Here is a 120,336-nt window from a genome sequence, read left to right as displayed (position 1 = left end):
GGGATTTTTATGGAACTTTTTCACAACGTGGCTGAGTTAGTCCGTCTCGGATAAAGGTAGCATGGCTTTCCCCCCCCCCCCAGAAATTCGGGTTTTTCGTCCATCAAACAGAAAATCCACCTCAGAACACACCCAATTTACAGACGCAATTTATACACTGAACAATATGACCATAGTCGCTGATGCTCCTAAAACCCTACAACAGCACCCGGTGACCTCCTGCTGTCATTGTGGTATTCAAAACTGTGGGTGACGCACCACTGCCAACTATTTCTTTGGGGTTATGTTAGACTGTGAGATTCCACCATGGAAACAAAGGCTAAAACTGAAAAACTAATCTATTATATTAGGGTCACCTGGAAAGCTACTTTAAACTACCCATGTGTATTGTGTCTATAAATTGCATGTGTTCTCTGCTCGGTTTGCCTGCTTTGCTGGATGAAAACCCGAGTATCTGGTGGTGGGCAGAACCTTGCTATCTACGCCTGAGACTGACTAACTCAGGCGTAGATAACTCATCCACAGACTGAAAAAGCCCATAAAAGTTTTCGCGTCATCGACGGGATTCGAACCCTGGTCTTTTCCACTTGATGTGTGCAGGATAGTGACGATACTACTGTGCTACCGCACTGACATGGAAGCGAAGGCTGTGGAACTCACTATGGTATGGGCAGCAGTGTACGTATATCTACTCTTGTTGCTCTAATTTGCCCTCGCGAATAGCACAGTTGGTAGACTCGTCGTCCTCCCCACACCGGGTGGAAAATACTTCAGTTCGAAACACGTCGATGATGCGAGAAATTTTATTGGTCTTTTCCACAAAGTGGCTAAGTTAATCGGTCTTCTAGGCGAGGGTAGCATGATTTTTATCCAGGAAACTCGGTTTTTTCGGGAAAATCGACCACAAAACACACACAATTTACAGACAGACAGACAATATACTGTATACGGCACAATATGGCCAAAGTCGCTGATACGCTTAAAACCCTATACCAAACAAACAAGCTATGACATACAACCAGACTGCAGTATTAACTGTTGGAACACAAGCTGGCTTCATCAAAAAAGATTCTCGCACCACAAAAGGAAGTTCTCTCGAACCAGATAAATTTCTGAACTGATTTCCTTAAAAATTCCAGGACGTTGATAAGGATGTTTCTGTTCCTTGTTCTGCCTTCCCCACCCTCAACAAACGGGAGCTAGTCCAAAAAACAATAAACAACCTATCTAATTAGGCTACAGTGGGTCTAGGAGATTCATACTGTTCATATTAAAAATCTGCAGTTCTTACTTCATTGACATACTCCTACAGGCCTCCAGTAAAATTCTACAGTCCGCTTCCTAAGGAATGGGATAACTACATCACAAGGCCAATTCCTAAAGCCACGCAGTCCAAATAGGTAAGGAATTCAGGCCAATCCCCATTGCTTATAACATGTTAAAAACTCTTCGAGAAAGCTATTCTTAATCACCTCAATAACTGTTTTGGATTCAGCGCACGTTAATTGTCATTCAACTTTGAAAGGAAGAACAGCCATCACCAACTTGCTTGAGGCTTTGTGATATGTGAAACATGTACTAAATAGTGGGAATCAGTTGGACCTAGTCTTCCTTGACATCCAAGCTGCATATGATAGGCTCTCAGTCAGTGGCCTTCTTAGAATCCTCCAGAATCGTTTCCTACCTCTTTATATCATCAAGGCATTACTAATCAAGGAATTAGGATAACAGTTGGCGAGACCTTCTACACAGCATTACCATAAACAGGATGGGCGCCTCCGTAGCCAGGTGGGAAGGAGCAGCAGTGCGTAGCACACGCTTCTTGATTAGACCGGGGTTCGAGCCCGTCACCACCAAATACGGAGGATGCGGAAAGGTCATTCAGGGAATGACCACCGCATATCCCGGAGCAATATGGCCTTAGTTGCTAATGCTCCTAAAAACCAAATAACAAACAAACAAACCATAAACAGGGGGATACTGTGTATGGTGATACTGTACTCTCTCTTTCTCCTTAGGGTTGGGTACTGTTCACCTTTCTCTTTGCTGCCACTCTCAACCCCTTCATATATCTATATAGCGACTTTATTTCCTAGGCAGATGACATCAAAACGTTTGTTTGCTATAAAAATTCCCCTTGAGGGCCTTAGAGACAGACCTTAGGGAATTCTTAGCGTCCTTAGAGAACGCCATTCTACAGATTTCTCTCTGACCATATTTTTAAAACAATCGGATTGGTCCTGAACCAAGCACTCAACACAAATCACATTCACAAATAAAAGGTCGAAGAACAACATCGCTTGCTAACTAATGCGGTACAATTAGAGGAGTCTGACAGCACTACAACTTGGAAATAGTATGGGATGACCAGTTGATCTTTGGACCTCGCCACTGTCAGGAGGAACACCCTAGGAGAAACGAAAGGAGGATTGAAAGCCAAATAAGAGCTCACGGGAAACTTCCACCCTTCACTCATTATCCAGTGTATTGAGACAGGGTTGTTGAGATGTGGTTCAGTGACATGGGCTTCTGTCCCAGTGACACAGCTTAAATGCCTCATAGAGGTCGAATGTTGGTTCCTTCATTGGCTAAAACGCTCCACAAAGAGGCCATTACACATTTAAAAAGCATCCTGTACACTTCCATTGTATGTATCCCCACCGGAAGATTCTACTCATAAAGAATAAAATCCTCACTATTGAAGCTTGTCAGGCATAGAATGGAAGTACCCTCCATAGTGGAAATCCTCATTCATCCATCTACTCCTCGCGGATCTCTATGGAGCAGCATCTCGCCATCTTTCCTAACTGGAACTCCCCTGAAGTTCTTCCAAATGCTATACCTAAACAGCCTGCTCGATCCCTTCAACTTCTGATCGATTGTGAACGGATATGTGTGAACAAAGCCTCACCGGAAAACAGCTCTCCGTCAAGCCCACCACCACACGTTCAGCCAGCATGATGTTAAGTTGGATACCCATCTTGGACCATGGAGTACATACAAGTGCTGGACTTGAACTTTGCACGACTGATGCTCAAGGGCATTGCTTATGTCCATTGATACATACATTTTTAAATAACCTTTTGTTTTTTGTTCTGTTCATTAAGTGGTCATGATTGCAGTACTACTGCAATAATTGTTATTATTAAGTGTTTTTACACTATTATAAAAATATCTTACTGTTATAGGGGGCTCGTCCTTTCAGTGTACTTATGTGTCTGATGTATTCACTCATTGGTACATCCTACCGTTCCAGTGAATTATACATTTCTCCTTGATGTACTGTAAATAAACAAAAAATTTATGATCGCTGATCCCTCTCCGTAAATATTATTGACTGCTTGGATGTTCCTTGGCTTATATCATTCTTTTAGTACAACAGTCAAGCAACGATTTCCTTCTACTTTTTTCGGGTTCATTACAATCAGTTTCCATTGATTTTGTATTTAAGTGCCAAGGCGAGTGAGGCCAGAACCCATCAGCGTATTCTGTTTGTAATTGCGTGTAAGCTTTGGTCGATTTGATATACGGCAAAGCGGAGTTTTTGGGAGATGAACAATGCAACTCTGGCTGAACGAATTAACTCACGACACAAAAAAAAAAAAAAAAAAAAAAAAATGGATTCGAACGCAAGCCTTTTCTACATAGCGTGGAAAAACACTGATTACCAGGTCCATTCCTCCTTGAGGACCGTTGGCAGTCACACGGTTTTCGAAACTCCATCATCCCTTCCCCGCTGCATGCCTCTGATATGACACTTAACGCAGCTGTTTTGCATAGTGCCAGTTGCACCTACTTTACTGGTATCAAAAGAGTGTCAGAATCTCTTAAAAGCAATGTGTGTATAGAAAAAGTGAATGCATTTGATCAGAAACTCATAGAATATATTATTTTATTCTAAATTGTAGCGCGCATTGATGTAGCGGTAATCCATTACTATGAAATTATATGTTTACATTCAGAAAACTTTGTGCCGACTTTCAGAATCTCATCTTGATAGTAATGGAAGATATAATTAACATCTGTCGCAATCCTCTTCTAGGAATTGAGGTAAAAGTTCTAATAGAAGTTAATTAGGAGGGAAGATATTCCTTTATCTCGTTATTTTATCATACGGAAATTGGGTCACCCTTGAAACTAACTGAAAAGCGATGTTTTATTTTTGTTTGAACTGTGAAATCCATAAAGAATCTTGTTATCTTAGTAAGACGGGATTCGATGACAGGAAGAAGAAACATAGATACCACTGGTAAGATTTTCTAAGCATAGGAAGTGTTTTCTGAGTTTCCTATGAATGAAGGGCAAACGATAAGACAAGTAAACTGATAGCATTGGTTAGTGCTTATGTTTATGCCTTCATAATGGAGGATATTGGCGAGGAATTCTTGCATTAAATAAAACAAGCTGTAAATATTTCTCCGCCCTTCAACCCACTCTTTCTTTCTTATTCTTGATCTATCTATACTCAAATATTCCGTGTGAATTTTTTAGTATAGATAGATCAGGTAATTCTTTTGTATTTTAATGTATCAAAATATTGAAATGTAGATAAAGATTAATTTTGGAACATTTCGCGGAACATCAGTGGAAAAATTCAATTCTGGCAAAACTCAGTCTTTTATTTCTCACAGAATCAAAAACCTTCCGTATATTGCGACTCGAGAATACTCACTAAATAAAATAATATTAAAGTCTGTCTTGGACCAAGATGAACTGACATATTCATTTGCACGAATGTGTGAGTTCTGTTTTTTTCAGTAAAAATCTAGTTTTATTTTCCGCACTGGCTACTTATTTTTCAAAGAATTATTAACTTGCGCAGAGTCTATATTCATCCTCTCTTAAAATATTGTTCTCCTCACATTTGAGAAGGTGTTCTCCCCCTCAGAAATCTACTATCCTCCAAGCAAGTACAGTGGTTTTCTTAAATTCACTAACTAGCTTTTCTTCGTCACTCATTTCATCCTTTTTATTCTGTGGAAGAGTTTTTTTCCTTCATATGTTTTCCCCGAAATTCCTTTCATCAGATATTTGAATCTAATATTAAAAATTGTCCTCTCAATCTTTAGCTTCTCTACGGTGCTTTAAATACTTGTATTTACAGATTCAATAACGCTTTGTTTGGCAGTGCTATTAAAACTGTTTGAAAGCACACTGGATGAGAGATAGACGCCTGCATGTAATATTTTAGATCTTACTTTTACAATTAATTTTCCCTGTCGTATTTCAAGTTGCACTTGGTGAAAATATTTTCAGTGCAGATCACAAAGCTATTTCCCGAGAGTGCAAAATTACACGCGTTTGAGTTAACTGTGATTCTAGCCCAACTGACTGTTAAATATGGATAATGATTATGCTGTCGTTTTTTTTTTTTTTTTTTTTTTTTTTTTTTTTGGAAACCCCAAACGTCAAAGTTCTTAGAACCTATATATCCTTAGTACCGTACATGGATTGAAGGCTGAGAAGACAGAAGGTACTTGTTGACATTAGATTTGAATTTCTGTAGATTGTAATTTTGGAGACTGCATATGAAGGTCGGTTGTTCCAGAAACACAGACTAATTGCGTGTTCTGATTGGTTTGTTTGGAAGAGAGTGGAGTATTCCATGGTAGGTCGGATTTGAGATTTGTGTAGAATGAGTAGTTATTTAGAGGAACTCCGAGAGCAAAAAAGAAAAAAAAAATTTTTTTGATGCAGAGGAAGCAATATTAGTTATGTGCTAATGCCAAGGGAGATTAGAAAACGGTAATCTCTAATAAAGATATATGATCTTGTCTAGAAATCTGAGTGTGGTTGAATATGAGCATCGGAACAGTAGAACCCAACTCCATTACTCACTTGGAACACTTTAGCTTCCTCTCTTTGAAACTTTACCTTCTCCAGTCCACGTTTCCTAACAGTGAAATAATTTTGCTTGGTGATTTTAATGTTCACAACTCCAGCTGGTCGAGATGCTGAGGCTTTTGCAGTTACTAATGACCTCGCAAAAATTGTTCATTTACCTCCCAGAATACCAGACAATCTGAACCACACAGCCAACACTTTGATCTTTTTTTCTAATAAACAACTCTTCTACTTAGAGTGAGTTAAGCAGAAGGGTTTGTTCTAAAGTACATGGTCGAGGTGAGTGATCCTGTAGGCACCGCAGATCATAACTTGTCTCTTCTGCAATGTAGTCTTTCTCTCATGGCCATCCAAACCTCGTGTCCTTTGGTATTACAAGAATGCAAAATGGGATAATCTGCGAGATTTCTTTCCTTCTTTTCCTTTTTTAATACTGTTTCAAATCTAATGTCTACTTTTGCTCAGATAGTGATATTATTCTTGTACGGCCATGTCTAAACCTTGGTTTTGCAATAAATGTGCTAAGGCTGTTCAAGATAAGAGTGTTGCATATCGCAATTGGCTTGCATCCGAATCTCCAGGTTCATTTTGTGCCTGCACCAAAGCTCTCAACAATTGTAAAGCAGTCATTAATCAGTCCAAACTAGAATTTGAACAGGCTAAGAGTAGAAAACTTGCTTATCCAAATTTTAGTCGGGCATTCTGGTCTATTGCCAAAGCTGTTGGCTGCAACTTTTGCCTATCTCTATTCCCACTTCTATCAAAACCGGATGGTTCTATTGCCACCTCAGCTAAAGATAAAGCTGAGTTGTGACTTGCTACCATCCTACTTTTCTTCTAACTCGTATATTGATAATCTTGGTAAACCCCCTCCTACCATTTCCAGTACATTCCATTCCAGTGCCTCCTGTGGTCTTCCGTCGAAAGATTATCAGAAGAATTTTTAACAATCTTGATGCCAAGAAAGCGCCAGGTCCTATAACTGTGACAAATCCCTTCCAATCAATTATCTTCCCATTGCATTTTTACTCTTTCCAAAGTAATGGAGAAATCTATTAACCGCCAACTCCTAAATTATCTAGAAACCTTCCATCCGATCAATGATTGACATTATGAATTCCGTCAGTGTCGATCCACTGGTGATGTACTGGCTTACGTTACCCATCTATGGACAAATTCAACAGAAAATTTGGCGAAACTCAAGCAGTTGCTCTTGACATTTCAAAGGCTTTTAATCGTGTTTGGCATAAAGGTCTCCTAAATAAGCTTCCATCTTATGGTTTTTCAACTGTCTGTCTGCAGAGGTAGAGCACAGGGGTATCGTCACCGTCCTCCCAGCACCTGTTGAAAAAGGCTCGGTTTCGAATCCCATCTATGAAGCGAAGAATTTTAATGGTCTTTTTCACTCCGTGGCTGAGTTAGTCGGTCTCAGCCGTAGATAGCAAGGTTTCCCCCCCTAGAAACTTGGATTTTTCGTCCAGCAAAACAGACAAATCGATCATAGAACACACGCAATTACCAGACATAAGACACACAGCACGGCATATGAATTTAAATATTCGGGCGGCCTAATATAATAGTTTGGTTGGTCAACTGTTTGTTGTAATTGGTTATCCAGTTTTCTCTCTGACCCTTAACGACGTGTGATGGCAGACGGCTCTCTTGTCTTCTAACTTTTCCACTAATGCAGATAATCCTATCCGTAGTTTTGCTGATGACAGCACATTACATTCTACCTTCGAGTTTGAGAAACCTTACCCTACACAAACAGCTTCAACTTCCTAAATATCCACTACCAATACCTTAAATGCTTATCTCCAGATAATTCTCTAGTGAGGCAAAGATAACTTAGTTGATTTCAATCCTTCTAAAACTCAGTGTTATATCTCGCAAAAATGATTCTTCTGCTCCTATGCTTGTCTTCGATGACACTCACATTTCTAGATAAGATCGCATATCTGTATTAGGGATTACTCTGACTTCCAAACTCTTTTGGCGTAAGCACATCACAAATATTGCTTTCTCTGCATCTAAAGTACTGGATTTTCTCTTTCACTTACTTTTCTTCTAAACAGCTGTTCACTCTTTACAAATCGCAAATCCGCCCTACTATGGCATATTGTTCGCACATCTGGGGTGGTGTCCCCAAACCTCTCTCTCTCTTTCGCTTCTAGATTCTATTCAGAAGAGGGTAGTTAGTTTAATTAATAACTCATCTCTTAACAGAGTCCCTCCACTCTCTGTCTCATAGACGTTCTGTTTCTGTTGCATTCCTCTTCCATGGGCATTGTTCTTCTGAATTGGCTTCTATAATTCCGCTCTCTTCCAAACCAGCCCGCGCATGTGCCGCAACCAGTCAACATCCTTTTATTGTCCAACTTCACACTCCCAGAACCATCTTTTCTTCTTTCTCATTTATTTATTCAACTTCCGTTTTCTGGAACAACTTTCCTTCATACTCATTTCCTAAAACTTACAATCTAGAGAAATTCAAGTCTAATATCAACAAGTATCTTCTCAACCTTCAAACCCTGCACAGTATTAAGTAGAATAGGTTCTAATACCTCTGGTGCTTGAGATCGTAATAATAATAAAATAATAAAAAATAAAAAAGCCACCCCAAGATTAGTTTTTAACTCCTCTGATCTGTGTGGTGGTACCTTAATATAAACAGAAGAATAATTACATGTACAATGGAGTTTAACTAAATTTGCAGTGCGAAAATCTCTTTGATAATCACCCATCATCACTAAAAGCATCATTCACAGTTTTAGACCCTCCTCCTAAACAAACCAGGTATCGAACACAGCAGGGCACTAGCAACGTAACTGTTTAAGTGTGATATCGATATATTATTTATCATCTGGTATATTCGATTAACCCGAGGGGCTCACATCTGGTGAGTATGGGCTTGGCAAACCCAGGGTCCTGAGTTGTGGATATCATCATCATTATTCTCTCTCTCTCTCTCTCTCTCTCTCTCTCTCTCTCTCTCTCTCTCTCTCTCTCTCTCTCTCTCTCTCTCTCTCTCTCTCTCAGGCTTCCTTGCACCATATGGCTAATAATAATAATAATAAATATTAATGCCTGATGTTTTCAGAAATTATAATACAAATTTATCGTTACGAACACTGACCACAATGAACAAAGTTTAGGTATGTCAGTCTGACGATGACAATTTGTGTTCGATATCCGATATAGTAGGTATTGGCTTAATTCTTAGATTAAAATAGCACGATGTAAGTAAATAGTATGTGCTCAAATGGACATGTGGTTTTCATTGATTCATTATTACTGTGATCTAGCATTTTCACGTTAGATATACGATACATGTTGCTCATTATTATTCTGTGTTAAATTAGCAGAGTTGTATATTATGAATTATAACTACTTAAATTTTCTTCAGAAAAAATAACTTTAGATGAAAGCCGGCTAAAAATAAGCCGCAAAACCAAGTCCAAAAATGGAACGTCTGCTCACTCTAAAAATAAGTAGACTGGAAAGTGGCCCTCATTTGATGACCACGTGGCTCGCTTGATGGCCTTCTTTTACAGTTATGTAAAGAAACAAGCTGAAAGACTGTGCTACTTTAACAATTCTACCACAACCAATATATGGTAACTCCTTCGATGACTTCGAATATTGTCTCGCCATGTCTTTAAGATATCGAGCAAAAAGGTCTCCATATGGAAGTTGATTAGGTTGAGAAAAGTTGCAGTACAGTAATTGATATTCTCTTTGCAATAACTAAAACCTAATTATTAAAATGGTTTTAGCACCATGTATAGGTGGATGATTCTTTATCAGGCATGCATTGATGACGTAAACTGATCTCGCTAAAAGTTTTCTTAAAAATATATATTTTGTGATCTACATGTTTGAAGAAGTTTTTTTAGTGCTAACATCAAACAGATTATAAGACAAATTTGTTCAATTACTTGTTATTTTTGTCATTTATAAGAATTATCCTTGCCATAATTTTCAATACAAATTCATAATATTTTTAACAAACGGAAATTCAAGTTTAGCATTAATGGATAAATTAAAATATAAGTTTAAGGCCACTTGAAGTGTGCTGATTTTTGTTATAGCATTCCAATTAAGAAATTAATAAGTAAAATCAGCCATTTGACGAAAGAGCAAATGTGTTTCTGGAATTTTGAAATAGTTTCTTATAACAAAACTTATAATAAACTTACCATATTTTAAAGTTCCGGAAGAAAGCTTGTTAGAATCTGCGGTTAGGTGGTTGCATTCTTACGTTGCTTTTTTTTTTTTTTTTAATCTGCAATCCTCCTGAGCACTTTATGGAACTAGTAATGCCAATAATCTCAGCGGTACAAGTACTCGTATTCACAACAGGATTTTCTTCACTACTCGTTCCATTAATAAGGAAATATAGCTTCAACCAAGTTGACGTAATAATAATATAATTGCCAATGTGAAGCAGCACAGTCCAGTCCGTTCTTTATACCCACTTTTCCTACTACTTAAGTGTGTTTAGACTTGCAAACCCCTAACGTTTAGCGAGTTATCTTAGAAATCTCTTGCCAGAAGTAAGGTTCGATGCGATTAGGGAAATTTGATCCTCCACTACGATATCCGTCACACAGCGTATCTCGTTGGTAGATTCCTTTCAAATTAAGGAGCAAAATAAGCAACATTATCGGCATATCTATGAAATGTTTGAAAATTTTGCTTGTTGTTTATCTGCTATCAGAAGTAACCCATCGTAGATAAACAACAAGCGGATAGACATACTTCAGAAATTTTCAGTTATATTTTAATATAGTATTTAATAGCCAAGTAGCTTGGCTGTCATCGTGTATACTAACCAGCGCGGGTGCACTTGGATCAAAAAAAATAATAATAAAATTAATTTACACTTTTAAACGACTTCTTCAATGTAAAATATCCCCTGTGATGATTTGCGACCATGAAAACACATTTTGAGTTCCAGAATCGTATGACTTTTGGAATCGTTAAGTTCCGAAGTCTACCAATTACTGAGAAACAAGATATACATTAATTCAAATAACATATTTGTTTATTGTTAACTAGTAATCGTTTCTTCAGTTTGTCCTTAAGTGTTAGCCCTTCATTTTTAAATGTTTTTAAATATTTTAGACACTAAAATATTAAATCAGGATTATTTTGAGATTTCAAATGTCTGATTTCTTAATTTAATTTTAATGTACTTATTCCTGGAATTTATCCTGTGTTTATGCATCGTTTCTTCTGCCACTGTTGGAAATAATTCTTTAACGTCTTTAGTGATATATATTTTAGTTCCCGCGATATACTGCACTTCCTCTAAAAACTCAGTTTGTGTCTTTCAGCGAAGCTTTGATACTTTTGAATAGAAAGAAATCAGATGGAGACAAATCGTGGGATAGGAGGATGTTGCATCTAAAGGATTTGTTTTTCTGTTAGAAATTGCACAGCGATAACGCAGTGTGAATTAATGTGTTGTCGGTATTGTGTGTTTCCTAGTCACGTTGGTTCACAGGGATGATTTCCAGCATGGTGGCTATTTATAATATCTTTAACAGTTCTTGTTACTGGTAGATGACTTGGAGTTCTTAGAATAACATAATTTTGTCGAAATTTCTCACGCTTTCACCGTCGTGGGCTGAATATCTGTTTCATTAGAAGTTTAAATTTCAGAATTAGCTTTGGATTCGCATTACGATGAGCAGAAGCAACCAAAGAGACCTAGAATACATTAATATCCTTTCCTCTCTCTCTCTCTCTCTCTCTCTCTCTCTCTCTCTCTCTCTCTCTCTCTCTCTCTCCCCTCCTCCTCCTCCTCCTCCTCCAAAGAAGCTCCAGCGAAGGTTGCATGATGTTTTATTTCCCTCCCTCCTCTTTCTCTCGTCATATTTTTCCAAAGTGATCACCTATACATTTTTTTATCGCATAGAGTAATTGATATCTATTCCCGATGATGTGGATTCTTGTAGTATCATTCTTATTCATAATATACATCCTCTAACCGAAAGCTGCTCGGATACAGAATTAATATTGGTTTTAAATTTGATAGTGATGGTCCGGCTGTGGTCTCACTTATAAGTGGAACGTGCTGTATGAGGAATTTATTTAAAATGTAACTTCCCTAATAACTAAAGAGTTATATCAAGTGGTCCATATTGGATCATCGAAATATGTGAGAATCATTAGCAGAATTGTGAGAACTAGTTTCTGGTGTAATGCCGAAATTAAATCCGTCTGTGTTCTTTAAAAAAAAAACGCATACAGGAAATGGCAAAACACTTGCCATAAAGCTAATTATACAGCATTGAATGGTTACTTTATTATGTACATCTACTTAGTTGTTAGATTCCCCCCCCCATTAGATCTCAGAACAGCCAGGATTCGTCGTGGCACGGACTCAACGTGATGTTCAAAAGCATGCTACAGGGATGCTAATCCATGTTGACCTAGTTGTTTCCCACATTATTGCAAATTGAATTATTGCGGATCTCTGTTCTAAAGAGCTCGTACCACCTTGTCTTACTGCTTGATTGGATTGAGATCTGTTGATCGGGAAGGCCGCCCTGTGGGCCGAATTCCTGTCATGTTCCTGAACTACTTCTGTACAATTTTAGAATAATGCGCTGTGCCTTGTGCCATGGCGTAGCCCATTATCCTGTTAGAAGAAACCTTTTACAGATGGATACACTGCGGCCACTTCCCGTTGGAAATCGCTTAACTCGACACCTTGAACTGTCTACTGTATTTCGTTGAAGTGCTTGTTTCTAGCTTGAAGCAGTTGCTTTTATACCTATCCGTGACTCGTGAAATGCAAGTATGGTTCATTTTTCCGAAATACCAGAGGTGTCTGGATACTTCTGACAATATGTGTACTGTATAATGCCTTGAAAACTGACTGACAGTTTCTGTCCTTTTTTTTTTTTTTTTTTTTTTTTTTTACGTCTGGTACCATTGGTTAGGCTTCAGTAGGGTAGCCAGATATAATACTATCAACATAAAAAAAAAAAAAAAAAACACTATACTTTGCGCTCTTCTGCCCCTTTTACAGAGCTTTGTATTACCAGAGAGAACCATGCTGTTCACGTCTGGAGCTGCCCTACGCAGGATATGATACACATCATTGCTGTCATGACAGAAATGTCCAATTTCTTCAAAATTAAATATTAAATGGACTTACCTGAACTACAAGTATCTACACTCAGCAGCCAAAAAATTATAAACCTTTATTGAATATCTAGTAGGGCTTCCTTTCGCCCAAATTACAGCCCGTAGACGTCGTTGCATGGATTCCACTAGGTGTCTGCGGCTAGTTCCAGATTTGACCATTCTGCCTTCAGGATATTATTTGTCAGCTGCTGAATTATGGGCGGTAGAAAACTGCGAAGCCGAACTGCCTTTTCCAACATATCCCAGGCATTCTCAGTTGGATTCACATTTGGAGAATTGGCAGGACAGAGTATATGTTAGAAATCTTGAGTGTTCGTAGAACCATTCAGATACAATTTTTGCATGGTGGATAGTTTCGTTTTATTGAAAGAATCCATCGCATTGCGGGATGAAGTTGGCCCGATACGACAGAAAGATATTCGCTGAAAGTGAGATATAATCACTGAACTGCCCATACCGTTAGAAGGTATGGAACGACCCAGTCCGTACCAACAAAACATACCCCATACCATGATACCATCTCCAGCCGCTTGAGTGACGGACACGAGACAGTCTGGATGCATGACTTCATGAGGTGAACGCCACATTTTACCCTACACTGATTCAAAAAAAAAGTTTAAATCGAGAGTCTCCAGACCATGTGATCTTTTTTCCCACTCTTCCAGAGTTTAGTCCGGTCTTCGGGTTGGCCCGCACCGTTCCAGTTGAATATTTCGATTTTCGCGACTACCAAATCTCAGTTTCTTCAACTCCAGTGCATGGTTTGGTTGGAAATGGATCTTTGCTTTTTTAAATTGAATTTTTCAGTCATTTTCTGCACACTGGACCTTCTGTTCATACCCCGCATTCGCTTTAAATTCCTGCGGTCTCGTTGTTGGATTACTAACTTTCTGCCACATTTCTTCCTTTACGAGTTGCATTCTTCCACTCACTGTATGCTTTTGAGTTTCTTTCGGCCCACCAGCGATTTCCTTTGTTTTCTCAACTGTGGTTCTTACTAAACGTGCTCCAACAGTAACACCTTTATGGAAATCGGAAAGATCACCTGTCTTCCTCATGACTGGATCGACTAAGAAGGGCCAGGAAAGCGTACAGTATTTATCTGATACCGACGAACATTTCATCATATCATGTGACAATTTACATTTGCATACCTTCCGTTTTATCTGTTGACGCCAATTGCAAAAGGTTTTTAAAGTTTTGCCCAACAAGTGTAATACGAGTATAATGTGGATTCTCTTTGGAACTTTATTGTTCACGTTTGTTTTATGCAACTGTTGACCTCATTCCATATCAAAATGAATAAGTCTCTTGTATAATGGGCTCCGCCGATAATGAAGGAAAGAACTTGTGTAGAGAGCCTTATAATCTGTTCTAAAAGGCTCTTGCAATTTACTAATGCCTTTAATCTTTCTCACATAATAACTTATAACTAATTTCTGTATTAATATAAACGTCAAACTGTATAATCACTTCCTGTATAATCAGTGTGCCCTCGTATGTGCTCCTGTTGAGGCGTGTGTTAAGTGCTAAAACAGTTAAGGCTATTAGACGTCAGTATATTATGTCTGTAATTGTGAAAAACCCGAATTTCCGGGAGAAACAACCACGGAACTCTTTTGTAAAAAACCAACCAACTCAGCCACGTTATGAAAAACGCCCATAAAAATTCCTCACGTCATTGACGAGATTCGAATTCGGGCCTTTTCCACGAGGTGTAGGAGGATGGTGTTTTGTCCACTCTGCTACCTGCAAAGACTATGCTGTTTATGTCAACTGTGATCAAATTCTGAATCCTAATTTCATTATGGTGTATATCTCAGTTATATTTTGTACAAGAATGAAACTTTGTAAATTATGACCCATTCAAAATGTTAAATTAAATTGTAATAATTTAATTATTTTATATAGGAATGTAATCATTCCTAGCCAATATACTGTATGCGGACTCAGACGAAACATGTTGGCTAATAAACAGATATCATTTAATAATACGTAATGCGCAATTGTATTTAAGAAATATAATTTAACTTAATGTCTACACTGAGAGCTCACTTTATTGGGTACATAGTAAACAGCATCACGTGTTCGTACTGTGCAGCATGAAGCAGTTAGACAGATACGTATGGATCCTGTATATATGCAATTCAGTTCAGGGCAATAGTGGACAAGACGAAAGATTTAAGTGACTTATTATTAGCCAACATCAGACAGATTGATATGAGTATCTCTAATACTGCAACTCTGCTGGTGTTTTCACATACGACTTGTCTCGAGTGTATCGAGATTTCCCAATAACCAAGTAATATCCAACCAAAAGTGATCCCAACGGTTTATTGATGAGAGAGGTCAACGGAGGCTGACAAGACTTGTGCAGAGTATCAGATGTGCTACAGTCGATCAGATAACAATCCATGTAACAGTGGTAACCAAAGAAGAATTTCGAGACGCACAACTTGTTGAACCTTGTCAAGCATGGGGTATCGCAGCCTATGGCCAAACTAAATCTCACTCCTGCTAGCAAAAAACAAAAAGGTAAGATTACAGTGGGCTCAGTGACATCAGTGTTGGAGGAGAGTGGAGGATTAGAAAACCGTTGCCTGTTCTGACAGATCTCGATTCCTGTGTTTGGCGCTGTTGGAAAGACCAGAATATAGCGAAAAGAGCATGGGTCGATGGACTTGTCTCGCTTGCTGTCAATAATGCAGGCTGGTTTTGGCATAATGATTGCGTGTTACATGTCCCCATCCGTTTAACATTTCGATGTCACGGGTTAGCTGGAAATTGTGCCCGATCGGGCACATCCCATCATGGATGGAGTGTATCTGTGAATCGGTTCTTTCAATAGGATAATGCACCATGCCACCAGGCCGGAACTGTACAGAATAGCTTTAGGGACATGACAGTAAATTTGGCATACTGCAGTGGCTTTCCTAGTTGCTAGATCTCAATCGAATTGAGCACCCGTGGTATGAAGAGGAATGAGTTCTTCGAAGCAGAGCTCCGTAACTATCCAGTTTTTCAATAAGTGGAAAGCAGTTGCGTCAACATGGATCAGCATCCTTGGCTTGTTTTGGCGTCACTTGATTTCATTCCTCGATGAATCAGACTGTTCCGACGGGCTTATGTGGAACCCGCTCGCTCTTAGTTATACGTACCTAATAAAATGGCCACCCAGTGTATATTAACGTATTTTATTTATTACACTCTTTTGCAATGAGTATTATAAATGCAAGTGTAAGCTTTTCAGATCGCAGGTTAAATAAACATCTTGCCTTTTTAAGTCATTTATTTTCTGGTATTTAAAAATAAACCTTAATGAATCAGTTTCTCATCACTATCCTTGAATAGTCCCACATCTGTCGAAGCCCTCACGGTAGCACAGTGCATGTAAGAACCGTTTTCCTTACACTGGGTCGAAACGACCGTGGTTCGAATCTCGTTAGTGATGGGAAGAATTTTTATGGATTTTTTTCACAATGTGGCTGAGTTTGTCAGTCTCAGGCGCCGGTTATAATATGGTTTTTATCACTTGGATACCTCACATCTGTCGAATAGCTAAGCAAGAGAAATGGTTGACATTGCTGTTTCCACTACTTCACCTGTCTTATTTATATACCTCTAAGGATCTCAACATCCGATTTCATCTTTTGTTTAATCTGCATTAATGATTTTCCCGCATATCTCAGTTTATATAATGTTGGTTTACTTCGTTTTTTACCATTGACATGAATTTATTAAAGTTTATTTCTAATTTTGAAGGCTGTTCTCTATTGCAAAGCTGCCTAATGAAGCGTGCAGTTCACTATAATATGCATCCAAAAATTTGAAATTTATCCTTGTGTAAATGCCTAGTTGATCGTGTGCTAGATTTTAGCCAATAACCATACTATAAATTAGCATTAGTTTAGGCATATGATACAAGAAAGCAAGCTTATAGAGCATCAGCCAAAAAAAAAAAAAAACTCTTCCCATTTCACCCATCCGGTCACTCCAAATGTTTGTCTAGTTCAGCCTTAAATTTATTTAAGCTATCAACTTCCAGAACAACAGATGGAAGTCTGTTCCAGAAATCAACTACCCGCTGGCTAAAGGCAAACTTCCGCACATCTATTCTACAACTGTCTTTCCTCAATTTGAATCTATACCCCCCCTCAGGTTCTTAATCTGAGCAAGCGGAGGTTTCCCATCAGCATTGAGCCTGCTCAAACCATTCAAGGCCTTGTACAGCTCAAATCGCAGGTGCCTAGTCTCCAGATGCTGCAATGTGCAGAATTTAAACCTCTCTTGGTAAGAGAACCCCTTTGTGCGAAAATTTATTTTTATTTAGTTACACAGAGCATTGATAAAACTCAATGCTCTGTGTAACTAAATAAAAATAAATTTTCGCATTATGAATCCAGAGCACGTAGGCCTGTTTTATTATGTAGAACCCCTTTGTTCCTCTCACCAATCTTGTTGCCCTTCTCTGTACTCGTTCTAGCAACTCTACATCCTTCCTAAAATGAGACCTCCAGACCTGCACACAGTACTCAAGGTGTGGCCTGATCATTGCCTTATACAAAGGGATAATCACCTCGTTGTCTTTGCTAGTAAAATTCCTATATATCATTGGCAAAATTCCATGACCTGCTCTGGCAGCCCGTGTGTACTGCTCAGAGAACTTCATGTCTGACTGCCAAATTACCCCCAGGACTTTTTCATTGTCCATTTCTGTGTGGTACTACCTGAGTGTAGTACCACACAGTTGGTACGTTTCTCTTGGGTTACTGCTACCCATATGCAGTACTTCGCATCTGTCAATATTAAACTTCAATTTCCACTTCTCAGCCCGTCTGTCTAACTTTTCTAGATCCTGTTGCAGTAGCATACTGTCTTTACTATCATTAACAACCCTGCCAACCTTTGTATCATCTGCAAACTTGGACATTAAACTTGATATACCTTCATCGATATCATTAACAAATACAGTACACAAAACAACAATGGGCCAGCACCGAACCCTGGGGGAATCCACTAATAACATTAGTCCACGTACAGCAGTGTCTATTTATTACCACTCTCTGCCATCTCTCACTCCACTATCCCTTTGTATTATGATTACTTGTATTGTGATTACTACAAATCTTGGTGTAGCGACTAGTTTTAAATTATATACATACAGGAATTTATATCAATACAGTACTATGATCACCTGTTTCAAGAGTGCCTTTGTAGGTAGTACAGTGGTTATGATCTCTCACCTTTTCCGTCTTTGAAAGATCTCTGTTCAAGTGCCCTAAGGATAAATACTTTTGTAGTTTGTTTTTTTTTTTTTACACAATGTAAGTTAGTCTCTCTCTCTCTCTCTCTCTCTCTCTCTCTGTACAGAAGTTAGTGTAAGTACATCTGCTGTCTGTTTACTTCACTTTACCAATATGAAAATAATTTCGTTAGTAAGCACGGATGGCAGTACAAACGTAACTGAGACTGATATGTTTTTAGTTTTCAAGTAATTTCACAAGTTGCTTTAACTGCTGCAATTTCTTCTTCCATAAGACATACCAATCGTACTTAATAAAACTGAAGTAAAATTTATATCTGAAGTGATGTGAACTTCCTTGTACGTTATAGGACGCGAGGAGCAGTTTACACGGTCATTATATGCGTGTCTCAACATTACTTACGAAACAATATTTAAAGTTAAGATAAATAACACAAAATTATTGTTTACGGAGCTTTATTTAAATACAGGTATGAACAATATTTACACTGAACTGTCACCTTATTTCACTTACGAAATGCTTCGTTTATTCATATTTTAGGAACCTGTGAATGTCTGTAATTTTGGAGAAGCACTTTTGTGTTCCTTTATTTAATGCCAACGTTCTAGGACAAATGAAATCAATTCTTCTAGCTTTAACCATATTTTCTAATTGCAATAACTATACCTTATGTCAGTGGAATCAAGGAAATTAATTTATTCTTTCAAACCGTTAATAATGCTAGTCGTTGATAGAACATGGGTTTTCTTCTCTGTCCGTTGAATACCTAAAACAAAGTACAAAGATTGAACTATTAAAGTGTTTCATAGGTTGTCAGCAGTTCATACATATTATTCAAAAACAGATCTAAATATTGTATATCATTTAATCTGGTAGATATTCAAGGAGGAAGAAAAGTCCTCATCAGTGACGAAGCTATCATACTGCCCGGTGACTGACGGGCTTTCCTAGAACCAGAGAACTAGGGCAGTCCGACTCCTGATTTACTTTGGTTGTTAAAGATTACGTGTGAGCCGTTCGACAATTTCTCTGGGGCGCCCAGAATGTATAATTTCGCCACTGTCCTGATGGCTGGTACATTAGTTACAACCACCGTGCTCCGTTAAAAAGGGCAAATGTTCGAGTTCTGGCAATTTTATTTTGGACCAATGATCCCGTTTACAAACCATTACAGCAACACTTCTTATAGATAGTGAGAGAAACTAAGGGCTGCTCTTGATGAAGTTAAAACTAGAGCTAATCTTTAAGACAAAGTTGTGGATATTCTCTCCACAATAACTTCCGATTCTTAAAAATTGCCTATTGAAAAAACAGTTACAAAGCCCTAGCGGTGTTCGTTCTTTTTCTGAAGCTGTCCGTGGAAGCTCAGTTCCATCTGCTCCAACTCAACAAACAATTCAAGATGATGGCTTTCCCTTTCCAGAGAAACTCCTACAGATACAAAATGTATTAATAATTTTTGCTAAGAAGAGTGAAGATCCTATGCCTACAAGAGACAAGGTGGAAGGGAAATAAAGCAAAAGAGCTCGGTGAAGGGTACAAGATGTTCTTTAGGGAAACGGATGAGAGAAGAAGAAATGGAGTAGGTATTGTAATTGATAAGGAGTTAAAAGATGGAGTGTGTGAGGTTAACAGAAGGAGTGATAGGATTATGAGTATCAAACTGGAAGTGGGTGGACACTTGACCACAATAGTATGTGCGTATGCCCCGCAAGTAGGATGCGGGGAAGAAGAAAAGGACACTTTTTGGATGGAAATGGATCAAGTAGTCATGGCAATACCTGAGAAAGAGAAGTTGATTGTTGGGGGGCGATTTAAATGGACATTTAGGAAGAAACAAGAGAGAAGGAAGAGTGTATGGAAGGTGGAGTATTTGGGAAATAAATAGAGAAGGTGAGAGGATAGTAGAACACGCAGTGGCATTCGACCTGGCGATAGTTAACACCTACTTCGAAAAGAAAGAAAGCCAGCTGATAACATACAGGAGTGGGGGGAAAGGACAAGCCAGATTGGAGGAATGGAGGAAAGCGTTGGAAGAGAGAGTTGTTGTTGTTATTTGGTTTTTAGGATCATTAGAAACTAAGGCCATATTGCTCCTGGGATATGCGATGGTCATTTCCTGACCTTTCCGCATCCTCCGTATTTAGTGGTCACGGGCTCGAACCCCGGTCTAATCAAGAAGCGTGTGCCTACGCACTGCTGCTCCTGCCCACCTGGCTACGGAGGCGCCTAAGGAAAAGAGAGAGGCATGAGGATAAGTAGAACAAAGACAGAATATATGGTATTGAATGGAGAAGATGAGGGTTCTATAAAACTGCAGGAAGAAAAGCTACCATCAGTTTCGAAATTTAAGTATCTGGGATCGAACGGTGAGGGGGATGGAGGATTGAGTGCAGAAATACAGCATAGAGTGCAATGTGAATGGTTGAACTGGAGAAAGATGAGTTGGGTGCTGTGTGATAAGAAAGTAAACTGTAGAATGGAGGGAAGAGTGTATATGTGGTTAGACCCGCACTGATGTATGGTGCTGCGACATGGGCGATTACAAGGGCCCAGGAGAAGAAGATTGAAGTGGCAGAGATGAGGATGCTAAGATGGATATGTGGTGTGACGAGGAAGGACAGAATAAGAAATGACTACATCAGCAGTACGGTTAAGGTGGGGCCCTCTGAGTAAAAATGCAGGAATCTAGGTCGAGGTGGCTTGGACATGTGGAACGAAGAAGTGAGGAGTATGTGGGGAAGAGGTGGGAAAAGTTGGAGGTGATAGGGTAGAGGAAGAGGAGGAGACCTAAGCTGAGATGGAAGGACAAGGTGGCAGAGGATTTAAAAGAGAGGATGGAGGAGAGAGGAAGCCCAGGATAGGGAGGAATGGAGGAAAAGAATTAAGGACGGAAATTCCGACCCCATATAAACGTGGGAAGAAGGCGAAGATAAAGAAGAAGATTAATAATTTTTGCTAAAGAAGATAGTGAACTGAAAACCAGAATTTGATTCCAAATACTATATAAATTGACTTTAGGAATGTGAAAATAAAGTCGCTCCCACTCACGCGTAACTTGAAATTATGAATAACTCTGATTTGGTAAACACTCGTATATTATTATTATTATTTCTCCTTTATTGGAGGTTCTACCTCGTGACGGGTATTGCTACCACGTAGGATGGTTGTTGTTATGTCTGGTGTTACTATTGGTCGAGGAATTCTCTGGCTATTCTACAGGTGTTCGCCGGGAGACCTATTGCTGCTAGGCTGTTATGTAGGGTCTTTGGCACCATACCAGTGGTTGACACGATGATCCGGATGGTCGTAACTTATTGCATATGCCACATCTCTTTGATCTCCTGTCTTAGGTTAGTGTATTTCCTGATTTTTTTCCTCGTAGGTTTTCTGGACGTTGCCAGTGTTGGGCACTGCTATATCAATCAGATAGGTAGCCTTTTCCTTCTTGTCCACAAAGGTTATGTCCGGTCTGTTGTGCCGGATTATCTTATCCGTTATTATGGTGCGGTTCCATTCCAGCTTGTGGGTTGGGGTTGAAGTCTCTAGTACTGCCTGCGGTTCGTACTTGTAGTACGATGCACTTTCTTTGATCAACTTGTATTGCTTTGCTAGCTTCTGATGTATTGTCCTAACTACTTGGTCGTGTCTACGAGTACTCAGTCTGGGTGATCATTCCGCAGTGATATGTCGGATCGTTTCTGAGGTTAAGTGACATCGCCGACATGTGTCATCTGACACTTCGGACTTATTGGCGATGTATTTTCTATAGTTTCTGGTGTTTATTACATGGTCTTGAATGGCGAGCATCAATCCTTAAGTCTCGGGCAAGAGCGTCCCGCTCACGAGCGGGACATTGGAAGAAAATTTTATCTATATGATCTTGATGGAGGTCATTGTAGTGTCTGCCGTGGAGTGTCGTCTTCTTTATGCCATCTTTCTAGCTTCTTTTGTGCCGTCTGGGTGGGAAGGGACTGCTCACTTAAGTTGAGTGGGGTATACCTCTTGTCTGTCTTCCTTATGTCCTGGTGGAGTGCTGCTGTGTGTTTCTGGAAGTAATCCTTCAGGTTAGCTATCGCTGTTTTCTGTTGCTCGAAGAGGGCTATCAGGCCCCTTCCTCTTTCTAAGTTATTTTCAGTATCCACGGCTGAGTTCGGGTGGTGTTAGCGGCTCTTTGTCATCATTGTCCTTGTCTTTCTCGTAATATCCTCCAGCTCGGTGTTAGTCCGATCTATGACCACGAAGGAGTATGTTAGCACTGGGACTGCATAGGTGTTTATGATTTTAACTGTGTTCCCTCCATTCAGCTTTTCTTTCAGAAGGCGTCTGAGTCTCTTATGGAATTTTTCGGTCAGGCAGGCCTTGATTTCCTTGTGCTCTAACTGCTGAGCCTGCATTATCCCCAGGCATTTGTAGGTCTCTCCCTCTGTCATGGCTTCAATCTCTTTACCTGTCTGCAGTTGGAAGTTTGGGCCGACATTTTCCCTGATGCAGTCCGTGGGTCTTGCATTTGTCTAGACCAAATTCCATCCTGATATCATTGCTGAATTCTTCGGTGATTATTATTATTAGCCACAAGAAACAGTGGGTCATCCCGGGTCGGCAATGTGCCAGGACGGTGTGAAATTTACATACTGATGTGCGGGGAACCACATGTACAATGTATAAGAGTACATGCTTGCTCGACTTGAAGTATTTACAGAATTCAACTTACATAAGCTTGAAATAAAAACAAAGTTTGTAAGAATAAACAGCAAGGAAAAAGTAAGAGAAACATAAATGCAGCAGGCAGAAAGGTGCAGGTGATCCTCACAGAGTCAATAGCTGGTATCAATTCTTAAGGATTCCCCTCCTGTAGAGCTTGTCCTCCCCGAACTTATCTGGGTGGATACCAAATTTATTAAAGATCTGGAGGCCATTCGCCGGAAACATGTCCCTTAGGGAATCGATGTTTGTAAGCGTAGGCAGCAGAGGGAGGCAGGAGTCGGGGTGTTCTCCTCTTGCCTTCTTTGGGCCAGAAATTATTGGGGATACAGCTGGAGCATCAATTCGTCCCGTGATAAGCCGTGCTAGCGTGAGGGCATTCCTTGTTTGTTTTGATGACAAGTCTCCAAAGAGTGGTGTATAGATTAGCTTGGAGGATTGATCTGGAGATAGTAAAAGGGTGTCCCACCACCCTTTCATCCATCTGAAATATAGCTAACTCCAATACCATCTCTTCTGCTGATATTTCCTGTGAAGTTCCCAAAAGTTCAAATCCATCAGTGCTTTGTATTTTCTTCTTTTGAAAACGCTTTGGGAATATGACATTCCCAAAGCATTTTCAAAAAAAAAGAAATTACTGAAGACTTATTTAAGTTAGAAGAAGTTAAAACAAATTTCTTTCAGATTGAGTACTAAAAGTAAATCTACGCAAACAGTGCGTTGGATAATTAGCCTTTCTTCACGCATTTATAAATGCGTTGGTCACAGTATCCAAAGCGGCCACGTGTTTGCGTACTACTCAAATAAAATTGAGCTCCCATGTTGTATTAACTGTAAACGTCGAAGAAAGGAGTTTCATCATTCCATCAGAGATATAAATCTTCAAAATATTCAGATAAATGCTCATAAATACAGAACTGTCAGTGATGAAATTAGACATACCGCTTTTGAATAGTCAATTGATATTGCACTCATTCAAAAATCATATTATGTTAAAGGAAAAGTTACGGCTTTTACTGTTTAAACAGAGTTATAAGGCCAATCATGATCATCCGAAATAACGAAATCGTCCATAATTATTTTTAACGATTCATTAGATGTAACTGTAATTTCTAGTTTATGCACTCAATTCATAGCCTGTATTTATATTACTGGCATTTTTAGCTTTACATATCTTTTTTTCCGTCTATTGTGCTCCATATGCTGACTTGAACCCATATTAAACTCGCTGGAACACGCTTTAATGTATTTAAATCACCCAACTTTATTATCTGTGGTGACTTCAATGCAAAGTCTCGGTCTTGGTTTAGTTCGTCTATTGATGTGACAACCTTTGAATGATTTCACCCTTCGTCACAATTTAGTTATTTTGAATCAACCTAATCTGGTACTTTGATACTTGATACAACCTGATACTTTTTCCAATTCCCTGGGCAGCTCAAACATTGATGTCTTTGTGGCCTCCCTTAACATGGCTCGTTTTGTAAGTTTTTCGAATGTATTTACGGACTGGACAACTTCTGATCATCGTGCTTTAGTCTTTTCTCTTAATGTTCCTTCTTTTCTACTAAAAATGTTCGTTGGGAAGTTTTTCTCAATCTTATCATCTACTCTGCCGACTTCTGAACTATTTGAATCTTCTGATCTTCCTCTTAGTTTTCACATTGCAAAATGTAATAGGTCAATGTAATGTATTTTGGCAGCTACTAAAGCCTCTAAAAATAAAGTTAAAATAAACATTATTACTCCCTAGTGGAACCAAAATTTAACAAATTTACGTAAATCAGTTCATGGGCACGGAAACTCAGCAACTGAGTCTATATTGGGCTGTATATGTTATGTCTGTAAATTGCGTGTTGTGTGGTCGATTTACTGTTAGCTGAACGAGAAACCCCTTCAATTATACAGGTTCAATTCGTCTATTGTACGTCTTTTTAGTTCGTCTATCTTCAGCGCTTTATCCCCTTTCAAGCTCGGTAGTTTTTCTGTTATGTTCTATGTAATATCAACATTCCTTATATTATGGTGATCATGTATGCTAGCATATTATCCTGAAGTGGAAAGGGGACGAAACTTTCTACTGTGAAGATTGATACAAAGTAGTATTTGAACAATTTCAAATTTTTCAGGACGACAAAATCATGGAATTTAAAATTACCTGGAAATATCTTCGGCTTCTTTTAGAGTGTCTGGTATTTTACAGTTCCTTGTTTCTGGCAGTAGTAGTACCATCAGTCCACTTGCTATCGACAGTCCTCCATACAGTCCTAAACTTAATGTCCTGTGGTAATCTCTACTCTGTAATAATAAAGACTGTGTATTACTTCAGCACACACGCGGAATATTTCTAAATAAAGTTTTTACTCCATTATGTACATATTTCCAGTTTGGGGAAATATAATTATACCAACGTACGTTTGAGTGCTTTATCTTCAAATAAATAATGGACTATTGTTCGCACAACTATATAACAACATTTTCAATTTATTACAATTTATAAAAAAAAAATACTGACCTTTTCTTTTTTTTTTTTTTCAAGGACGCACCTTCATAAGCGTCGTCCGTGATAAACGCGATAATTGTTATTGGGTTTTAGGAGCGTCGGCAACTAAGGCATGTTGCTCCGTGTGTATTGAGGCCGATTTTCTGTTTATTGAACGAAAAACCATGCTACCATCGCTTGCGACCGACCTTAGCCACGTTGTGAAAAAGGCCCATGAAAATTCCTCCGGTCATCGACGGGATTCGAACTCAGGTCTTTTCCACCCGATCTTGGGAGGACGACGGCGATCCTATCAACTGTGCTACCCACGAGGGCACGCAGTAATTAGCTGTGATTCTTTTTTTATTTATAGTAACAATTGAAAGTTTAAGGTTGCTTCTTTAATTGTGTTAAAATGTAAGTTAAGTACAACATTTCACTGATACCTAACAGTGTGGGGGCCTGAGACGCCTCAGGGCCAAGCATCCCCAGTCAGTCCGCGCCCATTGTTAGATTTAAGAAATAAGCCTTAAAAAACGATGTATCTGGCATTCAATCCTTTGACTTATGCACTATCTACGTTACAACCGTTGAATATATGGGCCTCTGTGCGGAATAGGCAGGAGATCACAGAAGTATGCCACCATCGCAAGTGCTGTGTTGCCTGAAACTACAATGGGCCTAGAAGGCAATACAGTATTGTGTTTTTTAATTTTCATATGGCGGTGCCTATTGCCGACAATGCCTACGAGAGAGGAGTAGCAGATTTTTGCATTGAACCTGATTTCTGTGTTTAAGCCAAAGGTCCCTGCTATTGTTTTTTTTTTTTTTTTTTTTTTTTTTGCGCTAGTCCCTTAGGGGGCAGGATTCGCTGGTCTGCAATTTATTAGAGACGGGATTTTAAACTGCTTGTACCCAGATTTGGGTTTCCTGGGTACAGGAATTGCTGGCATCCATTGCTATTACATTTTCTCCAGTGGATGATTCTTTGTGGTATTCACCACCGTACGTGATTATAGGAGACTGCTGCACCCATAGGACTTGCGCTTATTCCTATTGGTGTTGGAAAAATTACATTTAGTTTAGTACGTGTGTAGTTGGGCCCGCCTCCTCGTGGCATGGACGGCTTCTGGAAAGCAGCCTTTCTGGTAGCAAAGCGGCCAGAAACAACACACACACACACACACTACACTCATTTCTGGCCATTGTACAGACAGAGTCTTGTATATCATCACAGAGAACCATGGTGGAGATGAACTAACGTTTAGAGGCCGCCTTGCGTAAGACACACAACACGTGTCCACACATGCTATTGTCTTGTACTCTGCGCGGTAGCACAGTGGTATCGTCACCGTCCTCCCACCACCGGGTGGAAAAGGCCCGGATTCGAATCCCGTCGATGACGCGAGGAACTTTATTGGGCTTTTTTCACTCCGTTGCTGAGTTAGTCGGTCTTAGGCATAGATAGCAAGGTTTTTCCCCAGAATCTAGGGTTTTTCGTCCAGCAAAACAGGCAAATCGACCAGAGAACACACGCAATTTATAGCCATAATATAATAATTTTTGCTATTGTCTTGGACTCAGAGATGTAGTCCTTTTCCTTTATTTTTAGAGGTAATATCTCCCTTGATCTCGCTCGCTTAACAACTAACGAATGAGTTTAAACTTTTAACTGTCATGAATGCCTTAAAGACAGTGAACAAATATAGAAGTGTAACCAATATTAATAAACACTTTACATGTGTTCAAATTTGATGGCACAACGACCCAGTGCAGTCACATTTACCTAACACTGGTTTTATATTTAGTAGTGACAAATTATGCCAGAAAGCTCATACAGCATCGGAAAAAAAAAAAAAAAAACCCCTTCCCATTTCCTCCAACAGTTTTTCTAGTTCTGCCTTGAATTTATTTAAGCTGCCAACTTCTACAACGACAGATGGAAGTTTGTTCCTGCAATCAACCTCCCCCCTGCTCGCTGGCTAAAGGCAAACTTCCGTACATGTATTCTACAACCGTCCTTCCTCAGTTTGAATTTGTGCCCCCCCCCCCCACTCATGTGCACAGTCTGAGCAAGACGAAGAATCCCATCAGCATTGAGCTCGCTCAATCATTTCAAAGCGTTTAACACCTCAGTCAGATCACCTCGTAAGTGCCTAGTCTCCAGATGCTGCAATTTGCATCATGCTTTAGGTAATTGGAACTGAAGCATTTCATGGTAAGTGTACCCCTTTGTTCCCCTCACCAGGCTCGTTCCTCTTCTCTGTACCTGTTCCAGCAAGCTCTACAACCCTCTTAAAATGAGACGTCCAGACCTGTATTCAGTACTCGATGCGGTCTGACCACTGCATTATACAATCACCCCCTTATCCTTTCTGGCAAAATTCCTGTAAATCATTGACAAAACCCCATGGGCTTCTCCTGGCAGTCTATCTGCACTGCTTAGAGCAGTTCATATCTGACTGAATAATTACCCTCAGTCCCCCCCCCCCCCACTAAACTGAGTATAATACTGTACTACACAGTCGGTACGTCACTCTGGGGTTTCTGCTATCCATATGCAGTGCTTTGCATTTGTCAAGGTTAAACTTCAATTGCCATTTCTCAGCCCATCTGCCTAATTTTTCGAGTAATTAATATCATTAACTACCTTTTGTATCATCTGTAAACTTGGACATTAAGCTGATATATCTTCATCAATATTATTAATAAATGTAGAAAAACAACAATGGGCCCAGCACTGAACCCTGGGAGACTCCTTTAATAACATTAATCTTAACGTAAGAGAAGTGCCCATTGATAGCCACTCCGTCTTCTCCCACTCTCAACTATCCATTTATCCATAGCATTAACTTGCTCTTAATGCCACATTGCTGCAGTTTGTACTGCAGTCTTTTATATACAACGGTATCAAAAGCCTTCCTGAAATCAAAGTGTATGAAATCAAAATTATTTTTTTGCATCCCGTTCCTATGTGACTGCATCGTAGTATACAATCAGGTTGGTCAGATTTGATTTTGCACTTAACAACCCCATGCTGTCTTTGAAGTATAACTGCAGTCCTGACTAGATGGTCCTGCATTAGTTCTTTAACCAGTGACTGCATTATTTTTCCATGGAACAGAAGTTAACAGTTCTGTAATTACTCGTTTCACCCTTTGATCCCCCTTTCTGAACTGGGGATAAATTTGCGCATCTCCAGTCCTTGGGGACTTCCCCTGAATCAATAGATGCTCTCATAATTATGCTTAAGGGTTTGCTTACCTCCTTTGCTGCCTCCCTTAATATAATTGGTTATATCCCATCAACCACAGGTGCCTTTCTTTCTTAAATATAATTGGATATATCCCATCCACCCCAGGTGCCGTTCTTATGTTTAACTTCAACAGTTTCTCTTCCACTTTTGTCTCGGTTTCTATAAAACCATTGCGCTCCCTGTTATAGTTTGTTAAACTTCTGTCATCCACTTCCTTACAGAATTCCTTATATGTGAATGTAAATGCAGAATACTTATTCAGTTTTTCAGCCATCTGAGCAGGATAATCAACAGTTGGATCATCGTTTCTTTCCTGTTCGTTTGGCTAATTCTTACGTTCAAGAGAAGTGTTTCTCACTAATCGGGACATAAATTTAAATCGTTAAAGGATGATGGTTGCAAGTTAAATCTGCGGAAATTTGCTTTCATGCTGAATAACTGTTGGAACAAATCACCTTCTAGCCTGTGACTGTCCAGTGAATTCTATTGGATTAATAGGCGGGTAGTGTAAATAATTGGGTGAATTATTAGAATTGAGGGCAAATAAAGTGAGTTTTTTTTTTTTTTTGTATTTGGCCGATGTATAAGCTTGCTTTCTTGAATCATTAAGACATTACTGATAACAATTTAAAACATTTTAAGGACCTGATGTATCTTGTTTTTTTCTTTTAATATGAGATATAAAATTGGATTTAATATAAAACTGCATTTATTCAAATTGTGGCATATTTACTATGATTCAAATGGTAACCATCTGTTAAAGACTGGCGTTATGTTCTTCCATTAATGACGTTTATAGAAATACAGTATAATAATGTATTTTTGATTGTTTATTTTTAATTAAATACGAAATGAGAATAGTTATCGTTAGACTACATTTCCTTAACTTAGAGCTTACAAAAGTGAGTGTCGCGTCGTGTCCCAAAGGATGTTGCCAAATACTAGCATCATATGTCAGCAGTTTTCTCTCCGATTTCCTTTTGCTACATCTGTTCATGTATTAATTGATTTAAATACAGTTAATGTGTAATGCATTAAAATATACATTTATTTCTTCAGTGACGTCACGCAATGACAGGTAGATTTGTTGGATGCATACTGCGTCACAGTGACACTAATTCAATGGAAATAAAAGGCAAATGTCCTATAGTACATCTACTGGAATGTAATTTTTTTTTTTTTTTCTTAAACGCTTCAATAGGTTGCGACCAAATCATATGCTTTTTCTCTTTAATAAATACGTATGTTTCTTGGTAGGGGCTCACATCTAGTGAGTATGGGCTTGTCACACCCAGGGTCCTGAGCTGGATATTATCATTCTTCTCTTTCTGGTGATTCCCTTCTACTTCTGACTCTTGTTCTCTCTCTCACTCTCTCCCCCAGAGTAAAAAAAAAAAGTTTGGCTGGTGCAGCAAAAGCCTCAGGCTTCCTAGCACCATACGGCTAACAATAATAATAATAAAGTCGGCTTTGATAATTAAAAAAAATATATTACCAAAACCAGGAAATCCTTCAACATGGCTAAAAATCTTACAGGCCAGCTGCCTTGCTTTTACAGTTATGAAATTACTGTAAAGTTTAATTATTTCACAATTAATTCACTGTTTACGGTGGCTAATTTAATTTCATCGGTTCAATATAGCTTCATGAAAAAGCTTATAGATGAGTCTACATTTTTAAATTCATTCTAATATTATTTATAGACTTCGAAGATGCATCGACGCTGTATGTTGAGGGAGCGGCCTTTCTGTCTCAGAGTGGCCAATTGTCCTCAAATTATTGTACCTTTTTTAAATTAAATTAAATTTAAAAAACATTCGAACGACAAAACAAACACAGCAAAATAATTAATGCTGCTGATAGTGTTATATACAAAGCAAGCTTCTGTTCTGCTTCTATGAACCTAACCACCCCAACACCAAAACAAAAAGTAAAGAATAAAATAAACATTGAAACACAAAAAAACAAACAAATATATATTTACTTTAGTAGTAGTAGTGGCAAATTATGCAAGAAAGTAAGCTTATATAGCACCAACCAAACTTGCACAGTTAACCCATCCGTACCCTCCAAGAATTTGTCTAGTTCTTTCTTGAATTTATTCAGCCCATCCACTTCCACGACAACAGATGGAAGCGTGTTCCAACAGTCAACCACCCGCTGAAGCCAAACTTCCAAACATCTCTCCTCTCACCATCCTTCCTCAACTTGAATTTATGTCCCCTCATGCTTGTAGTCTCAGCAAGTGGAAGAATGCCATTAACATTTAGCTTATTCAGTCCATCCAAAGCTTTAAACACCTCATTCAGATCTCCCCGCAGGTGGCTAGTCTTGAGACTCTGCAATTTGCAGAACTGAAATCTTTCTAAGTAAGAGTTTTGTTCCCTCCACCAGTCCGGTTGCCCTTTTCTGCATGAAATGTTTCATCAGATCTACGTCCTTCCTAAAGCGTGGTCTCTAGACCTGTATACAGTACTCAGGATGTGGCCTAACCATGACCTTATACAAAGGGAAAATCACCTCCTTATCCCTGCTAGCAAAGTTTCTGTATATCACTGATAAAACTCTATGAGCTATTCTGGTAGCATATCTGCGCTGCTCAGAGAATTTCATATCTGACTGCACAGTTACTCCCAGGTCTTTTTCATTCTCCACTACACTCAGGGTAGTGGGGAATTAAAAAAGACCACACAGTTGATAAGTTACTCTAGGGTTACTACAACCCGCATGCAGTACTTTCAATTGTTAATGTTAAACTTCAACTGCTATTTCTCAGCCCATTGACCCAATTTTCCTAGATCTTGTTACAATAGCTCACCCTGATTACCTGATTAAGTTTTTTGTTGGTAACACTGCAACTGTTTTTCCTTCACTGAATGCAGGAATCTTGTCTTGTCTTGTCATTTTCAAATGCCAATCCCCGTATTGTTGGATCCCTCCTCCTCGTGGCATGGATGAGTACTAGGGGGAAACCTTCCTGCTGGTCGCTGCTTCCTAGTAACCCCAGAAACAACAAAACACAAGAAGACAGCTGCGAAAACAACACCATACTAATTTCTGGCCATTTTACAGAGCTCTGCATTCATCACGTACCATGGCGGAGTTGAACTGACGTTTAGGTGCCACCCTACATAAGATACAACACTTTTCTTATGTAAGATGGCACCTAAATATGTTGGTTCCTAACTATGTCATAATGACAAACTAAAAACGTGCAGAAAGTTGTACACAAGATTTGTGCTGTGCCTTCAGTTATTTCACGAGCACTAAAATGTTTTGAAATTTTGATTAGGGACCTCATATATTATTTAGTCTTCCATTTGAATAATAATCCCTTCAAAAATTCGCTATGCCAGAAAATCCATGTTGTATTCGTATAAACAAGTTTTTAAACATAACTAATATTGTATTGCTGCAAGGCAACCATAATATGATAGGCATAAAAAAAAAGTTACAGTTAGAGAATTGAGAAAGACCGATTCCAGACTTACCACATACTCTGTAAAAGGCGCCACAATACTTCCAATTCTGGCACTTGTTGAACTTGACGCAATACCAATATTTCGAGTAACTGTGGGAAAGATCTCAGCTGAATATACGTAAGCAAGAGTGAAAGATGTTGAGATGCCAAACTTGCCTATCATAGCAAACGTCAGCCTTAGCCAGTAAAGACCTGGAAAATAAATAAGAATAAGGAAATTACACATTACTGGAATATTTTTTAATAAAAATAACCATACCCTGCAGTGCAGTGCACTGCTACCACAGTTTCTACATTTATAAAATGTTTATGTTAACTCTACTATTGATATCAGATGTGAAAGGGTAACTCTAAGGAAGATAAACTTTTTCCAGACATACTTGAACTTACCTTTAGCATTAAAGAACTACACAGTCAATAACGAAATCAAGACTGGTAGAATGCATCACTTTAACATAATTTTTTCTCATCTTACTCATACGATACGACTGACACTAACAGACTGTTCGGGCGAACAGTCTGTTAGTGTCAGTCTCTGAGAATCAGTTGTACAATTCTGACAGTTGAACCGATCCCAGCAGATCCACAAATATAATAGTAAATTATATTTGTGGGTTACGCTGTTTGTACAGTGTAATCCGAAGTAAGAAATTTGTCACAAATGTCAGTGTTACAAAAGCTGAAAATCTTTGTAAGCATCTTTCATAACTAAATTTTGTGTGCGCAGTTATTTGGTCCGACAGTCCCCTTCTACACATCTCATGACATCACCAGCAAAGTAAAATTCTTTATTTTTAAACATCAGCATTGTTAAATTTAATCACTTACTCTCTGGTATAGGAATTATCAGTATGCAGGCTAAACCTCCAATCACCATCACTGTCATTGTCGGATAACGGCGACCCACGTATTGCAGAAGAAGAAAGCTCAAGATATTAGCGGGTAATTCTACAATTCCAGAAATTAAGAAATCAATGAAGAAATTTCCTCCAATACTTTTGGTGTTCAGCACAAGACCATAATAGACAATAGAGTTGACGAACCTAAAACAAGGAACACAATTACATATATATATAAAGACTTTCGGGCTGAATCTAGGTTAAGTTCTTTAATTTCAAATTAAAAGTCGATTACGTGAAACATTGGTCTCAGCGGAATGTGGTTTATACAGTAATTAAAACCTGAAAACCTTAGGTTTCAGGTTTCAAAAGAAATTTTAGTTTTCAAATAAATCTGAGCTAGTTGATTGCATGAATATTCAGCTAAAAATGTGTTTCTCTTTTTTTTTTTTTTTACATCTCTCAGCTCATCACTAAATATTGTATATTTATGTATGATTATAACTCCTTTTCGAATTATATATATTTGGGGATATCCAAAACTCATAAAGATACAGAACTGCACCTTTTAAGTAAAACAATAAAATCAAAAATAAAGTTGGATGATGACCATTACAGAGGAGTAGACATCATATTTCACTTACCACAGAAAATAAATATTTAGTGTCCTTTTTCTTAGATTAGGATATCGTAAAAGGTCTAATATTGTTTTGTGCTTTTCTTTCCTCTTTTCATTTTCCTCCTGGAAAGTAAAGACGCGCTATCAGTCTTAATCCATAGCCATATTAGTGCACAAAAAGAATTGCAAAAATAATATATTTTTTATACACCCAAGAATAGTCACATAGCATCAGAGAAGTTTACATGGTAGAGCACACAAAGAGTATTTCCTTATTTTGTGGTATAACGTATATTCCAAAATGCGATATACTTAAATCTTTACCCTCACACTGCCCACTCGGCTGCAGGTCTGTTTTAAACAAATGTATAAAACTCTATGTATGCCATGTATATTCTATGACAATATACAGTAGAAAACTGAGGATTTCTAATTGCTTAACATTCATTAAACTCATTACCAAGTTGGAGGAATGAGCTCCTTTGGAGTTTCAACATAACTCAAAAGGTCACAATTACAATAAGACAGAACAACAAACCAGTAAGTAATTCAGAACTGTTCACAACCATCAGAATTTAAGGCTTAACATGGTCGATGTATACACTTATGGATAACGATGAAAACAATTCCAATATGTCACTTCCATTATATCAAAATGTTTATATTGAAAGGGCTTTAGCGCTGAAAGCCTCTGCCTACGGAAAATTCACTAATCGAACAAGTTAGTGCGTAGTATCTCAATATTGTGAATGCCTTCACACCGAGTTTCCCTGTTATTGAACTACCTTCGACAGTGGATTCTGTAATAGGCAACACTTCACCAGTGGATTCTCGGCGGATACAATCACCCCCGGGTGGTGGTATGCGCCGAGTAATATAAGTAACATTAGTGGTCTTCCCCAGTGACGAAGCTGCTTATTGGAGGTAGTGCAATATCAGGGCAACTCGTTGTGAAGGTATTCACAATATGAGGTGTAAAAAATCGATGCCATTTCACCTACTTCGGTGGTTTACTACGAACTAAATTGATGCTGTGCACTAACTTGTTCGATTAAAAAAATGTTTATATTGTTTTATATGTTTTTAAATATAAAAATAAAGAATTTCTATAATTAAAATACGTATTAAGTGGGAAAACGTCATTATAATAATACACCGTGTATTCTTTATCACTTAGTTAAGAAAAGGAGGATTACTTGTATGGTGTCCTGTAGAACACTTTTGTGCTGATACTCTCCGTTGTTGAATTAACTATGCAAATAATTTACATTACATGAATTCCTCACACTCCTAGACAAAATCAATGATCCAATGCACCGCGGACCCGAAACCCGACCCTAAAATACATCGAATCACCAACTCAAAGATTTAAGTTGGTGATCAAGGATTTTGTTAACAAAATCCATTTAATTTCTTAATGTTTCAGAAGAAAGTTACAAAATTCTTTTAATTTTAATTTTTTAGCATTTGTTTTTAAAGTGTTTAGTGAATGGACTTATTGTTTAAATTGGTTTCAAAGTAAATTGTTTTTAAAGTATGGGCTTATTGTCTTCTCTCAATCAAAGATTTGGGTTGGTGATTCGATGTATTTTGGGGTCGGATTTGGGGTCCGCGGGCCTCCGATTCCGTGGTGCATTCTATCATTGATTTTGTCTACGAGTGTAAGGAATTCGTGTAAATTATTTGCATCGTTAATTGGACAACGGGGAGTATCAGCACAGAAGTGTTCTACAGGACATCATAGAGGTATTTCCTCCTTTTCTTAACGTAGAACATATTGAGCCATTGCAGCTCTGCCAATTTCATCCTTTATCACGTAGTTTTTATGCGGGAAAGCTTTTTACCAGGAAAACTTCTTACGCTGGAAAATAATACTTTTTTAACAATATATAGAGTTGAAATCGGGAATTAAGAAACCAAGCCTAGTACTGAGGGAATTTCTTATCCTGGTTTCACTGTATATTCGATTTTTTTTTTTTTTCCAGAAAAATTCCTCTTCCCTAAAAGTATGACGGAATTAAACTAGCATTCCAGTGCAGCCTTATATAAGATACTATACTACTACTACGACACCCTAAAAGTATACATTGATTTATCTGAGCTTTGGTATACAAATACAAGGGTTGTTCCTAAAGTAGTGGTAACACGCCTGTTAGAAAAGAAAATGAGCTTTATTTGCATGTATTTAATGATCATATTTCTCACAGTAATCTCTGTGAGAAATATGATCTATTTGTATAACTCGATCGAATCGCAAACCTGTCAGTTTCGTCTGCCAGCTGCAGGCTAATTGGGTGAAGAGTGGCCAGAGAGAGAAAGAGAGAGCAGACACTCAATGCCCAGAAAATTGGAATAAGCAATACTCAAGGATATCACATGACACTATGAAGGCGCTGAAGTGCATCAGGAAATGGCGACACTTTTATTGTATTTCACTGTATTTGGCAAACGGCGATGTATCTATGGCACTAAGGTGCCACAGAGGCCATCATTCACAGACATTCTGCAACTTTTCAATAGTGATTGAGGTCCCAATATACATAGACCAAGAGATCGTGGATTCAAAGGATTGGGTTCAAGAAAGCCGCTAAGCAGATATCCCACAGCATAACAAAAGTGGATTGTACTTCAAACAATGCACGATATATATGGACTCAAACCAATTTCTCTTTCCAATAAATTTCATGTCATGAAAACATACACAATGATGATTGCCAGTTTTTTATGCATTTACAAATAAAAGTCAGATTTATTTACAAATAGATTTATTTACGAATAGAGTTATTTACTCAGATTTATTTACAAATAGTCAGACTGTATTTATTCTTTAGGTCGAGCTCACCTATTTCAATATGCGTAACCCGCGATATTTATTGATATATGGCCTAAAAAATACAATACTAACTTATGGTGTTTTTTTTTTCCCCTTTTTTTCTACATCTTTAAACGTAAAAATACTTGGTGGGATGGAAAAATAAAAACAAGCATTTCTAAGTAATTATCAGAGAGACAGAACCCTTTCTGAACAAGAAAGGTTGAATATACCTGTTATATGGATATCGCCTTAAATCTACTTTTCCAGTTTAGTTAACTAAGTCAGTTAAAAATAAACTTCCCTCTTTTAATTAAGAGCAGATATTCAAAACAACCACTCATAGTCCTGTTGGAACCAAAATCATCTAATAAAATGTTTCGTCTTCTCCCCAAACAAACAGGCCCAAACTTACTTTACTATTAGTTGACTGCTAGCCTATCAGTTTGTCATGAAATAGGTAATTCTAGAGATAACCATTAAAAATAAGTTTTTTTGTTTACACTCTGGGCGGAAATTTTCACATGTCTAAACAAATTGAAAATCAGTTGCTTTACCTGACATAATTCGTCATAAATCTTTTTCAGCTTTGTCTTTAGATCTACTACATGCTTTCCGTTTTTGATAGATGCCGTCTGTATGACTCGGGTAGCTTCTTCCAGCTTACCATTGACCAGTAGCCAGCGAGGCGATTCAGGAATAATCCTACAGCATTAAAAACATACAGTAAGGGTAAGTATAGTGATTATAATTATAATATTTTGAGAGAAGGATATTACATGGTGTTCATAATTAATTAATTTGATAATATGAATAACACTAGTAAAACCATGCGAATTGCTATCAAGGAATATTTGAAAGCTGTAACCAACTAACTGTACAGGGTAGTTTCTACAAATCTGTACAAGTCTTCTGTGTTCTACGGTCTTCAGATCTTTTCTGATTGGGCCTGAAGGCAGATTTAAAATTAAATTCAGAAACATCGCCAATTTTGTAGTTTTGTTGTGTGGGAGTTTAACTTACTTAATGTAATACTTTGTACACAATAAGATTCATGCGTAGCAACTCACGTAGTTTAATTTCTGTTGTTTACACTTCACTATTAAAATTTCTATTTACATTACATTTCATTACAATATTTAAATTTTCGAATTTACACATTTGAAAACCCGCAATCAATTAATGATTTTAATAAAGGTAAATGATTCAGAAAGCCACTCACCAAAAGCCAATTAACACGATGATTAAATAAGGAAGACTGTTAGCTAGCTGGATATAGACCCAATCACGTAATAGCCAAGCAATTCCCGCAAGCATGAGATATCCAAAACTCCAACCAAATCCTTGAATAACAGAATAAATTGCTCTGTACTGTGGTCCTACGAGTTCCATTACTAGACGGAAAATATCATATGTCATTGCACTGGTAATCCTTTATTGCATATTTTTTAGATGCATAAGAAAATCATATAAAAAGTTAGCAATTTTGTCCATCACTGCCCGAAAAATCGGATCGTGAATTTACAGAAGTGGTAGAAGACAAGAAGCAGTTACGTAAAAGCTAAAAATAAGACGGCAAATAAATATTAGCTGAACAGTAGCACAAGGCATAAAAGATGACAAAACAAGGTGTAATTAATTCAAAAATTAAAGAAAGATTAGGAATCCCCTGGTATGAATTTTCGTGCAATGAATTCACGGATTCCTCTTTGCATTTATTAACGTTCTAAATTCCTAGATGATCTAGAGCGCTAATGCAAGGAGGAGGAATCCCGTATACAAACTTTAGCATAGTAATCTGCTAATGCACATGACGCTAGTAATAGTAAATAATATCTTTATTATAAGTAGGGTAAACAAAAGTTAACAAAAAACTATAACTAACCTATATCCATTTTAAAAGGAAACATTCTCAGGTTTAGGAGAGAAAAAAGATTTAATTTTAATAGTATAAAGTTCGGGATCATCCTCTGGAAGTTACAGACTTTATTGTATTTAAAATTGATACTTTTCTCTAAGTATCAGTTTTAAATACTTGAAATCATACTGTTATTAGATTATATGCTACTTGCATGTCTGCTCTCTGGAGACATGTGATAGCTGCAAGAAATATCCTCACTCCAGCACGGCTCATAACGGACCGAATAAATGCTCCAACTGTATCAGCTTTAATCTCTGGACCAAAGAAGTCGAGAAGAGCTCATTCGGTCTCTTGCCACTAGCTTTGTCTAATTCTTGTAAATCTGACTTCTGCGAAAGATATGTTTCCGGTCAATATCATAGAAATCTTCCAACGAATTAAGCATACATCGAGATAAATTCTGCGAAGATGAGCTTTACAGAAAGAAACTCTTGTCAGCTGATGAATCTGGAATGCCAAATTCACCTGGTCAGTGAATGCCTGCACACTGAATGTTCACTGCTCCTAGCCGAATGGCCGTCACGAGGGGAATAATCAGGTTCAGTAATATTATTAAACAAGTACACTTAAAAATAATTGACTGTTGGCTACTTTACAGTTACAAATAATTTGTATAACTTCAGATTACGTATATAATTTTAATCTGTTTGTATATAAGCGCACCTCTGTATAATTTACTCAAGTCGAGCCCGCATGTACATGTGGTACACCACACCTCAGATTGTAAATAATACACCCTCTGGCACATGGCTGCCCCGGGATGGCCCGCATTTCGTGGATAAATAAATAAACAGAAATAATAATACAGTACATCTAAATACCTACGAAAATTCGCAATTTTCAATAATGTATGCATGTATATTAATTCTGTTTAGAAATTAGTAATTTTTCTCTTAATAGCTCCACCCCTGAGGGTAAATGTGGACAATACTGGAGCCTGTTCTGGACAACCACTTTATAATAATAGTAGACAATTTTTTTAAAAAAATATTAAGAATTGATTTGGCAGAGGTACTAGTGATTTTTATTTTTTTAAACACAAGCAGAAACAATTAGGTATGCATTTCAATAGTATATGTATAATGGAATGGAAGTTATAGCAGGAATCTTAACTCCTGTAATTAAAAACCACACATAATTATTAGCATCCGCCACAAAGAACAGTCTTCTTCTCCACTGAACTGATGCAACTGCTTGGGGATCGGACTCAGTTTCCCTTTTAAATAGATTTTGGATAGTTGTAGTTTTAGCACACATTAAGTAGAAACGGCTTATTCTGGAAACATTTCATTTGATACTGAATTCGATATAAATTCTATAGGACTCTTACGTTCATACGTAAGATTACCGTAAACCTGATAGGACTCTTCATATGTAAGTTTACTGCAGAACTATTTCTGGAAAGCAAAGATATCCGCAGAATGGATTGGCATGCCAGATTCCAAGACGTGAATCTACAGAAAAAGTATAGAATGCTTTGGGAGAAGGAACCGGAAGTCGCCTTTTTCCAAGGACTACATGATTTAAAATATTCCCTCAAAGAAGAAAGTAATTTATTTCCCATTGGCCCCTAACCTTGTTAGCAACGTTGAGGGCTTGTTATGAGAATTTTATAGAGTGAAAAATGATTAATATCTGTAAATAACGCTCGGGTATCATTTCACTTTTTTTTAATAATAAATGGGTGTACGTATATAAAAAAAGTAAAACTGAACAATTGTTTGGAACTCATTGGTAAATAACTTATTAACGATGTAGAAATAATTTTTGCCTGCTTCGGAAAAGTAATATGGCTCTTTCAAAGTCATAACACAACTAAGCTTTCCTGTGAGGGAGATTGCGGAAAAACTAGAAAAAACTTGGTGTTAGATAACAAAATCATCAGAATGTTAAACATAATCAACGTTAATTAGAATATTAATTTTAATCTACATTTGTTAAAAACTACGAGCTAAAACTGTTGGTTTGAACTGAAGCCTCGATATGTAAAAACACTTCTAATCAAAGGCAGTAAGTCGACTAAATGTGATGAAAGCCCTCGTGGGTACCACAGTTGGTATAATAACAGCCCTCCCCACACCGGGTGAAAAAGGGCTGAATTCGAATCCCGTCAATGACACGAGAAATTTTTGAGTCTTTTTCACAAAGTGGCTGAGTTAGCCGGTTTCAGGTGAGGTTAGCATTTTTGGACGAAAAATCCGACTTTCCCTCCGGAAAGTCGGATTTTTCGTCCAGCAAACAGCAAATCGACCACGGAACACGCAGTTTGCATACATGTTATATACGGCGCAGTATGCTCCTAAAACATTACAACGACAATGTTATGAATAGGAGACAACTTCACTTTCCTAGGAGATATGAAAATTGGTTGTTCTTAATATGAAAACGAATTTTTTTTTGGTCCAGGCTTATGTCATTACCGTTCTTCAGATTAGTGAGTTCGAGGTACATGAAAAGAACGGTTTTTTATCACAGATCTACCGTACCTTAATATTTATCCGTTATCACACACTGTAAGTGAATTCTAACTTGATCTTGGAAAAATACCAATTTGTATACTGAAACATCAACGGAGCTAAATGACGCTCCATTGAGACTTGTAACAGAATGGGTATTAAAGTTTTTGTGTTCTCGTATTCGAGAATGTTATCATACAAATAATGATAACAGTCAATACTTACACAAAACAAATCCACTTGCACTGAGACCAGTTTCTCCAGCAGCTATGAAAAGCCTCAGTATTACAAACATAATATAGGAAGTTGAAAAAGCTGTAGCTGTTCCAGCAATAAACATCAGAAAGATGCAAGAAATGATCACTGGCCGTCTTCCGAATCTGCAAATGAGAGAATAGTTAACATTGTACTTACGTTTCATTCGCTTTAGACTTAGCAAGGAAAGAAAAAAACACCAATTTCAAAACGAAAACTAAAAATATCGGCGTTTCAATCTCAGATCTCTTAATGGGAGAATGAATCTACGTAGCGGACGCACCTAAAGTTGCAGCAGGTTTAATTGGACAGCGAAGGAGTGAAGAGCTAATATAAGCTCCTTTATTGGTCTGATGATAGGATTCGTTAAGGATTCTGATATGCCACCTTTGTATGAGATTCGGTCACAAGCACTTAAAAAACTGAGTTATTCTCGTGGTATAAGAGTATTTCATACATTATTTAATTTATAGCCTTTCTGTTAGCCTGCACAAATTCTGTCAGCGTTTTGGCCTCTCGCATGAATGACCTGTTTTCGACCTGAGGATTGATGTTACCTGGATGCTATTTGGCTGTTGGACCATTTTTGATACACCTGAAACACAATCGTACGTGAAAATCCCAGCTGGGTTGCAGTTTTCAAGATAATTATACCGGTGCGTCTGGCACTGACTATCATACCACATTCAGTCACATAATCTTTCGTCTTGTCCATTCTCCAACTGAATTGCCCACACACATACATCATCCGTAATCTACAGTCGTTTGTGACAGTATAGTGGTTTTTCCACGTGTTACTCGTTTGGAGAAGTCTGGGTTCGATTCCGTCGACGACTGTAGGAATTACTTAAATACTCTTCAATCGAGACTAGTTAGCTGATCTCAAATGGAGGGTGCAGATGTTCAAGGCTCACACAACATGCAAATCAACCCGTAAACACATACTTCTGCATACATAATACACTTATGTCTGCAAAAACTTATAGGGACATAAGTTATGCTTGAGTTGTTAACTCCCAAGCATTATTTAACATAATAATAATTATTATTATCCCTATGTATCTGGCCATTTGTTTTATATCAGATAGTATGAACGATTGATATGAAGCAGGTTGTTGCTGTTACTGAAAGAGTGCTCCTTTTAACCGTATTTTTATACACGGGATAAAAATACACCCGAAAAATTCACCATAAAGTGTCATAGGTTTGGATGCCTGGATTTCATTCTGAACTGCAACTGTAATTTCACTTCTCTTGCGCTGACAGAGTAGCTGTTTGCCAAAAGAAGGAAAACGGTTCATTTTCCTGAAATTTCAAGTTCCTTTCATTCACTTGGGAAAAAAAAACCCCTTAGGATAGATGTAAGAAGATTGTCAAAGGTCCAGAGCTGTAACTACTTTGAAGTGGTTACAGTCCCTAACTTGGCAATGTTATTATGAATAAAATCCTGATCTTGGGCAATTTTATAAAAATTGTGTAATTATTATTTCTAAGTAAACAATATATTATATTATTATGATATCCAAGCAATTTATCAATAAACAATCTTTCATGAATAAGGTTTGTGTGCAGTGTATTCTTGTCCCGTGCAACTGAATTTCAATATTGCAAGTGAAAGTCTTGTTCTGCAGGTATGGTTGTTTCCTCTTTCGCCTTACTGAGTTTGAACTGAAAAGGCAAGGCTTTCCAAGATCTGATTGTGTTCACTTTTTTATTGTAGTACTTAATGTCTCTTGTTTATGAAATTATAATAGCTGTAATTTATTGATATTTTATGCAAATAAGAAAAAAAAAGTAAATTTCGGTTGTCATATTTAAAAATAACACAGTAAAACCAAAGGAAGTTCAAATAATTATTTTTATTCGTATCATGATATTTTCATAGTTTGAAATTAATAAAAAAATATTATGAATTCCCAAGAACATTTCTGTTCATAATAATTTTTGCAACTTTTCTAATTAGTTTCATCACAGATGCTGAAGTTGTATTGACTGTTTCATCACAGATGCTGAAGTTGTATTGACTGTTTCATCACAGATGCTGAAGTTGTATTGACTGTTTCATCACAGATGCTGAAGTTGTATTGACTGTTTCATCACAGATGCTGAAGTTGTATTGACTGTTTCATCACAGATGCTGAAGTTGTATTGACTGTTTCATCACAGATGCTGAAGTTGTATTGACTGTTTCATCACAGATGCTGAAGTTGTATTGACTGTTTCATCACAGATGCTGAAGTTGTATTGACTGTTTCGTCACAGACTGAAGTACTAATGAATTATCACAGATGCTGAAGTTGTAATGACTCTGTTTCATCATGGATGATGAAGTTGTAATGACTGTTTCATCACGGATTCTGAAGTTGTAATGACTCTGTTTCATCACGGATGCTGAAGTTCTCATAAGTCTATATCATCAGAGATGCCGACGTTCTCATAAGTGCTAACTTCATCAGCGGATGAAAGAATAAAAGTAATAGAAATGATTGTAGGGAAATCTACAATTCCAGATTCTGTGGACTGTTATTAGATGCATAGGAACTGATAAATCGGCAAAAACCGTTGATGACGCTGGGTTTTGAGAAAGTGAACATATCACAGCAACACACACTGAAAGTGTGACTATATCGAAAAGAATAAAGTCACAAAATGAAGAAAAACTGCTGGCCTCCAAAATATTCACACAGCCCAGACAGGTGGGCAGGAGCAGTGCGTAGCACACGCATCTTGATTAGACCGGGTTTCGAGCCCGTGACCACCAAATACGGAGGATGCGGAAAGGTCAGGAAATGGCCACCGCATATTCCCGGAGCAATATGGCCTTAGTTGCTAATGCTCCTAAAAACCAAACAACAACATTATATGCCATCTGTCAGGTACGAAGGCTGCAGCAAGAACGCCAATCACTAGAAGATTGTCCTTTCGATAATGTAACGTTAATCCACATAGTGATTCATACCAGATGTTAGAAGAACAGATTACGATGAAATTAGCTTTCTAACAAACTTTTTTTATTATTGTATCATTCAGAAAGTTAAAACTTGGAAAATATGTGGAATAATAATGGTTGGTTAGAAGTAACAGACTCAAAGGACAAAGAAACAGACAGATTAGCAGTATTTACAGATTTTTTTTTTTTTTTTTTTTTTTTTTGCTTTTAGATAGATGCCAAAGAAATTACATTGCGTTGGAATAGTCTGAAGATGAACAGCTAGTTTCGCTCAACGATAAACGTTCTTGTTTTTTTCACCGAATACATACCAGTAAAATAGCAAAATATGAACTGCATACTACATTATGCAAATATGATGATTCAATACACACTGAATATGGAGATTTATGTAGGAAGACAAAAGCCAGACAACTTTTCAAACATGTCTGGATGTGATGAATCAGCTTGTTTGCCCTATTGAAGAAACTAATCATAATATGCTCGTATAACGTTTGATTCTAGCGTTATGTCTTTGACTACTAAAATGTTACGAGGAAACACTGTTTGTTGGTTCACTGAAAAAAAAAAAAAAAGAGAGAGAACTCCCAGATGAATATCACAAAAAAAAAAAAAAAAAAAAAAAAAAGTGGTCCTACACAACCCACTTTGACTGCTCTATAGATAGCAACAGTAGTGACAGTAGAAAGCCAGAAATTGCGCTTCAATATGAACTAATGTGGAATAGATCCATAGGATGAAATGTGAAAACCCGAATATGACCAATGGCGTTTTTTTTAGGATTCTTGACATTTCAGGAATCAATGCCATAAACATCCCGTACAGCAAATATCCAGAAGTGAAAAATACACACGGAGAGCTTCTCATAGAGATTGGCATCAGTAGTGAAATCACACAACTCTAAAAAAGAGTTGCCATTCGGCCTCTGCCAAAACCGCTTCATGTAAAAGCTGCGCAACTATAGTTGCATACAACTAAAAGAAGATTTCTGGGCCTTCTCAAGTAGTGGTGCACCAGGAAGAAAGAATAAAAATAAAGCCTTCTGCAACATGTTATTCAAACTAACCTGCAAGAAACACACCACCTCTGAAACAATGTCTCATAAGAAGTGACCTGCTGAAAATGTTGTAGTAGTGACATATTAAAATTACGGCATATATTTTATACTGTTTTATATTATCATACATATATACACACACACATAGTTTTTGCATATATATATGCAAAAACTATGTATGCTAATATAAAACAGTACAACTAAATAAAAAAGCCTAAATTGTTTTTTATTCATCACTACTTTCAACATATTCTGTAGGTATCTCCTTAGAACATAGTTTACAGATAGTCTCCGTGTGTTCCTTACAAACAGGTTGCAAACATGCTTGCAGAAATACCTTGTTTTACGGTCTTTCTTCCAGGAGCACTGATTAACACCTTCGTTTATTAGGTGGACACCGTCGAGAAGGTCCAGGAATTTCTTCCGGGGGATCACAACTTAATTTCGCAGCTTTCGCACGAAGAAATTTTGAAAGCGTTACCATGGCCGCTCTTTTACAGAGCTGTGGATTCACTAAACGTTTGCCAGTGTCTGCGAGAAACTCGCTTCGATGGAGTTTTACTTCGAGATTATTGTTACGGAAAATAGTCCAGGCATTTATTCCAGCAATGTCTAAAATCCTAAAGAAAAGTACCATTGGCCACCTCCTGGTTTTTCAAGAAGTAGTGTACATTCCACACATTTGATCCATGACATCTACTTCATCTTTGGTCATATTATAAAACGTAATAATTTCTGGCTTTCTTCTGTTGCCACTGTCAGGATCTATAGCATTGTCGATATTAGGACCACGTTTTTGTTTTTGTTTTTTTTGGAACGTAGGACACAATCGTGGTCTGATCTTGGAACGCGAACAAACTACTAGTCGGCTCGCGTCCCTTAACATTGACCAATTCAACGGGTAGTTCACGTTTATTTTTCCGAAGTGTGCCAACAAAAGTAATGTTTTTTTCTTGTAATTTAGAAGTCAAAGGCACACTAGAGAACCAATTGTCTGCCGTCATATTACGATTAGTTTCTTCGATGGGCGAACAAGCCGCATCGCCACATCGAGGGATGAATTTGAAAGGGCATATGGCCCAGGAGGTTGTTTTCCCACATAAACTTTCATATTCAACGCATAATTCATCTTCGCATCAGCTAATGTAAATATTTTCACTCCATATTTTGCTGGCTTATTTGGCATGTATTGGAGGAATAAACATATACCTCTGAATGCCACTAACTGTTCATCTAAAGTGACATATTCCGAAAGTGTGTAAAATCTCTGGCATCTGTCCAAAAACCATGGAAAAAAATTCCCGAAACGATGCAAATCGGTCCGTTTCTTTTCTAAGGGATCTGTCATTCAAGCTATCGAACCATATGACCCAAAGAAGGAACGAAAACCTCTTGTGGGACATAACAGCCGATAGCAACTCGGAACCTAAACGATCTTTACGCTACATATATGCCGCGGTTAGCCACCCTGCACCATTGAATCCTAATAGGATTAAAATTCCAATTAGATCTCTCATTTCACTGTTATCTGTTCTTCTAGCATCCTTCTCCTTTGAGAAGTTGGAGGCAATACGTGAAATGTATTCATTAGTATATTTTACTATATGGGTTATCATTTCATTATCGAAAAATAATAAAAAACAATCAGCTGGTGATTTGCGTGCTTACCTGCGGCCTTCACACCTGGCAAGTGTGTAATAATGTTACGTCGAGCTGTGTGAATGTTTTCACGAGGGGCAATTTTCCTCCACAGAGTGCGTCTATCCTTCCCGATATAAGCTTCCACGTCTTCTTCCTGGTTTGTGCCAGCTGCGTCTTCAAAATTTCTAATCATCTTTCATAAGAACGTTAGATGCGAGATGTGATGGCAATGCAAGTTTGAAATCAAGTGATTACCAGCCGGTTGCCATGAACCCACAAAGTTCTCGCGTTGCGCAGAACAAGAAATCTGGAAAATTGCTTGCGGGTAAAAAAAGATTAGCAACCCTTTCTTGTAGAGAAAGTGTTGCTAATCTTTTTTTACCCGCAAGCAGTTTCCCAGATTGCTTGTTCTGCGCAACGTTTTACCAAGAAAGAGTTGCTATAACTTGCTTTACCAAGAAAGGGTTGCTATAACTTGCTTTACCAAGAAAGGGTTGCTATAACTTGCTTTACCAAGAAAGGGTTGCTATAACTTGCTTTACCAAGAAAGGGTTGCTATAACTTGCTTTACCAAGAAAGGGTTGCTATAACTTGCTTTACCAAGAAAGGGTTGCTATAACTTGCTTTACCAAGAAAGGGTTGCTATAACTTGCTTTACCAAGAAAGGGTTGCTATAACTTGCTTTACCAAGAAAGGGTTGCTATAACGTGCTTTACCAAGAAAGGGTTGCTATAACGTGCTTTACCAAGAAAGGGTTGCTATAACGTGCTTTACCAAGAAAGGGTTGCTATAACTTGCTTTACCAAGAAAGGGTTGCTATAACTTGCTTTACCAAGAAAGGGTTGCTATAACTTGCTTTACCAAGAAAGGGTTGCTATAACTTGCTTTACCAAGAAAGGGTTGCTATAACTTGCTTTACCAAGAAAGGGTTGCTATAACTTGCTTTACCAAGAAAGGGTTGCTATAACTTGCTTTACCAAGAAAGGGTTGCTATTCTTGTTTTACTAAGAAAGTTGCTATAACTTGCTTTACCAAGAAAGTGTTGCTAATCTTGTTAATATATATAATATATATATATATATATACAGTCGATTCCGGTTATTTGGGACACATCGGGACTAGTGCATTTTGGCCCGATTAAGCGGCTGCCCCAATTATCCGAAGTTTCACGTAAATAGTTAAAAATACAATTTACCCCCCCCCCCCCTTTACAGTTAGTTCACTGAACAATCAAATCACGTTACGACGAACTCAAAATAGTAAAGTACCGTTCACTACACGATGTGCAGTAAGCGCCGGTCATTATGATCACGTTTGTGAATTGAATTTTAATTCTATTAAACAGCGATTCTAATTAGCGAAAATAGGAGGAATATTATCCACAGGCTATAAAAGTAAAGATATATTATGCACAAATTTACCCTTTATTACCTTACCAATTAAAAAATTAAATTATACTTGAAAATCGGAAGAATTACGTGATAATCGGAATAATTAATACGTACTGTAATATGTACATACTAACTAAACTAGTTGACATTTCTGTTCACTGACATTTGTTGGTGGGGGCTGAAATTTAAAACAGTAAAAAGATAAGCAATCAATAACAAAGAAGAGGGCACACACAAATTGCAAGTAACACAACACGCGCAAGTGAGAACGGAGTAACAAATTAGGAAGCTTTAAAAATAGGAATGAAGAGAAGATTCTGAAAATTATTTTTTTTTATATGATTGAAGATTCCATGGAAGTGTAAACGCATTTTACCATAATAACCCACAAAATTCCAGCTGCCGGTATTATCGCAAATTCAATAAGATCGAGTTTACTGTCCGTTTATGATAGATTGCACTAACAGAAAAGCCCAATAAACAGGTGACTGCTAATTGTTTTATTGTTTTATGGTTGTGACCTCCAAAAATCCGACCGAACTACGTGGTACGGTCGGAGACAATCGTAGGGTAATCTCCAGTACTGAGGTCTCCTGCCCCGATTAAACGGCATTTTGTCCCAATTAAGCGAAGTAAACCCTGGCAATTTTCTCGATTGGTTTTTGTTTTTTAAGATTTGCCCCAAATAAACGGCTGCCCCGATTAACCGGTGGCCCAAATAACCGGAATCTACTGTATATATATTTTTTTTTAATATAAAATATATATACCACAAGGAACTCTCAGGTCAATAAAACGCTTTTTGTATTTCTTGAGCTCACTTGCAATATTTCCAGATGGAATTTATATTCAGTTTCAATATATATATATATATATCCAATATTATTAAATTAAATAAAATAAAACATAAGCCAGTAGTATGGCAAAAACTGTAGAGCGAAAATTAACATAAATATAACCCAAATAAACAAACGAACGAAAAAAAAAATTTAAAAAAAAAAAAAAATATATATATATATATATATATATATAAATATATATTGAAGCTAAATATAAATTTCAAATATCTCTGTGTAGCTTGTCCCTGGATGCAAACGACTACGGTAACTTTCGACCAACTGGATGTTTTTACCTTTTTATAGATATCTTTTATTGGTTTTTGCTGTAAAATGAAACAGTCCTTTGTTGTTCCAAGTAATACCGTATGTTCTGAGTACGGAAACGATTTTTCCTTACAGTTGTGTAAAAACTCTAATTTTCATCATCTGAACTCCACTTAGAAGACAAAAAGGATGATAGATTTATATTCCGGACGACCGCAAAGTCGGAGGATATTGAAGAAAGGAACGATATTTTTGTTTTTCAATACAGATAATCAAGCTTTTTTTTAATTTATTTATTTGTTTTGCATTTTTACTTTCTAACAATATTTTGCTTGACGTAAATTTCTGCTTGAACATTTTCTGTTCCTAACGTGTACTTGTCAGTTACCCTTTGGAAATAGTGGCAAGTGAACTGCATTTATAAATTTCAAACATCGCTGTTACACAGAGGCGGATTTAACGGCGGGCGCACCGGGCGCGCGCCCTGGGCCCCGACTTCTGAAGGGCCCACGCAAAACCCCAACAAATTAGTTGAACATATTAGTTCAAAACTTTGTGATTATTATTATGCTATTATTAATTATATTATACATATATTATATTCAAATTTTATTGGAAATAAAACATTAATAGTACATAATATTTTTTATTTATTTAAAAAAATGGTTAACATGTATTTTTATTTTCCCTGTCTCTCTCTCTTTTTTTAAGGGGCCCAATATTTTCTTCTGTGCCCGAGGCCTCAACCGACCTTAATCCGCTCCTGTTGCTGTATATAGCTTTTCCTTGCATGCAAATGACTATGGTTACTTTCCTTTCAGTGTCCGCATGTTTTCGCCTTGTACAGATGTTTTATTGTGGACACTTCCTTCCAGTCAGTAAAATCATTAGTAGTAGCGCTTTATTGTACTAAAGTAATTCGTTATGTTGGGGAAAACCGTTTTTGCTCCTAATTGAATTAGCACTTTCGAATTTTTCCCAAGTCGATTATCTGCACACATTGAAAATTTAGAAGGACAGTAAAAAGTTCATAATTTGTGCTGTTGGTGGGCACAAATGGCACCAGCATTCCGATGAACAAATCATCTGTTTATACTCCGGGATGACCACACGGTCAGAGATCCCTAAATAGAGAGAGAGAATACAAAAAAACCGCACCGTATTTAGCAGTCACCGGCTTGTGTGAAATTTGTTTGTGATCGGATATTTTTAAAAGATATTTGTTCATTTACTTTAATAAGGCAGCAATGCTAAACTTCTGAATTGTCCTTTTGACACGAGTGATTGTCCTTTTGGTGTCAAAATTGTCCTTTTGGTGTCAAAATTACTGTGGTGTTCCTAATTTCTTTCTCGCTATATGAACTGCATCCAGAAGTGACTGAAGAATGTCACACTTAAGAGCACAGAAATTTCAGTTTTCTGTAGTAATGTATATTTTTAAGAAAATGTGGAAAAACTCTTTCTGGAAAGCTGTTTTACAATGGCATGTTTTTGACATGTTTATACTTCGAGATTTTTTTAAAAACAGTGTCTCCATCTTAATAATACTATTAGGCCTACTTATATGAAATTAAAATAAGATGATCTGTTGTACAGCGCCTTAGAGATATATTCTTAGATACATTCTCCGTTAAAATCAATTTATTTATACTCGGAAACCAATTAGCTTCCTCTGTGTCAGAAACAAGTTTATCGTATATGGCCTGCTGGCATTTAACTAGACATGAATTTATGGAAATATGAACACCGGCATGGTTTTTTTTAACCCCCCCCCCCCAAGAAGGGAAAAGATTTTACTAATTGAACAGTGAGATTTATACCATTCGTGCATAAACAATCGCAGTCACAGACGCAGGCAAACATTCATCTTTTAACTTCATCTTTTCCTTCACGTATCCAGAAAGATACTGAATATGTTAATTTTCATTTAATTTGTTGTTATTATATAACAACAACAAAACATTTTGTCCCAGTCCCTTTCATTTGAATTGGTTAGGATTGGTCGGTTACGTATAAAAGAATTGCATGACTTAATATTAAGGAATAAATGGCATAAAGTGATAACTATACCTATCTGCAAGTTGTCCAAATATCAGCAGAGAGACCAAATAACCACCCATATACAGGGACTGGCTCAGAGGGACCAACCACTGGTTTCCACAAACGAGATTCCACTAGAATAAATGGGAATATTTTATTATAACGTTTCTTTTTAACAGGGATTTCCAACCTAATAGCACTCAAGACCGACTTTTCATTTATAATGTTATTAAAGATCTAACATACCCTTTTATTCCAATTGTCCTACAATTTATTAAATTGTTGGATAATTATTTGGAAGCTGAACAGGATTGCAGTTTTAGCATAATAATCATAAAAATAATTATATAAGTGTGTTTTTACGTTTTATCAGCAATTAGCTATTTTTATAAACAGTTAGAAATATGTAGTGGAAACTAATTACAAACAACTTGCGAGTAAAACTATTAAGTGGTTTCAATTTGAAAAATCGCAAATAAAGTTTAAAATTTATATCTTTCTGAACAATAACACATTTCACACATAATAACATTTTTATGCACCACATTAAATTCCATTAACAGTATCAGAACAATAGAATTACATTTCACGAACACTATTTATTGAATTAATGATAAGCTCTGACAGTCAATATTTTCTGTAATATTGTGATGTATAAGTTGATACTGTTATTCGAATGCTGTCATTAAGGTGTCTCTCTGTTAAGCTGCGATGTACTGTTTTGATAGCATTTATACAAGAAAACGTAATTCGCCCATATATGTTGGGGCCAAATAATGATTTCACTTTACATTCATTAATGAACTGTAATAATTTCTATCGGTAGAAATTCAAAAATCAGTGTTTCTGCTTTTTAATTTTAATTGAATATCGTAGTGCAAGGAAATAGCTTCCATTTGAAATTTTCACACGGCGATTCCTGAATAACTGCAAGTTGCGTCTATCGTTAAAATAATAAATAAATAAATAATTGATTTCTCATAAATAAGATTTTTTTTCCCTTTTTATGAAACTGTTGAAAACAACTATTGAACGCGGCACTTTTTTTTAAGGCAACTTCCAAAAATCTGTATTAAACATAGGAAAGAGGAAGTACAAGCGATAGTGTCACTCGACGTGACTGGAGGGAGAACTTATGTTCAGTAATTCTCACTAGCTTCAATAAAAAGTGATAGCCCCATCCCTATGCTATGCATAGACTTTGGAAGTGCCAAAGAACGACCGCTCTATTGGAGACCCACTGCTTTATAGTTAATATTACATAATTCCACTAAGAACAAGGTGTTGGCTCGCCCTGTCATCACGTTTTATATGCAGATATTAAAAATATGACTAGAAGTACTTATCTTAAACGTATGACCCTTACTGACCTTCCATGTCCTTGCAGTGCTGTTTAAAATCACATACGGTTATTTTTTTTTATATACTGGTACATATTATTTACATACTATATTAGTCTTACCAAATAATTCATTATTATGAAGCCAAGCATAGAATTTTGAACAGAATTTTCTTTTCTCTTGATACAGTTCATTATAGCAGAACTTACGGTCACTTAATACTTGACTGAGCTTTCTGCTCCATGCCATGTTGGTGTCATCTTCAACAAGAATGGCTGTCCCTTTCTCTCTTGCCCTTTGATATACAGCTGAATCAGATCCGTGTTGGTCACCTCAGCATCGTGCGGTTTCGGTGCCTCCACCACGTTACTTAGATCAAACTGCGAGAAACCAATCTCATTTGCCATTTCCACATCTGTAACTAAATTTCGGGAAAAAGTTCTTGAACGGTGCGAACGGACTGCAGCTAAGTATTAACCTTTGATGTTGCAGTCTTGTCTGTAGGCTTCTTGATATTGTATTCTCTTCAGAACTTACAAACTGATTTCTATTTTTGGCCGTCTGTCTCGTAATCACTTGTCACATGGTCCGCCTGGAATAATAGACTTTGAATGTTGCTATCAACCCTTGGTCCATCAGTTTGCAGCACAGAAGTCGTATTTGTTGATATTAAAACGACTCGTTTTTTTGTGGTACAGTTATTCAATGTTAAAAGGATGGCAATGCACGTTAAAAAAAGGGGGAGGGGGACCTGATGTTACGATTTTATTCTGTGTAATATTACTTGATGAAAGAAAACAAGAAACAAAAGCTTTAGATTTAAATTTAAAATGAAAAATACGTTGTCGAAACGACATAATTCGGAATGACATAAATTGGAGAACACCTGTGTATTTCTGTTGTAAATTCTTAAGGAGAGTACAATCTATTGTAATTTTAAAAATCTTTCAAAAATTGCCCTTGTGTCTGTCGAATTCGTCGAACTCTCTTTAGATTGATTGTCTAGAATCAACAAATTGTAGTTATGTGAAATAAATTGGAAAGGCAAAACATAATCATTGACAATAAAATGGTTTTCGACCTTTGTGCTCATTGATAAATTAAATGTTCCATCAATAAACAGAACATTCTGTGTGTCAATGAGTACCTTAAAGTTTTACAATGGATTGTGGAAAGCAAAAACCGGGCTACTCATGCTTAGATATATTAATATGAGATATTTTGCTTACCTGAGAAACTATGGTAGATCTAAAAAGTGAAGTGTCGAATTCCCACTCTGTACAAGGGACTGTCCTATTAGTAGTACGGTCATAAGGATGTAGAGCCGACACGTTTGACAGGTCGTACATTTTGCACTGACTGTATCTATACGCTCCGTCAACAGACTCTTTAGGGATGCTAAAATTCTTCCATTCCTCCACACTGAGGTTCTGATAAAAAGACGGAGGTTTACACCAGTGGCCCACTTCGTAGGCGAGGAACATAACTCCCAGCTCATGTCCAGCAACTGGTAGAGCGGCTATGGTTAGAATTGCCAGAATTATTCGTTGCCAAAGTCCATCGTCTCCAGTTAACTGAATGCAGTCTGATATCGCTTCCGGCCTCCACTCCTCTTCAGTAGTGGATTCCAATCTCGATACTATCGGTGTCCTGTCATGTACCGGACAAAATTAATATTATAATGAATAATTGCATCTTACTGTCATATGCTAATTAGGCTATTATAATAAAAACATTTTTTTTTACTTATACGCTAGCCATTTACTATTGATGAATGAGTAGTAGAAACAAGCATTCCTTTAAAGGTTCCTTAAAACAAACATTCCTTAAAACTGTTAAAATGTAACTAGTACTTAATTCACAGACTGCTTTCTTAAATTAAGAAATACTCCTAATTGATGTCTTTGATGATCCATGTCTTTCTATATGTTCTCTCTCTCTTTATATCAAAGTGAGTATAATGTATTTAAGTTCTCACACAACTTTAAGGGATATCGTTTAATATATTGAATTAGATTGTATTCAGAGTATAGTTATATAGTTTTGAATATGAAAAGCAATTGGTATATTACTCTTCTATGATAAAGCACAGTAAAATCCCCATTTAACGGACTGTATAGGAGTAGGCCCAATCCTTTGAACTCGAAAGAAATATGTATAGCCTACAAAGTTTTAGAATGTTATGAAAAAGTGCTGTACTTTGAAATAATAAGAAAAACATTAAAATCGTTATGGACGAAACGCCTAGTTCTGTAGATCTTTTCGGTTATTTCCGAAGTCCGTTGAATCGAGGGTTTAATGTACCTTGAATCATAGCAGATTGTTGTTCTGCATTTTACGTTTGATGATATTCTAATCGGCCATTAAGTTTCATCATATATCTTAGAATCTTGCTTTGGATCCTTTTAAAAAACTATATGTACTGTCTTATTTGGTATCCTTATAGGATAATGCGAACTCCAAGATAACACGGACTAGGATATTATTTAATTTTTAAGTTAATAGTGAGGCACTGCAGTTGCTGTATCAGCGTTTTATAAATCTAGAATTAAATAAATAAAATCTTTATTGCTTATAATGTAAAAAATTAGGATATGCATTTATTATAAGTTCAGTTTGAAGTGTTAAGTAAAATACAGGCATAATTGTTAATTACCCAGGCAGGTTTGAATCGCTTCACAAAATTACGTGTTCACGGCGTTCTTCTTAGCATATCTGATAAGGGTATAACTAGCAGGCAAAATCTGCCCACTGAAGCTTACCTAATGGACAGTTAACTAGGACTCAGGCCTTAGTTTTAACCTTTGAAATTATGCTTTTTAGCCATTTTTACAAATTCATCAGTGAGTAAATTACTGGGTTATATAATTCATCGCCTGACAGCAATCAGCTCTCCTCATGCAATCAGCACGTGTTTAATTTTCTTCACCGTCTTTTACCCATATGCAGCAGTACTTTGCATTTCTGAATGTTAAACTTCAGTTGTCACTTCTCAGCCCATCTGCCTAACTTTTCTAGATCCTGTTGCAGTAGCATACTGTCATTAACTACCCTACCAAACCTTTGTATCATCTGCAAAATTTGGACGTTAAACCTGATATTCTTTCATCAATAGCATTGATAAATATAGAAAACAACAGTGGGCCCATCACCGAACCCTGGGGGACTCCACTGATAACATTATTCCACGAAGAGCAGTGTCCATTGATTACCACTCTGTTTTCTCCCATTCAACCATCCCTTTATTCCTAGCAGCAACTTGCCTTTAATGCCACACTGCTCCAATTTGTACAGCAGTCTTTTATGTGCAACAGTATAAAAAGCTTTCCTGAAATCGAAGTATATGATATCAGAATTATTTTTTGCATTCAGTTCTTTTGTAACCATCGTAGTATCAAATCAGATTGGTCAGACAAGATTTCCCCTTAACAAACCCATGCTGTGTCTGAAGTATAATTGCTGCCTTGTCTAGATGATCTTGCATTACTTCTTTAATCAGTGACTCCATTATTTTCCCTGGAACAGAAGTTAAACTAACAGGTCTGTAATTGCTCGTGTCACCTTTTGATCCCCCTTTAAGCGGGGATACATCTCCACTCCGCGAAAACCTCCCCTGAATGCAAAGGATACCTCATAATTATGTCCAAGGGTTTGCTTACGTTCTTCGTTGCTTCCGTTAATATAATTGTATGTATCTCATCCACCCCTGGTGCCTTTCTTATGTTCAACTTCAACAATTTCTCTTCCACTTTCCTCTCACTTATTACGAAATCATTTTGCCCATGTTAGAGTTTGATGAACTCCTGATATCCCCTTCTCCAAAGAATTCCTCATCTGAATGTAGATGCAGAATATTCATTCAGTTTGTCAGAAACCTGAGCAAGATCGGTATCAAGTGGACCAATTTTATTCATTGTCTTCCTTCTAGTATTTACATAAATAAAAAAAGTCTGCTGTTTTTCTTTGTATCCTTACCAAAGATTTCTCGTAATCTGCCTTCGCTTGTGACTTGATTACAGACTAGTTTATATCTACGGCTTCTGTGTCACGATAATTTATGTGCATTTTGATTCTCTGCTACGAGTTTGATTAGTTCATCTAACATCCATTTAGGCCCATACCTTGAAGAATATTTCGCATAATTTTCGCTCATATCACAAACTTGACGATAACAATTTTTCTCATTCGTACAATCATTAATGATTGTGCGAATGAGCAAATCGTTACTGTGACGTTCGATAATTCAGGAGAAATAGCCCTTGCAACGTGGCGAGAAAGCTGGATATCAGGTATGATTCTGCCTACGTCATTTGTGAAAAGTTTTAGCACGTTCAGCCTCGAGTGGGTTCCAAAGTGTCTCTGAGATGAACAGAAACGTTTGCGAATGTGATTGTGCCTGCAGCATCTAACTTGATATAAAAGGAAAGAAATTAGTTTTTTTGGATCACATAGTGACTGTGGATGAAACTGTTGCAGGTATTTCGAACTAGAGAGGAAACATTAGTCTTCACGATGGTCACAGAAATTCAACACTTTCAAAGTTATCGTGGTATGTTTGATCGTGTGTGGTCAGGCATTGATAAAATGATAGAGAGAGCAGTAAGAATCCTGTTGTCTTGTTTTTCCTGCCCCGTCACTCACCAACTTCAGGCATTATTTTTGAAATTCACTGTTTCGCCTAGACACGTGAGACGGCACATCAGCAGTCCATGTGAGTCGAAAAACAGTGAACATAACATTCGTAGTGTTTCGAAAGTGTTGAATTTCTGTGGTTCTTTTTGACGACTGATGTTTCCACTGCAGTGGGAAGTGACTGAGTATGCTTCGTACAGTCCGGATTGGTGGGCGAGATTTTCTTGTTTTAAGAGTGAAAATTGATCAGCATGACCTCGATTCCACACGGACGATGAAATGAAAGAAGTCGCCAAACAATGGTGCCAGCATCAACAAAAATACATTTATGATGAGGGTAAAAAATGTGATGTACCGGGTGGGATTAGGCACCTAAGAGTTTTTTTTTTTTTTTTTTTTTCGTAATGCGGGGAAGCTCATTCTTCAAGTGATGACAACTACCACATATATGACAAATAACATTTAAATTAAAATTTAAATGTTATTTGTCATATATGCAGGTAATATTAAACCCGTTTTGGTGGAACTGGAAATTAAAATTATTTTATACTTTCTCTTTTAAGTAATTTTATTTTTTTATAAATGTATTTATCAATGCATATTTAAAAAAAAAAAATGCACCATTTACAACTATGATAACCCATACACTTTTGACGAAACCATGAAACCATTTCACAGACCAGTTTTTACACTGATCGAAAGTACTACAGGAAGTAGTGAGGTCACGTGCAAACCTGTCCGTGAGCAGGCACAGATGGTTTTATACAGCAAAACTTAGCACGCATCATTATGCGCAACTCTTGGCGTCACTGTGTAAATGACGTCATGTATCTGGATGAAAGCCCTTATAGAGACTACTGAATAGTGTATGTTGATTCTCTTGTACACCCTCCACCACACAAAAATACATACAAACAAACATGCATTCTGTTTTTCTTCTAAATTTATAAAATAATCTTCAATTCAGTTCAACTACGTTGTATTAATCAAGAATATGCAACAAGCTACCATCACAAACCTGTCTGTGGACATCCTCGTGTTGTTCTAGGGATCGAAAGCTTTCTGTGTGGCTATCCCATTGGCTCAAAATGAAAATATCCGCGAAACTTTCCAAGCAATATTGTTGGTTATTTCAGTCATTAAGCCCTCGCTGGCAATCAATGTGAAGCTTATTTTGCTTTGCTTGCAATTCTTAGTGTACACGCTGATAGCACAACAAGCTGACGTGTGAAGTTCCGCCTCTACCTGGGTTGGGTTGAAGATCACGTGGACATACAGTAGTAGAAAGCGGATATTACTCACAACAAATACTATTAGTCATGAATCGCACTAAGTTCAAACAAGCAGAAGACTGATACAACTTGCATTTTACTTTCATTTTGAAACAGAGTACCGTAATGCTTGGAAAAATTTATGGCCGAAAAAATTGATGAGAACTATTTATGAGAACCCATGTCTAATGGGTTCTCATAAATAGCAGAATTATATAAACACTTCTGTTATCTTCGACTATTATTATTACAACGTACACGGTTCTTAAAAGGTGCTTTTCGAGAATTACTGTAAAGTAATTCTCGAAGAGTAGAATTACTTTGTACTGTAATAATTCCAAACTGCTCTAGAGCAGGGGTTGCCATTGCCAACAAGTCGATCGCGATCTACCAAAACTATTATTTTAAGGCCACCCGAATAATTAAATTCATCTACCGTGCTGTGTGTCTTATGTCTTTTAAAAGAAAGAACTAGAGGTCTTGATATATTTAACGCATTCAAAAATTTTATTGAAAAAATTAAATTACCACTATTTAAGCTCGTATCAATAACAACAGATGGAGCTAAAGCAATGACGGGGCATCTTAACGGATTCATCATATTGAACCAAAAGGATGATGAAATTTCCGAAACATATAATACGACGGCGTATACTGAGGTGTATATGTACCGAGAAGTCACATCCAGATCCTTAATGTGGAGCAGTTGTTGTTTTATGGTCCAGCGCATTTGACAGAATTTGCTATGAGCTTGTCAATGTGGGGTTTCAAGCTCAGTTTATTGTCGAAGACGACTCCCAAGTCCGTATGCATCTTGACCACTGGGAAGGGAATGCCGTCTAGAGAAGCGTGCATTTCAGTGTTCAAATATCGTTCTTTTTTCCTATTCCTATTCAGTTTCCCATTCAGATATCTATGTGAATAGGCCTTTTCGTGTTTTAAACAAACAAAGACGAAGAATCGCTATACTCTTACGGACTTGCTTACAGAAGATTATTTACGGTTGGCCTTATCACTGTATATCCCCGATTCTGAAAGCTTGGCAGATGACATAAAGACACAAACTTCACATAAATTAAAAATTGAAATACGTATGAATTTAAAATAAGAATTCTGAATTGTATTTAATTTTAAAATTTATAAACATTTTTCAATGTGTTGATTAATTTTTAACCATATGCAATGAAATTCTTGAGATGGTAGATCGCGGCACATTTTTAAGAAAAAAAAGTAGATCGCTTCACAAATTAAGTTGGCCACCTCTGCTCTAGAGTATAATTCAAATTTCAGTTTAATAATATTTCCTTAGTAGAATAACAAGTTACACTTAGAAATTAAATAGGTAGGTTGCAACCTATCTGTTCTATTCCATCTGAGTATAGTCCTCTAACGGAAGGGGTTGTGTTTTTTTTTTTTTGTTTTTTTCAAACACTATGGAAATCGCAGGAATTAATACGCAATTTTTTTTTCAGCTGTGAGCTTTAAATTTTGTACCAGTGCTTTACAAAACTCATCTCTTATTATGGGTGAAGATATATATCATTCCTTAAAACACACGATATCTCAGTGAATTCTGTATCAAATTTTTACCATCTATTTTTTTGATGACTTAGCAAAAATTTAGGCTTACCATTTTTGCAGTGATTTTGTAGAATTTTGCTATATCTTACTCCCCACCCCAATAAAGCGCCATTTTATAGTTCAGTTACATTTTATTCCTTTGTTAAGGTCCTTCATGGACAGCTAATCGCACTTTTGTTTGTCTGACTAACATTGCTCCCTGTCAAGCTGTTAGCAGCCCATATAATGGTTTGATGATAGGATTCTGAAACTTTGTAACAAGTTTAGTATAATTTGGTCACAAGAGTCAAAATTTGAGAAAGCGATTCATTACACAAAAATTAATCTATGGATTATTACTACTTAGCGTCCTTCCCATATTATGAGATCTTTCACCCATTCTTCTAATTTGCAGCTTTAGTCTTAAACAATCCAAAATAAACAACAGCAATAAATAACCCAAAATCAACAGAATATACATATATGAATTAATTTTAATAATAATACAGTCCTTTAGAAAATTATGTAACTTAGTCTATTTATATGTGGCATTAATACTACTTCAGTTGTAAACAATTATTCATTATTAGGCACATGAAATTTGATATTAAGTATACTTTTTATAATAATGCATAATATGGAAATTATACGAGATTAGATGAAATGTTCGGTTGCAATACAGGCGGATAAAGTGTACATGGTGTTGGTTAACCGTGTGCGCCTAGTGATCAAACACGACCGTAGTAGCACACGTGTTTCGATTAACCCGTGGTTTGAGTCATGTGACTGCAAAATACGGTGACGTTCTTTTAAACTTCTTCCTACGTGGCCGTTCAGGAGCATAAACAGAACATTTTATTTTTTAAGCTTACCACTATTTTGCTACAAACTTCACTCAAAATTGTAACCTCCTTTGGCCATTGCCTGCTTGTTGCCCTTCCAAAATAAATATTTATTGCATTTTTAGAGCAAGTCCTTCACATTCACAGCACACATTTGGAGAAAGATTAGTGCATTCGTGGATCATAACTTAACACAGAATAAAACAAAATATACAGCATCTGTTTGATACGTTGGTGGCTGAATATTATATAATACATGATCCAATGCTTAAGGCTTCACAATTTATTAAATATAATACTTCAATTGATACGCACAATAGTGGCCATATTGCACATTGTCTGTTGAGTTACTAGCTTGTAAGCTGGTTAGCTTTCGTGTTTATAGGTTCATTCCGTATAGCCATGCTGTTAATTCTGTTATTGAAAAATATTGCTAGCCTAACTGTTGCTGTTTCTGTCGGTTTACATTTGGCTAGACATTTGATTCCTGAGAGGCGAGGGCCTACTGGCCCTCGCGAGTAGCACAGTTGGTAGAATCGCCGTCCTCCCCGCACCTGGTGGAAAAGATCGGAGTTCGATGACGTCAGGAATGAATTTTTATGGGCTTTTTTACAACGTGGCTGAGTTAGTCGTTCTCAGGCGAGGGTAGCATGGTTTTTTCTCCCGGAAACTCGAATTTTTCGTCTACAGCAACAACAAATATTTGGCAGTCAGTCTTCAGCAAATGTAGGAAATGTGGTTAGAGAATTTAAAACATCCTGTTCATTTGTCTAGGTCCGAAAAAGCTGCAGTTGAATTCTTACTGGCACCTTGAATTTCCTCTGGTGACTATTATATTGGCTATGCTTGATGAATCAGTTGCAAAACCTATCACCTTTCGAGGAAGTGTGATTCAAGACCGTTAATAATGTTTAAAACTATTGTCAGTGTATTGTGGGGGGGACCATACTTACTAATATAAAACCATCTCAAAATCCAGTACATTAAGGTAAAACAAATTCCTGAGTTTCCAGTGGGGCGCTAGACCAGAATTCAGAGGCATAGCATACGGTAGTACAGGAATTATTTATCTTGGAGTGTTTGGCCACTATGTTTCTGTTCTGCTGTTTCCTGATTAACCAATTTATTCTTAGAAATTTTTAAGAAATATGCAAGTAATTGGAATTAACAGAAAGATTCTAATCGAGTGCTCCTTTTATTTTTGGTGGGGATAATCTTTTTGAATTGAGACGTACGTATTTTAATTTGCATATATTTTGCGTGTTTCTGCAAGGAAGATGTTATCTGAGGAGATTTTGCTTGCATTAATGGTAAAAGAGATACCTCAGGATACTGCTCATTTTCATATTGGCACCATAGCCAATTCTGTAAATATTATCAGTGCCTTTCGAAATAATAAGCCAGAAAAGTTAATGCGTGTAGAGATGTTGAAAATGCAGTACTGGACACCATGCCTCCTTGAGAAATGCTTGCTGTGAATGTGATGAGACTATCATCTTTGTTAAAATCTGTGATTTATTCTGTATATTATTAACACAATACGAGTTTGCTGTAGTGTTAGTATAAAAATGATTACTTCTTGGGAGTATTTCTACATCTTTCTTGTATCATATTATCCACGGTATTTTCATGTGTAAATAAAAAAAAAAACTTTGCATGTGCCGAGCACGCATAGCGGAAGTTAAGTGAAACTGCTTTAGGCGAACATTTATCACTTGACCGAGGATCCCGTATTGACCGTATGAATCCCACAGGCGACGAATCTGCGTGAATGGGAGCCTCGGAGATATGAGACATTCCGTTACCAAATCTAGTTTCAGCAAGTGCTGTGGTATCGGATGATATTTAAAACATTTGACTTAGACAGAGCTGGAATCACTTAGTTCTTGAGAGAGCCACGACAGTTGTTACAGGCCGACATTTGACTTACATCCTCATTTGGAAATGCTGTTTGAAGGAGAGCGTGATCTCGAGCTGCTACAATCTTCACATCTTTCTTGAACCAAAGCCGATCACATAGGGAACAGAATGAACCGAAATCATTATCGAGACATATACGTTTAAATTGTGCGTGGATGCTTCGGTGTTTCTTAAAATTTTTATTTTTTGTTTAAATCAGATAAAGTAAACGTTACATTCACCCCTAGATAGCAATCAAATGCTAGGAGGGTAAACAAAACCATAACATAGCAATACAAAATCTATATTGGGTAATATAAAATATACAAAGATAAAGATACAAAAGCCAGATTATGTTTGACATAAATGCTCAATGTATGCAGTCAGCGTCTACCCAAGAAGAGTTTGGAGATGCCGGCAGGATGCTTCAGGCTGACTGGAACAGAAGGAGCACAGATCATACTCAATTACAGAAGCCAAGCAGGACTTGGGTGAAATTAAGGTCTAAAATTGCAAGATAGCTTAGGTATCTGCAAAAACTTTTGTTCTGTTGGTCTTGTCAACACAAACTGCCTCAGGGTTGATGTTTAAGTCGTTGAGAAGTCCAATCGTGTTTGATGGGAACATATGACCGGGCGAGCTGATTTGGTTGAGAGCAGGTCGGATCACAGATGTTTGCCGGTTAATTATTATTCTGTTATTCTTGGGCAGGATGATGAGGCTATCGATGTTGGGAGCATATAGTTTACCGGAAATGAGCTTAGAGAGGGTAATTATGTTGCGAGTTGTGGTGATTGGCTTCCAAGGAGTCATTCCGTGCGGCGAATGTAGTATACCCCTAGAGATAGTAAGGGAATGTCCTATTGAGGGATCGAAGAAGCCAATACTCAATCCCCAAGAACTTCTGCAAGTAGGTTGGAGGGGCAGAGGACCAGATTTCCGATGCGTAGAGAGCCACCAGTACTACACAAGATCGGATGTACTTAGTTGTTCCTTTGCTGCTCCGGCTGTCTATTACGTGTTGAACGATTTGATGAAGTACTTCTGGCAGTCGGTTTTGGCTTCTTCGCTTTTCGTTTACGACTGGGCTTCGAGGACTCTTCACCGTTTTCATTTGCAGTATCAACTTCCATGACTCCTTCTTCCAAATTCACTTCTAGCATTTCTGGGGAGATGTAAGACTCTGAAGATGTGAATGGACATTCTCCGTCTTCTTTGTTCAACTCCATCGCACGCTGTCGAAATAGCTTAGATCCCTCCTTCGTACTCAATGGAGGTGGTTTCGGCGGTCGCATTTCACGCATACGTGCTCTATACGCCTTACAACGCTCGCTATTAGTCTTCGACATATTGAATTATAAATTCTTTTCCGTCTAAATTTTTAATGATAGAATGACGCAATCAGTAGGGGTACTGATTGGGTCATGCGTCGCTCGTGCCTGGTATGGAGTGGTACAATGGTGGGGTGGGTGAATGATTTCGTGTTGCATTTTCTTAGTGATTTTTGCCAATCTACGCACGCATTGCACGTATACGTGCTCTATACGCCTTACAACGCCCACTACAGTGGACCCCCGCTTTACAGTTGGTTCACTGTACGATCAAAGATCAAATCACTTTACCATGAACACTATATAACAAAATGCCGTTCACTGTACGATGTGTTGTAAGTAAGCGCCGGTCATTGGATCACGTTTACGAATTGAATTTTAATTCTATTAATGGCGATTGTAATAAGCGAAAATAGGATGAATATTATCCACAGGCTATAAAAGCAAAGATACAAATCACAGATTTACACTATATTACCTTGCCAATTACACTTTTTTTCTGGCATTTAGTGTTCTGTATTCCTTCACAGTGTACATATGGCGAAGATGTGGGAAACCACAGGTGGCGCCCGACCCTAACACTATGCACACTATATGCCAATTAACAAAATGAAATGATACGTGAAAATCGGAAGAATACTGTATTTTCCACAGGTTAACAAAAGAAAAAAAAAAAGGAAGGCAACTACACCGAGTATTCCCAGGTTGTCATCCTCCCAGTTACTAACCTAACTTCAATGATCGCACGAAATCCGGGGTATTTAGTCTTGTACGATAATTGGCTGTTCAGAGTGCTGTAATGAGTTTACTTATGGCAACGGTTGCATTTTCGTTGCGTTTTTGTCAATTCACGAACGCAAGTTACTCCCATCTGAAAACTGCCCGTAGCGCGCCTAAAGAAGTTTCACTTCAAAACATCTGAATTCTTATACTGTATTAACAGTAGAAGTGGTTGAATCATATTGGTCCACTTGATGTCGATGGTTTAACTTTTGATGATCATTCTCATGGCCGTCGTGTGTAGTACAGTTGGTTGGATCGCCGTCCTCCCCACAATGGTTGGAAAATTCCTGAATTCGAATCCCATCGATGACGGGAGGAATTTTTATGGGCCATAATACAGGACCATGTAGACAGGAATGCACTTATACTGAAGTCATAGCATGGATTTGTTAATTGGTGATCCTGTCTAACCAATCTGATTGGGTCCTATTATGCAGTAAAAGGAAGTGGATGCAAAATAAAATATATATAATATATATCATACACAGTACTTGGATTTCAGGAACGCTTTTGGTATTGTTGCACATAAAAGACTGCTATATGAATTGGAGCAGTGCAGCATTAAGGGTAAGTTACTACTCAGGATAAAAGGATGATGGTTGAGTGTAGTTGTAGTTGTTGTGGTGTTTTCTGGCGTAAGGGCTACTTAGGCCATATTGCGCCTCCCAAATCAATTGATTTTCTATATAAAAACTGCTTGAGCAGCAGTCAGAAACGGTCATACATTTTTAATGGTTGAGTGAGAGAAGACAGAGAGTAGTTATTAATGGACACTGCTCTTCATGGACTAGTTTAAAATTGATTTTATTCATGGATTACTTTAACAACAATGACTTAATGACTAGTTTAACATTTACAAATGCAAGGTACTGCATATGGGTAGCAGTAGTCCCATAGATTAACGCACCATCTGTGAGGTACTAAACTCACGGTAGTGGAAAATGAAAAAGATCTGGGATAACTCTACAGCCAGATATGAAGTTCTCTGAGCATTGCGGACAGGCTGCCAAAATAGCCAATTGAGGTTTTGTCAGTGATACCCGGGAACTTCGCTAGCAGGGATAAGGAGATGATTATCCCATTGTACAAAGCAGTAGTTAGACCTAGGCCGCATATTGAGTACTGCTTGCAGGTCTGGTGGTCTCAATTTAGGAAGAATGTAAATGTGCTGGAGCGGGTGCAGAGAAGGACAACGACTTTAGTGAATGAAGCGAACAAAGGGGTGGTGTTATTAATAAAGGCGTCGTTTCTGCAAATTGCAGCGTTTGGAGACTAGGCACCTGCGAGGTGATCTGATTGAGATGTTCAAGGCTTTGAATACTCAGTGCTGGTGAAATTCGTCCTCTTTCTCAGCCTATACACGTGAGGGGGGGGGGGGCATAAATTGAAATTGAGGACAAAGGATGGTTGCAGGATAGATGTGCGGAAGTTTGCCTTCAGCTAACGGTCAGTCGATAGCAGTTTATTCCAGTAATTATTGCAATGAACTTCCGTTTGTTGTTGTGGAATTAGGCAGTTTGAATAAATTCAAGGAAGAATTGAGTGGACAGGTGATGTGGGAGAGGTTTTGTTTTTTTTTTTTTTTTGGCTGCTGTTGTATTGACTTGCTTTCTTGCATCATTTGCCACTACTAATACTATTTCCTCCAGTGGCGCTTAGATCAAGACCTCCAACATTACCACCTGGGAGGCTTCCTCCTCGTTAATGCATCCTTCATTTTCAGTACTTTGTGCTCATCTCTGCTTCTAAGTATTGGTATACTTCTTTCAAAGGTCACTGCTAAAATCATACATTTACTTGAAGTTTTACATCAGAAGGTTCCATTTCATGGGTGAAACAGTACGCTACACTACATTAAACAGCTTTACATGTCGCGTCGCTTTCCTTGGTTTTACGGTAATAATCCAACTGTCTAAATTTGTCACATTTTATCACTCTCCCTCTGGTTCACAATCCCTCCTCCCGTGCTTGTTAATTCACCCTCTCATTCACAATAGAAATCCCATTTCCCACAGTATGGATCCCAAAGTAGGATAATTATTTTTCATAGTAAGGTACAAACAGTTGTTTGGTTTGCCTGTTAGCGACTTTAGAACACGCATTCCTTGACTATCCTAAATTTTCAACTGTTTTAAATAGTAACACACAGCAACAGCCTTCTCAGATTTTGACCGTTATCATGTTGACCGCATTTGTACTCCCCAAGTAAACACCTATACACAGTCGTGATCAGTGTTCTAATCGCAATACTAAAGCTGTACCCACAGATGTTATCATCTTAATTTACAAAAATGGAACGATAAATAAATTCTTATAGTAAATACTTTTTTTTTGAATCGGTGGTGGAATCTACTAAAATATATCAATAACGTGGATCATCTGCCGCAGCTAAACATATTAGTATTAGGGGGAGAACTTGCAAATAACATAATTAAATATTGTAAGGAACTGAAAATGATGTTGGCAGTAGTATGCACTCACGACATATAAACGGAACAATTATCATTAATCCACTCGTGTGACCCTGCATCAATCAATGGCTATTCATTGTTATCAAAAATTAAAACTAGAACTGCCTATGGCTGTCCCGGAATTATGCTGTATTTGGGGAGGGGGTTACTTTATTCATCTTGAAGAGATAATTTTTGTATTTAAGGTAATCATTTAACAGACAAGTTTATCCTATACTTCAGTTTTCATCCTTCGAATAGCCTCCCCCTTTGTTGACGGAATGTTGGAGTTGTAAGATGTTTTTTTATGGCATGCTGCGCAGGTTATTGTTGTTGTAGGGTTTTGGAGCATCAGCGACTGAGACCCTGTTTGCCCCTTGTATACTGTGTGTGTAATGAGGTCGATTATCTGGTTTGCTGGACGAAAAACCCGAGTTTCCGGGAGTAAACACCATTCTAGCCTGAGACCGACTAACTCAGCTACGTTGTGAAAAAGGCCTATAAAAATTCCTCTCGTCCGGTATGTTTGCATACCGGTGAAAAATCCGGAATAATTCACGAGGGAAACCCTACACCCTCCCCTGAGATAGGCATAACTACAGCCTCGAAGATAAATTGCTCCAGTTACTGATGATGGAAATCATTTTAGCAGTATGACTGTTACCTAAAGAAAACTTCAGTGAATCTTTATTCGAAATCATGTGCAAAAACTCCCTTTCACTGTATGTTTAGAGTTAATTATAAATCATGTTTGGTGTTGCTGAATATATCAGCAGCTCTGTTGCATTAAGCTTAATTTTCCAATCTTCTGAGAGTTATGAATCATAAAATTCATAGCTGTCAGGGTTATCGATTATGTCTTAACGTTATAACGCAACACGGACTTCATTGTGGTTTCTCTATTGCAGTGCATGACAAGTTGCTACGAGGCAATTTATAAATTGATAAAATGCAACAAGTATTATTCGAATTTTGCATTACTTGAAATTTCACAGAAGTCGCATTAGAAGTATCTTTAAGTTAAGTAATACTTACATCATCTGTTTTAAAAGACTCATCGAAATAAAGAACTGTACTTGCGAAAGTTCGTTGATCACGCCTTCAGTCACGTGCTTAGCGATGAAGCATTATGAACTTTGAACATTGAAATCAGAAAGCTTAAATGAAAAATAAGTACCGCCAACACTCACTTAGTGAAAGATTAACTCGTGGTAACCTCATTTCTTAGTACATTGGCTGATCATTGAGTGAAATTAGTTTCCAAATATTATGAACTTCAAGGAATATAAAATAATGCAGATAGGGAACTGCTGGGTTATGTACTGCGATGAATATATATGGGGATGTAACCTTGTATCGCTTTGATCTGTGACCCCCGCAATCGTATCGTTGTTAAAGTTGACCGTTGAAAGATGTAATGCAGATTTTATATAACTTCAGGCGTCTTTACGAACATAAAAAGATTATTTACTCTACGCTGGTAATATACAGTTTTGCATGCATAAAACTTTTATCGGTTGAATTAAAATATGGATGACAAGTGAACTCTGCGGATGCACTACCGCTGACCCAAATTCGAGATTGGGTTTGGGCATCATGACGAATGCGCAGAGAGTGAAATTTTTCAGTTCATTTTCAGAACTATTTTTTACCAATAATTTGTATTTATATATTTATATAAAATAATGTATTTTATTTTATAAGGACTGATTCATATAATAAGGACTGATTCATCTGTACACCTTTTTTATACCGCTGCCCTGATAAGTCTTTGGTTGCTATTGGCACCATTATTTGAAATATTCCTTCACTTCTCTACCTCATTGTGTCAAATTCATCTGTTGTCTCTACCGTTCCCCCAAATTCACTAATCACTTCGAACTCTTTGACTTCATCTCTTTGCAACTTGACCTTCTCCAGCCTAACTTTCCTAACAGTGAGTAATTTTCCTTGGTGATTTTAATGTTCGCAACTCCAGCTGGCTTCCGTTTTCTAGCCTCACAGACCCAGCCGGCCGAGATGCTGAGGTTTTTGCAGTTACTGATGACATCACACAGATTATTCATTTACCTACCAGAATACCGGACAATCCTAACCATACAGCCAACACGCTTGATCTTTTTCTCACAAACAACCCTTCTAAGTACACGGTCGAAGTGAGTGGTGCTTTAAGCACTTCAGATCACAACTTGGTGATTGTCTCTTCTCTAATGGAGCCTTTATCTCATGGCTATTCCCAACATTGTGTTGTTTGACATTACAAGAATGTAAAATGGGACGACCTGCGAGATTTCTTTTCGTCTTTTCCTTGGTCGGTTTACTGTTTCAAAACCTCTGATGTCAACATTTGCTCAGGTCGTGTCAGCGAAATTATTCTTGTAGGAATGGAATCCCTTTTCCACACTCCTCCTTAAAATCTCGTTCTTTATCTAAACTTTGGTTTTCCACAAAATGTGCTAAGGCTTTTCAAGAGAAGAATGTTGCATATCATAATTGGCTTATGTCCAATTCTTCAGTTTCATTTTCTGCCTACACCAAAGCTCGCAACAATTGTAAAGCAGTTATTAATCAGTCAAAACTAGATTTTGAACAGGCTAAGAGTAGAAAATTTGCTTCTTGCCCTAATGGTAGCCGAGCATTCTGGTCTCTTGCCAAAGCTATTGGCCGCAACTTTTGCCCATCTCTGCTCCCACCTCTGTCCAAACCAGATGGTTCTGTTGTCACTTCAGCCAATGATAAAGCTAACCTGCTAGCATCCCATTTTTCTTCCAACTCATGTATTAACGATCTTGGTAAAACACCTCCCACCATTCCCAACACACTCCATTCAATGCTTCCTGTGGTCTTATGTCAGAAGGATTTTGACGAATCTTGATGCTGAGAAAGCGCCAGGTCCCCCACTTTCTCAAAACCTGCATTCCTGAACTTACTCCTGTTCTTTGCCGCCTTTTTTCACTTTCTTATTCTAAAGGTAGTTTTCCTTCTGCTTGGAAATTTGCTCACATCCAGCCAGTTTCTAAAAAGGGCGATAAATTCCTCCCATCCAATTATCGTCCCGTTGCAATTACTTCTACTCTTTTTAAAGTAATGGAGAAATCAATTAACTGCCAACTCAAACTATCTAGAAACGTTCCGTCTGATCATCGATCGCCAGTATGGATTCCACCAGTGTCGATCCACTGGTGATATTGTGGCTTATGTTACCCACCTATGGACAAATTCAATGGAAAAGTTCGGTGAAACCCAGGCAGTTGCTCTTGACATCTCAAAGGCTTTCGATCGTGTTTGGCACAAAGGAATTCTAAACAAGCTTCCATCTTATGGTTTTCCAACTGTTTTTTAATTAGTTATCCAGTTTTTCTCTGACCGCTCACTGAGAGTGATGGTAGACGGCTCTCTGTCTTCTGACTTCTTCACTAATGCTGGTGTTACCCAAAGTTCAGTTCTTTCCCCCTGTCTTTTCCTCTTGTATATTAATGACCTTCTTCATTTGACTGGAAATTCTATCCATAGTTTTTCTGATGATAGCACATTGCATTCCACTTTCAAGTTTCAGAAATCTTTCCCCACTCAATCATCTTCAACTTCTCGATTATCCGCTACCAATTCCTTAAATGCCGATCTCCAGGTATTTCTCCAGTGGGGCAAAGACAACTTAGTTCATTTCAGTCCTTCTAAAACTCAGTCCTGTCTTATATCTCGCAAAAAGGATTCTTTTGCTCCTATGCTTATCTTTGGTGACACTCTGATTTCAAGGCAAAATGATATATCTCTTTTGGGGATTACCCTGATATCTAATCTCTCTTGGCATAAGCAAATTACAAATATTGCTTCCTCTGCATCAAAAAAATTTGGTTTTCTCTTTCGCTCTCGGCATTACTTTTCTTACAAACATCTGTTCACTGCATACAAATCGCAAATCCGCACACATGGAATATTGTTCCCACAACTGAGGCGGTGCCCTCAAAACCTCTCTGAGGCTTCTAGATTCCATTCAGAAGAGGGCAGTTAGGTTAATTAATGACTCATCTGTAACAGAGTCTCTCCACTATTTGGGCGCCTCCGTAGCCAGGTGGGAAGGAGCAGCAGTGTGTAACGCACGTTTCTTGAATAGACCGGGGTTCGAGCCCGTCACCACCAAATACGGAGGATGCGGAAAGGTCAGGGAATTACCGCCGCATATTCTCGGAGTAATATGGCCTTAGTTGCTAATGCTCCTAAAAACCAAACAAACTTGAAACTTGAAACTCTCCACTATCTGTCTCATAGACGGACTGTTTCTGCTGCATGAATTTTCTACAGATACTTCCGTGAGCACTGTTCTTATGAATTGGCTTCTATAATTCCCGCTCTCTCTTTCAAAACAGTCCGAACACGTGCCGCCACCAGCCAACATCCATTTACTGGCCAACTTTAAACTCACAGAACCAACTTTTCATCTTCCTCGTTTATTCATTCAACTGGCATTTTCTGGAACAACCTTCCTTCTTACGTATTTCCTGAAAATTGCAGTCTACAGAAGTAGTAGTAGTAGTAGTGGCATGTGATGCAAGAAAGCAAGCGTATGAGCTTATGCAGCATCAGCCAAAAAAAAAAAAAAAAAAAAAAAAATTACAAAAGAATCCCCTAGAAATATTTGTCCAGTTTCTCTTTAAATTTATTTAATCTATCAACTTCCACAACGACAGATGGAAGTTTGTTCCAGCAATTAACCACCCGCTGGCTAAAGGCAAATTTCCGCACATCTATTCTACATCTGTCTTTTCTTAATTTGAATTTATGCCTCCTTAGGTTCGTAATCTGAACAAGTGGAAGGATCCCATCAGAATTCAGCGCGTGCTCAACCCATTCAAGGCCTTATACACCTCAATCAGATCACCTCGCAGGTGCCTAGTCTCCAGCTGCTGCAATTTGCAGAACTTAAGCCTCTCCTGGTAAGAGCATCCCTTTATTCCCCTCACCAATCTTGTTGCCCTTCTCTGTACACCCTCAAGCAAATCTACATCCTTTCTAAAATGAGGCTTCCAGACCTGCACGCAGTACTCAAGGCGTGGCCTGACCTTTGCCTTATACAGAGGGACAACACCTCCTTTTTCCTGCTAACAAAATTCCTGTATATCATTGACAATGATATACAGGAATCACCCATGACCTGCCCTGGGAGCCTGTCTGCATTGCTCAGAAAACTTCATATCTGACTGCACAATTACTCACAGGTCTCTTTCATTTTCTACCTTCTTAAGTGTAGTACCACACAGTTAGTACGTGTGGTACCGAACCCCGTGGGACTCCACTAACATCATTAGTCCACGAAGAGCAGCACCTATTGATTACCACCGTCTGTCTTCCCCCACTCACCCATCCTTTAATCCATTGTAGCAACTTACCCTTAATACCATTCTGCTCCAATTTGTACAGTAGTCTTCCGTGCGCAACAGTGTCAAAAGCTTTCCTGAAATCCAAGTATATGATATCAAAATTATTTTTTGCATCCAGTTCCTTTGTAACCACATCATAATAACCAATCAAATTTGTTAGACAAGACTTTTCCTTAACAAACCCATGCTGTGTCCGAATTATTGCTGCAGTCTTGTCTAGATGATCCTGCAACACATCTTTAACCAGTGACTCCATTATTTTACCCGGAACAGAAGTTAAGCTAACTGGTCGGTAATTACTCGTGTCACCCTTCGATCGCCCTTTGTGAACTGGGGACACATTTGCACATCTCCAGTCCGTGGGGACCTCCCCAGAGTCCAAGGATGCTCTCATAATTATGGCTAAGGGTTGCTTAGTTGCTTTGCCGCCTCCTTTAATATAACTGGATAGATCCCATCCACCCCAGGTGCCTTTCTTATGTTTAACTTCAACAATTTCTCCCCCACCTTGTTCTCAGTTATTACAAAATCATGAAGCTCCCTGTTACAATTTGATAACCTTGTGGCATTTTCAAACCTTAATATCTCCTCATGTGTGAATGCAAAATACTCATTCAGTTTGTTTGCTATCTGAGCAGGATCATCAACAGTTGAATTATCGATATCAAGTGGACCCATCAGATTCATCCCTTTCCTTTTAGAGTTTATATAAGTAAAGAAATCCTTGCTGTTTTTCTTAGCATCCTTTGCCAAAGATTTCTCGTAATCTGCTTTCGCCTGCCTAACCTCCTTTGTGACTTGATTACAGACTAGCTTATATATATCATAGGCTTCTGTGTCGCCTGATAATTTATATGCATCCCATGCATTTTTCTCTCTGCCTCGAGTCTCATTAGCTCATTTGACAACCAGTTAGGCCTAAACCTTGAACAATATTTCTTAATAGGTGTGAAACATTTAGTAGCTTCCATTAACTTCAAGCCTAATGTCAACAAATATCTTCAAACTCCAATCCATGCACGGTACTAAGTACTATAGGTTCCAATATCTCTGGTGTTTGGGGTTTCCTTAATAATAATTATTATAATAAAACTTCACTTCCCAGTGGAATTGACATCCTTCCAGATCATTTCGCTTACTTTCCCTTTTTCACTATGTTATCCAGAAGTCGTTTCCTTTCGCTTCATGTCATGCTTGCTCTTTCAAACATGAATAAGAAGTTTTGGCACTGAAAAAAATTTACCATTCAGAATGAGTTTATTCTTATAGTCCTTTCGCCTGAAAAGGGATGAACGTGTAACTTAAGCGAGCTAAGTAATTTTTAATACTATAATTTTTTTTATAGTTTTTAATAATGTAGTTTTTATTTGCATTTATGACATGGCTGCATTGAAAAAGAAAAACTGGCGATCAGCTGCTTCCCATAACCTTCGCTTGATATTAAAACGATAGGTTTAAAGTAAAAGAGCCTACAGAAACTTGTCCCTTTTTTCGCAATCCTGCTCGTTCAAGTCACGTTATTAGTTTGAGAATCAGGCTCTCAAAATTGTCGAATAAACCTACAGCTTGGATCCGCCCATCACCGTAAACGCCATATCATATATGTAATGCTGCGCATCATTCCCTGTACAGTACACGATAGAAACATCCTATTTTTCAATTCAGAACTTTACTGAAAAACCAGTCCTTAAATTTGGCCTATGGCTGAGCCTCATTTAAATTTAAACAATACGAATCTCCTTTTCATCTGACTTACTTCTTATAATAACAATTGTCTAAGATGATAACTACCTGAAGAAAAGCACATAGAAACAGCTTTTCTATATTTGACATTTTGCGGTTATCTCATGAAATGCACTTCATTGATGAAGTCTGCTTCTCAAGCACCTTTTCTTGTTTCGGGACATATGAAAAGTCATAATACTCACATGTGATGTAAGGCATAACAATAAATATTCGATAACCCAAAAAAGACCCTTATAATCAGAGTAGTTGCCTCCATCGAAAATGCTACCAACGCATGGCATGAGACAGTAGTTCGGTTTGACATTCCTAGCCGCCACGAACCAAACTATGGGAGATAGATTTCCATAATGTATAGAGATTTTATCGGTTGTACAAAGTATTTTATTGTACCGAGCGGAAACCTGGACTTTGAATAGGCGAGGGGTAAACAAATTGCTCTCCACGGAAATGGATTTTTGAAGACGCTAAGCAAGAACTAGAAGAGAAATAAAGCGGAAGAATGAACACATAAGAGAGAAAGTGGAAGTGAAAAAGAATATTATTTATACCATCGAAGAAAAGCGTTTAACTGGTATGGACATGTAAAACGGATGGAAGAAACCGGATATCCAAAGGCTATCCTGGAATGGATACCTGAAGGAGAAGAGAAAGAGCTAAGATGAAATGAATGGATGGAAACGGAGTGCATGACAGCCCCAAGTTTAACTGACCAAGGCACCTTGAACCGCACTTTATGGCGGGAAAAAAATTCCTACCAAACTTAACTTGTAGGCTGAGGAAACCCATTGTAAATGGAAACACTCCTCTTGAAGAAGAGTAGAGATTTTTATGAGTTAGCTTAAAAGCATTTGTATGGATTCAAAGTTTTCTGCTGTAATTTTGGCAAGCTGCTGCTTAACTATTATTAAACTATTATTATTTAGTATTTATTTTGTTTGTTTTATCATCGCACATTATTTATGTATGTGATGCAAATTTCCCGTTAATCCAATCTTGAAACCTTTATGTAAACCCCTAGTTTTCTGTGAAGGGTAAATTGTTCTATGTATCCCTGTTGTACAGAATGATGATACATTCATTGCGTTTGCTGTCTGACAATTACTACATTATGTAGTTATGCGAGTATGTGGTATTTTCGATATTATTGCATCCAGATCTCTCGTTTGGGTGAACCAGTTTTAATAATATTAATATTTCTCTGAATTAAGAAACAGAAAACGGCTTCAATTATCTCAGCTCAAATCTGGATTTTTAAAGCGTAGCTTCTGTCAGTTTTTTTGTTCAGTGCAATAATTACACAGCAACGTCTGTATTCCTCATTGTTCACCCTTCGAGGATTAAGCGAAAAAGAGAGACAGACAGAGAGGCATATAAGCGGATTTAAACAGGCACGCATTAATTCGTTTATTAAATATGGGCGGAACTCCGTAGCCTGTACTTGAAGGATGAGATCTATGCGGGTAGGATGTTCGTAACAAATTACCCCTACGCCACTTTCCACACGTGGCCACTCGAAATGACGCCAATTAAAATTTGTGCCGTACTTTGTTTCCATACAAGAATTAATCATATTTCCAAGAGCTGCTGACTCCTCGTAGCCTACTTTCCTACATAGTTCTCTCTGGCAGTATGTCAGTTCCACGAGCGACACTTCAGGACATTGCATCCAGCTGTGACCCCAGCTCATGTACTTAGCAAATGGAACTGCGGTGATGCGGAACACATCTGTCTACTGTACATACAGACTTGCGATGCCTGCAGTTTCTCTAGCAACCCCACGTGCCGTGAAAATAAATGTACTTCGTTCATTTAACGGCAGTTTAGCCCCACAACTGTTGTCATAAGGATCCCATGGTTTCCTGGCAACCACCAGTCCAAACGTGACTCCACCAGTTCATTTTAGCTTGAAACCCCAAGGGAAAGGATCACTGGACACGATTTGCCAGTTGAGCGTTTGTAGGAAAAAAAAGTGATAATCAGTTGGTATTAGTTTCGTCCAATGGCTTTCAAGCCTTTACCAGAATCGCCCAAGTCCCCTGTGGGCCCGAAATGGAAAGCTTTGCTAGACAGTAACAAGTATCGACAGTTACAGGTAAGAAGCGAAAGAAGTTGGAAGTGTGAGTAGCCTTTTGGTACGTTTCTGTGTGTGTGTTTGCTCTGTTAGAAGTTTACAAGACAGTGAAGTGAGATCGGAGGATAAATTATTGTCATCATGGTTGTTGCCGGCCATCCTAAAGATAAGCAGTATACCTATAGAAAGTTTCAGATTGTAAGTCATCCCTTCCCTGGGGTAAGTGACAACTTTCAATCTTGCATTTAGTGAACCTCAGTGTGTGCGAGTGTGAAACAGAAATTTCTCAAACCTTTCCTGCTTCCTGTGCGGGTGTGTGGCAGTGGCGAAACTGCCATATTGCCAGGTCCTCACCGCTGAAGGGCGCGAAGTGTCTGAGAGGCTAGATCGTTTGGTTTAGCATGGGGGCTGTACGTTAATCTCGCGGAAGGGACAAACATGTAGTTTCTAACTCCTCTGACATACTTGCCCGCCCTTGATTATAAACAGAAATTTTATTTATTTTTAGAAGCTCGTCAAAAATCCTAATCATCTACAAGATTAATCACTCCGTTTGGGCAACGGAAAAGTGAAACCAATATTTTTCGAAACTGGAAGCAAATTGCGTTATTACAATACTTCAGCAGCGGGCCACAGGATGGAAGAGATGAGGTAGTTGAACATTGACAGAGAATAGTCCACATGAGCATTAACCTGTGTCTGGTATTGGGTGGTAGTGACAACGACAGTTTAATCCAGTAAAAATCAAACTTTTGTTTTCTTAGGAAACACGTTTCCTCCGACATTTAAAAAGCATTATTCCCTTAATTTGAATATACGTAATATGCATAAGAAACAGCATAATCAATATAATAATAATTTGCAATCAGAAAGCAATGACACGTAATATTGATGTTTTTATGGACCACTAATTTTTAAAAATAACATCCCGAGAAAGGGGAATTATATTGGAAATAAACACTACGAAAATTATAGTAATAAATAAATATTAATATAGCATTTATTATAATAATTTTGTAAAAAAAATTGTGTACTCCATAACAGCGGCATTGGAGCTTACCGAAGCTAGAGCAATTTTTCAAGACAGAACCAAAAGCAATATTTCCATTTTTCGGGATGGAAATAGTTTGGATAAGAATCCCGTCTAGAACGAATAATTTTTTGACTTATCTATCTCACATGGGAGGAGTTTAGAAGATGTTATCCCGAAAGGCGGGATTTGTCATCCCAGGAAAACAGGCAAATGGACCAGACAGTACAGAATTCACATACATGATATGCTTACGCCTCATGATCCTAGCGCTCTTATAAAAAAACTTAATTATTACTAAAAAAGTTAGCATCAATTTAGGTTTCACTGTATTGGAGGATATCGGAGACTTAAATGTAGCCATTGCAGGAGTTGCTGAACTTACAAGAAATGCTCAAAGCTCATGCATATTATACGACGTGCATCCACAGTTTTCGATGTATATTATTAGTTTTTCACATCTGCCGAATCCTTTTTATCATGAAAATCAGTATGCCCATAGGAACCCATAAAACTTGTCTGAGACCAGTCAAGACGGTTTCAGACTTCCATTAAGACATTAGTGACTACCATCTTTCTCAAAGAGGAACGGAGTATAGTTTTTCATTCACCAGATCACTTTCCCAAGAAGCAAATTACTTTTTATTTATTTTGAGCTTTGAATTTTGCATTCACGCAGGTAAAGAAGTTCAGATACGTGAGTTTTTAAAACTTCACTAATACGAGTGGGAAATTAGTTTTTCTACGTTATATTCATTCAAACATGCATACAGTGAAATAGTAAGATATATTATATTACCCTCCATGAATTATAAAATGTATTGCTTACAGCCATAATACAAATTTCACCGCTACACAGTAAAGTCGAATCCCATCTAAATGTGGCAACAAAACATTCTCCCCACAACTAACGAGATCAGGTTTATGTCCATTCACAACGTAGTGTGAACTTCAGCTACAGAAACAAATTTTCAATCAGCCAAGTAAAAGAAAAGCATTTCTCCAAATGAGCAAGACGATTACATGAAGTTCTCAGCCAATGGTTAAAGGCTTTCAACTACAAGAATCTCAAGTTCTCTTTGTTTCTAAGCTGGCCTAGAGAAACCACGTCGAACATGGAAGCAGAAGTTAAACACGTACTTAATACCAGTGTCAGCCATCCAACTAAAAATGACCAGTTCTCTCCACGCTGCGTGGAAAAGATCTGAGTTTGATCCCACTGTTTAACAAAAAAATTCTTTCAGTTTGTTTTCTTTCTTAAAATAGGCAAACTTTACTAATTCCTGGTCGAGAAAAACGAATATAATTTCAGAAATTTTTTTATTAGCTTTAGTTTTTGATATACAATACTTTCGCTATTGTCTAAGAATATATTAATTTCAGTAGTAGTCGGAGTGAAAAGCAATATTAAAACAACCTCATATTTACATTTTCTTGATACAACATAAATCACAGTTGTTTTTAATTAAAACGTAAAAAAAAAACAACCCAAGAAAACTGCAGAGGAACCGAAAGTACTTTCTCAAAATATGGCTTATTCACGACAGCGCCTTCTTTTCGCTTGTTGCTTGTATTCTACTTCCGGGGTATCGCTTGTTACTGTCCAACAGTAATCAGCAAGCATAGAAGCGTTCCACCTCCCTGATATCTTCTTTCCATTACTGAAATGTCTTAATGGAATCGCTCACCATGCTCGTCACTCACTGCATCACAGTTGTCAGGGAAGAAGTTCAGATGAGAGTCGAGAAAGTGGATTTTCAGTGACACGTTGCAGCCTAATTGATGATCCTTGTCTAGAAGGTTGTTCACAGTCTCAGCAGAGTTTCCAGCCCTTCGGTTTCTCACGAAGTCATGCACAACACTTTTAAAGGCTTCCCAAGCTGCGTTCTCATTACCCTGGAGGACTCGCTCAAAGTTTTCATCCTTTAAAAGTTCACGAATTTGCGGACCAAGAAAGATTCCTTCCTTAACCTTAGCATCACTCTGCAGTGGAAATTGTCCTCTCAGGTACTTGCAAGCTTCTCCATCCTGGTTCATCTCCTTAACAAAGTTCTTCATGAGTCCCAGTTTGATGTGTAAAGGGACAGAAGAATTTTGCTTCGATCAACCAGAGGATTGTGCTGGACGTTTTTCCCCTGGGGCGCAGATTTTTCCTTAGAGGCCAGACTTTTCTCTTATAGTGTGAGGACCTAGCCCGACTGTCCCACTCACACAGGAAACAGCAGTACTTTGTGTATCCCAACCGCATGCCCAACAGTATTGCAATCACATTCAGGTCTCCACAGATCTGCCATTGGTGGTCTTTGTACTTCATTGCTTCCAGAATTAATTTCATATTCTCATATGTCTCCTTCATGTGGACAAAGTGTAAAGTGTATTAGTTGTCTGACGGCACTGGGGGTTTCCCCATCTCCCATTTGTATTCTTTGTAAAGTGACACAGAACTCTGTGGAGGCCAGAGATTTAAAAAGTGTGTGGGGAGTGGTTTGTTGTGTTGTGTTATGTTCTGTTGTTTCTCTGACCTTTTAGCCGTTGGGCCCCTGTTGGGATCCATCGTTGCCCACACTTTGCCACGAGGAGGCAGGTCAGACGCCCAGTAGATTATTTAAGCACTCTGGCACTCCCAGCCACCTATTCTCCGAGGATTTCAGTGGCAAGACCTATAAAAAAATGGAAAAAAAGGGGTGAACACTAGAATTTGGAAAGGCCGAAACAGGTTTACGAGAAAGCAGTTGAATTTTTAGACATTGATTAGAATTTGGCGGCATTGTTAGGGGCTTACTCGGTCGGTTTAGTTAGAGTGGGGGAAGACTGGGGGGAAACAGGTAGAAGGATGGGGACGATTGAGTAGGCAACCCCAAAGAGGTCAGTGGGGACGAGCCTCACCAAGCGAAGTATGAGGGAGGCAGGGAAGGGAGGCACCATGCAGAAATAAGTCATTTACATGAGTTGAAGGCTCCCTCCAAATCATTGGGATGGCAAAAGACATTGAACGTCCTTTGTTATTCAACCATCCACGGAGATTTACAGCACATGTGTTGCAGCAAATATGAGGTGCCCAGGGTTTGGCTTCATCCCCTACCTTACAGCCAAGATAATGGTAGCAGGCTGTCTTCACAAGTGGAGTCAATTGGCGTTTCTCAGTGGAAAATGTCACATCACCACACACATAACAAAAATTGTCAACACTGTTAACACATTTACGTGGCATCCTGGCTTTTTACGTAATTTTTGTCCATAAACCTGGAAAAAAATGAAATGAACATCACTCATAACATCACTTTGCAAGGTAAATGATACACAGAACAGCAGGAAAAAAAAATACAAAAAAAAAAAAAAAAAAAAACCATGGCGTATCGGTTGCTGTTTCAGTGTTACCAATCTATCTATTCTCTAGACTCCAAAATTCCTTAGTATTCACCAATATTCCCCTAAATCATAAGAGGGGCTATATCGTGGAACCGAGAGCTAAGTTTTCAGTTGTCATAGGAATCGCTGCTCAGAAGGTTGGACTGTCTCAGATGGAAGCTGAAAGAGCATCTTCTGTAAGTGAAAGAGTTCATTACGTCTTTGCAGTATCTCTAAATTTTTGGGGATACTCGTCAATTCTATATGCAGCATAAGTATGGGACATCTGCTTCGCCCACTCAGAAGAAACCAGTTTTGACTATGAATATTAGCTGTTAAGTGGCTAATAATAAGCATCATTTACCTCTCACACACACACACACACACACCATAAAACAAAGCTGAGTAATAAACTTTATGCAAAGTGTATTCAGTCTAATCAGCCTGGAAACGTCTTGTGTTAATCGTGAAGACGGTAAATGGAACGATTTCATCTTATGATTTCTGGCAAACCAACATATGGTATGTTCCTCATGATCAGCCTCGTCACTTCAAATGGAAAGCAGTCGTCTACAGTTCGGTGAAAGATATTTTCCAGTTTAAGCGTTCCCAATGATCCCACCCCTCCTGAATATCTCGAAATCAACCCGAATAAATTTTCAACTGGCCAAATACAAACGGTCCATTGCCATATGGTTCTTTCAAGTGCGGGAGGCTTGATTATGATCTTGCTGCTAATTCAGCTACCGCCAAATGGTAAAAAATCATGAATACGTGTAACGAATGGGACAGACTGCACCACGTAATGTTGTAAACTATATCTGGTTACTTTGCTAATGATCTGACGATCCGACAAGAATCATATGTAATTTAGTCTAATATTAAAAACAGCACGAGCTTCTTTTTAAGTGTCACCGAACTATCAGCTTAGTTAAATGACCAAAAAAGTATAGATGAAAGAATTTTAAACTGAGATTAGGAAACGAACCTTATTCATCCTGAAATGCATTTCAATCGAAGCGTGCCTGTTTTAAACCTCAATAAAACTGATTGTAAACTGAACTTAATTTACTTAACGGTTAAAAGTAGAAGGAGTTACTTCTTTGAAGATAATCTTATCTTATACTTAATTATTATTATTATTTATTTTTAGAAGCATCGGCAACATGTCTCCCTGTATATTGTCTGTAAATTGTGTGTGTTCTGAGGTCGATTTTCTGTTTGTTGGACGACAAAAAACCCCGAGTTTCCGGGAGATAAAATCATGCTCTCCTGGCCTGAGACCGGCTAACTCGGCCATGTGAAAAATATCCATAAAAATTCCTCCCGTCATCGACGTGATTCGAACTCAGGTCTTTTCCACCGGGTGTGGGGAAGACGGCGATCCTACCAACTGTGCTATCCACAAGGACCTTATTCTTAAGAATATCAGTGAGGTACGTGCGATATCACAGTACGCAGACTGAATTTGTTGCAATTTATTTATTTTTCTTTCTTTATATATTGTTCGCTTAGTGCTCTAATAAGATTTCTCTGTACAGAAAAGATTAAATAACGAGGTCTGAGACTTAGTTACAGTTGATCTAAGGGCATACTTTTAGACCCACTCCATACCATCCAGTGTCCATTCCAACACAGAGAAGGGAGATACTTTTTTAATGATCTAGTATATTTGTGAAGTTTAAACTTCACGTTATACTGGATCATGATCGGTATATGCCACTACTAAGGGATTTAATGAATCGCCTCCTTTAAAATACAGTCCAGCCTCCTCCCAAATCTTGTAATCCCACTTCCCCAATTTTCCGGCTACGTTCAGAGTAATGAGCAAACCGGAAAACCACCCGAGAATCGGCAATTTTTTTTTTAATTTACCGACAGGAATTTACTGCACTCCAACATCATCGAGAAATTTGTTAGGTCATAGAATTATTTAATTGCTATTCACGGAATTCGTTTAATTATAGACTGTAATGTGGTTTGCTGTACATTTGTACTGAAGGAGATTAGCGACGCATTAACAATAATCAATAATAATAATACAGACGTTTTTTTTTTGAGTTTCATACATGAAGAAATACACTGGGGTAACGATTTACTAAACACATTTAATGTTTAGTAAGTGTTTTAAGAACTTTTGGATTGTCATTTGCAAACAACATTGACACTGCAACTTTTATCCGTTTGTATTTGTCCATATGCCGCCTAAAAGAAAAAGAAGTGGCCTTTCAAAATGTAAACCACGTGAACATATTTACTGTGTAAAAGGTATTATCAAAAAAGCTCGATATTGCCACCACGATTGTGCGCTGGTATCTGGGTGCTGGTTTTGGGCCTCCTTTATTTTGTTACAGCTATGTTATGCTATTTTATAAACGCGTGGGTAGGATAGCCGTCCTCCCAACACCGGGTGGAAAAGACCTGAGTTTGATGATGTGAGGAATTTTTATGGGTCTTTTTCACAACATGGCTGAGTTAGTTGGTCTCAGGCGCGGTAGCATGGTTTTTTCTCCCGAAAACTCGGGGTGTTCGTCCAGAAAAACAACAATTTACAGACAATATACACGGAGTAATATGGCCTTAGTCGCTGATGCGCCTAAAAAATCCAACTGCAACAACACTCCTCCCCTTCTATGTCTGTGCCTGGATGCGTCGCATTTAGAGTGCTCCTGTTTGCACGTCCACTGATTGGACTTCGGTGAAGCTATAGTGTGAAACTTTAAAAATATTGAATCGATGAGAGTAGAAAGGACCTGAGTGATTATTTTTCCAAAAATGAATTTTAAGCATAATGTTGTTCCTTAATAGTAAATGCATACTGTGTGCAAAAAACAACATCAGTCCGGTAAACCCTTCCTTAAAATATTTAGCAGTGAATTTGCAATGAATCTAAAAACAACGTGATTCATTGGCTGAATGTGTTTCTGCTCTCACACATCTGGGTGTGCTAGTGTTGTCCGGTTCCTGTTTATAATAATACACCATTTAGTCAGATAACAATTTTCTACCTGTTCAGTTGTATTTTTCCGATAAAATACTTGCTAAGTAGTTTTGTTTAGCTTTGTTTTTTAATTTATTACTATGTCGAATGATAGTAACAGTAACTCTAATTCAGTGATTAATGAATCGAGAAAAAGGGAACCAAAGAATCACAAAAGGAACAAAATCCGTAATTTAAATGTTAAGGGGAATCCAACATACAAACTGAAAGGGAAAAATTGTTGAAGCTCATAGAACTGGTCCGGACTGTCTTTGTCGCATGGACTGTTTCAGTAAGTTTGATTTTGCTGAGAAACAACAAACTTAAAGCGATTTAATAATAATTTTCTGGGTGGCTGCAGGGCAAAAGGAGGAACAGGGTTGTGATTAATGGATATTCTTCAGACTGGTGTAAAGTGAGAATGAGGTCCCCCAGGGATCGGTTCCTGGACCAGTGTTGTTTCTGATTTTCATAAGCGACATCAACGGTGGTATAGAAGGCTTGATGTCAAAAATTTGCAGACCACGAAAAGATTGGTAGAGTCGTTAATGATCAGTACCAAGCAGCGCTCCTTAGAGATAACTTGAACAGGCTGCAAGAATGGTGGGAAAAGTAGCAACTATGTTTTAATGCAAGGTCTTACCTTGGGGAATAGCAATCCCAAAATAAATAAAGGAACCCTACCAAGTGTAGAGTTGAATTAAAAACGGTAGAGGAAGAAAGATCTGGGAGTGTTATAATACGGCAGATACGAAATTTTTTGAGCAGTGTGAACAGGTTGCCAGGAAAGCCCAATGGTGGCCTATCGATGATTTATCTAACATTATCCTGTAAAGTTATGGAGGTCATAGTTACACTGTATAAGGCAATTGCAAGACCACATTTGGCATACTGTGTTCAAGTGTAGAAACCTCATCTGAAAAAAGACAAGTGAGCTTCTTGAGAGGGTCCAAAGATGGACAACGCGCAGGGAGAGATTGGCAAAAGGGCGACAGTATGAGAAAAGACTCCGATTATGTGGGCTACAGAACTGGCAACTAGGCCTTATAAACCTCAATCAGGTCACCTACCTCAGAAGTGACCTGATTAAGTTTTATAAGGCTCTGAGAGGGGGGTTAGTAAAATGAACGAAGCCGGAATTTTCGCCTGTTATAGAGAATTACATAACTCGTGGGCATAAATTCAAATTATAAAGGAAGTGATTTAGACTAAATTACATTAAGTTTTGTTATTATAGCCAGTGAGTCGTTGATCGTTGGAACAGTTTGCCTTTACATGTAGTTGAGGCTGATAGTTTGAATCAATTTGAACCTATGTGAGGAGGGAAGCAAATAATTTGTATTTTCTTATCTACTCGTGTTTTTTTTTTTTTTTTTTTTTTTTTTCTCGATCAGTGTGGCAAAAGCCTGTGGCTGTCGTGCTATTACTATTACGATCTCACCAATTCTGTTATTTTCCCTTTCAAAACTAGACTGGATACGACTCTTTTATGACTTTAACGCACTACGCGAAATCTGGCAACGATCAGGTCCCGAGTATGACGGATTTCGGCGGTTGGACTGTCTTGTGATTTACTGTAAATTTGCATTTCCCTTCTGAGCCGTAATGTTTGTGAAATAAGTTCTTTGCGTGTTCTACTAATACAAATCGAAATTGCACCAGAACGCCAATAAAGTTGTCACATTTGGTTTACTTTCTCCAGTTAAGATCAAAGTATTTGAAAACGTTAAGCTGTTAATGTCGTTTCTGATTAAAGTTCGAGCACATTCGTCATGACATCTGATTGTCAGAAGCAAATTATAGTGAAGCCACATAAGAACTGTGCCCATGTGTATTTATAAATTGTGGGTTCTCTGGTCGATTTTCCTGTTTTGCTGGACGAAGAGCCCGAGTTCACTGGGAGTGGGGGGGACCTTGCTATCCACGCCTGAGACCGACTAATTCAGCGACAGAGTGAAACGTCCATAAAAGTTCCTTGCGTCATTTACGGGATTCAAACCTAGGCCTTTTCTACCTGATATGTGTCAATCAATGAGAATAAGTGTACTCGCAGTATCACAGTGCATATAAGCACTACACACCGGGTGAAAAAGGCCCCAGTTCGAATCCTACAATGACGCAAGAAATTTTTATGGACCTTTTTCACAAGGTAGCCGAAGTTTACTGTCTCAGGCGAAGTTTTCATGTTTTTTCCTCTTAGAAACTTTAGTTTTTCGTCCAGCAAACAGGCAAATCGACCACAGTACACACAGGAAGCTTACAGATATGTATATACGTATATGGCACAATATGGTCTAAGTTGCTGATGCACCTAAATTCCTACTACAACAACACTGCGAACAGGTGTATGATATTTGCACATGTTAGAAAAACCTTTACTTTTTTTAGGCAAAGTAAATTGCAGCCATTATCAACCGACTGCAGGATGGAAGCCTCCTCAACAATCCATGCTGAGGGAAATGGACCATAATCTGCCACGCTGGTCCAGTGCGAGTTGGCAGATCGACCGTATTTAGCAGTCAGGAGCTTGAACCCCGGTCTACTCAAAGAGCGTGTGCCACTGCACTCTGCCCACTTGGCTAAAACTGTATTATTTAATCTTTTGTTGCCAAATATTTGCATTCAGCTTGTAACTAATTTCAAATTCCTTGCACAAATATAATTACTACAGACACTGAGAGACGGCATTGTGCAGTTGTCCTCCTTGATGCTTTCTCTTTACACAGGATTCGCGATCTGCGTACAAGCTTTCAGATTGTCATAACGAATTTAGACATTTTCTAACGCATTTCTCTCCGTTACCTTCCTTGCCTGTATCGTGTTTAGTAAAAAAGGAAGTGCTAATATCATGTTTGTGTTATGTATAGAGCAATCATTTTTGATTGATGGTAGGGAAGGAGAGTTGGGATGCTTCCTTAGCTGATTCATGAGTTTTGGTCTCCAGGCTGTAGTGATTCATCTCCTACGACAATTCGATGCTGACTTTCCTCATGACAGTGTAACAGATACGCCATATGGAAACTTATGCATAGGGTGCTGTGTTCTTCAATCAAATAATCTGTGCGGTACATGACTACCATATGGCGATAAATGGCCATGGCGAAGTTACTTCTTTGTATCCCACGTGACTGTTAAATGTACAGTGTTCTTGTATTCTTTCTCTTTATGTTGTAAACTCTAGTGACCCTATGTGGCCGGTTCCAGAGAGCGTTATTATCTGTTCTGTAAGTGTGGTCTTTGGTTCCTTACATAATTTCAAATGTTTCCAAAGTCTGTGCTTAAACTTAAAAATATACTATGATATCCTGCTTTTGCTTGCTCTTTGCACTTCTGAAAGTCTTATAGAAGTTATCTGTCTCGCCAAAACCTTAATGTTCTCAAACTGGTTTAAATTATAAATTTTACTGTAATTATTTTAAGCAAATACATCAAAATGTCACTGCTGGCAATCTCCACCAGGAATAGAAAATTACAGTGAAGTACATTATTACAATTAACCATCTATTTTCAGCTTGCAGTAAGCATAAATAGACATTATTTTGTCTACAAAAGAAGAGGTCATTAAACTGTCTAGCAGAAATTTCTCGGGTCGATCTCCGCCAGTACTGATCTTCTCATTAAATATAAATGTTTTCATATATGTTCTTATTAACCCTGTTTCCCCTTTCTCGCGAGAACACCGCAATTAGTGTTCTCTTTAATAACTCTACCCTAAAAAAGTGCTTTATGTGGAACGATGTTATTTCTCCTTTACTGATAATTAAGGTAATCACAGTCGATTAAAAACTGCCAATAGATTGTTATTTCTTTCGAAACAGAAACATAAGGTTTAATGACCAGAGTCATGATTATATATAAAGTTACCAGACGTCCCGGATTTCAGTCGGCTCTTCTACGTAATATGTAGAGGTATGACGGAGTAAGCCCAATATTTTCTACATAAAAGACACACCTGTCGAAACGCACTGATCAATATCTAATCTAATATTTAAAAGAAAATAGAATGTGTAAAGAAAGAACTATAAAAAGTAAAATTGTGTGAATGAAAATTATTATTAATTGCATGTTCTATCTTAGCCTCTTCACCGGCCAGACTGATGGCTATGCAGGCCCTCAGGGGCCTCATGGTTATCCAAGCTGACACCATACTGTAGCTTTTCCTAGCTGGTATGGTGTGGGATGCTGACACTGGCCAATTAAGGTAACCCCTAGGCCAGTGTGGGACAGAGCTGGCAAAAGCACGCTCCACCATAGGAATCTCTTTCCCTTTGTTCTTTTATTCCTACCACCTGGGGTGGTTGAGTCTCCTTCACCCCTACCCCCTTTTGCCTGGTGGCTCACCCCACCATCCATCCTCTGGACCACGATGGGCATCCTGTACCAGGGGTCTCCTTACTGTCTCCCCTTTTAAATCAGGCGAGTGCCTCAACTACTGTCACCTTCTGTTCTCTACCCCTTTTATCCCACCCATTATCTCCTTTCTCATAATTTTCTTTTCTTTTTTTTGGGGGGGGGGGCTTCTTAGATGCGTAGGTTACCCCAGGGTTCGCGCCGCCAGAGCTTTCTTCTCTCCTAATGTGTCCTGGCCTGCCTCCCCAGGGAGATGACGGAAACTGGAGGTGTTAGTGGCTCTCCACAGGCCACCAGGCTAAGTGGCCAGAGGAACAACACAACCCACACTAATACTTCACAAAACACACACTAACACAGACTCTGGCCTTATACTGAGTACTGTATTCTGCACAGGTAAAAACTCGGAGTTGGGGGAGATCCCCGGTGCCGCCAGACAAAAAACATTATGTCACTATGATCGATATCTAATCAGGAAATTATCTATGTAATTAATGTAATTATTTACCTGCGTTTACATAGGTAAATGGCCTTTTGCTTCGGATTCCACAATGCATGAGGAATATTGTTGCATCCGAAAGAGCAGGACAAAAATATTTACAACTGTACAATATTCATTGATATACAAAAAACGTTACAATGGAACATCAAATGTTAGCCAGTGAATCACGTGCACGAGGTTACGGGCACGTTATAGAGGCAAGTTGTCAATAATTAATTGCATGTGTAGTGACGTAATTGCCTCGCTCTCTTCTCCCATTGGCTCGAATAAATATCACTAGGAGGGAAAATTTTTTTAACATATAGAGAGATTTAATTTCTCTTGTTTTATTGCTAAAAGAAGCATGTATGTAAGTATTATTATTGCTCTTTTATATTATTTCTCACTGATTGGGGGTTCCACCTCGTGAAGGGTATTGCTACCAAGTACACAGGTTGGTTGTTGTTATGTCTGGTGTTACTGTTGATTGAGGAATTCTCTGACTATCCTACAGGTGTTCAGGATTGCAACTTTCTGGAGTTCCTTGTAGGTGTTCGCTGGGAGACCTATTGCTGCTAGGCTGTTATGTAGGGTCTTTGGCACCATACCTGTGGTTGACAACGATGATCGGGATGGTTGTTGCTTATGCCACATCTTTGATCTCCTGTCTTAGGTTCGTGTACTTCCTGATTTTTTCAGAATTGGTTTTCTGTAGGTTGCCAGTGATGGGTACTGCTATATCAATCAGATAGGTAGCCTTTTCCTTCTTGTCCACAAGAGTTATGTCCGGTCTGTTGTGCAGTATTGTCTTATTCGTTATTATGGTGCATTCCAGCTTGTGGGTTGGGGGTTGAGGTCTCTAGTACTGCCTGGGGTTCGTACTTGTAGTACGGTGCACTTTCTTTGATCAACTTGTATTGCTGTGCTAGCTTCTGATGTATTATCCTGGCTACCTGGTCGTGTATATGAATATACCCCGTCTGGGTGATCACCTTGCATCCCGCGGTGATGTGTTGGATCGTTTCTGAGGCCAGGTGGCATCGTCGACATGTGTCATCTGACACTTCTTGGCGATGTATTTTCTATAGTTTCTGGTGTTGATTACCTGGTCTTGAATGGCGAGCATAAATCCTTCATTTTGTATGTGAATATTTTTATATATATAAAAAATTTTAAAAATATATTTGTATATTGTTTCTAGGGGGGGGAGTTAAAAAATCCCTCCCCTAGATGTCCCGCATTGGAATGCTAAGAATCTGGTCACTTTAATTATATATGTATGGTTATATGTGAAAGCTTAAGAAATTTTTAACTGCTTACTATTTACTAATATTTGCTACAGCTATTAACTGATGGTCTATTAATACAACTTAAATGAAGTATCACTTCAATTAAATTCTGCTGTCTCAGTTAAAACCTTTTCGTTGAGAGGGTTGTGAAGCAAAGATGTATCCCATTTATTTACATATTTTCTAGCTGAAGAGAAATGTTGATCAGCTAAACATCTTACTGAATTCATTCTGACTACGTATGCAGAATACATCCCAAACTATTGCTTTTTAATGGTATCTTAATTTTTTTTGTCTGGTTCCTTTATAGAATTGATCGGCGTTTATTGGTTAAATAAACATTTTGCACCTCAGCCGTTGTAAATATCCTTACCGAAATAAAATTACATTCCAAAGAAAGCTTGTTACAAATGAACAATGAACCCTGACCTTCGGTATATAAAAATCCTCCAGCCTAAATCAAAATAATGTACACTGATTAGTATGGCAGGACATTTATTGAAAAGCTGATGACCAAAGCTGTGGTAGCGATATAGTCTTCATTCCACAAATTTCCATTTAATAAATTTTAATTTAATGGTATTGATAAGATTATTAGTATTGTCGAAAGGACTGCAAGGCTCAAATGTTTATTTTAAAGTAGCCTTCAACAGTTTTACTTCGCATGGAAACGTAATAATTTATCATTCAAATCTTAAAAGACCCATAAAAGACAAATGAAATTAGTTGAATTTATCGTTATGCTTAGAAATATCAGAAATTAATGAAAAATATGTCCGATATTAATGTTCTCAAGGTTTTAAATTTTTTCTGACTCTTCCAAGAAAACTCTTAACTTCCATAAAATCTGAAATTATGTAATGCAGTATTTCCGGCAATGTTAGAAATCGCCCTTTTCAGTTTCACACTGATATATATTGAAATTTAAACATGAATAGAATTCGTTGTTAAAATTTTCTACTTTTCTGTATTCTACATTCCTGAATTGACGTTTTCTGCCCTTCAGAACTTTGCCCTTCTACTGAACTCGGTCCCCATTTTGTTCTGGGGATTGCGCTGCAGTTTTACTTTACCTGTACATGTATGCCATTTTTATTATTCCATATAATTATTATATTATATGGTCCACACCCATTTTAGGTCCATTCAAATTAATCAAACCAAGCACTCCATATTCCATTTATGACTCCATGAATTCTTTTATGATTGGCTTTTTCTGAACCATCATTTAATATTTATGATGATTGTTCAAAATCTACTGGCAACACCAAGTTGTCTCACAAAAGTTCCGTTTTTCACGCGATAAGTTTTGAATTAGTTTTAATGGTAGGTCAGGATAAAATTTTTATAATTGTTAGATTCAGTCAGTTCCATTATCTAAATTAAAATGGTGACATCTCTGACGAATCCCTTTGAATTCTGTCATCGAACCAGGATTTGGAGTTGTAGAATCTATAAAATACAAAGAAAAAAATTATTTTTAAGAAGTAAGTGTAATTAGGTTTTATTGATATTTTTTGAAAATTACAGCAGTATTTGTTTCCGCTTGTAATTAAATGACCGCAATTATATAAGGACTATGAAATTAAAATTAAGTGGTATGAAATTAAAATTAACGAAATGCTTAAAATGCATGACCGCCTATAAGAAAAAATCAATTGGATATTATCTTCACGTTGGAATAATAATTATTCAATGATCGGATGAATCGTTACTTCGGCTGAATATAAAATGGAAAGAAGGCGAGAAAAGGGAAAGCTGCGAACAAACACACAGAACGCTGAATATTATAATGATTTCTGGCTATCACATGACATGGCGCGCATGGCCAACCACATGACTTTGTAATTATTAGAGTAACACTGTTATTATTTGAACACTTGCCAGATATGAGTTATCTGCTGAAGAAGACAATATTTCCCCAGAAACTGGGGTTTTTTTGTCCAGCAAAACAGGCAAATCGAACCAGAGAACACACGCAATTTACAGACGCAAATACAGGTTTATGTAAGAAATTATGGGTGACCTTAATGTAATAATTTGAATTTGAAGAAGTCATTATTTAATTGTGTAAAGTTCCGTATATATTTACTTTATTGAATGCAAATATCTTATTTTATTTGTACAGTTTTAATTGTACACGGTCTACACTTTTAATACTTACAGTATGGTCAATATAGAATCAGCAAGTATCATCACGATTGTTGGCTGGCTGGTTAGTTTGTTATTGTTATTATGAGAGTTTCTGGCGCAAGGGCCACTTAAGCCATATATTGTGCCTCTTTCACTAGATCTATGACTTTCTCCTTGAGATGAGTTTTGTTCTCCTGATGCATTTCGATGAAATTTTTTGGTACCCTACTGGAGGTATTAACACGTCGTCCTTCTGGAAGTAGATCCTCCTTGACTACTGAATTGATGTGGAGTTCTCCAGCGGTACAGTTAATGGCCTCCCAGTTGAAATGTTATCTTGATTTCTTTTGATTTTTGTGCCCCTTTTCGCATGATAGAATGTGCCAAAACACCTTGTTCCTTTGGTTGGTTTGGCTGTTAATCGGTTATTTGTGCTGTTTCTTTTCAAAAAATCGGTTCTTTCATCCTCCAATACAATAGGCAGTTCCAGAATCATTTAATTTCATATGATTACTTCCTCAAAAGCCATTTCATTATTACATCACTAGAGATAATATGTATTACCGGCAAGGATAGAGTTTTGGCGCCCTGCCAAGAATTAAAAATATTAAACATCGGCATATGGGTATTTAAGTCCTTATTAGAACTTAAATCCCATTACGAATGATGATGTCGCTAGGAATTTGAACAGTCTCCATAGCTAAGCATTAATATATTTTTTTTTTAAATACACGAGTCGTTGAGAAAGTCACAATGACCCTAGGCACGTCTATGCTTACGATGCCTGTGTGCTCGGCATCCGCCTTTAGTTACTCTGCCTGTATACATAGCATGGTCATCTTGGTATAACTTCAACAATTCACGGGGTTTGCTGCAATACTTAGATACACTGAGTGTTCACAAATCCTCAAGGATGATATAAGGACCAAGAAAAACAGTGCGTGCACCACAATCTCTCTCTATGAGAGGAAAGGAAGCATTCTGGATTCATCGCTTAATGTGTAGTCAGGTTTTTAGTCCAGCAAACAGCAAATCGACCACAGAAAACCTGCAATTTAGAGACATTACATACAACGCAATATGGCCTAAGTGGCTGATGCACCTAAAACGCTACAACAGCAATAACTGGCGCGTCCATGAATATTCTACTACTAGCGATCATCCCATTATCTACTTTAACCTTGCAAAAAACAATTCTTCTCTCCAGGGCACCAACCATGTTATGCTCAGATATGCAATAAAACCTTTGACCACACTATTCTTGATATGATTAACGCAAATTCACCTGAGCACTATCAACTTATGAGTGGAAAACAAAAAGCAGATTACGTTCAAACACTCCTCCTGTGCGCTTCCAATGCTTCTATGAGGAAGCGCTCACGTCCTCCAAACAGTGTTCCTTGGTGCAGTTAGGAAATTGCCACACAGCCAGTAGACTGTTAGATGAAAAACAGGAGAAGAATTTCATGCTGACTGCGTCGTCTCCACAGTGAAATATTCTGCATCTCAAATGATATGGGCTGTATTTCACATAGAGGAGTTGGTCTCCTTCAATTTTGGAGGGGTGTAGTGAATGCTGAAGGGTAGATCACTATGGGGGAGATGTTGTCAATTGCATTTTTCGGGACGACTCTGCTCAATGTCAGAGCCAAAACCGAAAGTACTACTTCATAAAATTAGCAAAAGTCTTAAATTTATGAAACGTTGCACTCTTGCTTAAATAAATGAAATTTATTTCGCTGTCTTCACTGCCTACAAGTGCAAAATTGGTTGAAGGATAAATACAAATACGCACAATAATATGGCATGGAAACAGTCCAGACCTCAAGCCAGTATAAAATTGTTGCAACAAAATGGATGTTTCAGTAATACTGTACAAAAGAAACCGAAAACACTTAAAGAGTTGCAGGAGACATTAATCCGTGCACCATGAGATTTTCCAGGAATACATTCAGAACCTTGTCCAGTCGATGCCACGACGATGCGCAGCAACCATCAATGCCAACGAAATATTAGTCTGCATTTTCTTGTGTTTTTTTGGTTATAAAGCTGCCTGCCGTCCTAGTGTGAGTAAAGTAATGAAAAAAATCCACTACTTTTATAGAATTTTTGTTATTATATGAACCATAAATAACATGCTGTTATTTTGTAGAAAAAGTACTTATTTCCACTGTATTGTTATTACTTATGTTCTTTCAGCTATTTCTAAAAGATTAGTTGAAAAGATTTCTAAAAGATTAATATATTAGGGTATAAGGACAAACAACCTAAAAAATGAAGAGAATGCAATTTTTTGAGCACGACTGTACCAGTAAGTTATGGCTTGTTCCATTTAAATTTGACAGCTGATCCTCGCCTATATCGATGTCTGATTCTCTCATATTTTGGTAGAAATATGCAATAAAGCCGCAGATCGTTGATGACAACTTTAAAGAAGTCTTAACTATGCGTTAGTTGTGTTTAAGTTTAAGTTGTTTTTTTTTTTTTTTATAATTAGTGAATCAGTTACTTTGGCGTCAGTTTTCATTATTGAAGACAAACGAGGATATTAATGAGTACTTAATAAATAATTGGTAACTCTTGTAGCGATATTCTGCGTGTCTGGGAAATTATTGATTGTAAAAATGCATTGGCAGTGTTGATGTACTATACAGACAAATGGGTAGTTTACGAAGAGTTGCCAATCACCGACTGTCGCCGCCTGACTTCTACAGGAAGGGAAGCTAGAGAGAGAGAGGTGGGGGTTGTTGACCTAAAGAGAGAGAGAGAGAAAAAAGAGTACTGTAGTTATATCCGTGCGAGTTCATACACAGCTCATTTCCCAACCTTATAATAAGTTACTACCTAGAATTGCACTTTCAACTAAAGTAGGTGAGCAATTTGGATTTAATTACATTCAAATTATGTGGCAGTACATTTTTGAACACACACACAATCATTTCTTCATGAACTATCTACTATAAATAACATATTACTGCAATATTTTTAAATTATATTTCTTTAGGCTATGTCCACTCTCCGGGAAAATCCTTCCATGGTACAGAAATTGCTGGAAGAGGAAAGGCAAGCTGTAAAGGTAAGTTGTATATCACACTAATGCCCAGTCTTTTAAATCTTGTAATTCCTAATCATTTTAACTTCTCCGTTCGTTATGACCCTCTCTTTTGTTTCAAAAGAGAGGGTCAAATACGGCCCGAATATTAACAAATTTATAGTGTGTATGAGTGGGAAGGTGATCTATTATCCTAACCGAGTGTTTTTAATTAGGTTCACTGTCTTGAAAAAAGATGGTTTCCGCTCAAATTATTGTGCCACATGTTTAGAATCCTTGCAGTTACAGCCCGATTTAGACCTAATAGACTGCTGAATACGGTCGATCTGCCAACCCGCACTGGACCAGCGTGGCAGATTAGGGTCCATTTCCCTCAGCATGAATTGTTGAGGAGGCTTCCACCCTGCAGTGGGTTGATAATGGCTGCACTTTACCTTTTTTTTTTTTTTTTTTTTTAGACCTAATTTACGATATATGTGAGTGGATTCTATGATATTTTGATATTCTTTTTTTGATATTTTATCTAAACACAAGATTTAAATAATATCTGTAAGATACCTATCTTACAAGTTTTTTTTTTATTATTATTTTCAGTCGGAATTTAAATATTTTGTTTTGAATAAATTCTATAAAATGGCGTTTGAGCAAAGAGAAAGCATATCGAAAGACGGTTGTTAGGTGTTCGTTTGAGGTGGGGGCACAATACAGCTTTGCTAATGGACACAGGTCCAGGAGAAAATATAAACAATAGAAGGTAACTGCGGGAAACAGGGCAGTTTACCCGAATTTGAACAACGCTGTACGTCAGGGTAATGGGAGTTAACTTGTTGTTATGTTGTTTGTTATTTGGTTTTTAGGAGCATTAGCAACTAAGGCCATATTGCTCCGGGATATGCGGTGGTCATTCCCTGACCTTTCCGCATCCTCCATATTTGGTGGTGACGGGCTCGAACCCCGGTCTAATCAAGAAGCGTGTGCTACGCACTGCTGCTCCTTCCCACCTGGCTACGGAGGCGCGGGGGTTAACTTAAACTTCCAATAAGTACAAAGTGACCGACCCTGCGACGTGGTTAAAAACTGAAGGGCGACTAGGTTCGGCGAAGAGCGTAGAAAAAAAAAGGATTAAGGGATTAAAAGAGTGGCCATTAAGTAAAGTAGCCGATGGAGGCAGCTCCGAAAACAACATGTGTACTTCTGCGGAAGGATGGCTTTTCCATACAGAAAGTTTTGAAGACAAAGAAGAGAGAATAAAACGAATTAGAATAGACATTCAGAAAGAGAAATTGATGGTGATTGGCCAAGGAAAGGAGGAAGAGGGAGGAACAAAAAGGAGAGAAATTTTTGAGGTGGTTGGAAGAAAGTCCTGGTCCAGTTCCGAGGGTCGGAGAGGAGGAGGTATGGAAAGGGATAAAAAGTTATGTAAAAGTACGGTAGTTTGGTAAAGGAGTGTGGGAAGTGGAATAAGTTGGTGGGAGACTGTAGAAAGTCTTGGATGGTAAAGGAATTCGTGAAGGAACGTGGGACGACGAGAAGACTTCAGGAATCGTCTATGGGTAAGAAGCAGAAGCTACACATAGCTTCGAGCCCCTTTTGATTGCTGCATTATGAGGATGAAGACCAAGCGAGTGTTATGCGGAGACCTGTAAGGAAGACGGCCGTTTGAAGGAGTCCAGGAGACAGGAAACCTATCGGCGCCTCCGTAGCCAGGTGGGAAGGAGCAGCAGTGCGTAGCACACGCTTCTTGATTAGACCGGGGTTCGAGCCCGTCACCACCAAATACGGAGGATGCGGAAAGGTCAAGGAATGACCACCGCATATCCCGGAGCAATATGGCCTTAGTTGCTAATGCTCCTAAAAAAAAACTAACCAAACCAAACAGGAAACCTATCGAGGCAGTGAGAAGAGAAAGTAAGGAACAAAAAAAAGTAAGTCCTCTGGAATTTGGATTGTGTTAAACTGATAGGCAATAAATATAACTGATATGCCGAGCTGTATACTTTATTAAAGAAAGAGAATAATGGTAGGTAGGAAGAGAGAAAGAGTGAGAGAGAGTGAATTATCTATCTGCGATATAAAAGCATATGTGGAGTAAGGAATTAGATGCTATTGTCATTAATAAAGAAAATAAGTGCTTGGAGTGGATCAATCAATTTGTTTATAAACCACTGAGAGATCTGTGGGCCAAAGAAGGCTATATGCCCTATTTTGGAGTTTATATGTACTAAGAGAGAGAGGAAATGGAATTATGTAAATATATATCTATATATGTGTTTGATAGTGAATCAATATTGAGAAGTTAGTAAAAGGGGAATACAATATACCCTTAGTCATACTGATGTTGATAAAGGGAATTAAAAATAAATAAGACAATTATATTCGTGGGGGAAAAGTAGAGAATATATGAGAGGTTGCAAATATGTATTACTGTGGAGGAGGAAGAATTGGATGAATGTATATTCTTGTAAATTTAGTATTTTGTATTTCTCACATAAGTCAACTGTATAATAAACTGTTATGTTATTGAAAAAAAAAAAATTATGCATTATTCAAGAGAGATATACACAGCCCACTAAAATAGCCACTGAAGCTTATCGTAGAAGGAGAAAATAAGAAAGTCCTCATTGTCCAGAATCTTCTGAGAAAGGATATTATTGCAGTCAGATAGCTTGTAGGCCTCGGAGCCTACACTGGTCGGAGCCTACACGAGACAATTGTCGAACACTGGAATAAGTCCTCCCCCCAATGTGGGGGGAGGACTTATTCCAGTAGTTGAAGAAGTGAAAGTGGACTTCACGATTTATGTTCATTTCATTTATATGGCGCAGCAGTACCCGAGACTTCGCACACTCTCTTCTAGGCAACCATTGAACTAATTTGGAGGAAGGGAAAATTCTGCGGCTTGAATCCTTCATTTGAAGTCTTAAGCAGTGGTAGTTAATGTCTAAAAGTGCTTTTTAAAAATTCCGTATTACTTATTATCATTTTCTGTTTTCTGAATTTTTTGCACAGGTATTTTAAGGATTTCTCGACTTTTCTCTGTTATTATAGTCTAACTCTTTATCAAAATCTATCCATTATAGGGTTTCATCTGTACATCGCTTGCACATAATAAATGAATAGCAACCACCATGTCGAGACCTGAAATATTTACGGTTATTTTCCTCGATTAGAATTTATAATGATTTTAATATTACGTAATAATTTTTAGGAAAATTAGCTTTTGCAAATATATTTTATTTTGACAGTCAGCCCTAAAAGCAGTAGATCACCACGTGCAGTTGAAGCGAAAAGAAGCAGAGGAGGTTCAGAGAAAATTCATGGGAGAAGAGCCATACCGAGATCAGATCAGAGCTGCTTTCCAGATGGAAGTCCAGTATACGAAACCACGCGTTTCGCACCATTATGATTCTCTCTTCAGTAATTCCTACCTCAAGGTAAAGATCACTATCGTTCCCTTCATATACTGTATTTATTTAATTGGAAATAAACACAGTTCCTAATTTGTATGTAATTATATTTTAATTAGTGTATTATCTAATACACATATATCAGATAAACATAACGAATTAATGATACACAGTGATGTGTTTAATTCTAGAGGAATTTTTAATAGCTCGTTAAAATCAACTGAAAATTCAAAGCTTTAACAATCTGGGATTTATAAAATGCGAATCCCCAATAATTGCAATCAAGTTCTTAATTGTGTACTTGCCTTACAGCCTTTAAATCAATACCTATAGTAACGTTCCTAAATCATTTTGAAAGCTAATTAAACGACTGCATATAAATAATAACAACTTGGAATTTCGTAATTGCTTGTATCGAAAATTATTATATCTATGTAATTATTACTTTGAAATTAGAAGGCAACAGTTTTATTTTAAACTTCTCTTTCGGGTCATTAGCGGAAAAATATTACTGCCTGAAGCCTTAATTTTAGCAGAATGATAAACAAAGCTTATTATAATAATACTAAAATATTCCCATTTTGAATAAGTGTAATCTATGTATCCCTCATTAATTATTTCTTCTCGTCTAAGTATTTGTGTAATCCTTCTTTAAATTTATACACGTTTTCTAGTTAAATAAGATTAAGTGGGAGTTTATGCCAGTAGCGATTACTCTTTTATTCAAAGAAAATGTTTTTATATCAAATCTGCGTTGTTTTTTTATTACTTAATCTCTTCTGGTCCACTGTTTAGATAATTAGTCATTGTAAGCATTAAATACCTCACTCAGATCACCACGTGCACCCCAGAATTAATGACATTTTGGACATTTTAATTATGGAACCGGAGTGTTCCTGTAAGGATAAATTATACTCATAACTAATCTCTTTCCTGTACCTTTTCCAGCAGTTCTACTTACTTCCTCAACGCTTTTAGAGTAACCATTTCTCACAGAATAATCACCTTTTAAACTCTACTGACAATGTATTATCACTGATAGAATGTGTTTTCCTATCAGCCTTCGCTGTTTTCATCTTCAGCTATCTGAAATTTGTTGCTTTATAGGTAATACGCTTATCTGATTGCTGCTTCCAAAATCTGTAAATTGCATTACCAGTGTCCCACCTTTGCTACTATTTTTCTGAAAACATACAGAATACTTATTGTTATTAACTATTCTATCCACCTACTTTTCATTAGAAAACTTGGACATCACGCTTGTAACACATTCATTAATATTGCTAATGAATCCAGCAATAAATTTTGTGGGAAGCCAAGCCACCCATGGCATTGTTCCGCGTGCACCAATTTCACGAGTGGTTTTGGTTTACAACTACTATCTTCCACCATCCTTGCTCTCATTTATAAAGCGAGAATCAAAAAAGCAGGACAACTTGAAAGGAAATAAAACACAATTAATTTACTTTTGTTATGTGCAAACATAAGACGTAAAAACTGAATTGGTTAATGTGGTCTTGCATGTGCTATTAAGGAAATACAAAGTAGCTTAGGAAACATTCATTCAAAATGGTGGAACTTGACAAAAGGTCTTCATTTGGGAATCTGTCAGGAGCCTTGCAAAAATCAAAATAAATGATAGAAGATGTCACATCTGACGTGACATCATAATTGTTTATCAGGTTTGGTAGACAATATTATCTTAACAAAGCCATACTGTAATTTCCTTATAATTCAATTCCTGACTAAATGGCCCTCCGTAAGAGTATAGTGGGTTCGTCACTTATCAATCAAGTGATCTGGGTTCGAATCCCGTTAACGGAAGAATTGTTAAAAGTCTCTTCAGTTGAGGCTGTAGTTAGTCAGTCTCAGGTGGTTGTCTGGGAATGTTCACATCCCCCCCATCCCAAACAGAATAGGTTTGCTTGTTTGGAAATATTTCCAAACAACCCAATCCGTATGCTTTTACTATAGCCTTTTAAAATTTTTTTTTTGGCACGGGAAATCAGATCTGTAGATTTGTAGTGTTCTATTCCACCCTTAGGAACTATCCTTGTACTGAGCAGTTTGTTACGTTTTCTATAGGAACTTTTTTTGAATCCAAGGATACTTCCATTACTGTAGCCGAAGATTTGATTACTTCTCTTACGAGTTACTTAAATATTTGAATAGATCCCTTTAAAATCTATCATTACTTCTCTATAAAACAAATTACATATCACACGGATACTCACGTCCAGCATACCTGTTTCAACCGTTGTTTTTGTACCCAGTGCGAAAAAAAGCCCGTATTCAATTCCAAGTCTAGTACGCGAGGAACTTTAACGAATTTTCATTAAAGCCCTAGTTAGGATCCATATTTTCGATATTCTGTACCTAATAGTCTTCTCAATAACAATATTTGTCTGCACTTAAAATAATTTTATTGGACTGAATCCGGGAAGACGTTTTGGATTGAAAACGGTATCATCAGTAATTAAACAACTCACCAAAACATTAGTTTCAATTCACTGTTAAGTCACAGTGAGATCTCACAACACAACTCAGAAAGTTGGTGAAAGTTATAAGAGCAGTTCAGAATTACTACCTACTGTATTTAATTTCATCCGAGGCTTATATGGAGTAAAAAAACAGAGAGAGACACGCACTGCAGTTGGAAGAATTGAAAATATAGCTGCCCATTTTTAAAAAGCTTCAGATGAAGAATGAACTAAACTCGTAACCAGAAAAAACTAACAAAAAAAGAGTTTTTTATTTATTACAGGGTTTCCCGTTTGATTAATGAGAACGCCAGTTGCCTCCCTCCAATTCTGTATGAGGCGTTTGTTTTAATTCTCTAATTTTGAGGCTGCGAAACTCATCTTCTTGAAGATAAACACATTATCTTATCGCTGCAGCCTTTGACTTCGTCTGATTTCTTACAAATGGTGACTTTTTTGGCAACATTTACAGGACATGGGAGTATATTCTCCTGTAAATATTCTTTTCGTGATTTTTTATTACATTTAGCCTCCCAAGAATGTTCTATTTTTATCTGGCACGCAGGGCCTCATTACGAAGAGCACATTGGTTCGGGTGTAACAACGGTAGATTCTTTAAGCAGCATGAGGTATGTGCGTTCATCCATTTTGACTTATAAATAAAATAAATTTTCTGTGTATACTCTGGGACAGCCACATAAGGTCAGAGGTGTTCGTAAGGTAGCGACTACAAAAATATTACTTTGTTTTGTGGTACTAGGTAGTATCAGCACTTATACCTACCACTTGCCTTCAGTCGTACTAGTAAGCAGTATAAAGAATCCTGAACCAATTCTGAAACCCGTTTTTTCTCTCCCCTTTCAATTTTTTAAAAATTTTTTCTTAAATTTTGGAGTGCATAATTTTTTGAACTGGCTGTAACACAGGCTGATGTATTCTTACTTCAAACAATCGGAATGCGCAGAAGTGTCATACTTTCATTCACTGTTGAAATACAGGAAGCACAAAAAATTACATACTATAAAATAAAAAAAAAAAACACTATTTCAATATATGGAAAAAGTATAGAGATAAGTATGTTTTTACACAGGCAGATCATTTAATTCGCGGAATGGCAGTACCACCGCACAACCTCTGAAGTTTCGTTGGACGGGTGGTAGAGGGCAGCAGAGGATATACTCAGGAATACGCTGACACACTTGCAAGATCTGATATGTTTTCTTGGTAGTTACAAAGTGGCCTTAAATTATATGCTACTAGTGTGAAAGCATTTTGTGAGCTGTATAATGGAAGATCCGAAGACTAAACAATATTTTGTTATTCGCTATTGATTTTCATGTTGGTATTAGTGCCACAGAGACTGTGAGAAAAATGTCAGAGGTTAACGGAGACAAGTGTGGGAATAAAACTGCAATTTTGAAGTGGCATAGCCGCATTAAATAAAGTAGAGAATCTGTGGCCACAACGACCACTCTCATTGACTTATCAAGGAATATCTTCCCCGAATTCTTCAATAAGTGGTTTCATTGATTCGAAATAATCTCCTTCGAGGTGTATAACTTCGAAGGAGATAGCATTGGCAGAGCTCAGTGACAAAGATTAAAATGAAGGCTGGTCCATTCCACGAATTAAATAATCAACTTGTTTATGTTTAGGCTATATACACATTTATGATCAGACTTTATGATTAGGCTACATAAAAATTCTTAATACACGAATAATCACTGCTGATAACCAGATCAAACAATCATCCAATAAATCCACAAAAGTCTTGCTAGTGTTCGAGTGACCAATCCACAAGTTCCAGTCAATACCTTGGAAGTTAAAATCTCCTATTATAAGACATTCTGATATACTATATTTCTTTGCACAATTGTTCGTTGTACTCATTAGAGTCATTATGCCTATAACACACTCCTATTCTTATTTTTGCTTTCCCAGTGCTTATGTCACACCAAACTGACTCAACATTGCACTGTCCATCTACGTCAACTGGATGCACTTCCTTAAATTTTATATTTTTCTTAATTAATTATGGTTCGAATAGGCTGAGATTTTAAATGTTACCCAGAAATATTTAGTATCACTTTGTTTGTTCTTTTTAAATGTTCTATTAAAATTATATTCCTATTTTAATTATTATAATGATGTCATAATGCAACTCGTTGTAACCGAGCGCATTACCTGCAATGTATTTAATTTAAATAAAAATCAAATTTAATACGATATTTTATTTGTTCACTTCTTGTTTTATCGTGTCACGATAACTGGACGCCTGCATGTTTTAGAGATCCTTTCATTAATATAATATTTAATAACGTGTGTAATTAAAGCCACCTTTTGCCTTAATTACACACGAACCAATTTCTGATTACGAGAAGGCAGTGTTTTGGTCCAACTGCACGTCCATGTCTTGAGACCAATCCTTTACGGACTGTTGAGTATGATGTGGTACATTGCTGAAACAGAAAAGGCCCATCCGCATGCTTCAGCCAGTTTGGAAAGAGCCTACTTGTTCAGAATGTCGGTGTACCACATGGCATTCATTGTTCAAGCAATTACAATCAACGGTCCAAGCTAAAACCACAGCTAACAACCCCAAACCGTGGCAGTTCCTCCGCTAAACTTTGTTGGGCGGAGGCGCTGAATTGAAACGACATTTTCTAGTAAATAACGTTCTGTAGGTATCCGCCTGACCCAAACAAGGTCATCAGATCGGAAAATCGCACCATAATTCATCACTCCGTAACACAGCTTTCCAATGTTCCAAGGACCAATTATGATGGATTTTGCACCAAACAGGTCGACGCTTACATTGCGTGCTGTAACATTGGGTTTGTATGCTGATGCTCTTCTATAAAATACGCTACTGTACAGCTCACCACGTATCATTCTTATATTAATCTGGTTCTATGGCCATTCTAAACTCTTGTTTGATAGTGTTTGATGAGCATTATCTGTCAGTATTTGCGGTCTCTTTCCTGTCTTTTCCTGGCTGTAGTCCCAGTTCAACTGTGGCTAATTGCGTCAACGACAGTTGAACTGGGACAGGGGCCGGCAAATGGTCAATTGCAATGTAAAAAAAAAAAAATAAAATAAAATAAAACCTAAAAAGGTAATCCGAAGAGTCCACCAAATATTAAAATAATACTGTTTGTAATTATTAAAAAAATTATTTCTATATTATTAAAGGTACTTTTTTTATTGCTTTTTCTTTTTTTACTTTTTTGTTCCTAAAAAGTAATCAAGTTCCCGAAAAGTAGTTGCGCTTTTAAAAAATTGCGAAAAGTCGAGCTGTAGACCTTGTTTATTTTTAAAGTATCTCATAAGGTGGAAAAATTTTCCAACCCCTGATCTAGGATGTTCCAGTTTTGCTGCAGTGGCACAGACAGATCGATTGTTAATGTGGCATCCAATGACAACTCCTCGTTGGAAGTCGCTAACCTAAGCGCCTTAATCCATATACAGTACTGTATTTCGTTGGTTTGCTTACTTCTAGCGGGAATGGACCTCGTTGGTAGCATAGTTGGTATAATCACCGTTCTCCCCTACACTGAGTGAAAAAGACCTGAGTTCGAAAGGAATTTTTAGGGGCATTTTTCACAACGTGGCTGAGCTAGTCGGTCTCAGGCGAGGGAAGCATGGTTTTCTCCTGAAAACTCAGGTTTTTCGGCCAGCAAACAGTAAATCAACCACAGAACACAAGAAAGTTACAGAGACGTTATATACGATGTAATATGGCCTAAGTTGTTGATGCGCCTAAAACACTACTAATAAATAAATAAATAAATTTTCTGTTTATACTCCGGGACGACCAAACGGTCAGAGGAGTTCACAAGATAGATAGAATACAAGAAACAGCACCGTATTCAGCAGTCACGGGCTTGAACTCCGGTCACTCAAGGCACGTGTACTTATGCACCCGCGCGCCTGACCACTAGGCTACGGCAACCTCTTACTACTACAATAAAAAAAGGTAAAAGGTAAACTGCAGCCATTATCAACCCACTGCAGGATGGAATCCTCCCCAACAATTCATGCTGAGGGAAATGGACCATAATCTACCACGCTGGTCCAGTGCGGGTTGGCAGATCGACCGTATTTAGCAGTCAGGGGCTCGAACGTGTGCTACTGCACTCCCGCTCATCACCACTCGGCTACTTCCGTTAAAGCAGTTGGTTTTATATGAACAAAAGGAATGGACAAAATAAATAATTTTATCTACTGTATTTGCCCGTTCCTTTTAATAATTTTCCCTATCCTTCAAATTGCACATAATCTCTTCGACCCTGCATGACTTCTTATTTTATTTTATTTATTTTTTTTTATTTTATTTTATTAAGAAAAAGATACACAACAGGTAACCATTAACAGTGTATCTGAGATCAGATCAATAAACATAATAATAATAATGTGAAATCCTACAGGACGATAAACATTGATATAGATTCAAACAATAAAAGCATATGTACAAAAGAGGATTGTATTAAGTTAAGTTACCGGTAAAACAAGTAATAATTAATCCGTTAGAGAATAGAAAAATAATATAACAAATAATAAGCTACAATAATTAGATGTGAGCTAGTCACTTTGCAGTTTAAGTGAAGAGGCAAACTTGTGGATGGAGTTCATCAGTGATTGGGAGTTGTCAAAGAAGTCAATGCGAGAGTCATTTGCTGATTTGCTGATTCTGTTCAGTGGACTGAACTTCATTAAGTCCGTGTTGGCAGAGTCAAGGCGAAACGGTGTAAGGTTCCTGACTTGTCTACAGGGAGCATTGAAGTTTATTTTACTCAGGATATCAGATGCTTCATAAATTCCAGTGATTACTTTGGCTAGGAGGGCGATGTCAGCAGTAACTCTTCTAGTGCACAGAGGCCTTAGATGAAAGTAATCACACAGCGATTCATAATACACTGAGTGATAGAATAGAGGATTGCGGTACGTAAGGTAACGGATAAAGTTTTTTTGGACTGCTTCAATTTTGTTAGTTAAAGTCTTTGTGTGAGGATTCCAGATGGGTGAACTGAATTCAAGGATTGGCAGAACAATAGTTTTATAAAGGATAACCGCATATCTGTAGTTTTTGAACTTGTATGTGTTCCGTTTGATGAATCCCAGTGTTTTGAATGCTTTGCTGGTGATTTTAAGGACATGGGCATCGAATTTAGCACTGCTGGAAAAGAGAATCCCTAAGTCGTTAACTTGGTCACACCTTTCGATGATCACAGAGTTAATACTATACTCCGTATTCATTAGTTGTGGAGATCTGCAAGATGAGAAAGAGATAACTTTGCACTTCGAGGGGTTAGCAGACAAGCCATTCAGAGATAGCCACAGAGAGAATTTATTGAGAGCACATTGAAGTTGTTGAGAATCGGTAGTCTCCTTCACTGCTGAGTAGATCTTAAGATCATCTGCATAGAGAGCAACTTGAACATTGGAGGTGTAGATGAAAGAAGGAAGATCATTTACGAAAACAATGAAGAGAAGAGGACCTAAGGGAGAGCCTTGTGGTACTCCGCTTAGTGGTATAAAACAGTCTGAGTTCACTTGATCGATGATAACGCTCAAGGAACGATGCGTAATATAGCTGCGTAGCCATGAGAGCAAAGGGTCACGGATGCCATACAGCTTAAGTTTTTCCAGAAGTTGTTCGTGCGGGACTTTATCAAATGCCTTAGATATGTCTGTGTAGACTGCATCAACTTGTAGGTGGTTATCAAGAGCTTCAGAGGTGTATTGCCAGAAAGGAAGTAAATTTGTGACTACTGACTTGCCACTGCAGAAACCATGTTGATTCTGATCGATAAAAGGCTTGAAGAATTCGAAGAGATGTTTGTGCACTGCTGTGTCGAAGAGTTTAGCCAGGCTGTTTTGCAAGGTTATGGGTCTGTAATCGCATACGTCATTTTTATCACCTTTTTTGAAAATAGGAACTATATTGACCTGCTTAAAGTGATTAGGATACTTCCCCAGCCTGAGAGACAGGTTGAAGATCCGCAGTATGAGGGGTTTCAATGTAGTGACAGTCCTTTTCCAAAATAGGCCTGGAATGTCATCTGGGCCTCTAGTATAGTCATTTTTCATGCTTTTTAATGCCGAGTTTAAATCTTCATCAGTGATAAAGAGATTAATGAGGATATCATCTTTAACAGGTGTGAAGTCAGGAAATGAGGCAGGTCTCAATGTATCATTTGTTTGAATTCTAGAAAAGTGTTTGGCAAACTCTTGAGCAATACTGAATTCGTCAGATAAGAGAATTCCATCTGCGTTTCGGAGTTGTAACTTTCTACTGGTTATGTTCTTATGCTTCATGAAATTCCAGAATGGTTTGATATCTCTGTGAGTAAGCAGACTATCCTGAACTGACTCTGTATACAAGTTGTAGGAGTTTAATATGAGAGTTTTCACTTCTTTGCGGAGTTGGCTGAATATTTCATAGTATTGACTGTCACCTGTTTGCTTATATTTGTTTCTGTAGAATTCTTTGGATTTAATTTTACGTATTAGTTCACTATTATACCAGTGCGGGTAGGTAGAGCGTGCGGTAAGATGGGATTGAGGAACAATGTCAGATATAACTGAATGGACACAGTTAATCAGGTTGTTGGTGAGCACATCGATGTCATCCATAGCGTCAGCGAGCTGCTTGTCTACGTTTCTTAGAGCTAGGTTGAGCAGAGGCCAGTCAGCCTTTCTGAAATTGAATCGAGGAGTACGGGAGCTGCATTTGAAGTTATGAGAAATCTTATGAGAAATATCTTATCTCCCTGTCCTGCAGGGAGATAAGATATTTCCCCACACATGCAGGTAGAGATTAGATTCGTTGCCATTCAAACGTCAAAGAAACATCACTCCTCTTGTTATAGAAGAATACATCCCGAACTACCGTGAGCTGTCACTAGCCAGAGAAGCGTTTTCTTTTAAAAAAAAAAGTATTAATTTAAGTTAAGATAAGTGTGTATATATATTATTATATATATACACACTTATTAATATACTGTATATATATATATTCATATTAACCCCAATGTGTACTCATAACCGTAAGTGTTTTTATGTCTATATTTACGCCCTCGCAGTGGATATAATCGTCATTCTACCAACACCAGGTGGAACAGGTCAGGGTTCAAATCCTATCAATAACACAAGGAATTTAAGGCCTTTTTTTTTTCACAATGTGGCTGGGTTAGTCAGTATTAGACGAAGTTGGTTTTTTCCCTGTAGATCTGGGATTTTCGTCCAAAGCAAATAGGCAAAATCGCGGTATACATTTATAGACAGTAATTTGATGCCTCATAGTGGTTTGGCGCTAAACACACACTCAAATGGTGTGTTCACCGGCCGATTTGTATGTTGTGTGAGTTTTAAAAAGAAATAACCTAACCCTCTGGCTGAGATTGGCTAACTACAGCCTTGAATGAAGAGGACTTTAGAAATTCCTTCAGTCATCGATGGGAATCGAAGCCAGATTCGTTCAAACGAGTAGCAGAAGGCACTGTGCCATGCCAAGTATTTCGATCGTAGACAGTCTTTCTATTCTCTCACTGAAGCCCGAGTTTTTATTAGTAATAATAGTATTTCATTTATTTCGCATCCTGTTTTTACTATAGAATAATAAGATATGCAAAGATCGATAAAAATGTTGTTTCTAATACTATCTTTCTGTTTCAGAGGCCCATCTTTCTGGAAGCGATATGCGAAGAAGACCATAATAAGTTCACCTTGCCAATATGTGAGAATAAGGAACAGGTAAATGTAATATGAAATTCAGTCGGTCTTAACTCATTCATAATGCAATTTTTTGATAGTTGTTATTCGAAATTATGCGCGATTTTTTCACTTGTTCATAAATATTGCATTTTGTATCCTAGAATGAAGATTTATATTAATTTTTAAAAATAATATGCACGGATGTTCCACTAAAGTTTTATTTTTAAAATCTTGAATCAGTGAATTAGATCTTGTTCAACTCAGAATATGAAAATTACGATTGGCTTTGCTTTCTGGTTACTTATCTACTCTTAAGAGTTGCAAGGCTTTTATTCACTTCCAGCGCATGCTTTTGCATGAAACCTTCTAATTTAAATAGTAAATTGACATGCAACCTTTTAAATTTGCATATACAGTAGACTTTCGAAATAACGGCAATTCGGAGATTCAAGGTACCGTTATTTCGACTTTTCCGTTATCTAGAAAGTTATGTTTAATATATTTAATGCAGAAATAATGAGGCCAAATAAGAAAGAGATTAAGAATGCAATTTTATTAACTGCACATAAAAAACATAAAGATGTTGACGATTTAAATGTTATATTCTGCCATTAATACATTCATGCTTACGCCCCGTTCTGCTTTATTTTCTTTATTATATCAAGTCTGCGCGGTAGCACAGCGATATCGTCACTGTCCTCCCCACACCGAGTGGAAAAGGGTTCGAATCCATTCATGATACGAGGAACTTTTATAGGCTTTTTTCACTCCGTGGCTGAGTTAGTGGGTCTCAGGCGTAGATAGCAAGGTTTTTTCTCCAGAAACGGGGGTTTTTCGTCCAGCAAAACAGGCAAGTCGACCAAAGAACACACGCAATTTACAGACCCAGTACACATGGGTATATGAATTAGCATTCCGGGTGATCCTAATGTAATAGTTTGGGTTATATCAAGTTTGTCAAAAAGCTTTAATGTTGTTCTTCTTTTCTTCTCTGTATGAGGTTTATGAACTTTAGGAGTCATAGTGAGGGGTTTTAAATTTAAAATAAATGTAAAACAGCGGTATGATCCGTGATAACAGTACAGAAGTCACTTTCAAAATGGCGAACGTAAACAAATACAATAATCACGTGACTTGCCGTTTTCTTTTCTTTTTTTGGCACTGGAAGATATCTTGCGCTGTATGTATATCCGATCTCAATGTGCCGTTATTTCTACAGTCTACTGTAATATATGCATTACAGAGAAATTAGTGCGTGAATAAACCAGACTACTGGGTTAAAATGGACCATTAAAGCGAATATTATTTTAAATCGCTAAAATAACGACTTAATTGGCACAGAATATAACATAGAACATACAGTATGGCCGATTTCAAAACAACGCTGTTTGAGCAATTAAGACAATATCCTCATTGTTACTTAGAAAATAATTATGTATATGAGTAATGATAATTATTCGATACATGTGCTTTCCAATGTATATGTACTGCAGGCCGTTTGTTATACAGCTTAGACTCTTGCTGATAGCGCAATGGATAACATCGCAGCACCCCCCCCCCCCACGTGTGGATCAGGCCAGGGATTCCTTTTATTAGTCTAATCAATCCCAGGCGATGATTGTATGGATTTTCTCCCGTAAAAACTGCGTAGTTCCCTGTCGAGATCGACTGGGTCAAAACCTGGGATTCTAACCCAGGTTTTGACCCAGTGAATATTTGGACGTGAAGCCGGGCGCCCTAAGACAGTGAACTTTTTATTTGTATTGCCATGAGTAAAGTACTACATATGGGAAGTACTACATATGGGAAACAGCAACCCCAGAGCAACGTATCAACTCTATGGTACTACACTGACAGTAGTAGAGAATGAAAGGGACCTGGGGGTGGTTGTGCAGGCAGATTGAAGTTTTCTGAGCAGTGCAGACGGGCTGCAAGAGTAGATCATGGTGTATTGTCGATGATATATAGGAATTTTTCTAGCAGGGATAAGGAGGTGATTATTCCCTTGTATAAGGCAATGGTCAGACCGCACCTAGAGTACTGTATACAGGTCTGGAGGCCTCATTTCAAGAAGGATGTAGAGATGCTGGAACGAGTACAGAGAAGGGCAACAAGATTTGTGAATGGAACAAAGGGGTGCTCTTACGAAGAAAGGCTTACGTTTTGCAAATTACAGTGTCTGGAGACTAGGCAGCGGCGAGGTGATCTGATAGAGGTTATAAAGCCTTGAACGGTTTGAGCATGCTCAATGCTGATGGGATTCTTCCTCTCGCCCAGAATAATCACCTGAGAGGGCATAAATTCAAATTGAGGAAAGACAGATGTAGGATAGACGTGAGGAAATTTGCCTTTTGCCAGCGGGTGGTTGGTTGCTGGAATAGACTTCCATCCCTTGTCGTGGAAGTTGATAGCCTAAATAAGTTTAAGGCTCAGCTGGACAGGTGTTTCGAACGAACAGAGGGGTGAAGTGGAAGTGGTTATTTTTTATTTATTTATTTTTATTTTATTTTATTTTTTTTTTTTTTTTGGCTGATGCTGCATAAGCTTGCTTTCTTGCATCAAATGCCTCTACTAATGCTAATGCTAATGAGGGCGTGAACACGAGGACTCGGAATTCTTTACCTTCACTCTTTCCAGTGACCCTTACAATATATGCTTTTTTTTGCAGCATATATTGCAAATAATTATCCCCGAATGGATTAGTAAAACCCCTCCATTCAGATCAAAAGGCAAGCTTTTATTGGAAGCTGCATTTGTAAATTTGTCATTTTTGTGCCCGAAGAAGTTGACTTCTCTGTGGAATAATATGATAGTTGGAAAGGAACCTCCCGCTTCCCTAGGAATTCGAGAAAATAAAATACACAAAATGTTTATTATAAATATTTTGTATATCAGTTTAAATCTTGCTTATACGTATCAAAAAAGTTAATCTGTTACTTAAAATTACCTTGGCAAAATACAATTTCAGCTGTTTGGGTTTCTTCTTACCTAGAAACATTTCTGTGACCACTGCTAGATTTCCAAATTTGATACTTTTCATGAATAAAAATACTCAAAAACCTGTTTAAATATAAATATTTGAAGATCACTTTAAAAGAGACGAAGGCGAGTCCTACTTCAGTTATTTCCTATCCCTCCAATCCAATATCAAAACTATCCTTGTGAGTCTGGTATCCAATTGGCTACCAGACTCGCATCGAAAATTTTCAGGTGAACTGCTACATCAGGACAGGGCATCACCTTTTGTAAACTCTAATAATATTAAAGTGAAAACCCTCACAAGAATCCCTACCCTATTTAACATAATAACAAATCTACCGTTGATAAACTTTAATAAAATACTGTACCATAATTTTAAGCAACCAACCAAAAATCGTGCTTGATTAACATTCTTTTGTTTATTTATAGCCACCCAATATAATTTTCAAAGAAAGACTACCAGCAATTCGAGACAAGCCAGAATCGGAAGTGCTACCACCTATTGACATGACATGGCAACGGTTGCCTCCAGTAAACCAATTCTACACAGGTTCTCTTAATCACAGATGGCAGAGAGCTGCTGAAAATTACATCGATAGTGACGTCCGGCTGAGGAGCAGGTAATTTGAAAAAAGTTCTATTGAAAATTGGTGCAACTTACTAACTTTATAAATAAAATACATAATAGAATTTGATAATAAATTTAAATGATAATAAATTTATAATCCATTTGTAATTATTTACAAATCTGATTACCAGGGAATGTGATACGACGACCTAATCTAATTCTTTCCTTTTTTTTTTATTTCCTAGACTTCGTTGTTCTGGAAAGAACAATGAAACACACATCAAGTTGGGTTATAGAGATGATTACGATTTAGAGGATGGAGATGCAGGATTAATTGATAAAGAAATGGGCTTGCAAAAGAAACGACAGGTGAACATTGGTCCTCCCCACTCCACTTCCCGAAGTCGTTGGTATTCACAAATCGATTCATTGGAAAATGAATACCCAGATTGACAACTCCAATGTCTCTGAATACTTGAGAGACATGAGGACGTGCCATTGTCAACAGTTCCACCGAATGGCGTCTGTACCTTGACAATCAATCACGGAGTGGTTCTCCGATCTTTTATCGTGATGAACTCGTTAAAAATTTGTATGAATGTTCAAAAGACAATTTTCTTATTCACCTCTCTTCAACTCCGCTTGTGTATTTTAGTGGCACTATTTACGAGAACGTTTTCCCTTTCTATGGAAAATTTTTATTCTTAAGCCAATTGTTATTGGTAGTAAATATAAATCTGTAATGTAAGCAACAATATGTGATATATTTTCTATGGTGTTCTTCTAAATACAGAGTTTAAAAACCCGAAGGATTTTTAATATTGGAAACTAGAAGTTGAACTCGTTATATATAAAGCTGACATATTAATTGTAGGAAAAGCTGTTTAGTAGCTAGATTGCTCCGCAGACTATTGGTGGAATTTAATGAAGGTGAAGCCAGGCAGTAGTTATTGTGAATTAATATCACTGACCCAGGCTTTGCAACGATGTTACGACCTTATCAATGGTTCATGTCCTTAAATGAATGCTTACACCATCAACACCTATGATCAGAGTAATAACCAGTCCTCAGCCCAACCAGGATAACAACTGCGTTGTCTTGGTACTCTCCAGCAACTTCTTCCATTTGTCTTCGTAACCATATTGTATTAAAAATAAAGACATTCTAATAGAAGTAATGGATCCTTCTTTCCGCTTATTTCAACATAGTGGATAACGGAGCCTATCTTGTTTTACGTTAGCAGAGAGAAACAAAAGCATCTCCCCCCCCCTTTCAAGATATCTTAAATAATTTGTCCGCCATGTTGTTTCAAAATAGGGAATTTTAATAACTAGTGCAGTATACTAACCATTACACCCTCACGATATGTTGTAAACAGTTTAAATGTGACTATTAAGCAGTGGCAAATTTAGCACTTGAGAGGCCCCAGGCGCAATTCAGTTTTGAGGCCCTCCTCTAAATATCGTCACAGGGTTCTTCACTCGTGGAATTACCTCCACTAGGAAAAAACTGAAAGTGTTTAATTTAAGCATTAATGATAATGTATTCTACTTCATATTCACTTAGTTCGCATAGATTTTCATATATGAAACTAAAATTACTGTAACACAGAGCGAAAACGGATACAAAAATAGATTTTGACAAGTTTAATAATGGGAAATATATATATATTAGATTAGATAAATACAAACAAAAAGCTTTCGGTTGTTTTGTCAACCTTCCTCAGTTAAACTGACAGTTAAGAATGGAGCATGAGGGCGTGTACTGCCAATCTTGTACGTGAAGTGCGTGATTAACTGTTGGATTTTGAAGCCTGTGGCTGTAATGCATGCGGACGTTGCCAGCATTTGTCAATAGTCAGGATTGCTGTTTCGATGATAGGCTGGACTTGACATCCACTGTTCGTGTTGTCTGAGGTATTGGAGCATTTGATGTTCAACGATTCCAACCAGGCGCGTCGGCGATAGTGGCGCGACTTATCCACAATCGCGACATCGCGATGCGGGTCAATGTCGTGGTGGGTTGCCCAAACGTGTTCGGCAATAGCTGAGTGCTCCACATCCGCTAAACGGATTGCTCTTTTGTGTTCACAAAGGCGTTTTTCGAGCCATCTCCCAGTTTCCTCGATGTAGCAGCTAGTGCAGTCACGGCAAGAGATGCGGTAGACCAATCCGCTTTGTAGTAAGGTGGGGACAGGTGTTTTTTCCTTAGAGATGAGGGATCGTCATGTTCTGCCTGGGAGTTGTACGCATTTTATCCCATGTGATTTTAAGACTCTATAAACCTGTTGTGATAGGTTTGGGTAGTATGGGATAAAGGCGCTCGCGGCTGAGTCATTACCTTGGATGTTTCTGTTGGTCGCTACGTGGCCATGTGTCTGTAGGTCACACCTGTCAAGGGTATTGATAGGATAGCCACACCTCGTGAGATCCGCCTTGACTTTAACAATTTCGGTGCACCTCTCATTTACAGAGCTAGAGTGTGTCCAGGCACGAGTTAGCAAGGTTCGTGCAGTGGCAAGAAGATGGCTACGCGCGTGTGCTGACCAGAAGTTGGTAAATTGGCCAGCACACATTGGTTTACGATGGACAGTTGTCTTCAAGCACGTGCCCTCGCGCCGGACAAGGGTGTCTAAGTATGGTATGGTGTTGTCCGACTCTAGCTCGATGGTGAATTTTATGAAAGGCGACAGAGAATTGAGGTGGTCTAAGATTCGGTCACCTAAATTTTTGGGGATAACCCCGAACACATCGTCCACGTAGCGACACCAAAAGGTAATGGGATCTGGTACATTTGTAAATGCACGACTCTCTAATTCCTCCATCGCGATGTTTGCCGTGACCGAACTGGGGAATCCATGGCTGTGCTGCGTACTTGTTGGTAAATGGAGTCGTTGAACATGATTGCACCGCCTGTTAAGCATAGTCTGAGGGTGGTGGAGATATCGTTTGGTGTTAGTTTGCTTCTGCTGCCAAGGGTTTGATCGTTATCTAAGAGTTGCTTTGCACATGTGATGGCAAGTTCTACTGGGATGGAGGTGAAAAGTGAAACTACATCAAATGATGCCATGATTTGATCTAGTGAGATGGATATGGTTCTGATCCGTTCTATGAATTCACTACTGTCAGAGACGGTGTTGGTGGTGTTGCCTACTAGGGGAGAAAGGAGCCCCGAGACAAACTTAGCTAATTCATAGCTCGGTGAGCCACAACAGGCGATAATGGGTCTTAACGGTGTACCTTTGTGAACTTTCGGCAGTCCGTAGAACTGTGGAATCTGGCAGCCGGAGGCACAGAGGTGATTACGTTATCTAAGAGTTGCTTTGTTTGTATGTATCTAATCTAATATATGTATATTTCCCATTATTAAACTTATCAAAATCTATTTTTATATCCGTTTTCGCTCTGTGTTACAGTAATTTTAGTTTCATAATGAATCCAGAGCGCACAGGCCTCTTTAATCATATTTCATATATGTAGGGATATTCGCATAAGAGTTTACTAACTTCTCATCTTATATTATAATTTTATTCAGTAATGATAATAAAGATGAGTGTAAAAATTTAAAATGAAACAATTTCTTTTTTTTTCTTTTTGAGACCTGAGATTTGAGGCCCCAGGCGCACCTCGTGCGCCTGTGCGTAAATCCGCCACTGCTATTAAGGCATCAGCTCTAAGCGAGTAGTTCTTTATAATTTTATTGGCTACAGGTTTGTGTTAAGATGGGGACCGAAATGACACTTGTGCATCCATACGTAAGGATGCCCTAAGATTCTAGTTACATGTATAACGTAAACCCTGGCTTTTAAGAACAGTGTTTAGCCTCTTCTTAAAAGGTGAGGACAAAACAAAGGTTATACAGACAGGCAGAATCTCGCATTTCGTAGCTGGAGCTGTGCATCTATAATATAAATAAATAAATATTCTGTCTATACTCTAGAAATACCACGTAAGGTCAGAAAAATTCACAAAATAAATTCACAAGACACGCTGATTTAAACCACCATCACTCAAAGCGAGAATACTTATAACCGCGCACTTGTTGTAGTGTTTTAGGCGCATCAGTGACTTAGACCATATTGAACCATACTACCCATTCATTCATTCACATGTGAATTTCGTGTTTTATAGCCGATTTGCCTGTATGCTGTATAAAAAAACAAAAACAAAACCGAGTTTTCCGGAGGAAAAACCATGCAACCCAGCCACGTTGTGACAGGTTCATAAAAATGCCTCACATCATTGACGGAACCGAACTCAGTTCTTTTTGTTCTCTTCAGTTTGCTCAGTTCTGTAATTGTAAATAATTTCACCATCACTAATGAGAAGTTTCTGCGTGTGAGCTAAATTTTGTTCGTATAATCCTCAGAACATTTTGCAACGCTTTCTGGACCGTGGAAGAGGCATATCCTATTGCATTCCCCATTGGGTCCACCGCAATTCCAAGTGCAGCGCGTCCTTTATAATCCGTTTTCAATGGATTATAAAGGACCCGGTTTCGTTACTTGAACTGCACTCATGTTCATTCATCAGCCGAAATTCCGTCTAAACTGATGCTGCATTATTGTTCTGGTTAAACAGTTTTACAAGTAATGTCCAATCTTACATAGAAACAGCCATCGTTCGGTTACTCTCCTGCCCGCATGAATGCCCTTTTCAACATGTTCTTCGTTTGCATACAGGTTTGTATGGAATTTGTGCATAATTATGCATTCTTGCTTTCTGCTCACTCGTCAGTTCGAATGCAAAGGAGTCCACATATCAGTTTTCAAGTGTGAAAATATTGCGCAATAACCAGATTCCACATCCTGAAAATGCAAAATATGGACACACAACTTGTCTGACATTATTCACGAAATCATACGATACGTACTTCAGCACTTCAATAATAAGCACTTCATTTTCAAGTTTGACAGTCGCTAGTGGAAAATCAAGCATATATCCATTGTGCATCTTAATTGAGCTAACGATAACGCGTTCTCAAATAGCAACTAGCCTAATTTCTGAAGTAATAATTTAAATTTAGAAAAATACACATTGCTTTCTGCTGGACATTGTACCATACATCTGAAGGTCTGATAACATTGAGTGCACTTGAGAGTTACACATGGATTAAGGTAAATGATGAAAATTTCTTATGATATTCTTTATTATATTATTTTTAGCATTAAAGAAGAAAACTTTAACTAAAGTTATATTTCTCAACGCAATGCACCAGATATAAGCCACCAGTATAAACAGAAACACAAAGAAACAAAAGACGTTTAAACTTCTCAAAGAAAGACATTAAGAAATATATAAATAATATATACAGAAAGTTAAAGAATCTCGATGTAGGAGGGGTGCAGGCGCATTTCGATGATACGATGTCGATAATGTTCTTTATCGACATCGTATCATCGATTGGTAAAACTTCTCAATTTTGTTTTGAGAGAAAAGATATATTTTCACTAAAGAGTAAATTAATTTAGCATTAGCATTAGTTGAGGCATATGATGCAAGAAAGCAAGCTTATACAGCATCAGCCAAAAAAAACCTTCCCATTCCACCCATCCGGTCACTCCAGATGTTTATCTAGTTCACCCTTAAATTTATTTAAGCTATCAACTTCCACAACAGATGGAAGTCCGTTCCAGCAATCAACTACCCGCTGGCTAAAGGCAAACTTCCACACATCTATTCTACAACTGTCTTTCCTCAATTTGAATCTATACCCCCCCTCAGGTTCTTAGTCTGAGCAATCTGAGTAACGCCAATAAATCGATACGATATTGATAAAACATAATCGATATTACAGAGAGAAACTTTTCGGTTTTGTCTGCTTAATCTGCTAATGAAAATAATCAGGTGCTATGACTTCAGCAGTTATTCTGTTTTTCGATGTTAGCCCCTCTAGTCCCTGACCTATCCAGGACAAGTTTACAAGTGCCAAAACGACTTTATTTTCTCATGTAATTCCAGAATCATGGACCAGTTAGGCGATATTTATAATATTTTGTGAAAGGCGTTACATGGCAATTACTCTTTACAAGGTGTTATCTAAAAGTTTAGGACTGAACTAATATTTGGGATTAAGGTTGACGGCTATTCGGATGGATCTCCTTCGAAAGTAGTCTCCTTGATACTTATACGCCGATTCCAGTGCTTTTGAAACTACTAGAAGCATTCCTGATAGCCTTCTTTTGGTACTGCTTATTGTTCCTGTGTCGTATTCTGAATATCTTCCTCAGACGTTGAGAATCTGCGGCCTTTCAAGCTTGGGAAACAAACAAAAAATCACAGGGAGCTAAATCTAGTGAGTGCCTCACAAGAAATTCTTGAATGGAAAGCGTCGAATGTGCAGGAGCGAATCGTCGTAGAATTGTTTGTAGTATTCCGGTTCACTGTTTTCACCATGCGGGACATATTCGTAATGAACCCTCTGAATCAGAAATTATGATAAGCATGAGTTTCACATTTGGTTGGATTGGCATGCATTTTTTGGGCCTTTGAGAAGAGGGACGCTTCCACTGAGAGGAATGAGCCTTTGTTTCCAGGTCGTACACTAACCATTCGTTACCGGTAATGATGGAAGAAATAAAGTATGGGTCAGCATCAGCACGTTGACGAAAATTCTGACATGTAAGAACGCGAGCCCTCTGCGATTATCAGTGAAAATACGAGATATCAACTTGGCTTAAATTGATCACGTTCCAAAATCTTGTGTTCAAATCGATTGCATGCTCCACAAGAAGTAATACCAGTTTCACAAGCAACTTCACCAATAGGTAAACGTCAATCACTTCTGATCAGATCACGAACATCAGCCATCGAATCACCGGTTTATGAAATTGAAGAACGACCAGAGAGCGAGGAACATCTTCGACGGACAAGAACTTTATAATCTTTAAACTTTATAAACCACTAAAAAGTCTTCGAATAACGCAGAGCTTCTCCAAAAGTTTTTTTTAACATTTAGTGTGTTTTTGTTGCACTTTTCCCAAATTTTAAACAAAATTCGATGCAAATTCGCAGCTCAGTAAAAATCACAGTTTTAAAATTTTAAAATAAAAAAAAAAAAATAGTTTTAATGACACATCATGTACCCTCAATTGTTTTATCGCAAATTTAAACTTGTGCAAGATAATGCACATAATTGCAAAAGGCCTTCACGGCCACAAATTTGTTGCACAGGTATATTACAGTAACATATAACAGTTCATAGATTACGAAATACTTCATTACGTTTTAATTTATTTTGTCATTTAGCTTGCGTTAATTATTTGATTCTGCTTATTATGATATAGTTTTCAATGTTAATTTGCATATTTTCATTTGGTTCAGGCCTGCCGATTGGCAGTCAACGTTTAAATTTACATTTTGTTTGTTATATTTGTTTATTTAATCTATAGAGGGCGGTGGCCATGGCATGTTTTATGATGTGACATCTTTGGTTGGTTCTTTAATTTTTTTCTGTGTTCCGAGCGTATAGGAACAGCCATTGACATCTAGTTGCATAGTGATCAATGAATGAATTTGATCCTTTTCGGAATAAATAAATAATCTTTATTTGTCCTACCATACTAAATCAAGTGTTACAGTGGTTTTTCCTATACGTTGGATCTTCTATTAGCCTTTCGAGGTCAATTCCAATTTGAGATAAACAGCAGATTGATTCCAACACCCTGGCTGGTACGAATCTGTAAGCCATTTTCAATCTATTGGCTTTCATCCTCAGGGATTTGGTGCCTCTTAAGGCAGATGGCTGGATGTACCACTCACAAATCTGCCAAAAGCACGGTGAGGATCTCACGCCCGTCATCATCTTTATTGTAGCTATGAGTCGTTTCCAAGCAATGATGTCGGGCAAACGCTGTACCTTCAGTTGTTCTGCAAGCTGCATGGGCCTTAACTGATCGGGGAGATGGCCCTTGTTGTTGGCCCACTGAGTTTTGGAATACACGA

The 120,336-nt window shown here is 37.8% G+C and overlaps 2 protein-coding genes across 2 annotated transcripts; one reads left to right on the top strand and one right to left on the bottom strand.

Moving 5' to 3' along the window:
- Window positions 1–18,918: 18,918 nt before the first annotated feature.
- On the bottom strand, window positions 18,919–58,472 carry LOC150081548 (organic cation transporter protein-like). The gene is made up of 11 exons (XM_090380094.1): window positions 58,267–58,472; window positions 53,846–54,266; window positions 51,307–51,410; window positions 41,065–41,219; window positions 37,685–37,856; window positions 37,020–37,167; window positions 33,676–33,773; window positions 33,021–33,235; window positions 32,203–32,384; window positions 25,132–25,271; window positions 18,919–19,035 (listed from the first exon to the last, which is right to left on the bottom strand). The coding sequence occupies exons 1-11, from the start codon at window positions 58,278–58,280 to the stop codon at window positions 18,990–18,992; spliced, it is 1,695 nt and encodes a 564-aa protein (XP_090236220.1). The 5' UTR covers window positions 58,281–58,472; the 3' UTR covers window positions 18,919–18,989.
- On the top strand, window positions 37,090–112,959 carry LOC150081547 (uncharacterized). Its single transcript, XM_090380100.1, has 6 exons — window positions 37,090–37,194; window positions 95,195–95,266; window positions 98,488–98,676; window positions 108,807–108,884; window positions 112,254–112,444; window positions 112,638–112,959. The coding sequence occupies exons 2-6, from the start codon at window positions 95,198–95,200 to the stop codon at window positions 112,843–112,845; spliced, it is 735 nt and encodes a 244-aa protein (XP_090236226.1). The 5' UTR covers window positions 37,090–37,194; window positions 95,195–95,197; the 3' UTR covers window positions 112,846–112,959.
- The last annotated feature ends 7,377 nt before the right edge of the window (window positions 112,960–120,336 follow it).

The sequence above is a fragment of the Mastigoproctus giganteus genome, chromosome 8 (assembly GCF_048544385.1).
Source record: "Mastigoproctus giganteus isolate SK-2022 chromosome 8, ASM4854438v1, whole genome shotgun sequence".
Taxonomy (NCBI): Eukaryota; Metazoa; Arthropoda; class Arachnida; order Uropygi; family Thelyphonidae; genus Mastigoproctus; species Mastigoproctus giganteus.
The sequence above is the reverse complement of the archived record's forward strand: the minus strand, read 5'-3'. Positions and strand labels throughout refer to the sequence as shown.

What these genes read in the sequence shown, in the direction of transcription:
- LOC150081548 (XM_090380094.1), bottom strand. An exon ending in CTAAATATTTATTTTCTGTG is followed by an intron (nt 33,236 to 33,675) that starts GTAAGTGAAATA and finishes TCCTTGTTTTAG; the next exon opens with GTTCGTCAACTCTATTGTCT. An exon ending in CGCCTTTTACAGAGTATGTG is followed by an intron (nt 25,272 to 32,202) that starts GTAAGTCTGGAA and finishes TTATTATTACAG; the next exon opens with AGTAGAGATTACCACAGGAC.
- LOC150081547 (XM_090380100.1), top strand. Translation starts at nt 95,198, where the DNA reads ATGTCCACTCTCCGGGAAAATCCTTCCATGGTACAGAAATTGCTGGAA. An exon ending in AGGAAAGGCAAGCTGTAAAG is followed by an intron (nt 95,267 to 98,487) that starts GTAAGTTGTATA and finishes TTATTTTGACAG; the next exon opens with TCAGCCCTAAAAGCAGTAGA. An exon ending in GACGTCCGGCTGAGGAGCAG is followed by an intron (nt 112,445 to 112,637) that starts GTAATTTGAAAA and finishes TTTATTTCCTAG; the next exon opens with ACTTCGTTGTTCTGGAAAGA.